This window comes from Hypanus sabinus, chromosome X2 (genome assembly GCF_030144855.1).
Source record: "Hypanus sabinus isolate sHypSab1 chromosome X2, sHypSab1.hap1, whole genome shotgun sequence".
In the NCBI taxonomy this organism is placed as follows: domain Eukaryota; kingdom Metazoa; phylum Chordata; class Chondrichthyes; order Myliobatiformes; family Dasyatidae; genus Hypanus; species Hypanus sabinus.
Window position 1 is genome coordinate 30,665,489 of NC_082739.1, and position 144,179 is coordinate 30,809,667.

Sequence of the window (144,179 nt, forward strand, 5' to 3'; positions counted from 1 at the left end):
TTTTGAACGTTTGATGCCCAGTAATAATGAATAAAGCTAGCAAGTCCTATTCCACCTACTTTGGAGAGTGTGCTTATTAACTCTTGGAACCTTATTTTCCCAAATAAAGAAGGTTATAGCTTGGTCGACTGATTTGAAGAATAACTTTGATAAGAAAATTGGCAAGCACTGGAACAAATAAAGAAATCTGGGAAGTATAGTCATTTTGACTGATTGAATTCTCCCAGCTATAGTAAGGGGTAAACTGTGCCATCTCTCAAAATCAGCCTTCATTTAGCTAACCTGAGGCCTGTAGTTAGCTTCAAACAGAGATGTAAAAGAGCGAGTAATGTGTATTCTTAGGTATACAAGACCATCTTGAGATAAAGGAAAAGGCAAAGATTCCTGTCGGATCTGTTAATGGGAAAGCATTTGCTTTTTTGAAGGTTCAGTTTATAGCCAGAGAAGGCTCCAAATTGACCTAGTAGTGACACAATAGCAGGACTGCTACCTACAGGGTCGCTAACATAAAGTAAGAGGTCGTCAGCATATAGGGATACATGGTGTTCCATGTCCTCCTCCTAACGCCTTGAAATAATGTAGTTGACTTAAGTGCGATAGGAAGAGGCTCAATTGCAATTGCAAAAAGAAGAGGGGACAATGGGCAGCCTTGGCGAGTGCCACGTGATAATGGGAAATAGTCAGATTGAAAGTAATTCGTCTGTATACACACTAAAGGCAAGTGATATAATAGCTTAACCCAGGCTACAAATATTCTGCCGAATCCTAATTTCTCCAAAACATTAAACAAGTATACCCACTCCACTCTATCAAACGCCTTCTCCACGTCCAAGGAGATGACAACCTCCAGACTCGGAGAATCACTGGGTGAATAAACCACATCAGCCAGTCGATGGATATTAAAAAAAGAGTGGCGATTTTTAATAAAACCTGTTTGATCACCTGAGATTATCTTGGGAAAGGGGCGTTCTAAACAGCATGCAAGCACTTCAGCCAAAATTTTTACATCTACATTCAAAAGTGGGATGGGGCGATATGATCCACATTGAGTCGGGACCTTGTCCTTTTTAAGAAGAAGTGAAATAGATGTCTGTGAAAGAGTATCTCCAAAGATTCTTGAAACACTTATAGAAGGACCAGTATGAGCTTATTCTTAAATTTCTTATAAAATTCTATCGGATAACCATCAGGACCTGGGGACTTACCACTCTGCATAGCCATAATGGCATTATTAATCTCTTCCTACCCAATAACCCGATCTAAATTCTCCACCTCCTCTGGTTCAAGAGTTGGTATTTCCAAATTATCTAAAAAATGTTCCATATTTGTTATATCTGAGGGAAACTCTGAGGTATACACAGAGGAATAAAAAGTTGCAAAGATGTTATTAATCTCTTTTGGATTGTTTGTCAAGTTTTGGTGTGTGTCTGTTATCTGGGGAATAAGTCGTGATGCAGCTTGACGCTTCAACTGATGAGCCATAAGCTGGCTCGCCTTGTCACCATATTCATAATAGAGGCCATGTGTCTTAAGAATTAATTGTTCTGATAGGTTTGTAGATAGAAGATTAAACTTTTCTTGCAAATCAGCCCGGCTTTTATATAATTCCGCAGTGGGTGCCTCAGAATATTGCCTATCCAGGTCCAAAATAGATTGTGATAATACTTGCATTTCCTTCCTACGCTCTTTATTGGCATGTGAAGTATAAGATATTATTTGACCCCTCAAGTAAGCTTTTAAAGTTTCCCAAAGTAAAGAGTATGATACTGACTCAGTTTTGTTAGTCTCGAAGAATGTGTCAATGCTAGCCGATATATAACTACAAAATTTCTCATTGGAAAGCAAAAAGGGATTAAGTTTCCACAGAGGCCATTCTCTATTGTTTAAAGGAAAACATAGGTCTAGTTTCATGGGTGAGTGATCAGATATAACTATAGCAGTGTACTCAATTTGTCTAATCATTGATATCAAGGAGTTATCTATAAAGAAATAGTCTAGCCTGAAATAGGAGTGGTGAACATGAGAAAAGAAAGAGAATTGCCTAACTGATGGATTCAAAAATCTCCAAGGATCCATATAACCATTTTGTTGCATAAACATCGAGAAGGCCTTTGCCATACCAGAAGATGTTCCCCTAGAGCTAGATCTATCAAGTAGTTGGTCAATAGCACAGTTCAGATCTCCTGAAAAGATTAGCTGGTGTGTATTCAGGTTTGGTATTAATGACAAAACCTTATTTGCAAAGTGGACGTTGTCCCAATTAGGGGCATAAATATTTACCAAAATGGCAGGTATCTGAAAGAGAGATCCTGAGACTATAATAAAGCGACCATTAGGGTCACTGATTACATCAGATGGTGTAAACTGCATTCTTTTGGTGATTAATATTGCCACCCCCCTGGACCTGCTATTAAACTTGGAATGAAAAACCTGACTAATCCATGCTTTACGGAGTCTATTATGGTCTTCCACTCTTAAATGTGCCTCCTGTAGAAATAGTATATCTGCCTTTAATTGTTTCAGATGAGAGAAAACTTGAGCTCTTTTAACAGGACCATTGAGCCTGTTTACATTCTAAGAAATAAACCTCACAGGGTGGCCTCCATCAGCAGCATTCATGCTAACCAGATCAAAAGACACACAGGGCCCACAATCCAAAACGGTGCGAGGGCACAAGCAGCACACAATAACGCACAATGAAAAGAAAGTCTGGCCAACCTGTAACACACAAAAAAATAAGCTGCCATGGGGATCTCCCAAAACATTCCCCCCACCCCTTTATACAAAAAACCCCAATTAACCCCCGAAACCTAGATCTAACTCCCCAACTGAGGATGATCACAGGCATTACCAAACAAAGAACTTCCAAAGTGTTCCCCATACAACCAAAACTTTCAATCTAATCTAGGGTGGCTTCCTTCATTAGAATTTATACCAACACTTATTCTACCTTTAACATATATAGGCTAAAGATAACACAGGTCAAGCGAAGCGTTAAAAACACAAAAAAACTAGGAAACTAAATGCCAGAGATACAAATCCCAAATATTTACATTTTGCTGGTTAAAAGTTTTTGTTAATCAGATTCTGCAGCATAGCAGTTCGTCCCGATCACGTTCCACAAATTAAACTGGAAAAAATGAACAAAGAAGTGAATTGCGAAAATGAACAGTTTGCCTGGGCAGGAGGCCCCTTCAATGCTGCATGAGTAACCTAAAAAAGTCTTTGCTCTTCTCCTTCTTCTTCTCCCCAGTGCAAATGGTAAAACTCTTTGGCCTCCTCTGGTGCATCGAAATTTACACTACATTTCACGGACATTTATACTACATGCTGCATCTGCAAAGGAAACAACATTATGAAGGACCCCAGGCACCCCTCATACAATCTTTTCTCCCTCCTGCCATCTGGGCAAAGGCTCTGAAACATTCGGGCTCTCACGACCAGACTATGTAACAGTTTCTTCTCCCAAGCTATCAGACTCCTCAATACCCAGAGCCTGGGCTGACACCTTACTGCCCTACTGTCCTGTTTATTATTTATTGTAATCCCTGCACTGTTTTTGTGCACTTTATGCAGTCCAGTGTAGGTCTGTAGTCTAGTGTAGCTCTCTCTGTGTTCTTTTTATTACATAGTTCAGTCTAGTTTTTTGTACAGTGTCATGTAACACCATGGTCCAGAAAAACATTGTCACATTTTTACTATGCACTATACCAGCAGTTATGGTCGAAATGACAATAAAAGTTGACTTGACTTGACTTGAAGTAATGCTTTTTACTTTCATGGATGACCTGGAGCCGGGCAGGATACAAGAGGCTGAACCTAACCCCTTTCCCGTAAAGCAGGGATTTCACCTCCTTGAAAGCTGCTCATTTTCGCTCCAGCTCTGCACTAAAATCTTTATGAAAAAACACGTGATGTCAGTAGAAATGCAGCTCCTGCTTCCGTCAATTGATGATGCGTTGCTTATCTTGAAAGAAGTGAAAGAGAACCAGGAACGTTCTTGTCTCGTTTGCTTGGCTTCAGAGACACCGGATAGTTTAGGCTCAACTTGCTGAGCGCGCGAAAGTACGAGAGGCCTTGCGAAGAAATTTGTCCCCAGCACTTCGTCAAAAAACTCGGTCATAAATTTAACAGGGTCCAAACCTTCCAAATTTTCAGGAATGCCAACTACTCTCAAATTGGATCTCCTCGATCGATTTTCGAGGTCATCTAGCTTCCCCTTCAGAAGTGCGTTGTCGCGCTGCAATGGCGGCTTCGGTGCTCGCCAGTTGGTCACTGTAATCATTCAGGCCATCTTCAACCTCATGAATGGGTTCATCATGTGACTCGTAATAAGACTTAATTTGTTCCATGGTAACATTCACTGGTGACAAGGCATCTTCAAGCTCTCTTTTTAGGGCAGAATGCACCGCTTGCGTCATGTCAGTAAGAAGTACTAAGCAAAGCCTCTCCAAGTCACTGGGTAGCGCAGGTCCAGCACCGTGCAACGGTGCCATTACTGTAACATCAGCTTTCTTGCTTGAGGCTTCGCTATCTTTTTCCCCAGTTTTACTTCGAAGGTGCATCTTATTTGCCATGTCAGTGCCCAGCAACGTCACGGGTTGTTCACAATGTTAAATATTCAGTTATCTCAAGCATACGGCAAAGATAAACAGGTAGATTTTCAATAAAAATCGGGAGCCACACTCACAGGCACCTGACTCACTCCATGCTCAACCCGGAAGTGAGATTCTCACTTCTGGCCTTTCCCATCAGGCAGAAGTCTGAAAGTGTGTACCACCAGGCTCAAGAATAAAATCTACCTGTTGAATAGACCTTATGTATGATCAAGATGGATCTTTGACCTCATAATTTATTCAGTTGTGGCCTTGCACCTTATGGTCTGCCTGCACTACACTTTCTCTGTAGCTGTTACACTGCACACTGTAATCTGTTATTGTTTTCCCTTGTACTACCTCAATGCACTGTTGGAATGAAATGAAAAGCAAGGTTTTTCACCTTGGCACATATGACATGAGTGGGCGGCGTGTGTCCTTCATATTGAAGTAAGTGTGCAAATTATTAGTTGAGGGAGTAAATTACATTGAAATCTGTGCATATATTTTTGATATCTAAATATACATATTTAGATTTCAATAAAGTATACACATTGCACTTCTAATTAAATAAATTGGTGGCAGCAGAGAGTATGAACCATTGGTCTGTCATTAAAATCCTTGAAACTCAGAGGATCGATCCTGGCCCAAAACATCGATGCAACCATGAAGAAGACATACCTGTGGTTCTACTTCATTAAGAGACCGAGGAGATTTGGCATGTCACCAAATTTCTATTGATGTTTGATGGAGAAAATTTTGACTGGTTGCATCACCATCTGGTATGGAGTCTCTGATATACAGGATCGCAAGAGGCTGCAAAGGGTTGTCAACTCAGCCAGCTGCACCACGAGCACAAACCTCCCACCATCGCCTTCAAGAGTTTGTGACTCATTAAGGACCCTCACCATCCTGGACAATCCCTCTTCTCATTGCTACCACAGGGGAGGAGATACAAGAGGCTGAAAATTTGTTCTCTATGATTTAAGAACAGTTGCTTCCCCTCCATCAAGAGATTTCTGAACTGTCCATGAATCCATGAGCACTACTTCATTATTCCTTTTTTGCACAATTTATTTATTTTGTAATTTATAGTTATTTTTATGTCTTTGCATTTTACTGGTGTTGCAAAAGAACACATTTCACAGCGTATACATGGGTGATAATAAACCTGATTCTGATTCTGGGAGGGTAATCTTTTTTCTTACCTCATCTGATCTTTACGTAACTGCAGACCCTTAGTCATGTGGGTGACTCTTAATCTATTTGACAAGGCTACTCTGAGGGCACTTCCCAAACCTGTGGCATCTACCATAGATACCGTGGCAACAAGAGCAGGTCAGAGGCTGAGTAACCTGTGGTGAAGGACTCTTTTCCTGACACCCAAGCTCTTTCCACCACAATCATGATGCAAGTCATGAGTGTAATGGAAAACTCTCCAGTTGTCTGGGTGGATGCAGCTCCAATAACATTTAAGAAGCTGTTCAACAGGTGGCTGATTAACTGATTAACTCCCCTCCCACCCCAACCACAATCCTAAGGGTTAATTCCCTTCCCAACTAGCACACAATGGCTGCAACATTTACCATCAACAAGATGACAGTTGCAGCTCACCCAGCCTATTTGTGGCATCTCCGATAGCTGTAAATGTACAGATCCTGAAAGATAAAAGCAGTCAGGACATGGCCACACCACAGCTTGTAAGTTCCTCCCATTGGACATCCATCCTGACCTGGAAATATATTGCTAGCCTTTCACTCTGGCTAGGCCAAAATCCTGAACACCCTCTTGTAATAGCGACTGGTTTTAAGGAGCCAGTAACCCGTCTTTTCCCTATTTCCTGTCAGTAGAAACGGTTCCATCGGGCTTAGTAGCTAAGCCACACATTAAGGTTGGGAGCTGGACTTGGTTGTCAAAGGATATTTGAGATGCACGCGATTGGGAGCATTTAATAGGTAGTGGGAGTTTGTCCCGATTACCACCCCCTGGCTATAACAACCTTAGGGAACCAGACGAAAGCTGACAAAACCCCACAGAGAGTAAAGATTTGATTCTGCCTTTGAAATTGAACTGTCTATCTTCAGTAGCTGGTGCAGTCCTGAAATGAGTCAGTGAATTGTTTAAATTGGCCAGTGTGTGCGCCAAGATGAGAGGAAGGAACTGAACAATTGTTTTCCTCACAGTTAAATAGTCTTATCGTATTTAGAGAGAATCATCATTAAGTACATCTGTCCCTGCCCATGAAGTAACTGTGCTCTGCAGGGAGCTGGAAGATTCAGGTATAAGATGGAAAGGAAGCCCACAGTGGTCACAGTGAGAGGGCCAGAGGGTGAGGAAGGTTTTGCAGAAAGCATGTGGTGGGAGTAGGGTATTGGCTTACAAGGCAATTCTAGAGAAGTGGGAGGAATGTAACTCCCTAACGCATACTCCTAGCTGGGCAAAGCCAGAGGCTAGAAATTATCTACCCTGTCTTGATGTAGCAGTCAATTTTGAATCAGAAACTGAAATTGGTTATTCCAAGATTTTAAAGCAGCTAATGCTTAAAAGCTGTTGTGTCATCTTTTAGAACAAAGGATCGGCTGAATGCACTTGCCAGTCAATGTTCTGGCTATTACTGTGAGCTGAGATGGATGGGGTTTAGTGTATAGAAATGGGAAGGGATTTGGATAGAGTTCAGAGAGTGTGTGTAATGGGGAATTAAGAGAGCTGTAGTGTCTGTGGAAGGTTCTGAAGCTGGTTCATGCCATGTTTGTGTCAAAAGGCTTGGATTTTACGATGGATAATGTCAACATGGGTGGGGAGTACATGTGAGAGAGAATGGGCAATTAAAGTAGATTGAGCAGAGTGTACGAGAAAGTTCCACAGTGAATGTCTGTTAGCAGGCAAGCTAATGGGGCTTTGGTACTGGTGGGCTTCTCCTGGGCCTCTTTCACCAGGTTTGGTTAGGCTTCAGCTGTGTTTGGGGCTGGGGGTTTAGGTCTGTGATGTATTGCCCTGGCCATTCACCTCTCGTGTTCAACCCGCTGTTAAAATTCGGCAACAATTATTCTTAGATGGACTTTGTGAAGAATATACCATTCTGAAATCCAGAAGTTGCTCCTGGCTGCGGCACTATTTCCCGGCAGTGATTCTAACCCTTTAACTGTGCGTGCTCCCCCTCCCCAGTGCACGCAAGCAGCACTGAGTTTAACAGGAACTTTGATGCATCACATTACCAGACCTCGTGTTTGAAAGTTGTTTAATATACTGGAATGTCCTTGGGCCAAGAAAAAGGACCAACTTATTGCAAATATATTCACATCCTTCAAAATGCAAATATCATCATTATGAGATTGATTTGGTTGTTTCCACCTCCCAGTTCCGCACGTTCTGGTTGCAAGTAGAGCAATTGAATTAAATTAAGTTCCATTAACCTTCACCCCTGAGGGGGCTAACAACCATTCCAAGCATGATTCAGGAACAAATGTGTTGAATAAACTTCATTTTCATAACAGGTACTGTTTATAATGTACTACAATGGCTTGATAAGGAGATACTTGCTAACTAAAATGATTAATAATATGCTAATGTACAAATTCTTGTTTTGCATTGAATAGCATTATTTTTCAATGCAAAGTTGAATTTGAAATTAGCCAGTCAGGGCAAACCCTAGTTATATATAAAGGTGAAGAATGAGATTAATTCTGGGTATTCCCAGCAGGTCAGCACTGAAGGTATTTGGCTGGCGAATTGGTACTGAAGGGGTGCGATTACATTACTTCCATTTTCAGGTAAGAAGATTTTACCAAGGAGGATGGATTTCTGTTAAGGATTTAACTAAACTCAAGTGTTGGATTGATTTTTTTAAAGAGAGGATCAAAGCTTATAAAATCAACATGGATAAGGACATTTGTTTGCAACTTATGCACATACTTACCACAAATGAGTAGGATTCAGCAAAGGAAAATGTTCCCTAGAAATCTGATGGCACAGTGGCACATTCTCCCTCCTACAATACTAATTCAATGAAAACTAACACTTTAGGAAAATTTAGGGATATTCTCTGAATTACACAAAGTCACATTTTTTGCCCTAGCTGCTACGCTTATGCGGGAGGATCTGGACAGGCAGAGTGTCAGCCAACTGTGCTTATGAGGCCTGGCATCCTTCCAGAATGGATCCCAGCCAGTGGACTCCGGTGCTGGGAGCCACATCAAATGAGTCCCCTCTCAGTGAAGCAATTTCCTTCCACCCCCAGGACAGTGAGCTCGCTATGCTTACCACCCCATTCTCTGTGTCGATCCTTCAACTTTTCTGTTGAGCTTGAGCTGAAAGGCCGTCCGCTCAGCTGCTAACCTGAAAACTGTGGGCAAGGAGTGTCCAGTCACATCCACCAGCCTGACCTGGCTGTGGGGATTTCTTGGGACAGGATTGGGGCATCTCTCACTGCCACTGAGTCATACAGCATCGAAGTAGGCCCATCAGCCCACTGTGCCCATACTACCTACACAAAGAGCATTTACCATTCTGAGTATTGACTGTGCACAGGCTGGAATGACTTTACCTCAGTCGCCGTCCGCACGACAGATCTTGTAGAGCACCAGATGTATGTGCTACTCACCCTAATTCCCGTTCTGCAGCACTTGGTGAAACTATGATCAAGCTTGGAAATTCATGAGAGGTGCTCTTCCAGAACAGGCTTAATCTGACATGTGATTGCCACTCAGGGAGCGAGACACATTTGGGCATTCTCCAGTCACAACCACGTACCCGACAGCTGACCTTTCAGAGATGACTCACCTGCTCGACATGTTGAGTCTATGTTTGAGCAGCCTGAGATCTTCTGACCATGGTCACAGGGCTGAACTGCAGTTCATCTTTGTATCAGGTGAACCTCCCTGCTGGGAAACACCTGAGGAAGTAACATTAGAATGCTGATAGGTAAAGCCTCCTGGTGTGTTTGGCGCTTACAAGGGGGCTGCATTGAACTCTTTGCCTCTTTGCATGGGGAATACAAATCAAATGTCGTAGCTGGGTCCCCTGCTTCCAGTTATTTTCCCTTGTTTATTGACAATGAGCTCTTTTGCATGGGTGTGGACAGCTCAGTCTCAGGGCTTGTTGCTGGAGAACAGACTCTAAGTGAGATGTCAGCACCACAGGAGTGGCACCCTGTATTGGCCAGTATACGTACCAACACCCAGCCTGGACAGTACCATTGTGTGTTAATGAGCAATGTAACTCAGCGGGGAGGACCTGACCCCATTTCTTGGGCTGGTGTTGACATGTGAATCACAAAAGAAAGAGCCTAGGTTTCCTTATTACCTTTCATGACATCAGCATTATTTCAAGTCACTGAAAGGAGGATACCGTTGTGTATTTAATACTTGAGTAATCTTATATATATTGTTTGAATAAGTGGTCTTGTTCATTACAGGTTATGAATTATAACCTGTAATTCATTACAGATTGTATATAAAAATATGTGAATTGCATACATTATTAATGTGAGTGTGTCAGGGAACAGAAGTGAGTGTAGTTGTTATTACTAAGGAGAAGGTACTTGGGAAATTGAAAGGTCTGAAGGAAGATAAATTGTCTGGACCAGGTGGGCTACACACCAGGGTTCTGAAAGAGGCGGCGGAAGAGATTGTGGAGGCATTGGTCATGATCTTAAAAGAATCACTAGCTTCTGGAATGGTTCTGGAGGACTGGAAATTGCAAATGTCACTCCACTCCTTAAGAAGGAAGGGAAGCAGAGAAAGGAAGTTAGTCTGACTTCAGTGGTTGGGAAGATGTTGGAGTTCATTATTAAAGGGCATGTGGAGGCACATGATAAAGTAGGCCAAAGTCAGCATGGTTTCTGTAATGGGAAATCTTGCCTGACAGATCTGTTGGAATTCTGTGAGGAAATAACAGGCAAGGTAGACAATGGAGAGTCAGTGGATGTTGTTGACTTGGATTTTCAGAAGGCCCTTGACAAGGCACTGCACATGAGGCTGCTTAGCAAGATTCTGCCGCAGTTAGTGTTGGGACTGATTTTTTTCATGTTATTTGTCAATGATTTAGATGATGGAATTGATAGCTTTGTGACCAAGTTTTGCAGATGATAAGTGGAGGGGCAAGTAGTGTTGAGGAAGTAGGGAGTTCTGCACCCCTTATCTATGAATGGATGTGCGGGCATTGGAGAGAGCCCAGAGGTGGTTCATGAGACTGATTCCATGAATGAAAGGGTTAATGTATGAGGTGTGTTTAAAGGCTCTGGGCCTGGAGTTGCTGGAGTTTAAAAGAATAAGGGGTCTCGGTGAAGCCCATCAAGTTGATAGGTTGAGTGGGCAAAGAGAGGATGTTTCCTGTGGTTTCCTAGGATTAGAGGCCTCAGCCTCAGAATAGAAAGATGTCCCTTTAGAACAGAGATGAGAAGAATTTTTTTTGAGCCAGAGGGTGGTGCACCTGTGGAATTCATTGTCACAGACGGCTGTGGAGGCCAAGTCATTTGATATATTCAAAGTGGGGTTTGATAGGTTCCTGATTAGTCAGGGTTTCAAAGATTGCGGGGAGAAGACAGAGGGATGGGGTTGAAAGGGATAATAAATCAGCCATGATTTAATTGCAGAGCAGATTTGTGGGCCACATGTACCTCTAAAAAGAAAGCATATCCTTGCCTGTAAAAACTTAGCAAAACATCACTTAAAAGATACCGTAAAGATGTGGAAGAAGGTCTTGTAGTCAGATGAGACTAAAATGGAACATTTTGGTCTCAACACTAAGCAGTCTGTGTGGTGTAAATCTGATACTGTACATCAGCCAGGTAACACCATCCCAACTGTAAAGGTAGCATCATGCTGTGGGGATACTTTTCAGCAGCAGAGACTGGAAATCTGGTCAGGATTGATAGGAAAATGAATACTGCTGAATACAGAGAGATCCTGGATAAAAATCTGCTAGCCTCTGCCAGAAAGCTTAAACTCGAGAGGAGATTTGCAAAGATTTGGAATGACACTGTAAAAACCTAGGCAAACTTCTTTAGATGTGTGGTAGAGAGTATATTGACTGGCTGCACCACAGCCTGGTATGGAAATACCAGTGCCCTTGAAGGGAAAATCCTACAAGAAGTAGTGGATATGGACCAGGCAATCACAGGTAAAGCTCTCCCCACCATTGAGCACATCTACACAAAGTGTTGTTGCAGGAAAGCAGCACCCATCATCAAGGACCGTCATCACCCAGAACATGCTCTCTTCTCACTGCTGCCATCAGGAAGAAGGTACAGGAGCCTTAGGACTCCCACCACCAGTTTCAGGAACAGTTGTTACCTTTCAACCATCAGGCTCTTGAACCAAAGGGGATAACTTCGCTCAGCTTCACTTGCTCCATCACTGAAATGTTCCCCCCACCTATGGTCTCACATTAAAGGACTTTTCATCTCATGTTCTCAATATTTATTGCTTATTTATGATTACTATTTCTTTATTTTAATTATTATTAATTATTGTTTATTTCTTTTTGTATTTCCACAGTCTGTTGTCTTTTGCACACTGGTTGAGCACTCATGTTGGTGCGGCCTTTCATTGATTCCATTATGGTTACTATTCTATTATGGATTTATTGAGTATGCCTGCAAGAAAATAAATGTCAGGGATGTATATGGTGACATATATGTACATTGATAATAAATTTACTTTGAACTTATTAATTATCAGTCCATGTTTGAACTGTCAAGGTCTTGTGGAATATAAAAGGATTGCTTTACTTTTTGAGGAGCTGTAGAAGGAATTGTTGCTGTGAGGCTCTCAGCGAAGAGCCTCACTTCTGGGGAAGCAGCTGAAGATGGTTGGGACTGGGACAGAACTGAGGGTTGCCTGCTGTGATGTCCTGTTGTTGGGATGATTCATCTCGAGAAACAGCAACTGTCTTACTTTTCAGGACTGAAAAGAAAGAGGGCTGACAGGGAATAAAAGAATAGACGAGAGGGAGCATTACAAACTGGTGGATGATAGGTGAATCCAGGTGAGGGGAGAGGGAAGGTAGGTGGGGGGGGGGGGATGGGAAAGACAGGAGAAGTCGCTAGGTGAAAGGTAAATAGGCAAAGATCTAAACATAATGGAATCTGACAGCAGACCATGGAATGAAGGGAAGGAAATGGGGAACAAGAGGGAGGAAAGTGTGGGTGATGGGCAGGTGTGAGGGCTGGGAGAGAAAAGCCAAAGGGAGAAGGAGTCAGAGAAATAAGGGAAAGCAAAAAGGGTGGGGTCGAGCAGTGTGGCTACCTGAAGCTAGAAAAAATAATGTTCGAGGGATATACGCGGGTAGATTGAATGATAGAAGATAAATCCAGCAATGGAGTTTAATATATCATACATTTAGGTAAGAAGAATCAAAAGATGGATTGTAAGCTAAATGGTCAGAGAATAGAAATGTTCAGAGAGATCTAACATCTTCCTTTTATGTGAGATGAAACTCCAGCCACCAAGGTGTTATTCCTTTAATTCTGATTGGCTTCAGTTTACCAGGATACCTTGAAGCCACACTGGGTCATATGTTGCCTTAATGACCAGAGTGGTTACTCTCAGCTCAGCTTGCCTCTGGAATTTGGTCCAAGTTGCAGCTTCTCAGGATCAACTTTCAATGAAATCTCTTTCTTTCTTTCTTTCTTTAATCTATTTCTTAAAGCCTAGCTCTTTTTCTGAGTGTTGGCCAGCACCCCTAATATCTCCATTTATGGATTAGTATCAATTTTTGTTACTGACAGTCTATCAAATCACCTTGAGATATTTAGCTGCATAAAGGTGCTAAGAAGACTGAAGTCAGCTTTTTCTGCATTGCCAATATAAGGGATATGGGCTTTCTATGTTCTACTCAATTCTGATAAGAAATTGAGCACCTTTCACCTTGGCTTCAAGGTTGTTTAAAACCCAGTGAAAGATTTTATGAATATAGCCTCATATAACTATTCAAATATTTCCATTTCTCCGCCTGCTTATATTGCGCACGTAGGCTGAGGGTATGGCAACTGCTTAGCCCAAGACCACCAGAAACTGCAGAGAGGTCTGTGCAGTTAATAAAGACACTTTAATGCGATTGAACAATCTATCACTGCTTAAAACCAGCAGAAATAATGCCTATTGTGACCGTATTTCTCCTCAGACTCCTCGAAGGAAACGTGATTGCTGGTTCAGGCTACAAGCGCATTCAAGTAAAAAAGAGGGGTTCGACTCTTAGTGCCGACTATATTGCTGGCAAACGTACGGTCTCTAGTAAATAAAATTGATGATCTCAGAGCGAGGGTGCTGTATCAGAGGGACGTTAGAACAGCGTGTGACCTCTGCTTCACAGAATCCTGGTTAACCCCTTCCATACCAGAAGCAGCAATTCAGATTGGTGGGTTCACTATACACTACCAGGACAGGACTGTCGAGCTTCTCAAAGCAGACGTGGAGGTATACATCTCATGATCCTCTTGGTGCACAAATGTGTAAGCGATGTCCCAATTCCGCTCACCAGACCTGGAACATCTCATAATGAAGTGTCGGCGATTTTACCTGCCGCAGGAGATCTCAGCGATTATTTTGGTAGTGGTGTACATTCCACCTCAGGCCAATGTCAAACAGGCTCTAGATAATCTGAGCAATGGGATCAACATGCACGAAACAGCACATCCTGACGCCTTCCCCATCATTTTGGGGAATTTTAACTAGGCCAGCCTGAAAAAGTCACTAAATAATTACCGTTAAGAAATCATTTGTAGTACCAGAGGAAACAACACACTGGACCACAGTTATACCAAGATCAAGAGTACTAACTGTGCTATTCCATGCCCACACTTTGGAAAATCAGATCACCCGGCTGTATTTCTACTCCCTGAGTACAGGCAGAGACTGAAGACTGCAGCCCCAGCAGTGAGGTCCAAGAAGATTTGGACAAGGGAAACACAGGAGCACTTACAGGACTGCTTTGAATCGGTGGACTGGACTGTATTCAGGGAGTCATCTTCGAATCTGGATGAGCATTCCACGGTTGGTACCAACTCATTAAAACCTGTGTGGGTGAGTGTGTGCCTATGAAAACTTACTGTACATTCCCAAACCAAAAGCTGTGGATGAACCAGGAGGTACATTGCCTGCTGAAAGCTAGGTCTGTGACATACAAGTCTGGTGACCCAGGTCTGTACAAGAAAATCAGTTATGACTTGCAGAAGATTATTTCAAGAGCTAAGGAACAATTTCAAGTGAGGTTGGAGGTGACATCTGACACATGTCAACTCTGGCAGCGTTTGCAGGACATTACTTCCTACAATGTGAAACCCAGTTGTATTAATGGCAGCGATGCTTCACTACCAGATGAAGACAATACCGTCTATGCCCACTTTGAAATGGAGAATATAGCTACAGCTGTGAAGATCACTGCTGTACCCAGTGAACCTGCAATCTCTCTCTTGGAGGCCAATATGAGGCAGTCTTTCAGCAGGGTGAACCCTCACAAGGTGGCAGGGCTGATGGAGTACCTGGTAAAACTCTGAAAACTTGTGCCAACCAACCAGCAGGAGTGTTCAAGGACATTTTGTAATGATGCAAATAAGTCGGAGCACAATTGCAGAAACAATGACTTCAGACTTTATTTCAACAGTCAGAAGTGCTCAGTACAACTGTCTTGCCACACTCACTTATTCAGATTCAAACTATAATACACAGGCAAAGAGTTCACAGAGAATATAACGAAAAGGCTTCAGATAAGCTGTCTCACAAAATCCAAGGCTTTAGGAGAAAATTGGAAAAGTCAATCTACAAAGCAAAAGGGGTCTTTCCAAAGGCAAGATCCCATGTAAGCTTTTTCTTAGTACCAACACAGAGAATGATAACTCTAGCTGTTGATTCTTACAAACAGGGTGAGTATCAATACTACGCAACTGGTAGATGCAGCCACCAGCCTTAAACACCTCTCAGTCAGTCTCAAGAGTTTCTCATAATCCAATTGAGATCCCTCCCAGTGATTAGGGGTGAGGATCTCCACCCAGACAGATGACATCATCACTCTTGGAGAAGTCAGCATTGCCTGCTGGGTGCTTCAGGTGTTACACATTTTCGACCTCTCACCGCTGTGGTCGGAAGTTCCCACCTGCCTCAAAAGGGCAACAATTATACCAGTGTCCAAGAACAGTAGTGTGAGCTGCCTTAACAACTATCATCCAGTAGCGCTCACACCTACAGTGATGAAATGCTTTGAGAGGTTGGTCATGGCGAGACTGAACTCCTGCCTCAGCAAGGATCTGGACCCACTGAAATCGCCACAATAGGTCTATGGCAGGCACAATCTCAATGGCTCTTCACACAGCCTTAGATCACCTGGACATACAAACACCTATGTCAGGATGCTGTTTGTTTGTTATAGCTCAGATTTAACAACATTATTCCTACATCCTGACCGATAAGTGACAGAACCTGGGCCTTTGTACCTCCCACTGCAAATGGAACCTCGGGTTCCTAACTGGAAGACCACAATCTGTACGAATTGGTAATAATTGATCGTGTGGACAGTCAGAAGCTTTTTCCCAGGGCTGAAATGGCTAACACGAGTGGGCACAGTTTTAAGGTGCTTGGAAGTAGGTACAGATGGCCATCTTTGACTCACATAAGCTGTTATTTGAGCCTCCTTACAGGTTTGTAGATGGTATTAATCTGATATTTCTTCAGGATCCTGGCAATCCTTCCAGAAACTGTGGAAATATAGGGAAGACAGGAGGTTGCAACAAGTTCTTCCTCGTTGTTAGGTTTCCTGGTTTTTCCATTGGCCCTTTTTAAGGGCCTGATTGATTTTCTTCACCTTGTACCAATTCTGTAGGAAAGCTGTGCGTAATCATTTTATCTCCTTGGGGAGACACTCCAGGTCTGAAATAGTTTTTGCATAGTCAATCAATGTAGAAAGAACCGCTCTACATTGGGAGGCATGATAGTGACTGTTATTGTTGAGGTACAAGTCCATATGAGTGGGTCCCCGATAGATGTCATGTCCAAGGCTACCATCATATTAGAATGTCCAGGAATGGGAGGCAACCATTTTTCTCCATCTTCACAGTAAATTGAATGTTTGGATGTATGTTGTTAGGATGTTCGTGGAACTGTTGGGAGTGCCTGGAGTCCATGAGGCCACGTTATGATGGTGCCATCGATGTATCTGAAGAAGCACTTGGGGCATAAGGGAGATGAGCTCAGTGCCCTCTTCTCAAAGTCCCCCATGTAGAAACTAGTATTAGCCGGCAACAAGGGTGATCCCATGGCCACCCAGCCCGTTTGTTCATAGTAGTTCCCATCCAAGAGGAAGTATGTTGATGTAAGTGTATGTTCAAAAAGGACAATGGAACCCTTATCAAACACTGACCACAGGAGGACCAAGCTGTCCTTAATGGGAACCCTCATGAACAGGGACACCATGTCGACAATTACCAGTTCTCAATCACTACACTGGCTTCCTGTCCATCAGAGTATTGACTTTAAAATAATACTACTGGATTATAAAGCACTGAATGGTCTCGGGGCAAGATACATCTCCGATCTCTTGCTGCATATGAACCTTCCTGAGCTCTCAGGTTGTCTGGGGCAGGTCTGCTTACTGTCCCCAGGGTCAAAGCTAAACATGGTGAAGCAGCTTTTAGTTCCTATGCTCCATATATCTGGAATAGCCTTCCAGAGGATCTGAAGTCTGCTCCAACTTTAAGCTCTTTTAAATCGAGGCTTAAAACTTTTCTTTTCGCTGTAGCTTTTAATTAGGATCTCCTACACTGTAACTTCTATTTCTTTATTTTTATGTGATTTTATTCTCTTTATATTGTCTGAAATTTGATGTATGATTTTTATATCTTGTTTTATATAGAGCATTTTGAACTTCCTTGTATTTGAAAAGTGCTATACAAATAAACTTGCCTTGCCTTGTTTCTGTGCTATAGTGTTCTTTGACTATAATTCTGAATGAAACATCCACTCTATCTGTGGTCCTAGACTCCCCCTCTACAGGAAACATCCTCTCCACATCCAATCTATCCTGTTTTATCCTGTTTCTTGGATGGAATTTAATGCAGTACTGTCATTAAACTAACTGGCTTGTAGTTACCTAGCTTATTACTGCTGCCCTCCAGTCTTCTGGCAATTCATCAATTGCCAGTGAAGATTTAAAAACCTCTGATAGAACCCTAGCTGTCTTCCCTTGCTTCTCATGTCAGCCTGAGATGCATTTCCACCCTGACAATTTATCAACTTTTATGTCTGTTTTCTCCATTTCAATAGCAATTTGTTGTAGAATTCAGCCATCACCCTTCATCTGTTCTTGTCCATAATGAATGCATGGACACCTACATCATCTGCCTTCATGCACATTTTGGTTCTTAATTGTCAAGGTCTAATTTCTTTCCTGAGTATTTTACTCCATTACTATACTTATAAAAGGCTTTAAAATATTTATTCTTCTTGTGTGTCAACGATATTTGTTTTTCCTCATGACCCTCTGAATTACCCACTGCACATTCCATTGTCCTGGAGGACCTATTGTACTTTCAGATCTGTATCAGCCATAAGCTAGTTTTACTTTCCTTTATCCAACTCTTAATAGTCTTTGAAAACCTTGGACTGATTCATCCTAAGAAGAATGCATTATCCTGGAGCCATCACTATCTCGCTTTTGAATGACTCTCACTGGTCACCTGTAAGGTGTTGCTGCCACAACACAGTTGCCAGCTCCTGTCTTATCATTTTGTAACAGATATGCACTATTTGGAACTTAATTTCTGGTTTGTATTTATCTTCTTCCCAATGTCCTTAAAACTTATCGTGTTATAATCATTTCTGCAATGCTCTCCCACTGAAATTCCTTCCACTCCTACGTTCCAAGAAATGATGTCCTGTATTCTCCCTCCATCAGGACTATCTGTGTAATGACGCAAAAAAACTTCCTTGGCATATTTTAAAATGTCCCTCTCTTCTAAGCCTTCCAAATTATCCCTGTTAATGTTGGGAAGTTTACATCCTCTTCCAATTAGTACTCCTTTATTCTTCCACCTCGCTTTAATTTACCTACATATCTGCTCCCCTATCTGTCACTGACTAGGTGTAGGCCCACAGCAAAGTGATTGCCGCTTGTCATTTCCAGTTTTCATCCTCATTCGAAGAACCTTCCAAGGTATCCTCCCTCATTACTGCAGTAAAGGACTCCTCATTATTTTTGCAATGCCCCCTTAATTTTTACAGACACCCCATCAACACTGAAGAGTTTTACTCTGGAATGATGAGTTGCTAGTCAACCACATCTCTATGATGGCAGCAGTATCATCTTCCCATGTCTTAACATCCTCCGTTCAACTGCCTTACTTGTCAGACTTCTTGCCAGCAAATAATGCAGTACATCGTTGTATTCCTCCCAAGTGCTTTATCCTGTCAATGCTCCTTCTACAGGTTTCCCGTCATCCTGACATTGAACACTGGAACAAAATGTTCACAAGGAAATCATAAATTAAGCATAAATTGTACTCAACTTTTACTAGAAAGAACACAATTAGGGAAGAAAAACAAATATGAAGCCCATTTTAGTGTAATGTGATCAAAGTGACCATAGTGTTCTATACTGAGGTAGTGATTAGGGTTGTGCTGGTTGGTTCAAGAATTAACTGGTTAAAGGGAAGCAGCTGTCCTTGAAGCTAGTGATGTGGGACTTCAAGCAGATGTACCTCCTGCTCAATGGTAGTTGTGAGAAGACATCATGGCCCAGATGGTGGAGACCTTTGATGATAGACGTTGCCTTCTTGAGGTAACATCTCATGAAGATACTGCAGATGGTGGGAGTGATGTGTCCATGATTTTTTGGGCAAAGTCGACTGTATTTCTGCAACCTCTTACATTCCTGTGTATTTTAATTTCCATACCAGACCATGATGCAACTGATCAGGATACTTTCAACAATACATCTGTAGAAGTTTGTTAGGGTGTTTGGTGTCATTCCAAATATCCTTAAGCTCTTAAGAAAGTATAGTACAGAGACTGGCATGCCTTCCTAGCGCTTGCATCTATGTGCTCGGCTCAGAACAGATCATCTGATGTTTTAACGCCCAGGATTGTAAAGCTGCTGTCTCTTTCCACCAATGATTTCCCCATGTAAACTTGCATGCATTTGCCCTCCTTCCCTTTTCTAAAGCCAACAATCAGTTCTTTGGTTTTATTGATCATTTTCTTATCTTGGGTGCAGCTTCTCCAGTAGCACACATTCAAAGATTCAAAATGCATTTATTATTGAAGTATGTATACAGTATACAACCCTGAGATTCGTCTTCCCACAGGCAGGCATGAAACAAAGAAACACCATGGAACCCACTCAAAGAAAACATCAAATATATAAAAAAAGAACATATTGGGCAAACAGCAAAAAATGAGCAAATAACACACAGAATGTTAAACATCAAACCGCAGAGTCCTTGAAGTAGTCTAGGAATGTTCAGTTTAGTTCAGTTCAATGTAGCCCCATCAGATTTGGAGTTATTGGAAGAACCTGGATGCTACATAACCCTTACTGCTCTCAGACAAGTTCAACAGAATCAGTAATCAGGTTTCAATAATTTCAGCAGATAAAAGTGATGCTTAGTTTTGAATATTTTATTTGTTTTTTATTGATTTGAATTTTTGGGTTGTACAGAATTGGGGCTGAGGTAGACAATTTATCAACGGTAATACAGTACTATAAACTTTTTATAATCCCCTGTCATAATGCAGAGTATTTGTACTGTACATAATCTCACCCGCAATAAATCATGGAGCTGAATTGGTCAGGATTCAGCTTTGTGTCTCCTACGCATCTTCACCCCGTACTTTCCTAGACTAGATACAGTGGGTGACCACATTGGCTCCCCACTCTTGCTATGTGTATGTGCAGCCATGACTCATTCTCAGGTGAGGAGCATTGAGCTACTTTGCCAGAACAATTGACAAACTTTGACAGAAGCATGGCTTAGTGCCCAGCCCATTAAAGTGTAAGAAGACTTGGAACAGCTTATTAACATTGCCTGATATTCAAGAGTTGCAAAAATGTTAAATTTGCTTTAAAAATTGAAATAAGTATTAAAGTAAATATCAATCCAGAGTGGATGAACTCACATTTCTTTACAGCGATCTCCCTCCCACAGTGTGTACTCAATGCATGGCCTATCAAAACAGTGAAACCAACATAGAAATTAAAGATTTAATTCAAAATATTAAAACGTCCAACCATCCTTCTCCATCCTGCTCTCCAGGTGGAGAACCTGCATTGAAGTGAAGGCGCTTGGATCATGTGCTGGCTGTGGATGAAGGACCTAGATTCCTAGCATGGCCTCTGTAGGCTTAGAGAGAGAGACCTGGGCTCCTAGTACAATGCAGACGATACCCAGAACACAGGGAGTTCACTGGGGGTCTCCATGGGAAATCCATTACAGCAGATCGATAGGCACACTGGCCTTAAGTGTGCCTGCAGAATCTTGGGTCTACCTTCTCTGAGAGAAGGTCTCCCTACAGAGTCCAGCAACCCAGCCGGCTGGCAGCCAAGTCACATTCATCAGAAAGAAATGCTGAATGATGCAAGTGTGATCTACTGGTCTCTCTGTTTAAAGGTTTGTCCAATGGGTGATGTGTTAATGAAGTCTCATTATTGACAATATATGTTCTCATCAGATTAAGAACATGATGGAGCAGTTGGTATACAAGTTGATACAGTGTGTAGTGGGTCTGTAGGGTGGACAGGGAGATGATGAGGTAAAAGTGAAGTCAGTGAGATAAGTTGAGTGTAACATTGAGGCAAAATTGAAAAAAGTGATGAACACAGGACTGAAGATCTTACATTTGAATGCACACAGTACATGGAATAAAATGGATGATCTTATACAGTAGTTGGAGATTGACTGGTATGACATGGAAATCAATGAGACATGGCTGAAAGAAGATCATAGTTGGAAGCTTTAGACCATAAGATAGAGGAACAGAATTAGGCCATTTGGCCCATAGAGTCTGCTCTCCCATTTCATCATGGCTAATCCAATTTTCCTCGCAGCCCCAATCTCCTGCCTTCTCCTGTATCCCTTTATGCCCTGACCAATCAAGAATCTATCAACCACTGCCTTAAATATACATATACAATATACATAAAGACTTGTCCTTAACAGCTTAACATCCAAGAATATACCTTGTATTGAAAGGAAAGGCAGATAGGCAGAGGGGGCAGAAGGTGCAGAGGGGATAGGATGGCTCTGTTGGGAAAAAAATGAAATCAAATTTTAAGAAAGAGTTGACATAGGATCAGAAGATGTAGAATCCCTATGGGTGGAGTTAAGAAACTCCAAGGGTAACAAGATCCTGTTGGGAGGTATACACAGGCCCCTGAACAGTAGCCAGGATGTGGAATATAAATTTAAAAAGGAAATAGAAAAGGGCAATATTACAATAGCCATGGAGAATTTCAATATGCAGGTAGATCAGGAAATTCAGCTTGGTGCTGCATCCCAAGAGAGGGAATTTGTAGAATGCCTACAAGATGGTTTTTTGAGACAGGTTGTAGTTGAGTCCACTAGGGGAAAGCAATTTTGGTTTGTGTGTTGTGTAATGAACCAGATTTGATAGGGAGCTTAAAATTAAAAACAAACCTTGCAAGTCAGCAATATGATAGAATTCACTCTGCAGTTTGAGAGGAAGAAGATAAAGACTTGTTGTGCCTATACAACTATATCAATGAAAATAAAAGCACACAAGCAGGAGATGATTTAACTGGTGAATTCACATTGCTGGGAGAGAGCACAGATCAATGCACATGTGTAGACAGCAGAACTATGCACATTGGTAAGTTATCAGTCCATACTTAGTTCTAAGGGGAGTCCTTGCTCTAAAAGAAATAGATCCATACATTACACTTCCTTCTTCTTTAGATTAATGTAACATAAAACTGTATATGTAACAAAACATTCAATTTCCCTTTAATAAACCATATTCAAGGAAACATGCTTTCACAATAACAGTCCATAACTAACTTCATTCTACTAAAGATCTAGTCTTTTGGGTGGCACTCTGTTTCTTTCAGGATAGCAGCTTTGGAGCTGTTGAGTGGCATCAGGTTTGGCAGATGTCAAAGAGCGTTCTCTGGTCCAGGGGTCACGTTGTTGATCATCACTGAGAGGTAGGTCCAGTGGCTGTACTATGTGTCCATCTCGTTGGATTCAGTCAATGCAGGTGCATTCTTCAGCTGAGCATCCAGTACTTGGCAACTGGTTGAACTGTTTATTCTGCACTTTCCGCCGTAGATCTGGTTTCAGGAGGTCTACGCGAGATCTCAGATTCCTGTTCGTGAACAACATTGCAGATGTTTGATTTGTCATCACATGAACAGAGTTCCGATACAGAAAAAGGGAATTGTCCTCCTTGTCCAATGCTTTAATGGACATCTTGAAGGTCTGGATAAACCTTTCAGCTAACCCATTCATTGCTGGATGGCGAGGAGCTGACTTGAAATGCCTGATGCCATTTTTTTCATGAACAGTTGGAATTCATCTGATGTGTACTGTGGTCCATTGTCACTCACAATTTGTTCTGGGAAGCCTTTTCTGGTGAAGATAGTCCTCAGAGTGGAGACAGTCTTTGCTGAGGTGGTTGACTTAATTGGTCTAACCTCCGGCCACTACGAATGAACATCCATTGTAAGGAGTCTATAAATGGCCCAGCAAAGTCAATATGTACTCTTTTCCATGGTGAGCAGTGGGTGTAACGGTGCCTGTGGGGATGCATTTTGAACTTTTCACATCCCAAACAGCTTTTGGCTAAATTTTCAACCATGTGTAGCTCCAGGTGAGATTCTTCATCTTGACTGTACCCAGGTGTCCTTCGTGCAGATTTTCTAACACTCTGGTGCACAGTTTAGAGGGAACCACAACACGAGATCCACATATCAGCGTTCTTTGACATGCTAACATTCGGTCTCATCTCGCTGAGAGCTCTGAAAACATGGGGTTACCATGAGCTGGGCATCCTTGCATGGTGATTTCACAGACGTTTGACAATGTTAGGTCATTCCTTGCTTCTCTTCATATTTCAGAATTTGTTTCTGGCAACTGGTCCACCAATGCTGAGTGAAACACTTCTGCTGAGTCATAGAATGAAGATGATTTTTCAGTTGCCAACAGTCGAAGATGTGTCAAGCCATCAGCATTGCTGTGTTGTTTAATACTCTTGAACTCTATGTCTTAAGAGTGGGCTCCTAGAAAAAGCGTCCAACGTTGGAACAAGATAGCAGTCATCTCTGGGATTTCCTTCCTGGGATTGAAAATAGACACAAGGGGCTGGTGATCTGTTGCTAGCATAAACTTTTATCCATAGAGGTAATGGTAGAACTTCTTTATTCCCCATACTGGATTAAGGGCCTCTTGGTTGATCTGTGTATAGTTGTGTTGTGCTCATCAGTGATCTTGAAGCAAACGCAAGCAGGCTTTCCGATCCATCTTTCATAACGTGCGGCAAAACAGCTCCAACGCCATAAGGAGACGCATTGCATGCAGTCTGATGGGCAGGGATGGCAGTTTATTAGATGTTATTAGTCTCTTTGTTTCTTTGAATGCTCTTTCACATCTTTCTCCTGTCTGCAACAAAGCATTCAAACTGCAGCAATGTTTGGGAGAAACCGGTGTAGTGATTTACAAGTCCCAAATATGACCCGAACTGTGACACCTTTTCCTGTTTGGGTCCCTGTAGCATTGCTTCAGTCTTCTCGTGTGATTTATGTGAGCCAAGTTTGTCAGTAACTTGTTCATAACATGAAATTTCATTCTTGAAAAACTCACATTTCTGACCTATTCACTCAGCCTAGTAAGCACTTTACCAAGTTTCGAAGATGCTTTTCATCACTTTTGCCAGTCATGATGATGTCATCAAGGTAACATTGTGTTTCTGGGATATCTTGGAGTGCTTGGTCCATTACTCTTTGTCAAATTGCTGGAGCTGATGCGATGCCAAAGATGAGATGATTACACTGGAACGGTCCCTTGTGAGTGTTGATTGTGATGAACTTCCTGCTTGACTCCTCAATCTCCATTTGCAGATAGGCTTCTGACAAGTCAATCTTTGAAAACCTCTCCCCGCCTGGAAAGATGCAGAAGTGTCTTCTATTCGTGGCAGGGCATACTGCACAGTACGCAGCACCAGGCTGATGCTCACCTTGAAACCCCCACCTATGCAAATAGCTCCAGTCTTCCCTTCTTGATCATTGGGACAGTAGGTGTGGCCCAGCCTTGCAGTGAATTCCAGACACCTCCAAGCTCTGAAGTCCAGCGTCCACTTAAGGACATAATGCGTAAGGTATTTGACGCGCTTTATGAAATCTTGGTGTTGCTGTTTCATCCAGTTCAATTCTGCCCGTCACACCTCTGAGCTTACCAATCCCCTTCTCAAACACCTCCTTATTAGTATTAAGCAGCTATGCCAGTCTCTGGTTACTGCTACCATTTGGGCTGCCATTGCCTGTTGATTTCACACTGTGAGCTTTGATTGTGTGCCAGTCTAGTTGGATTTTTCTCAACCATTCACATACGAAAAGTGTTTGGCCTCCAATTCTCTATACGTATCGTTCTAACTGCTGCACTTGGCCTCAATATAGCACATTCACTTTCAGTTTGCCTTTGGGAGAAACTTTCTCACCTGTGCTCATTACTGAGGTCTTTTCTAATAGTAGCTTAGAAAAATTCTGTTATAGTCAGCTTCTGAAATCATAGAGGAAGCTGACCCTGTATCCAGCTTCATTTTCAGTTTTACACCAGATACGTCTGTTGTGTTCCATATGATTTTGTGATCTGCTTCAGTAATGCTTCACAGTTCTAGGCATGACAGCGCACCTTTGTCAGACTCTGTGTTGTCTGATCCTGTTTCACATTCGGTAACTGTGGATTTTGTCTTTGATATTTCTCACTCTGTGTGGTTGTTCCTCTTTGGTTGTGCTTTTTGTCTGACTTGTGCACTCTCTGTGTGGCATTCTTTATGACACTTTGCAAACTTTTTCTTTGAACCAACAATCACTTACATCATCGGAGGATTTGCCACATTGATAACAGTTTTGACTTTTTGCACCATTCAGGGACATTTTGTATTCTAAACTCTTTTTCTGTAGTTCTGACGCATTATTGGCTACAGTCTTTAATGATAGAGACTGTTCAATGCCCGATTTAAGGCTTGGTCTCTTTTTGTCAGTAACCTCTTTTGAGTGTGTTGACTATGCATGCTACGTACAAGCCTGTCCCTTAATGCACTAGAAAGTCTATCTCTAAAGTCACGGCATTGGGAAAGTTTGCACAGTTCTGCAACATTTTCAGCAAAACTTTCATCCTTTGTTTGGTTCCTTTTGTTAAATCTAAAGCTCTCAGCTATTGCCAGCTGTTTAGGCCTCAAGTGATTTTGTAAAGTTGTAACAATTTCAATGAATGTCTTGCTTGCCGGCTTTTCAGGAGTTGCTAAATTGTGCAAAAGCCTGGATGTTTTAGCACCTATTAAGCTGAGAAATGTGGATAATTTCTTCTCCTCATCTACATCGTTCGCATTACAATACAGTTCAACCTTCTTGATATATGATTCCCAGTCCTCATTAGCACTATCAAATTTCCTGACTTAGGCCATCGTCACGTTATTTTCACTTTAACTTTGCTGGTTGCGCATCCTTCACTGTGTACTATGCAGTTACTCATGTGTCCTTTGAGAGTGGCTGTGACTACATTCTCCGTACTGATAACTCTTTCCTCTCGCTGTCTCCCCGTAACTGTTGGTGCAGCTGGTGATATTCGCCGACTTTCAGTTTTGTACTCGTCACCAATTTGTTGTGTCTGTACACCTGCATATCAATTAAAATAAAAGCACTGCACATGGGAGATGGCTTTAACTGGTGTATTCACATTGCAGGGAGAAAGGGAGCAATGCTCATGCATAGACAACAGATCAGTGCACATAGGTAAGTTATCAGCCCATATGTAGTCATTGCTCATAAAGAAATAGATCCATACATTGCAATACGAGTATTACTGTGGAATTACAGAGGCATGAGAGGTGCCAATTTGGTAGGCACAGGTATATCCTAAAGATAAAGTATTCTAAAGGGAGGATGAGGCAAACACGGGTGACAAGGGAATAAAAGTCAGCATAAAATCAAAAGAGAGAGGATATAATACAGCAATAATTGGTGGGAAGATAGAGAATTGGGAAGCTTTTAAAAACTAACAGAAGGTAACAAAAACCATTAGGAGTAAAAAGATGAAATATGAAAGGTAAGGTAGCCAAAAAAATATCAAAGAAGATACCAATTATTTTTCAGATATACAGTATAAAGAGGATTCTTTTACCTTAAGCTCCTTCATAAAATCTAGTTGTAAACAGCTCGTCCACCTTGCATTAATTAGTCCAAGCTCTGCCAAGAGTTCTGCTGTACTCTGATTAAGACATTCTTTTATGCTTTCATGAAACCAACTTCTCCTTCTGTTAGTTTTTGACAGCATCTCCCAATACACCCTCTAAATGATGCTTCTTTAGCTTAGTCAAGAGTGCAAGCCTCCTTTTTAACAGAGACACAGACAAACATGGTGCATGCAATAGTCCAGTTACATAGAAAGAAAACACAGAAACATAGAAAACCTACAGCACAATACAGGTCCTTCGGCCCACAATGCGGTGCCGAACATGTACCTACCTTAGAAATTACTTCAGGTTACCCATAGCCCTCTATTTTTCTCAGCTCCATGTACCTATCCAAGAGTCTCTTAAAAGACCCTATTGTATCTGCCTCCTCCACCGTTGCCGGCAGCCCATTCCATGCAATCGCCACTCTCTGCAGAAAACACTTACCCCAACATCTCCTCTGTACTTACTTCCAAAAGCTCCAGCACATCCTTTTTCTTAATGTCTACATGCTCAAGCCTTTCAGTCTGCTGTAAGTCATCCCTACAATTGCCAAGGTCTTTTCCATAGTGAACACTGAAGCAAAGTATTCATTAAGTACCTCTGCTACCTCCTCTGGTTCCATACACACTTTTCCCTGTGCAGAACGCCACACAAATATCCCCTGAACATTTGCCACATTTCTGCCGTACATTTCCCTGAAAACAATTTATGTATCTGTTCCCAATTTATGCTTCCATGTTCCTGCCTGATAGCTTCATATTTCTCCTTACTCCAATTAAACGCTTTCCTATCTTGTCTGTTCCTATCCCTCTCCAATGCTATGATAAAGGAGATAGAACTGTGATCACTGTCTCCAAAATGCTCTCCCACTGAGAAACCTGACACCTGACCAGGTTCATTTCCCAATACCAGATCAAGTACAGTCTCTCCTCTTGTAGGCTTATCTACATATTGTGTCAGGAAACCTTCCTGAACACACCTAACAATCTCCACCCCATCTTAACCCCTCATTCTAGGGAGATGCCAATCAATATTGGGGAAATTAAAATCCCCCATCACGACAACCCTGTTATTACTGCACCGTTCCAGAATCTGTTTCTCTATCTGCTCCTCGATCTCCCTATTACTATTGGGTGGGTGGTCTATGAAAAACACCGAATAGAGTCATTGACCTCTTCCTGTTTTTAACTTCTACCCACAGAGACTCAGTAGACAATCTCTCCATGACTTAATCCTTTTCTGCAGTCATGACACTATCTCTGATCAGCAGTGCCACACCCCCACCTCTTTTGCCTCCCTCCCTGTCCTTTCTGAAACATCTGAAGTAGCCATTCCTGTCCCTGAGCCATCCAAGTCTCTGTAAAGGCCACATCATCATAGCTCCATGTACTGATCCACACTCTAAGCTCATCCGTTTTGTTCATAATACTCCTTGCATTAAAATAGACACATCTCAAACCATCAGTCTGAGTGTGTCCCTTCCCTATCACCTGCCTATCCTCCCTCTCGCACTGCCTACAAGCTTTCTCTCTTCCTCCGTCTCTTCAGTTTGGTTCCCACCCTTCAGCAATTCTAGTTTAAGCTCTCCCCAGTAGCTTTTGCAAACCTCCCTATCAGGATATTGGTCCCCCTTAAGTGCAACCCATCCTTTTTGTACAGGTCATGCCTGCCCTAAGAGGTCCCAATGATCCAGAAATCTGAATCCCTGCCCCCTGCTCCAATCCCTCAGCCACACATTTATCCTCCAACTCACTCTATTCCTATACTCACTGTCACGTGGCACAGGCAGTAATCCCAACATTACTACTGGTCAGTATTACTGTTCCTTGCCCCTGTGAGTTGTTCTATCATGTTTTCTCATTGGTTCACCGGGCAACCAGAAGCAGGGGAGGGATAAGTTCTTATCATGGACTGAGAGGCAGGATGAGAATGTTAACTTAGGCTGGATATTGGAGACTAAAACAAGAACGAAGGATATAAGAGTCTGCAGGTGCTAGAGCCAAACAGAAAATTGTGGGAAAACTCAAAATGGGATGGCCAATATTTCAAGTTGTGATCCTGCATCAGGACTGGGAGTGTGGAGACAACATACAGTACTGTGCAAAAGTATTAGGCACATGTTAAAAAAATCTGTAAAGCAAAGATGCTTTCAAAAATAATGAAAAGTTACTAAATATCAAGAATTTTACTATATAGAACAGTGAACAGTAAAAAAAAAGTAAATCAAATCAATATTTGGTGTGATCACACCTTGCCTTTAAAATTGCATTAATTCTCTTAGACACATTGTCGTGCAGTCTTATAAGAAAATCAGCTGATAGGCTGTTCCAAGCATCTTAGCGAACTTGCCACAGTTCTCCTGCAGACTTTGACCATCTCTCCAGGTAACCTCAGACAGCATCGATGATGCTGAGATCAGGGCTCTGTGGAGGCCATATCATCTGTTGCAGAACTCCCTGTTCTTTTCACACCATTCTTTGACCTTGGCCATGTGTGTTGGGTTTATCGTTCCGTTGCAGAATGAAGTTGGGATTGATCAGACACATCCACCTTGGTATTGTGTGATGAATGAGAATCTGCTTTACTTCTCAACATTGAGGATTCCATTAATTTTGAACAGATCACCAACTCCATTTGTAGAAATGCAGCTTCAAACCTGTAGGGAACCTCTGCCGTGCTTCACTGTTGGCTGCAGACACTCACTCTTGTGGCACTCTCCAGCTCTTCTATAGCCAAACTGCCTCCTGCTTGAGACAAAAATTTTAAATTTTGACTCATCAGTCCAGAGCACTTGCACCCCAGTCGTGTTTTTGTGCGTAGGTGAGTCCCTTGGTTTTGTTTCAACTTCGAAGGAATGTTTTTTTGGCAGTAGCTCTTCCATGTATATCACTTCTAACAAGACTTCTCTGGACTGTAAAAGGGTGTACTTGGGTTCCAGTGGTTTCTGTGAGGTGAAGGTGATAGCAGTGCTAGACTTCTTCCAGTTTAGAAGGGACATCAGTGTGATGCATCTCTCATCTGATGTACTCCGTTTCTGTGGCCGACCATAGTGTTTCTGGTCCTCAGCCTTTCCCATTTCTTTGTGCTTCTTCAGTTCTTCAGAAGAGCTTGGACAGCACATCTTGAAACTCCTGTCTGTCATAAAAATTTCTGCTTGGGAAAGATTTTGCTAATGCAGAATAACCAACTTGTGTCTTGTTGCTTTGCTCACTTTTGCAATGGTGATGACTTAAAGTTAAACTATCACATCTGCCACGCCCTCACCTTTTAGTTTGATTGTCCTTTGCCTACTTTGATTCCTTCCACACTTGTTTCTGTTTCAGTTAATCGGTTTCATTCATCAGCTCATTATGTCATTTATCATTCATTGTTATCTTTGTTCAATTATGCACTGAGCTGTGGACCTCCAAGGTGATCAAGTTTATATTTGAAAAGTTGTTATTACTTAATATGTTACTTTCTTTAACAAAATATACATTTTTCTCTGTAATATTTAATTTTTTTTGGAAAATGAATCTTTGGAAATCTAGAATTTGTTATTTTCTACTGACACACTAATGCAGAATAAATATTTAAAACAAAAGTTATACTAAAAAAAATCTAGGGTGACTAAGACTTTTGCACAGTACTGTAGCTGGTAAAAAGAGGAGAGTATTCTCATTAACTGAGGAAAGCATCAATAAAGTGTCAATAAATACCTCAGAATTGGGGTGAGGCAGGGAGAAGGTTATAAGTACTTTCAGGAACAACAGAAGCCCAAAGTATTTCTGCACTCAGGTGTTGACTGCTAGCAGTGTGAAAAGACTTGAACAATCAGCTTTCACAACAGGTACAATGTGTCCCCGCAAAAGCTGGACGCTCTTTGCTCAGCACGTCCTGCCCTTCTTCCAGCCATTATACAGCTATGGTGTCTAGCTGCCCTCAGTTCAGCCTACACAGACTAGCCACCATTGAGGGAGCACAGCACTCTTGAAAATTTGGAACAAGAGGAGGTTGAACAGCTCTTTCAACAATGCCATTCATTTACTTTGCTAGCAACGCCACATTATTATAACTGGTCCCTAATCACCGCTGAAACTGAGGAAGAAGTTAAAGGTCCACCACATTGGTCTGCAGTCACGCAAAGGACAGATCAGGTAAAGACAGTAGATTTTCCCCCATTAAGGGCACTAGCAAATAGAAGAGTCTGTACAACAAAATGTAGGTAGGTTCATGATTACCAAAACTGAAATGAGCATATTTTTAGAATTTTCCATTACTATTTCTAATAGCTTTGTCCACCCATTTTAGGATTATTTGTAGTTTTGGATATACAATCCACTATTTCTTCATTTTTCTCCTTTATATGGAAAATGTGACTTAGCACAACCAAATTTGGAAAACCATAAGATATAGGAGCAGAATTAGGCCAATTGGCCTATTGAGTCTGCTCCACCGTTTCATCATGGCTGATTTATTATCCTTCTCAACCCCACTGTCCTGTATTCTCCCCTTAACCTTTCACATCCTGACTAAACAAAAACATATCAACCTCCGTTTTAAATATACCCAATGACTTGGCCTCCACAGCTGTCTCTGGCAATGTTTTCCACAGTTTCACTGCCATCTGATTGTAGAAATTCCTCCTCATCTTTGTTCTAAAGGGATGTCCCTCTATTCGGAGATTGTGCCCTCTGGTCCTAGACTCACTCACTATAGGAAACATCCTCTCCACATCCACTTTATCTTGGTCTTTCAATATTTGGTAGGTTTCAATGAGATCCACTTTCATACTTCTAAAACTTCAACAAGTACAAGCTCAAAGCCTTCCTCATACATAAATCCTTTCACTCCCAGAATCATTCTTGTGAACCTCCTCTGGACCCTCTCCAATGCCAGCACATCTTTTCTTAGATAAGGGGTGCAAAACTGCTCACAATACTTCAGGAGAGGTCTGATGAATGCCTTATAGACCCTCAGCATCACTTTTATATTCTAGCCCTCTCAATATGAATGCTGACATTGCATTTGCCTTCCTCACCACTGACTCAACCTGCAAATTAAACTAGGGAATCCAGCAAAAGACTCCCAAGTCCCTTTGCACCTTTGATTTATGAATTTGCTCCCTGATTAGAAAGTAGTCAATGCCTTTATCCCTTCTACCAAAGTGCATGACCATATAATTTCCTACATTATATTTCAGCTGCTCATTCTTCTAATCTGCCTAAGTCCTTCCTCAGACTCCCTGTTTCCTCAACATTACCTGCCCCTTCCCTCCATACGTCTTTGTATTGTCTGCAAACTTGGCAATAAAGCCATCAAGTCCATCATCCAAATCATTGACTTTTAACATAAAAAGAAGCAGTCCTAGCAACGACCTCTGCAGAACACCATTATTCACTGGCAGCCAACCAGAAAAGGTCCCTTTTATACCCACTCTGTGCCACCTGCCGGTCAGCCAATCTTCTGTCCAGGTTGATATCTTTCCTGTAATACCATGGGCTCTTATCCTGTTTGGCAGCTTCATGTGTGGCACCTAGTCATAGGCCTTTTGAAAATCCAAATAAACAACATCCACTGACTCTCCTTTGTCAATACCAGATTTGCCAGGCAAAATTCTTTCTTAAAGAAACCATGCTGATTTGGCCTATTTTATCATGTCCCTCTAAGTACTCCAAAACCTCAGCCTTAATAATGGGCTCTCGCATCTTCCCAACCACTGAGGTCAGACTAAATAGGCATCCGTTAGTCTCGAGAGACCATGGATTTGCGTCTTGTTTCCAGAGTACTGGCCTAGGTACTCTAGGTATGCTGCAAGTCTCCCTTTCCCCACGCCACCGATGTTGTCCAAGGGAAGGGCAAGGGCTGATACAGCTTGGCACCGGTGTCATCGCAGAGCAATGTGTGGTTAAGTACTTTGCTCAAGGACACAACACGCTGTCTTAGCTGAGGTTCAAACTGGTGACCTTCAGATCACTAGACCAATGCATTAACCACTTGGCCACACACCAACACTAACTGGTTTATAATTTCCTTTCTTCTGCTTCACTCCCTTTTTATTGAGTGGAGTGATATTTGGAATTTTCCAGAGCTCCAGAATCATTCCAGCATCTAGTGATTCTTAGAAGATCATTACTAAAGCTTCCACAATCTCTTCAGCCACCTCTTTCAGAACCCCGGGGGTATAGTCCATCTGGTCCATGTGACTTATCAACCTCCAGACATTCTTTTCTCCATGCTGTCTTCCAGATCAAACCCATGGCACATGATTTTTTATTCAATCCAGTCATTGTGATTATTGTTTGTAAACACTTGAGAACCTTCATCAAATTCATATATCCCTGGAAGTCTTTTTAAAGATCATTCATGGAATCCTTGTGTTACCATTTTCAACACTTACTCAAAATTATCAATGAGATTAGTCAGGCTTGGCCTGCCCTTCATAAATCCACACTGCCTCTCCCTCATCAGAGAATACCTTGTCCATTTCTTCAGCAACTCTGGCACAGATGACGGATCTGTCTAATTTCTGTCAGTTTCGTCTGCCTTGCTCATCTGAAGAATGGACTGACATTGTCCATTAATAATGGAAAACTGCAATGAGCTGCAATCTACTCTTTCAAAGGAAACTTGAGAGCTTTGGAAAGTTACAATAAATATACCAACAATTCTCCACTGCAATTTCCTTTAATGGTTCCTTTATTCTGTATGTTACTGTTTTTTTCTCTTTCAATATTTTTATTAATGTATACAAGAATATATAACAAATACAGAGTGTATATATATAAAAAAATTACTAACAGAATACAGACAATAGAAAAATTGAACTGTATAGGACTGTGTAACATATGTGTATATAGTACTCCGGTAATGATTACTAATACTGCAAATTTATAAAGACTATACATTAGGAATTTTATATATATATATATATATATATTAAAAAAAATCTAGCCCCTACCAAGAAAGCCAATGGGTAAGAACAAGGAAAAAAATATTTTTTTAAAAAGTGTCGCTAAATTGTTAACAAAGAATAACATAATTAATAACACCTACATAGAAAATAAACCTTTCACTAGTTAGAGTAGTAGTTCATAAAAGGACCCCATGTCGTATAAAAGTACTGTACTGAATTAGAAATAGAACACCAAATCTTCTCCAAACTAAGATGAGTCGTAATGTCTTTGAACCACTGCATATGAGTAGGGGAGGCTGCTTCTTTCCATTTAAGCAAAATCCATCTTCTCGCCATAAGTGAGATAAAAGCTAGAACATACAAGTCTGAGGGAGTTAAAGTTATATCTTGAGTTCCAAGAATACCAAAGAGAGCAATAAGAGGATTAGGTTCAAAGTTAGTGTTAAAAACTTGAGAAAAAGTAGAAAATACATCTTTCCAAAATTTTTCTAAGCTGGGACATAACCAAAACATATGAATTAATGAAGCATTGGCTGAATTACATTTGTCACAAGTTGGAGAAATATCAGAATAAAAACGGGATAATTTCTCTTTAGACAAATAGGCTCTATGTACCACTTTAAATTGTACCAAAGAATGACGAGCGCAAAAAGATGACTTATTCACTAATTTCAAAATGGCATTCCAATCTTCATCAGAGATTTGCATATTCAGATCATACTCCCAAGCTTGTCTAATATTATGTAAAGAAAGCTGCTTAAACATTAGCAGTTTATTATATATATAAGAAATTGATCCATTAAAAAAAAGGTTTCAAATTTAAAATATCATCTAAGAGACTCTTATCTGAACTTGAAGGAAAGGTAGCCAATTGAGAACGCAGAAAATCTTTAATTTGAAGGTAACCATAAAAATGAGTTTGGGGTAAACCAAATTTGATGAACAACTGCTCAAATGACGTTAAGTTCCCATCAACAAATAAATCCAAAAATTGTCGAATACCCAATCTATTCCATTCTATAAAAACTTTATCAGTAGTAGAGGGTAGAAAAAAGTAATTACAAAGAATGGGACTAGAAAGGGAAAAAATGAGACAAACCAAAAAACTTCCTAAATTGCGACCAGATTCTCAAAGTATGTTCAAGAACTGGGTTATCAGTAATTTTACTGAAGGGTAAAGGAAGAGAAGATCCAAGAAGAGAAACAATTGAGGCATTTTTAACCGATTGAGCTTCTAGTAAAGTCCATGGTAGACAGTCGTCCCTCTTGATATAATATGACCAGAATGTGATATTCCTTATATTAGTTACTCAGTGATAGAATCTGAAATTAGGTAAAGCTAGACTACCATCTTTATTTTTCCTTTGAAGAAAGACTTTGTTCAGCTGGGGTTGTTTATTATTCCACATGTAAGAAGAGAGAATTGAGTCCAAAGAGTCAAAAAAAAATCTTCAGAATAAAAATAGGCAATGCTTGGAAAAGATATAAGAATTTAGGTAACACATTTATTTTAATAGAATTAATACGGCCTAACAAGGATAAAGAAAGAGGAGACCATTTATTAAATAGCCTTTTAAGGTAACTCAGTAGTGGAATAAAATTAGCTTTATACAAATGTTTAAAATTTTTAGTAATAGTTATTCCAAGATAAGTAAACTGATTAGTCATAATTTTAAATGGAAGATTGGTGTTTATTGGTATCAGGTTGTTTAAAGAAAATAATTCGCTTTTATATAAATTCACCTTATAACCTGAGAATCGACTAAGTTGAGAGAATAAAGAAAGAGTGGAAGCTAAGGAGTCATTCACATTGGAAATAAAAAGTGAAATATCGTCTGCGTATAAAGAAATTTTATGAATAGTTTTACTTCGGGTGATACCTGTAATATCCTTGGAATTACGGAGTGCTATGGCCAGAGGTTCTATAGCCAAAGCAAACAACAGAGGACTAAGGGGACAGCCTTGTCTAGTACCTCGATATAGGTTAAATGGTTTAGAGAGTTGAGAATTAGTAAGAACCTGAGCTGTAGGTGAGAGTTTAACCCAACAAATAAAATTCTGAAAATCTTGAAATTCTTAGTTTTAATGTAAAAGCCCTCAATAATCATTTGAAATGTAATAAGATCTTTGCCTATATAAAAAAAACTTCAAGCTCGAATTTTCTTCCTCCAAGAGACTCATCTTCAACATGAAGACACTTTATGTTTCTTTACGAAATGGAAGGAAATGCAATTTCATTCCTCATTTCAAGTCAAATCAAGAGGGGTCTCTATTTTTATAGATGATAAGATCCCTTTTGCTGTACATGACATAATTTCTGATAAAAATGGTCGCTTTGTTATACTCTCAGGAAGTCTAGAGAATAAACCAATTGTATTTGCCAATTTATATGCCCCTAATACAGACAATCCTATTTTTTTCAACATTTTATCTCCCTTCTTCCTGATTTAAATCGTTATTCCTTAATTATGGGGGGAGATTTTAACTTTTGTTTAGATTCATTATTAGACTGTTCTCACCATAAAAACTCTGCTCTTAATAAATCAGTTTCACTTTTTAATTCTTTTTTGAAAGAGTGTAATATTGTGGATGTTTGGCGTTTTCTTTACCCACAGAGAAAGGAATACTTGTTCTTCTCACATGTCCATCATACTTACTCTGGAATTGATTACTTTTTTATTGATAGACGCATGATGTCTTCAGTTAAATCCTGTGAATATAAAGTGATCGCATTGTCTGATCATGCTCCTGTTCTTCTTGTGTTAGCTTTACCTGTTAGATCTACAATAAATAGAACCTGGTGCTTTAACCCAACCTTATTATCAGATACAGATTTTTTAGACTTTTTGGAGAAGCAAATTAATTATTTTTATTTCAGGAGAATATCCAGGAAGAGGCTTCTATCTTGATTGTTTGGGAGACCTTCAAAGCCTATGTTCGAGGACAAATTATCTCTTATTCCTCTAGTGTTAAGAAAAAAAGCCAATGGAGAAAGAGATGCATTAGCACAGAAATTGAAAGCTTTGGATTTAAAGTATGCTACCTCTCATGACTCACATATATATAAAGAATGTGTTGAAACTAAGGCTAAATATGACTGTCTTTTGACATATCCAGTTGAAAATATTCTGCTAAGTAATAAAAGTCAATTTTATATAAATGGAGACAGATCAAGTAAATTATTAGCCAATCAATTAAAGTCTTCAATAGTTATCAGGCAAATTACAGAGATTGTTAAGATTGACGGCTTCAAGACTTTGGATCTCTCTGAAATTAATGATACTTTTAGAGAATTTTATTCAAGGCTTTATAGTTCTGATACCTTTCTGGATGACACAGAAATGCACAGTTTCTTTAGTAAAATTGATATTCCAGTTCTTTCGAATCCTACCTTGTCCCAACTTGATCAACCCATTTCATATGCCGAAATTGCCGAAGCTATTGCGGCTCTTCACTCTGGTAAAACTCCAGGACCAGATGGTTTTCCTTGTGAATTTTATAAAACCTTTTCTAAACTACTTATACCTCAATTATCCGCTGTTTTTTCTGAATCTTTTAAATTAGGTAAACTTCCGCAATCCTTTTATCAAGCAACTATTTCGCTTATTTTGAAGAAAGATAAAAATCCTGCTGAATGTTCCTCCTATTGACCAATCTCCTTACTTAATGTAGATACTAAAATTCTGTCTAAAATTTTAGCCCACAGGCTTGAAAATATTTTACTGTACATTATACGAGAGGATCAGACTGGATTTATTAAAAACTGCTATTCATATTTGAACACTCAACATTTATTAAATGTGATGTATTTCCCCTCTAACAAGCTTTCAGAATGTATATTATCTTTAGACACAGAGAAAGCCTTTGATAGAGTGGAATGGAATTATCTATTCAAGACTTCAGAAAAATTTAAATTTGTTACTTTTTTTCATTATGATAAATTAAATTTGTTCCCTTTTTTTGATTTATATTTTGGTTCTCTTTCGGAGGTAATGTTAAGGGGAGGTGAAGAGTTAGAAATAGAGAAAAGGCAGACAGAAAGTCTGGATTGATTTCTTTTGTTGAGGTGAAGCTTCCTGATAAAGTTAGTTATAATGTATGAGCTTATATTTCACTCTTTGTGAGGGATCCAGACTTGGGGACAGGGGTAACGTTTGAGAGCGACCACTGTTCTGGTTTGTCGCCTTTCAAAGTGCTATATTACACATGTCCAGCAAGATGTTGTCCAGGTCACAGTTCTTCAGGACATCTGGTGGTATCCCATCTGGTCCAGCGATCCTGCCCTGTTTGAGTGCATATTTGGCTGCCTTCAGTTTCTCAATGGTAAATGGGCCGTCATCGATGCCTACTTGCGTTAGTATCGTGGGTATGTCCTCTTCTTCCTCCGTGATTGTTGGAGGGCTTCCCAGCAGGTTCTTGAAGTGGGTAAACCATGTCTGGACATGGTCCTCTGGACATTATCCTTATCCCCAAGTCTGGATCCCTCATGAAGACAGATAACTTCCACGGTATCAGCTTGACCTGCATCTTAGAAAATGGGATGATCTTGAACAGGATTCGTACTGCCATTGACCCTAAACTAAGATTCAATCAGAATGGTTTTCAGCAGAAGTGCACAACAGTAATGCAAATACTTGCTCTCTGTACAATCATCAAGGAAATCAAGAAGAATAACCTTCCAGCCGTGCTTACTTTCATTGATTTTTGCAAAGATTTTGACTCCATTCACCGAGGTAAAATGTTGAAGATCCTGAAAGCTTAAGGTGTTCCAGACCATCTACTCAGAGCAATAGAGTCCAGCTATACCAAGACCATGGCGAAAGTTGTATCACCAGACAGAGAAACAGCAGTGTTCCAGTTCCCAGCTGGTGTGCTGCAAGGAGACACCCTGGCACCCTACACCTTTATAATCGTCCTTGATTACGCTCTACGTCAAGCTACAAAATATCATGACAAGCTTGGTTTTACCATAAAACCAGGACAAACCAAAAGGGTCAGACCAGTTATGCTCACAGATCTCGATTTTGCAGATGACATGGTCCTGCTCTCTGACCAGATGGAGGAAGCACAGCAGCTACTGACAAAAGTGGAAATTGAGTGCAATAAAGTTGGACTTCACTTAAATGCTAAAAAGACAGAGTACATGGCATTCAACTACGATGAAGGTACGCTCAAGACTGTAAAGAATGATACCATTAAGAAAGTCTTAGACTTCAAGTACCTCGGGTCAAGAATGATGAGTTTGGAGAAGGACATAAAGATATGGAAGGCGCTGGCGTGGAGGGCTATGAACGACATGAAGGAAATCTGGAGGTTGAACCTGACCAGAGAGCTCAAAGGAGGATCTTCATACAGTCACAGAGTCCACTCTCACGTACGGATGAGAGACGTGGACACTCACCAGGACCATGAGGAAGTCACTAGATGGTTGCTATACATGAATGCTCCGGATGGCTCTTGACGTGAGTTGGCAACAGGACATGACGAATGTCGAGCTCTATGACAACCTACCAATGTTCACTACTAAAATCGAGGCGAGAAGACTGCAACTAGCGGGGCACTGTCTACGCCACCCTGAGCTACCTGCCAGCCTAGTCATCACATGGGTGCTCAAGCATGGGAGGGTGAACCCTGGGCACCCTCCCAAGACTATGGTCAACACGCTCCTAGAAGATAGCGGCGCGGCTAATGTAGATGAACTGAACACACTGATGAGGGAGAGGGAGGAGTGGAGAGTCCGTCATCATGCCCGATGCCAGCCCCCTAGGCCTGAGTCGACGTAGTAGTAGTAGTTATATTTCACCTCTGCTTAGATGTTACGAATATCAGAAATTTGGGCATGTTGTGTCAGTATGTCGGGGGGAACTAAGGTGTAATAGGTGTGGTAGGGAGCATAAATATGAAGATTGTGAAGGTGTAAAGTTAAATTGTTGCAATTGTCGAAGAGAACATAGTGCAGCTTATAGAGGATGCGAAGTGCTTAAGAAAGCAGCTGCAATTCAACAGATTAAAGTACAGTTGGGTGTATCTTATGCAGAGGCTGTGCAAAAAGTTAAACAGAATGTTGATAAAGTATTACCAATCAGCGAACAAACTGTGAAATCAGTGGATATATGTCAGCATCACTGTTCGCTTAGTAAAGATACTTGTGGATAAAATGAAGTTTGTGATGTTTATAAAAGATGTGGTGAATTGTACTGCTCAGACATCTAGTTGTACTGAGAAAATTAAAGTTATTGTGAAAGCTGCAGAGAAGTATCTTGGTATAACTGGTGTTATGTGGTAAGCTGTAAATGAAGCTTTGATGGATGGGGTATCTGTATCCCAGTCTACTTGTGAAAGTACATAATGGATACCGTATAAGAATATTGCTGTGGAATGTGAGAAGCTTTATTTCTAATGGTCAAGATTTTAAGAAGTTTATTTCTGATTTATCAAATCATCCCAATGTTATATGTATTCAGGAAACCCAGTTGTTATCACATTTAATTTTTTTTTGCATGATTATGTTGTTATTAGGCGTGATAGGTTATTTGGTAAAGGGGGTGGTGTTACCAGTTTTATAAGGAAAGGGGTAGGTTATAGAGCTGTGAATGTGAATGAAACATTTGAGGCACTTGTGAGAGTGTTTGATTCAACAGGTAGGGGTATTAAAGTGGTTAATTTTTACAGTCCTTGTGGAAAACTTTCTATTGATTTTTTTTAGATAGCTCATGTAGCTTTAGCTCACTAAGAGTTTTAAGGTGCGGGGGTTTTAATGCACGTAGTTCTCTGCGGGGTCGTTCGCGGACTGATGGTAATGGTTTGATTGTGGAAGAATTTTTTAATATTTCTCTTCATGTGTGACTTAATGATGAGAGGGGTACGAGATTTAATGTTCATAATAGTTCTGAAATGGCTAAGATTTAACTTTAGTTTCGAACATATTGGCTGGAGTGGGTATGTGGAGTGTTATGAGCGATGAAACATTGGGGAGTGATTATTTCCCTCTATTTATAAGCTTTGTTTACATTTATATAGGGAACAGGAGGCTACTTCTAAAAGGTGGAAGTTTGGTAAAGCAAATTGGGAGAAGTTTAAGGTTTTATGTGATGAATGTCTGTCTGGGCTGAATGTAGAGGATTTCTGCAATGAAAGGTTATGTCACATTATTCATTAAACTGTATTGGAAGTGATTCTTATTAAAGGGGACATTAATAGGAGAAAAGCTGTACTATGGTGGACCGAGGAGTGTGCAGAGGCAATTGGGGAGAGAAATGAGGCATTTAGGAAAGTTAAGAAGTATCACAGTCCAAGTGAACTTATTAAGTATAAAAGGGCATAGGCCATGGTCAGAAAATGCTGAAGATTGTGACAAAGCTGTACTGGAGGTCATAGTGTCATAATATTGGAAAGGATATTAAACTCACAGATGTTTGAGAAGATGGGGTGGGGAATTCATAGGGATAATAATACTGTATGTAGGACACAATTAGCAATAAATGTTGAACAAAAGGCAAATAGATGAGGATTTAAGCTTTCAGTAGCTAAAATACAAGTTATGTGATTTACAAACAGGATTAATAAACCTGCAGTTGATTTGAAATTCTATGGACAAACTCTTGAAGTGTTGGTAAGATTTCTAGGCATGTGGATGGATAATAAGTTGTGATGGAAGTACCATATCAGTAAAATAATTGATAAATATAATGGAGCATTAAATATTCTCAATTATTTTACTTTTGTGGGCATTATCGGGGTACTGCACGAAAATCTCTCTTGACCATTTATATTTGTTTAATTAGATCTGTTCTTGATTATGGCTGTGTGGTTTATGGATCAGCTTCATCTTCAACTTTAAAGTGTTTGGATGTGATACAAGCTCAGGCTCTGAGATTGTGTTGTGGTGCTTTAAGGTTGGCTTTACTGGTTGAAATGGGAAATCACCTTTACAGTTGTGGAGGTTGAAGTTGATATTAACATACTGGAATAATTTGTGTGGGCAAAGAAATTATCATCCTGTTTAAGTGTGTTGGAACACCGTTGGGAACATGACAAAAAGAAGTCTAAAGCTTTGGGTAGCTGGGTTCTTATCATGCTGGGAATATGGGTTTGTTGGATCATGCAGTAAGTCCCACTGTAGGTTTTTCAGTAACCCCACCTAGTTTTTTCCAATGACTCCAGTTGATTTTAGGTTACATGATTTAATAAAGTCTAAGGATTCTGTTAAGCCCAAGAGTCTGTTGGTTCATCAATATATGTAGTAATGAAAATTATTATGGTATGTTAACCAGTTTTACAAATCAGAAGATAATTTAACTGGGAATGTTGGTGTGGCTGTTTTGTGCCTGAATTACAGGTAACAATAAAGGAACTACCATTTAACAGTATATGCAGCAGAATTGGTTGCCGTGATTTTTAGGCTGAGAGTGGATGGAGGAAATTTGTCCATGTAAAGTTGTAATTTGTTCAGATTCCTTTTGAGTTTAAAATAGGTCATTCTAGCAGTAGGTAGATTTACTGTTGGAAGCTTATTAAACATTATTTCGTATACAAAGTATCGGTTTACATGTTTTCTTCTTATGGGTCCCTGCATAAGAGGTGTTGAGGCGCTGAGAAAGCTGTTAAAAGTTCAACAGTGGATATAGACCTTCCACTTAACAAATCAGAAGCTAAGTTCTTTAGTATGGTTAAGAATGAGGGGCTTATGGAAAGACCTGTGGGATAATGGGGATCAGGGAAGACACCTTTACAGAATACATAAAACTGTTGGATTGATGGGAGAAGAGGATAAAACAAGAAGGGAAGGAATTATATTGACACGACTTAGAGTTGGGCATACTATGCTTAATTATTCCTTTTACGGCATCTTGTTGGAAAACATCATTCACGGATGTGTAGGTGTTGTCATCATTATGAAACACTTGAACACATTCTTTTACAATGTGAAGCAGGTAAGGTTGGAAGAAAGCAAATGCAGGCTGCACTACTATCTTTGGGGGTTGACAGTTTTCAATTAAAAACTTTACGAAGTTATGGAAGTGAGTTTAATTTAATTCACAATATTGTTTTTCATTATTTAAAATCTATAGGGCTTTTTGGGGTAATTTAGTTGATAAAGAACTAGTTGGGGATTTATTTCCCAACTCTCTACACCACACTGCAGTCCAGTTGGTGGTGGTAATGTACCTTTAAGTTGGACCTTTTAATGTACTATTAAAAGTTAGAGGAACAAGAGGTTCAGTTGTGACAGAAGTGGCAGTTTGGGATAATCTGACTGGGTTGAGATGGCAGGTAGTCGTGGTGGAATGGATGTAAAGGACTATGAGGAGTGGAATAAAGTACAGACAGGGAAAATAAAATGAGAAATAAATAAATGAGAAATAAATGAGAAAATTATAAATGTAGAGAACAACCTTCAACTTGAAGGTGATAAGAGAAGAGTTTTTTCGTAATGTTTAAGTTTAAACAAAGGTGTGACTTAAATGTATTGAGTCCAGTAGTACTGACTAGCAATCTAAACAACATCATTGGATTTAAAATGGCCTGATGATACCCAGTGACTACTTCTCGGCAGCAAAATATAAAACAAATAACTATTAAACACCTTATTAATAACACTTCATTATTAATAATAATCGCTAACAATAAAGAGGCATGCAGAAGTGAGGCTAGGTGAGCTGAGGTAGGAGGAGGAGATGAGACATGGCAAAGGCTTAGCGGAGGCAAGCGAAGTTGAGGCATGGCAGAGGCAAGTGGAGATGGGAGTGAGGAAAGTCCCAATAATTGACTGATTTTAAGTGCCAGGCCAAATTGGGAAGGTTGGGTACAGGGCGAATTGTGGCAGTGGGATCCAGGCCCCAGAGCGGTTTGAGATCAAGGAACGACCCAATGTTGGGACGATTTAAGTGCTGGGCCAGATTGAAAAGATTAGGGTGTTGGGACCGGAGGTGTAACAAGGGCTGATCCAGCCTGGTTCTGCTTGCTGTTCTGAAACTTCTACTCAGGTCTGTGCTGAACTGAGGCTGTGGCCTGCTCCAGCTGTAGTGATGTCTGGCTTTGTGTCTTTCGTAAGACTTCAATTCTGAATGTTATTTGCTTACTTTTATTGTTTGCACATTTTTCCTCTCTGTGCACACTGTGTTTGACTGTTTTTTAATGGTTTCATTTGGTGTTTCTTTGTTTTGTGACTGCCTGTAAAGAGGCAAATCTCAAGGTTGTATGATGTATACATACTTTGATAATAAACGTACTTTGAACTTTTAACTTTGAGAAACAAGTATGGCAAAGACTGTGCGTGATGGATCACTGTTGGTTGTTTGTAAAAATTTGGAACAAATTTTTGGACAAAGCAATGAAGGTACTAATTGGCAAAAAAGGGTGATAGAAAAGAGAATGTCAGGGGAAAAATAGTGTTAAAAGGGTGATAATGGGAAGACCAATTGGAGAAAACTTAGGCTATGTCGACAGTACACCAGATAAATCCATAACCAAAGCTTTTTCTCTTCGCATTTACCCTCCATGCACACTAAAATGGCGCTTTCGTCCCCTGAAACCAGAGCTTTTCAGAAACACTCTCCAGGGTGTGTAATTTTGAAAACGCCGCTTGGCCAGATCACTGTGGACGGGGTAACTGGAGAAATCTGAAAACGCTGTCAGACGGCAGCACGCTATTTCATTGTTTTCTTGAATGCAACCTAACAATTTCAGAACAGACAGCAACGAGACTGAAGTCAGAAGAGTTAGAAATGTACTCACCAAATACTTTGACCCATAACTTACTGAATAAATAAGTATACTGTACTCACTTTGCCCTGTTTTCTGTCCTTGCTCGTATGAAGGTGGTTTACCTATTTATGCAAGTACTTCTCTGACAATAGATGTGTAACAGCCAACTGTAACATTGTATGGAAATACAAGATAACACTGATGCAGACATGTTTTATACATTTGACAAGGGGCTTTATTAATGCAACAGAGTTCGTCAGTTTTTCAATGTTTGTCGTCAGCTGGGTCATACTGTCCGTGAACTCCCTGTCGGTTTTCTCCATACACTCCAGTATTTGTTTTTTTTTACTTTTAAATCCTCCTGTATGAGAGCCAACAGCTGCCCGTCGTTTAAATTTTTCTAGTCTGTAACTGAACAAACACACACCGTCTTTCACAGCGAGGTTCGACACCAAACATGTTGCTTGTTTTTGGTAGTGTCCTGCGCGTGCGCAGTAGGAGGAGTTTCACCAAAATATTCGTTTCAATGTGGACAGAGATACTTTTTAAACCGCCTAGTGTGGATGACTATCATTTTTACACAAAACCAGCGTTTTCAAAATTATCTGGTCTAGTGTGGATGTAGCCTTAGAGGAGCTAAAGAAAAATATTTAAGGAGGATTGGTGACCGAAATAAAATGATTGAAAGCAGTGAGGAATAGAGAAGTTTGACAGCACATTTATTATGTTAATATTTCAGGGTTCAATCTTACCAGAAAAAATAGCAATTGGATTCATTAGCCTTAGTGTCAGAGCCTATGTTCCACCACCACTTAGGTGTTATAAATGTCAGAAATGCGGGCTCGTAGCGGAGGTGTGTAAAGGAAGGCAGAAGTACGGTGGATGTGGAGGAGAACATCTGTATGAGCAGCGTAGGTATGATGAACCAGTAAAATGTTGGGGCCCAGACAATAGCGTAAGGGGGATGTGAAATTTTTTTTAAAAGCAATGGAAATCCAACAAATGAGGGAACAGCATAATGTGACATATATGGAGGTGGTTAGGATAGTAAACAATGAAAGAAGAGTTAAGGAAGGAAATGATTCACGTGCAAATGCAAGACAAGGTCAGTCAGAAAATTCAACATCATTGATGAGTACAGATAAATTAGTTTTATTCATGGCAAATGTTATTAATTGTTCCAGGCAGGCAAAAACTGAAATGGAAAAGATAAAAGTGATAGTGAAGGCAGCAGTGAGGTTTTAGAATATGAGAGAGCTATCATGTGAGAAAGTGCAGGAAAAATGAATTGGAATGATCCAAGTCTTGAGGTTTATTTACAAGGTTACATACTAATCCTATTAATTCTTCAGTAGAATGCCAGAAGTTTAATAGCTAATAGACAGGAATTTATGAGTTATGTGAGGGATTTTGCTGAGAAATCAGATGTGACATGTGTACAAGAAACATGGCTTAATCCAACACTAGATTTTGTAAAGCATTACTGGGAAGGGTAGCACCTCTGGTGGTGGGCTTGTTGTGCTCTGCCCAGGGCGGCTCATCCACCTTTGGTTGCTACTTACCACCTGGGTCTCACTTGTGGCTCCAAGTAACTGATTGCATGCAACAGTGGCCACACCCAGGTACACTGCTTTGACAGGTGGGCTAAACCAGGTGAGAGTAGCCAGGACCCTCTAGCCCTAGTGAGACAAGGATATACCTACTCCAGCATATGAAGCCAGTTCTAGTGGACTGGGCATATGAGATCAACCACAAGATCTAACGGCCAAGAAGGCAGTGCTGCAACGCTTCATGGAGATCGAAGGGCCTGACAAGGCACAGAAGGCATCATGGCTATCCACTGCAGCCAAGGGAGCATCCAATCAGGATGATTTTACATACCATCGGCTCAAGATTTTTGAGGCTGAGAGAGTGAAAGTGCCCCAGTGAAGTGGCTTTTTCACTATAAAACTCCTTCCGCACAGGTTATGCCATCGTCGAAAATGATGGACAACCAACACTAGATTTTGTAATTAATGGTTATGATAGTGCACAAAATAGGAGAGGGGGTGGGTGTGCAACTTTTGTTAAAAGGGGTTTACAATATAGAGAACAAAAGAAAGAAGAACTGGAGCACATAGTAACCTAAGAATGGACAAAGGAAGGTACAGTTAAAATCATTAATATCTCTAATCCTTGTTTAAAAATAGGAATAGGTTTACTGGAGCAAATTGGTACCCAGGGAAATGCAGTTTGGTGTGGGGGTTTTAATGCACACAGCACATTGTGGAGGGGCATGATGACATTAATGAAGCAGTGATAGAGGAACTCGTGGAAAAGGAAAATCTGGTGTGTACAGTACAAATGTTGGAAGTGAGACAAGATTAAATATTAACGCTTGTTTTGAATCAGCTATTGATTTAACATTAGTTATGGACCTTTAGCAGGAAAGTGCTGATGGGAGGTTTTGAAGGAAACTGCAATAGGTAGTGATCATTATGTAGAAGAGGAACAGAAATAGTGATAGATCAGTAAGTATACTGGAACACCAGCTATGTGAAAAGGAGGAAAGTTTAAAGAAATAAGTGATTAGCAATGACAGAATATTGAAGTCAATCAGGATGTGGATCTTTTATGTGACAAGATTGTAGAATGGATAATGACAATGGCAACAATAAGTATACCAAGGAAATGGAATAGGGCCTAAAAGAAAATGGTACCATTGTGGGGAAGCAATAAGACATCGTAATAGAGCATTTAGAAAGTTAAAGGGGACGCACAAAGACCTGGGTTACAAGGAACCATTATGAGAGAACTTGGAAGCTTTAGAAACAGATGGAAATTTTGAGGGTGCATTAAATGTGATGTTCACCATGACAGTTCTTGGAAAAGTAAAAAAAAACATCCCCTGAGAAGGATCAGGTAAGTTTTGATATCTAATTTGAGTGAGGAAGTCATTTTAACGTTATTTAACAACTTCTGGGGAAAAGGAAAAGTACGTAAAGCATGGAAAGAAGCAATCACAGTTCTGATATGCAAACCAGGCAAAAATCCTAATAATCCAGCAAATTATAGACCTTACATTTATGTAAAACCACTAAAAATTGATTAATAAGAGATTGACATTTTACATTGAAACAAAATGGGGTATTTTGAAATATCAGAGTGGGTTAGAAGAGGAAGGGGACAATTTTATGTCCAGAACATGAGGTGAGGAGGGCTCAATTGGACAGAGAAAGCAGTCTTTTCTAATGTAGAGAAAGCATATGATATGATGTGGAAAGAATGTTTGGTCATCAAATTGTATAAATTGGGAATTAGAGGTTGAATGTTAAACTGGATCAAAGATGTTTTAATTGGTAGATCTATCATGGTGCAAGTAAGGAAATCTATGTCAAACAGATTGTGGAAAATGGAACCCTGCAGGGAAGTGTTGTTAGTCCATTATTATTTGCTATAATGATAAATGATATATTTTCTAAATATAATGAAAAGTAAGAAAGTGATTCAAACTTGAGAAAATCTGCAGATGTTGGAAATCCAAAGCAACACATGCAAAATGCTGGAGGAACTCAGCAGGCCCATCAGCATCTATGGAAAAGGGTAAAAAGTTGAAATTTTGGGCCGAGACCCTTCAGCAGGACTGGAAAGAAAGAAGTCAGAGTAATGAGGTGGGGGCGGAGGGGAGGACAAAGTTATAGGTGAAACTAGGAGGGGTGAGGTAAAGAGCTGGGGAGTTGATCGGTGAAAGAAATAAAGATAAAGGGGGAAACTTGACAGGAGTGGGGAGAAGACCATTCCCATTTCGACATGTCAGTCCATGGCTTCCTCCACTGCTATGATGAGGCCACACTCAGGGTGAAGGAGCAACATCTTGTATACCGTCTGGGTAACCTCCAACCTGATGGCATGAACATCGATTTCTCAAACTTCCAGTAATGCCTCCATTTCCTTCACCATTTCCACTCCCATTTCCCTCTCTTATCTTATCTCTTTACTTGCCCATCATCTCCCTCTGGTGCTCCTCCCCCTTCCCTTTCTTCCATGGTCTTCTGTCCTCTCCTATCAGATTCCCCCTTCTCCAGACCTTTATCTCTTTCACCAATCAACTTACCAGCTCTCTACTTCACCCCTCCCCCCCTCTCCCTGTTTCACCTATCACCTACCACCTTGTACTTCTTTCTCCCCTCCCCTCACCTTCTTACTATGACATAATCTTTTTTTTCCAGTCCTAATGAAGGGTCTCGGCATGAAGCATTGACTGTTTACTCTTTTCCATAGATGCTGTCTGGCCTGCTGAGTTCTTCCAGCATTTTTGTACCTGTTGCCAAGGAAGTGCTAAGTGTTCTGAAGTGTTTAACAGGAAAGGAATTGAGAGTTGATCAGAAATCCTTACAGCAATATATAAGATTAATAAGATCAATACTTGACTATGGAAGTATGCTAGATGAATCAGTATCACACAGTATGCTCAAGAAACTGGATACAATTCGAAGTCAAGCACTAAGGTTAATCAGTGGGACAGTAAAGGTAATACCAGTTGTGGCAATGCAGGTGGAGTTGGGAGAGACACCTCTGGAACTGAGAAGGACACAGCTTGTGTTAACATACTGGGTAAACCTCCAAGAGCATGGAGAAGATCATCCAATGAAACAGCTTTTAGATCCATGCTGGGAAAAGGAAAGAAAGAAAATCAGAAGTTTTCATGGACTATGGAAGGAAAAGTGGAAATGACAGGAATTAGTGAGTGCTACAGTGCCTTTTCCTGGGCCGCCTCCATGACTGTGTGATGCACCAGAGATGGATCTTCAATTATTCAAAAGGAGGCAGAAAAATAGAGAAATGATTTTAAATCAAGATATAGTTGAATCTTGGGTAAATAATAATAATTATGGATATTTACAAATATACACAGATGGTTCAAAAATGGTAGTAGGAGATGAGGGGTAGGATTGGTAGCGCCTGGTTTTAACATGAAAAAGCAGGTGAGGATAAATGATGATTTCTCAGTGTATACAAGGGAAATCTCAGCAGTGGGTGGAGAAAGTGAGACCGATGCGAGTTGTAATATTGTCTGATTCAGGCACAACAATCAGGAATCTAAAAGATTTGCATTCAGAGGCAAGACCAGACATTATGTGTGAGATAAGACAAACCATATTTAGACTTAAAATGATGTGACTCTGGATGCATTTTCTGTGGATTTCAGCACATGTTGGTATTTGTGGGAATGAGCAAGTTAGCAAAGGCGGCAACTAGACGAGTAGAAGTGGGCATTCAAATAAATTACAGTAAAGGAGAAATGAAAAAATTATTAACATGAAATCAAAAAGCATGTGGAGAGTACAGTGGGGTGAAGGGAGAACAGGAAGACATCTTTGATATTTAGAAGTGGGATGGTCGAGGAATGCAGGAGGGAGGAGGTGATAATATTTGAGATTGAGGTTTGGACATACGGGGTTAAATAGTACATTGTTTTTAATGAAGAAATGCAATAATGGGAGGTGTGAGTGTTGTAATCAACAAGAAACAGTCGAGTGTATACTAGTGAGGAGTCCAAAGATATAATCAAGAGAGGGGATGGTTGATTTTAAAGTTATCGCGGAATAAAATGCAATTTAACATTAACAATATTTTGCAGAAAGGATCACAGGATTATTACTTTAAATGAATAGTGCAGTTCCTTAAGAATACAGGTCTTTTTCATACAAATATAAATATATAGGATTTAGATATCGTGACCCACGCTCCAGTTCAGAAGGTGGCGGTAGTGTGCCTTAAAGCTGTTTTGCCAACCACCATAAAACCTCAGAAGAAGAGGTTCAGTTCCTGTTCAGACCAAACATCAGAATGGGGGACGAATGTGATCTAAGTGACTTTGACAGTGGAATGATTGTTGGTGCCAGACAGGGTGGTTTGAGTATCTCAGAAACTGCTGATCTCCTCGGATTTTCATGCACAATATTCTCTCGAGTTTACAGAGAATGGCACGAAGAACAAAAAAATACATCCAGTGAGAGGCTGTTATGTGAGTGAGAATGCCATGTCAATGAGAGAGATCAGAGGAGAATGGCCAGACTTGTTCAAGCTGGCAATAAATCAAATGACTACACATTACAACAGTGGTGTGCAGAAGAACATCTCTGAATACACAACATGTTGAACCCTGAAGCAGATGGGTTACAGCAGCAGAAGACCATGAACATATGTTCAGTGGCACTTTTTAGGTACCGCCTGTACCTAATAAAGTGGCCACCAAGTGTACGTAGATTTATATCTACCTCTTTATGCAATCTTAGCAATCCATTGCAAGTTTTATTTCACTTTTATGCTCCTTTATTCACCTTTAATTACTTTTCCACATCCCTTTATTGATTATTGTAGCTGATCAGTTCACTGGATTTCACTTCTTTGTTTTTGGCTTGAAATCCACCTCGTAATTTGTGATGCCTTTGCCTTTGGGTTTATGAAGCAACAGGGCAACACTTCAACCAATCACCAGTACAGGAGTCTCCATAAGTTATCAAGTCATGAACAGTCTTTCATTATTTACTTTTTGAAAACTGACCATAAATTCAAAAATCTACATTTTTTTCTGCTTTTGGAATAAATCCTGTTCCACCCCTCTAATTTATGTATCCTTCTATTGATAACCTCATTGCACAGGCCCAGGTCATAACCAAAAATGTCCTTGAAATGAAGAGGTTGTCAGAAATGCCAGTGATCTTTAAACTGGGTCTAACGAACACTTGATAGAACATAGCGCAGCAAAGGAGCTGTCAGAATTTTGTAATTTGAACAATTCACCTCCATCTGCAGTTTCCCCATCACTTTCACAACCACATTAAAACATTCAGAGACATTACTTGAATGCTGATTCTAAATTTAATAGAATAATAACAAGCATAGAATCGGACCTGAGGTTTACCATTCTACCACGTGCAATGAAAAGTACTCTGGAGTTTGTGCCAGATCTGTAGTCAAAGTCAAAGTGGTGTTTAATGTCACAGGCACAAGTACACGCAATGAAAACTTACTTTTGCAGCAGCATCACAGGCACATAATAGCAGATAAACAGCATTCTGAAGAAAAACATAAATTAAACACAATTACTTTTACAAAAAGAACATTATTAAAACTAAAAATAAACAGCCTATTTTAATGCAAAGTGATCAAAATGCTCAGTGTTGTTAAAACTTTAGTAATTAGGGCTGTGTCTAATTCAGCCTAAAACCAATTGTTTATTTTCAATTGAACAGGCAAAAGGGACACTGTCCTTAAATGTAAAGCCGTGGGAGCTGGTGGTTAGAAGCACTGTGGATGTAGGGGCAGCAGAACTGGAGCACGGTATATGAGGCGATGATCACTCCAGGTCAGACCAGTAGGCTTTGGGGTGGTTTCAGATGGGTCATTGCTCCCAGTGTCTTTTCATTACTTAAATCTGTTTTTAGTCACACATTGCAGGGCCTGATTTAATCTTAGCCCCCGGGGCATTAAACAATGATGGTTGCTCTGGAAATCCATGCAATATGTTGGAGCTGACACTTCCTCCCTTATAACAGGGCTCTCTGTATTCTGTGCTTCTTAAACCGTGGCATGTGCCCAGGATTAGAAACAACGTAACAGATTAAACACAGCTTCCATCCAGCAAAGCACCTTGTACACTGGCAATGCCCAGGGACAGGGTCAGCCCCACAGACGGGACTAACTACAATAGGTAGGAATGAACTCTTTCACTTTCTCTGTGTTCCTTTCTGTAGTTTCCTCTCGGTGTTGCTTACCTATCCTGAATAAGAAATCTTGGAGACAGGAGTGGGGGTGCGGGGGCAGGGAGGAAAAGAGAGAGACACACACATGCCACCAGTTGGTTCTGCAAATCAAATAGTGATAGCTCGGAGTCAGTGTGTAATTGCTCACCTGTGAAGGGCTTGTCACTTTTATGGTAGAATTTGTTAGTCAGTGTGGTTCTCTTACTCGTGTGTGCTCAGGTTCAAAAGTGTCAGAGCCTCACCATTTTCAGAGCAGATTCCCTTCGTGTTATACTTTAGGGGTGTAGTGGCCTGGGGGCACCTGGCATTTCAAGTGAGGCAGCGAGGTTCCTCCTAATGTATCCACCTAACACCATATAACAATCACAGCACGGAAACAGGCCATCTCGGCCCTTCTAATCCATGCTGAACGCTTACTCTCACCTAGTCCCACCTACCTGCTCTCAGCCCATAACCCTCCACTTCTTTCCTGTCCATATACCTATCCAATTTTTTTAAATGACAAAATCAAACCTGCCTCTAACACTTCTACTGGAAGCTCATTCCACACAGCTACCACTCTCTGAGTAAAGAAGTTCCCCCTCGTGTTACCCCTAAACTTTTGCCCCTTAACTATCAACTCATGTCCTCTTGTTTGAATCTCCCCTGCTCTCAATGGAAAAAGCCTATCCACATCAACTCTATCTATCCCCCTCATAATTTTAAATATCTCTATCAAGTCTCCCTTCAACCTTCTATGCTCCAATGAATAGAGACCTAACTTGTTCAGCCTTTCTCTGTAACTTAGGTGCTGAAACCCAGGTAACATTCTAGTAAATCTTCTCTGCAATCTCTCTATTTTGTTGATACCTTTCCTATAATTCGGTGACCAGAACTGTACACAATACTCCAAATTCGGCCTTACCAATGCCTTGTACAATTTTAACATTACATCCCAACTCCTATGCTCTGATTTACAAAGGCCAGCAAACCAAAAGCTTTCTTCACCATCCGGAGCAACAAATCCTCTAAATGCTAGTCACAGCAATCTCGAGTGGTCAAACAGCGCCATGCTGGATGCAGAGAACGGTTCATTTCCTTCCATAGCAGAAGGACAAAGGTGCAGGCAGGGCCATTTCGCCCATCAAGCCTGCTCCACCATTCATTGTGATCATGGCTGATCTTGGACCTCAGCACCATTTTCCTGCACTATCCCATATCACATAATTTTATGAATATCAAGAAAGTGATCGACCTCAGGTTCGAATGAACATAGTGACTGAGCTTCCACTGTCCCTGGGATCAAGGATTCCAAAGACTCAGCACCTCCCTGTGAAAACAGTTCTCCTCATTTCAGTCCTAAAAGGCTGGCCCCTTACTCTGGTCCTGGACTTCTCATCTGAGAAACATCTTTACTGAATCCAGCCTGTTGAACACTGTCAGCTTCAGTGCAATCTCCTCTTGTTGTTTCCAAACTACAGTAAATACCAATGTAATCTACTCAACCTCTCCTCAGATGCCAGCAACCAGTCTTATGATTCTTTGCTGCACTCCCCCTGTGGCATTTTCGTCTTTTCTTGTGGAAGGAGGAGAAAGTGTGCACAATACCCCTAGGTATTCTTTGTTTTCTGTCCAGTGAACACCACCCATCTGACTAGAATCTTCCTGTAGTATTTGTGAAGAGCAGCCAATAGGCCTGGGCCTGAGCTACTTGTATCTGTGGCAGAAAAGGCCCCAGCCGGGGAGTGCGCGTGTGCTAGAGCAATACACCCAACCACCTCAACCCAGAAACCCATGAGGATTGAGCTCCTGCACGGAGGTGGGGGTGTTGGTAAATGCTAGCTACATCAGGACAATGTAAATGGAAGATGTGTGAGACTGGTTTAAGATGGCGCTGGTGGACCTCTGCGACTCCAGGCTGGTGCCTAACGAAACAAGGATAGCAACTAAATACTTTGTTGACCACACTTGCTCTGGCAAACGATCATCGTAAGCAATAGTCTGTAACTTCCCTTTGGACTTGGAGGCAATTCGATGTGGCAGAACTGAGGCAAGGTGAGGCGGCGGGCCCATCGCCGATTGTGTGGAAGAGAATGAAAGATCGGGCACAGGGTCCAGGCGTCAGGCATCAGAGCATATCGACGGAACTTAACACTATGTTCGGACGGAGATTCACAGGCCAAATCGAGGCGGCGAAGTCCAGTGTATCTAAGTAGCAGAACCCGTTGTTCAGACGGAGATTTTAGCGCCGGGCTAGATTGAAGAGGTCAAGGTGGTGAGGAGCGATCCACTTCAGATCGCTGCATGAAGTGGCAGAACCTGATGTTCAGGTGGAGAGTTAAGATTGAAACGGTCATGGTGTTGGGTACGATTAAGATCGGTGCTCCACGACGTTTACTCGGCTTTGGCTGAACTATGGGCCTCGGTCTTGGACGCTCTTGCAGACTTCGGTTCAGAAACACTATTTGCTTGTGGTTACTGTTTGCATGGTGCTTTTTCTCCATTGCACATTGGGTTTTCGAAAGCCTTTCTATGGGGTATTTTATTCTATAGTGGGCATGATGTGGTTTTTATTCTCTGCACATCGGGAGTCAGACAGTCGTTTTTATATATATGGGGTTTTATTTTTGGGTTTCTTTGTTTCGTCGCTGCCTGCTAGGAGACTAATCTTAAGGTTATATAATTTATACATACTTTGATAATAAATATACTAATCTGCTGAACATGTGGGGGAAGGTTTTCCTTTGGCAGAAGACTGCTGCCCTCGGCTTCACTGTGTGTTCCAGCGTGTCCTTATGGAAGGCCCATTCTCACACTTCAGCACGGTATCGGGACTGTACAAGCACAAAACTGTGCAGGGGCAATGCCAGCACACTACAGGAGTGCCCCAGTAGAGTATAGGGACTCTCAGCACAGGCAGGTAACTACACTCACATGATGGCTTTGGCAGTCAGTGAGGATCGGCCTCCATCTGTTCTCTATCATCAGTATGGTTACAACCACTTAGGTATCTTTGGCAAGCATTCAGGGCAATTGATAATTTAAACAGATAAAAACATATATCAGTTTTCTTTATATTTAATAAAGCCTTACAACACAACCATGCACTAACTGCCAATTTGTGGGTTGTAGTCGGAGGCGGTGTCTTTGCACCTGTAACCCAATCTAGTCTCTGTGCTGGACTGGGTCCTCCTTGCTGTCCTGATCTAGTCAACCAATCTTCAGATTTACTGGACATTGTGTAGTTTGTTAGCATTTTGACACATTCTCTGCTTTGCCATTTAGTAGAGCTTAATAGCCACAGAACTGAAGTTCTCCTCCAACATTGTCCAAAACTGTCCCACGTTAATAATGTTCAAGTCTAGATCCTGGAAATGGTGAGCAAACTCGCTTCACATGAGTCTATCTCAGTGAAAGCAGGCATCAGTGATCAGAATCAGAATCAGAGTCAGGTTTATTATCAGCAGCATGTGTTGTGAAATTTGTTAACTTAGCAGCAGCAGTTCAATGCAATACATAATATAGCAGAGAGAGAAAAAAGTAATAAATAAAATAAAACATAATAATAAATAAACAAGTAAATGAATTTTGAATATTGAATAGATTATTAAGAAATGTACAAAACAGAAATACTGTATATTAAAAAAGTGAGGTAGTGTCCAAAGCTTCAATGTTCATTTAGGAATTGGATGGCAGAGGGGAAGAAGCTGTTCCTGAATCGCTGAGTGTGTGCCTTTAGGCTTCTGTACCTCCTCCCTGATGGTAACAGTGAGAAAAGGGCATGCCCTGGGTGCTGGACGTCCTTAATAATGGACGCTGCCTTCCTGAGACAACGTTCCTTAAAGATGTCCTGGGTACTTTGTAGGCTAGTACCCAAGATGGAGCTGACTAAATTTACAACCTTCTGCATCTTCGTTTGGTCCTGTGCAGTAGCCCCTCCATACCAGACAGTGATGCAGCCTGTCAGAATGCTCTCCATGGTACAACTATAGAAGTTTTTGAGTGTATTTGCTGACATGCCAAATCGCTTCAAACTCCTAATAGTGTATAGCCACTGTCTTGCCTTCTTTATGACTACATCAATAGGTTGACACTAGGTTAGATCCTCAGATCTTGACACCCAGGAACTTGAAGCTGCTCACTCTCTCCACTTCTGATCCTGTTATAGTCCAGTCTGTAGCCGGCATTCTGGGTCTTGATCCGGTCCGCGGACTCTGGGTCTTGTAGCCGTCCCTCCTTTCACCCTTAAGCCCAAATAGGGTCATCTTGGCTTAAGGAGGCGCACCTGAGACCTATCGGCTGCCAGGTATATATAAGGGGCTCTGGGACTGATTGGGGTTGGGGTGTGGGTGCTGTTTGCCTGGCTAGGAGTACCCACTGTTAATCATCTAGTTCTGGAAGTCTGTTCTTGTAGTCACCCTGGACTGAGCTCCCTTCTGATCCCTTGCCGCTGTTGGGTAAGCAGACTGGACTGTTGTTGCCTGGTGGGGGGGGGGGGGGACTCTGACCCTTTCCTACCCCTCTCTTCTGATGGGTTGTGCCCTGTGACCTGCCCAGGCCCCTGTGTTCCTGCCTGGGAGGCTGGGCCCTGCCCAGGAGTAATGTGGCCTGCCCAGGGGGCTATCCTCCCAGCATTCCTTGTCCCATAGACCCATCCTTTAGCCTAGCCAGGGTCCGGCCTTTGCCATGAACTCTCTGAACCCCTGGATCACCATTGCATGCCACGGTCTCCCCATCTTGTTCTATCCTTTAGTTGTTCCTGTCCTGCCCCTGGTACTTCAGTGCCTGTGTCCTGCATTTGGGTCCAGTCTCCATGTCCCCTTGTGACAGTTCCCTCTGAGGTTTGTTATGTGTTCCTTTGTCTTACTCTTTCTGAAGTCCACAATCAGCTCTTTTGTCTTACTGATGTTGAGTGCCAGGTTGTTGCTGCGGCACCATTCCACTAGCTGGTACATCTCACTCCTGTACACCCCCTCATCACCACCTGAGATTCTACTAACAATGGTTGTATTGTCAGCAAATTTATAGATGGTATTTGAGCTCTGCCTAGCCACACAGTCATGGGTATAGAGAGAGTAGAGCAGTGGGCTAAGCACACACCCCTGAGGTGCACCAGTGTTGATCATCAGTGAAGAGGTTATATTATCACCAATCTGCACAGTAATGAAGTTCACCATCCCCTTAAAAGCAACAGCTCAGATTTTGTTTTGCTGTGGAATAGGGTGCTTGAAGATCAAGGCCTCAAACCTGTACAAACCTTATAGTTTGGCAAAGGGAGGTAGCCTCTATCCTTCTACCTGTGCCTGACACCTTGATGACCTAAAGCAGTTATCCTGAAGCATTGGAATAATAACACCAATGCTGTTGCTGTAAATTCCTGGAAATATGTTAAATCTGACATGGGATGACGTGAACGTAGGAATAGAGGAATCCCAAGCCAACATGAAAAGATGAAACATCCATACTGACTCCTTGGAATTTCTGGTCCATGAGCCCTCAATGAGGAGAGGGGCTTTAGGAATCTTGTTGATAACCTTAAATCCTTGCATTGGGAGCACACAGAACCCAGGTGTAAATGCCAGAAAAAGAGTGTGAGCTCATAAACTATCCACCTACCCATCTGTGGGGCAGGAGATGCCTGATGGTCTACGCTTCCTGCTTTGGCCTCGGCAGTCATCTCGACACCCATAGAACAGGAGTGGAAGCAAAGTATCCTTGATCCTGTGGGACTGCCGAAGATAAGGGTAATAATACCAACTGTCAGAAAATGTCCGTCTTGGCAAATGCTGCATTGTGATGTAGATTTTGGTGCGAATGTAGTTTTTGTAGGTAGTAGGTTTGCCGATGACACCAAAATTGGTGATACGGTGGACAATGAAAAAAATTGTATAAGGTTACAACAGGATGTAGATCAACCAAGAAAGAGGGCCAAAGAAAGATCGATGGAATTTAATTCGTTGCATTTTGGTAAGTTAAGTAAATTTGGTAAGCAGGACTTGCAGATTAAGTGGTAGGGGATGTCATATTATAAGTGTACAAGTTATTGATGAAACCACATTTAGAATATCGTGTGCAGTTCTGGTTGCCCTGCTATAGGAAAGATATGATTAAGCTAGCAAATGGGTGCAGAAAAAATTCTCAAAGATGTTAACAAGGCTGGAGGGCTTGAGCTATAAGAAGATGCTGACATTGTTTTCCTTGAAGTGAAGGAGGCTGAGTGGCGACCTTATAGAGGCTTATAAACTCATGAGAGGCATAGATAAAGTAATTGGTCGGTCTATGTACATCAGTTGGCAGGGGTATTTGCAAACACTTAAGAGATCCCTATTTCAGGCTTTGGTTCTCTCCTGCTTTAAGAAGATCCAAGCATCTCATCACAGTACCCAAGTAAAACAGGATAACATGCCTTAATGACTGCCTCCCAGTGGCTTTAACATATACCATCATGAAGTGCTTTGAGAAGCTGGCCATGGCACACCAACTCCAGCTTTCCAGACAACTGTCTGTGGCTGGCACCATCCCCCTGGCTCTACACTCGTCACTGGAGCTTCTGGTCAGTGAAGAACCCATGTTAGACAATTGTCTATGGACTACAGTTCTGCCTTCAATATTGTTATTCCAAGCAAGCTCATTACCAAACTCCAGAAACTGGGAGCTAATGCTTCTTTCTGCAGCTAGATTCTTGACTTCCTGACCAATGGACCACAATCAATAAGGATAGGCAGCAGCACCTCTGCCACAATTATTCTAAGCACTGGTACTCCACAAGGTTGCATTCTACTCCCTGGATGTCCAGATTCTGCTTGAACTCTGCCTACAAGTTTTCAGATGATACCATTGTAGTGAACCACAGCACAAAGAACAAGTCAGAGTACAGGAAGGAGACGGGGAGCTTAGTAACATGGTGTCGTCATGACAACAACCTTTCTCTCACGTCAACAAAAGATTTGGTCATTGACTTAAGCAAAGAGGTCGGTGCACATGCTCCTGTCTACATCAATGCCACTGAGATTGAGGTGTTGAGAGCTTCAAGTTCCTAATCGGTGCTGGTCCAATCATGTTCATATCATGGCCAAGAAAGCTCACCAATACCTCTACTTCCTCAGAAGGTTGAAGAAATTCAGCATGTCCCCATAGACTCTTACCAATTTTTATTGATGCACCACAGAAAGCAACTATCCAGGTACATATTGGCTTGTTATGGAAACTGCAGAGTTGTTCAGTATCCTGTGTTGTTCAGTGCATCACAGGAACGAGCCTCCCCTCTATGGACTCTGTCTATATTCTGTGTTGCCTCTGTAGGTCTATGCAAATATAAACAGCAGAGGCATTTTATGTTTAAGAAAAACCATAGCAACTCATGTATTGTACTTCAAACACTGAACACAAAGCACGGTTTAAAAAAAATTTTACATAATTATGTTGTCACATCAGACCAAGTGAACTCAAACAATGTTGGTGGTTGTGAATTATGTATATTTCCACCAATTGTATTACCCTACACAGGACCTTGCAACCCCCCCCCCCCCACCCCCAAGAATTCACTAAAACCAATATTATGAGCTTGTCTGGAGCTTGAATGAGCTGCCCGGCTCGGGTCCTGTGTTCTATGGCTGGAGGAACAGCAGGTGCCTCTGGCTTGTCCAGAGGTGTGTTGACACACTCATCTTGTGACGTCAGGGGCATGGTAGCGGAATCCTAATCTTGGTGGGCTAGCTTAAAGTGATCTGCCAAAATACATTCAGGTTTATCCTCTCATCTATGATAAAAGTCTTTTCTCTCTGTTCCAAAATGCAGAACAGGCCATCATAAAGGGGTCTAAGGTGTGCATCATGGCAGACAAAAGCAAAGGTTGAATTTAGACAACAAGAACCCAAGAGTGCTGTATACCATGATGGGAGGTAGTAATTGGTGAAAGGAATTGAATTTGCTGAGAGGGTGGAATGCTGTTGAGAGGCCAACCTGGTGGGTTGTAGTGTCAGGAATAAAATCACCTGGCATTTGTAATGGCTGCCTGTATTCCAACTCAGCCATGGACAACTGCAGGTCCTCTTGGAGCTGCTCTGAGCTCCAGCAGGACCCACAGGAGAGGATCATGCCAACACTCATCCATCAGGGAAGTCCTCAGAGCAGCCTTTAAGGAGCAGTGAAACCGCTTGCATAGGCCACTGGACTGTGGTGTGATGTAGCCTTACGCTGAGGTTCTGGGCCATCGCAGTAGGCCATTGGACTGTGGGTGATTCGCTGTGGTGTGATGTAGCCTAACGCTGAGGTTCTGGGCCATCGCAGTAGGCCATTGGACTGTGGGTGATTCGCTGAGGTGTGATGTAGCCTAACGCTGAGGTTCTGGGCCATCGCAGTAGGCCAATGGGACTGTGGGTAATTTGCTGTGGTGTGATGTAGCCTAACGCTGAGGTTCTGGGCCATCGCAGTAGGCCATTGGACTGTGGGAGATTTGCTGTGGTGTGATGTAGCCTAACGCTGAGGTTCTGGGCCATCGCAGTAGGCCATTGGACTGTGGGTGATTCGCTGTGGTGTGATGTAGCCTAACACTGAGGTTCTGGGCCAACGCAGCCCAGAGGTCTGATGTGAATATGGTCAGTAGAAACATCAGATGGGGTGCCAACCCAAGCAACCCAGGTACTGATGAACACCCGAGCCACGTCTGCGGCCATCATAGACACTAGAGGGACGACTCTGGCCTCCTGGTAGCACAGTCCACCATGGTAAGGAGATGCGAGAAACTGTGGGAGAGGGGAAGAGACTCCCTCTTCCACAAGGTCCACATTGACATGGTCAAACTGTTGCTCAGGGACCTCAAAAGGTACCAGTGGCACTTGAGCATGACGCTTAATTTTTACCTACTGGAACTCCACACAGACTGCTGTCCAATCACACACGCCCTCTCTCAGGCTGTGCCACACAAACCTTAGTGCAACCAGTTTCTGTGAGGCCTTCTGACCCGGATGAGAGAGGCCATGAATGCAGTCAAGAACAGTCCACCTCCAGTGTGTGGGCACTCTGGAGAGAGAGCGACCTGTTGGGATACTGCATAGGAGAGAAACCCCAGCTTCCCTGAAATTAATATCAGCCAAACACGGGCCCATAAACTGCTGTTCGGTAAGCCTGGTCCTCTGGGTCAGTAACTTGGTTGGCTGTCATGATGGCATCGTCACCTCCAACCCCTATGTGTACAGCCTCAACGGCTGGCCTTCAGAGGCGATCAGCCATGTCATTATTTTTCCCCTTGATATGTTGTATATCAGTTATGAACTGGGATATGTAGGCTAGTTGACATTGTCGCCATGCAGACCAAAGGTCTGATATTTTGCCCATTGCGTGCATGAGGTCAACAAATGCTGTGAAATGGCAACCATCGAGAAAAAAACAAAAATGGCGGATAACATGGTACTTGTAATGGCTGCCCATATACCAACTCAGCCGTGAATGACTACAGGTCCTCTTTTGGAGCTGCTCTGAGCCCCAGCAGGACCCATGGGAGATGATCATGCCAACACTCATCCATCAGGGAAGTCCTCAGAGCAGCCTTTAAGGAGCAGTGAAACCACTTGCATAGGCCATTGAACTGCGGGTGATACGCCGTGGGGTGATGTAGCCTGACGCTGAGGTTTTGGGCCATCGCAGACACCAAGAAGCTCACGATCAAAAATGCAGTACTTCCTTTCGGGGAGTGGGGGAGGGCGGAGCTGCCAGCCAAACTAGGTTCATGCACAGCACCCACAGTGTAGTCTGAAGTGTCAATAGTAATGGCTATATGTGCATTGGATGCACCAGTAGGGTCGCATTGGAAAAACCTTGTTTGCATCATCAAGTTCCCTGGTCATGTCCACTTCTCATCTAGCACATAATTCCCTGAAACTTCCGTTGTCTCCAACAGGAAACCACCATCAAGCACATCTTCCCTACACCACCCCCCCCCCCCAATCTTCTGTTTCCTGCAGGGATCGCTCCATACACGACTGACTCTCTGGTCCATTTGTCCCTCACCACCGATCTCCCACTTGGTACTTATCCTTGCAAATGGAACAAGTGCTACACCTGCCCCTACACCTCCTCCCTCACTACCATTCAGGGCCTCAAACAGTCCTTCCAGGTGAGGTGATACTTCACCTGTGAGTCTGTTGGGGTCATCTGCTATGTCTGGTGCTCCCAAAGTGGCCTCCTGTCTCCCAGTGAGACCCGATGTAGATTGGGAGACCACTTTGCCAAGCATTTATGCTCCATCTAACTGGAAAAAGTGGGATCACCCAGTGGCCACCTATTCTAATTCTACTTCCCATTCCCATCTGACATGTCAGTCCATGGCCTCCTCTACTGCTGTGATGAAGGCCACACTCAGGTTGGAGGAGCAACACCTTATATTTCATCTGGGTAGCCTCCAAACTGATGGTATGAACATTGATTTCTCTAACTTCCAGTAATGCTCCCCCTTCACCATTTCCCATCTCCATTTCCCCCTCTCACCTTGTCTCCTTACCTGCCCATCACCTCACTCTGGTGCTCCTCCCCCTTCCTTTTCTTCCAAGGCCTTCTGTCCTCTCCTATCAGATTCCCCCTTCTCCTTTATCTCTTTCACCAATCAACTTCCCAGCTTTTAACTTCAACCCTCCCCCCTTCTATTTTCGCTTAACCTATCACCTGCTACCTTGTATTTCTTCCTCGCCCCCCTCCTTTTTACCCTGACTTCTCATCTTTTCTCTCCAGCCCTGATGAAGGGTCTCAGCCTGAAATGTCGATTGTTTACTCTGGCCTGCTGAGTTCCTCCTGCATTTTACGTATGTTGCTCTGTGGTTGCCAGCTTTTCTGGGTCCAGTCTATGCATACAAGCATGGACTGGTGTGCCAGTTGTAGAAATGTGGTGCTTGACCCCATGTTTTGTGACTGTCGTGCAGAATGTGGGCTTGGTGAGGTTTGGGAATCCACCCAGCAGTCGAGTAAAATCACACGCGGTGGTGCACGTGCTGGACAGAGTCGATGTGGGGAACTTACTGGGGGGGGGGGGTGCGGGTAGGGTAATGACCCAAAATCCTCGACATCCACAAGCCAGTAGTTCTTAAAATCGACTAATAGCCGTTGAACACGCAGGAAATCTGCATTGAGCAGAGGTCTAGCCACTTTAACCAGGTAGAAGCCCCCCCTCCCCCCACCCCCAGGTAACGTCGTCCAACAACAAAGCAGAGCATCACCCATTGTGTCCTATAAGTCAGAATCATGCTTCCTTTGCTGGCCTCCTGCGAGGTTTCATTGTGCTTTGCCTTCTCATCAATGGGTGATGCTGGCAGCACACTCACCTGAGCACCCTTGTTACACAGGGAGTGTCACCCTGAAAGGATGTTTCAGAACAGTGGACAACCCTGGAAGCTGGAACCCATGGTGTTCACAGACTTCTGATGTCCTGATACGCTGGCACTGTCGAAGCTGCAATGGAGGTGTAATTTGTTAGCGTTCATACCAAAGCGAGCATGGTAAAAACATAGACCCAGCGCCATCTGTTTCGCAGATGCAGGCATACCTCCTCTTTTCCCTACCTCAATAAGCCCAGTCGGTGGCTGTGACTTACGTATATTTCCACCTATTATATTACCCTATGCTTCAATAAAGCTGCCAGCATAATCCACCCAACAAAGATACAAACGCCTGAATTCACGTACTACCAGGCTTAAGGATAGCTTCCATCCTGCTGTTATCAGACTCTTGAATGGACCTCTTATAAGATAAGATGGACTCTTGACCTCACAATCTACCTCATTATGATCTTTCACTTTATCAATTACCTGTACTCCCCTTTTTTGGTAGCTTTTATACTTTTTTCTGTATTATTATTGTTTTACCTTATTCTAGTTCAATCCACTATGTAATAATTTGATCTGTATGAACAATATGCAAGGCAAGTTTTTCACTGCATCTTGGTACAATAATAATGGTAATAATAATACCAATATTTCAATACCAATAACCATACCAAAGTAGGGAGGATCAAAGACTGAAGGGTATCAGTTAAGGAAAGAATTACAAGGGTCCTGAGGGGCAGGTTTTTCCACACAGAAAGTGGTGGGCAAGTGGAATGAGGTTCTAGAGGAAGTGCTAGGAACAGGTACTATTACAATGTTTAAAAGTTATTTAGACAGCTACATGGACAGGAAGGATTGAGAGGGATGGGCCAAATGAAGGGAAATGTGACTACTTCAGATTGGCAACTTAACTGGCATTGATGAGTTGGGCTGACAGGCCTGTTTCTGTGCTGTATAATGCCATTGACTTTTACAATGATATAAAAGAAGATGATAAAGCTGTAGCACAAAGACTTGGCTATTTATGGAAAGGTATCTTTATCACTGAAGGTTGTTTGGAGAAGGTTGACAAAAATGATCTTGGATAGAGAGCAATTGTTTTATGATAAAAGGTAGAAGCAGTTGATTCTGTACTATTGAAGAATGATTGAGGATGTTTCCAATAGTGGGAGAGTCTAGGACCAGAAGGCACAGCATCAGAATAGAAGGACGTTCCTTTAGGACAGAGATGAGGAGTGATTTCTTTAACCAGACAATGGTGAATCTGCAGAATTCATTGCCACGGATGGCCATGAAGGCCAAGTCATTGAGTTTATTTAAAGCAGAGGTTGATGGGTTCTTGATTAGTAAGGACATCTAAGGTTACGTGAAGAAGGCAGGAGAATGATGTTGAGAGGGAAATAAATCAGCCATGATCAAATGGGAGAGCAGACTAGTTGAGCCCAATTTCCTAATTCTGCTCTTATGTCTTATGGTCTTTATCAAGACTGAGGTTAGTTAGTGAATGAAGAAAAATTCAAGGAAGAAAGTTGGGTCAGATATGAAATATGAACAAGCTTGAAGGGCTGAATTGCCTACTCCTCCTCCTTTCTCATATGGTCTCATGAAACAATAGAAGCATGGAGGCCAGTGACCAGTAGTTTGCCTCAGGGGTCTGTTCTGGGACCCCTCCTCTTTGTGATTTTTATAAATGACCTGGATGAGGAAGTGGAGTGATGGGTTAGTAAATTTGCTGATGACACAAAGGTTAGAGGTGTTGTGGATGGTGTGGAGGGCTGTCAGAGGTTACAGCGGGACATTGATAGGATGCAAAACTGGGCTGAGAAGTGGCTGATGGAGTTCAACCCAGATAAGTGTGAAGTGGTTCATTTTGGTAGGTCAAATATGATGGCAGAATATAGTACTAATGGTAAGATTCTTGGCAGTGTGGAGGATCAGAGGGATCTTGGGGTCCGAGTCCATAGGACGCTCAAAGCAGCTACGCAGGTTGACTCTGTGGTTAAGAAGGCGTATGTTGCATTGGCCTTCATCAATTGTGGAATTGAATTTAGGAGCCGAGAGGTAATGTTGCAGCTATATAGGACCCTGGTCAGACCCCACTTGGAGTACTGTGCTCAGTTCTGGTCGTCTCACTACAGGAAAGATGTGAAAGTCATAGAAAGGGTGCAGAGGAGATTTACAAGGATGTTGCCTGGATTGGGGAACTCAGCCTTTTCTCCTTGCAGCAAAGGAGGATGAGAGGTGACCTGATAGAGGTGTATAAGATGATGAGAGGCATTGATCATGTGGATAGTCAGAGTTTTTTTCCCAGGGCTGAAATGGTTGCCACAAGAGGACACAGGTTTAAGGTGCTGAGGAGTAGGTACAGAGGAGGTGTCAGGGGTAAGTTTTTCACTCAGAGTGGTGAGTGCGTGGAATGGGCTGCCAGCAACGGTGGTGGAGGCAGATACGATAGGGGCTTTTAAGAGGCTTTTAGATAGTTAAAGGAGTTTAGTGAAATAGAGGGCTATGGGTAAGCCTAGTAATTTCTAAGGTAGGGATGTGTTTGGCACAACTTTGTGGGCTGAAGGGCCAGTATTGTGCTGTAGGTTTTCTATGTTTCTAAATGTCTTTTCAGATATATAAAGTGTAAAAGAGAGATGAGAGTGGATATCGGATCACTGGAAAATAACGCTGGAGAGGTAGTGGCGGAGGAAATAAAAAAGTATTTTGTGTCAATCTTTACTGTGGAAAACACCAGCAGAATGCTAAAAATGTGAATGTGTCAGGGGCAGAAGTGAGTGAAGTTACCATTACTAGGGAGAAGGTTCTTGGGAAACTGAAAGGACTGAAGATAGATAAGTCACCTGGACCCAGTATTGACTGCAGTTTTGGGCCCCTTATCTAAGAAAAGATGTGCAGGCATTGGAGAGGGTCCAGAGGAGGTTCATGAGAATGATCCCAGGGTTAACGTATAGGAGTGTTTGATGGCTCTCAGGCTGTATTCGCTGGAGTTTAGAAGAATGGGGGAGAATCTTATTGAAATCGATTGAATATTGAAAGGTCTTGATAAAGTAAATGTGGGGAGTCGGGGAGTCTAGGAGCAAAGGGTACAGCTGCAGAATTAAGAGATGTCCATTTATCTCTTGAGAGATGAGGAAACATTTCTTTGGCCAGAGGGTGGTGAAATAGTGGAATTCATTGCCACAGACATCTGAGAAGGCCAAGTCATTGGGTATATTTAAGGTGGAGTTTGATTGGTTCTTGATTAGTCAGGGCATCAAAGGTTGTGGAGAGAAGGCAGAAGAATGAAGTTGAGAGGGATGATAGATCAGCTATGGTGGAGTGGTGGAGCAGACTCGATGGGCCAAATGGCCTAATTCTGCTCCTATGTTTTATAGTCTTATGGTTCACCTATCTCCTCCCCCACCTGAAGCTCTTGGCTTCTTGAAGCACATAATGATGCTGGAACTAACAGGGAGATGCTACAGAAATTCATCAGAAGTCCTGGTTAAACTGAAGCCAATGGGCATCAAGGGGAAACATCATCCTAGTCATACTGTACCTCCTTCTGTGGAAGATAATCACATTATTTGGTGAATAGTTATTTAAGACCCTAGAGGTTGCTACACCGCATTGTTAGTATGCTGGTGTCACACTGACCAGACTCTCCACTGCACCAGCCAGATTAACACTACAGCTATACAAACAGATCCGAGACGGGGTACTCTGTGCTGAATGACTCACCTCCTGCCATCTTCACAGCCCTCCCATCAAAGGTACAATCAGTAGTGTGACAGAATATTTTCCATTTATTTTGGATGAGTGCAGCTCTTATAATATTCAGGAAGCTTGATACCTAGGACAGGGCAGTACTGTTAACAGGCTGCTCTGAACTTTAATCTCACCACCAGCGTGAGAACTACACTGAGAAGTGGCAGATGGAGTTTAACCCAGATAAGTATGAGGTGGTTCATTTTGGTATGTCAAATATGATGACAGAATATAGTTTTAATGGTAAGATTCTTGGCAGTGTGGAGGATCAGAGGGATCTTGGGGTCTGAGTCCATAGGATGGTCAAAGCAGCTGCGCAGGTTGACTCTGTAGTTAAGAAAGCAAATGGTGCATTGGTCTTCATCAATTGTGGGATTGAGTTTAGGAGCCGAGAGGTAATGTTGCAGCTATATAGGACCCTGGTCAGACCCCACTTGGAGTACTGTGCTCAATTCTGATCACCTCACTACAGGAAGGATGTGGAAACCATAGAAAGGGTGCAGAGGAGATTTACAAGGATGTTGCCTGGATTGGGGAGCATGCCTTATGAGAATAGGTTGAGTGAACTCGGCCTTTTTTCCTTGGAGTGACGGAGGATGAGAGGTGACCTGATAGAAGTGTACAGGATGATGAGAGTCATTGATCATGTGGATAGTCAGAGGCTTTTTCCCAGGGCTGAAATGGTTGCCACAAGAGGGCACAGTTTTAAGGTGCTTGGAAGTAGGTACAGAGGAGATGTCAGGGGTAAGTTTTTTACGCAGAGAGAGGTGAATGCATGGAATGGGCTGGCGGTGATGGTGGTGGAGGTGGATACGATAGGGTCTTTTAAGAGACTCCTGGACAAGTACATGGAGCTCAGAAAAATAGAGGGCTATGGGTAAGCCTAGATAATTTCTAAGGTAAGGACATGTTTGGCACAGCTTTGTGGGCTGAAGGGCCTGTATTGTGCTGTAGGTTTTCTATGTCTATGTTCTAATAACTGATGTTACCTGCTCACAATACAGGTTTGACTGCTTGACTCTGTATTAAAATACTCTTTTTTCTTATATTGTTACTTCATCTTGACAGTTAAGGGGAGGATGGAGTCATCAACTGCCTCAGACCTAACTGTAGACTGTCGTCATTGAATGAAGTTCACAATTCCTTCTGAACTGGATCATTCACAGCTGTGTGATTAACCTGCATCCAACTTCCTATGTTTCACAGACACAGACTCATACTGCTTGGAGACAGACCCTCCACACTAAATGAATAGAATTGGAATTGAATTAAATTAAATTGGTTTATTATTGTTATGTACATGCACCTGGGTACGATGAAAAGTTGTTTTGCATACTGGTTATGCAGGTTAAGTCATTGCATAGTGCATATAAGGTAACACAATACCAGAATGAAACTTGCACAGAAAATACTAATCTCCGAAATGTCTCCCTGCACAAACTATCTGACAATACTATCTTTTTATATTTTTTGCACACAACATTCAGTGTGTGTGTTGAAAACGCAATAACTTTCTGTGACGCCTTTTGGGAATATTATTCACTGGTTTGAAAGCAATTGTTTGCAATGGTCAGTAATATGTTTCAGTTTTCTTCATAAATGGTCCATGAATATATGGCAGTGGAATATAAGCCAATCATTTTTACCCTAACTTTTTACTTTTTACCCCAAAGTACTGTCATACTTGCCAGCGCCCCTCTTAGGCACAATATACTTTCCAACACCCCCAAGTGTAAAAACATGTCTTATCTTTGCTACCATGAGAAAAATGATTCTGCTTTAAATTTTCTATTTGTCTTTAAACCTAGCTTACACGGTACCTGGACACTGCACAGCAGCTTCAATATCAATGTGATCCTTGAGCTTGATGGCTTTTAGCAAGAGTTCAAATATCTGGTTCAAGTTGTGATAGCAAAAGTCTTAAGTGCCAATGTCCAAATAGTTTCTGAGTTTTTTTTCGTGTGTGTGTATGTGGTTCACTGCACTGGAGCCTCTTTCAACAGGGTAGGAGGATGGAAATGCAATGAAGAGCAGTTTGGCTCTTCTCCAAAGACCAAGAAACTCCATATGACAGTGTAGTCACGTACCACAAAAACCAACATTTTTGAAAAGCATTTTTGCTGCTTCATCATTCTTCAGAATTTCAGTAATTTTGTCCTGCAAGCTCTCTTCTTGTTCTTCCACCTTGCAAAGAAATGGATTAATTACCCATTCTGGAATTTCCAGACAGTTCAAATCCTTGAATTGATTCTGAAAATCCTTCTTCAGTGACTGCAGGTGTAAGCAGTACTCTTGCCAATCACCCACTGTGAAAGAGAGTGCCACACTTTCCATGCAAGGTAACTGAGAACATACATCTCCCAATGTTTTACTTACATATTTCCAATTTTCCAAGAAAAGTGGACACTACACCTCTTGCCTGGATTAAATTGAAATTCTCATCCTGTAGTTTCATAGTTAGAAAGTTCATTTTGTCATACAGATTGGCTAGGTATACCACATCTCCATGTAAAAGTTCAATTTTGTTTCCCAATCTCTTGTTGACTTTGAGCAAAAATTCAACCACAGTGGCAAAAAGGTCAAAGAAATGTTTTAAGCAGCAGCCTTTTGACAGCCAATGCACTTCAGTGTGAAGAAGCAAGCATTCAAACTCTTCATCGGTATCTTGGCATAACTGGTGAAATATTCTGCTATTTAATGGATGAGTTTTAATTTTGCTGGTCGAAGATAATACAAGAGTCTTGCTTGAGAAAAGTCATTGGCTGAATTTTTTTGGCTGCGAGATGTTAACGATGAATTACACAATGAATTGCAAACAGATTTGGAATTTCTTTTTTCATAAATACCACTAAATCTGTCATATATGGTGGTCCATCTGTTGTACAAGAAATCATGTTCATAATCAAAATATTTTTATCCTCAATATACATTTTGAGCTCATTCTAGATTGATTCTTTGTTGATATTTGTTTTCAACTTTTTTATAAATGAAAATCTCTTCATACACTTTTCAATTTTTGATAAAATGCCATTAGCAATGCTTTGTTGCCTCACATAGTTAACTCATCCAGTTTTATCCCAAATTCTGTTATTTGTAGCTGTGTATAGTTGCTATTCAATGTCTTCACTCATTTTGTCAATATGTCGAGCTACAGAGTTATTACTCAGAGGAACTGATTTTTAAATACTGGTATCCATTTTGAGAACAGTGGTGAGCACTTCAGATACAGCAGGCATCATTAATCTTTATCCAATTGTATGAGATTTTTCACACTTTGCTGTCATTTTGGAAAAGTTGTAAGCAATAATGAGACCACTATCAAGGTCATTTTTAGCTTCCTTGGCAAATGACTCGAGAGTGCAATGGTTTTCAAATGCTTCTTTTATCTTCTGGAACTGTAATACCATAAGTAGCCTTTTCAGGGAGTCTTTTATAGAAGTGCTCCTGCAACTCTTGATGGTTTCATGGCTTCATTAGACAGTACAGTATTACAAATGAGATACATGTGGTGTTGCTGATCTGATGAGAATGGAATAAAATCATACTCCAGGCACATAACATGGCATTGATACACTTTCTGTAGTTTCTGTTTCTTAGCAGGATTAGAGTTCAAGGCTTCATCGCCTTCAGTCTCATAGATATCATACTGCATGTATTTATCTATCCATCATTAACAGGGCTAAATTGAAATTTAAAATTAACACAAACTGGGAATGCCTATCGGATGTTGACAATGGTAGTGAGTTGCCAGGGATGGAATGATGGTAGTGGCACGCAAAGGAACAGCGAGGTGAAGATGAAGATGATCACAACAGCTAAAATTACGTTGACAAGGATTCAGATTGGAATCTGAATGTTAGTGGAGATAGAGCTGGATTTTGGCAATCTGCCTTTATGCTATTCCAGTTAGCACAACTGACCAATCATCTAAGGTCTCATACTCCCCATAGATGGTTCTTGATCCCACATATACAGCTGAGGCCGCTTTGAACATCTAAAGAAGAATCCTCGGGGTCGGCTATTGGCTCCAGCCAGCGCTGTGTGACCTGCTTTTCGTAGATCTGTAGAGAAAGTTGAGAGGGTGTTCTTCACTTATCAGCTGTTAAATTGCTTGAACTCGTTCCGTGCCGTGAGTCAAGGGGAACTGTTGGGAACCCTGGTTGGTAATTTATGCATCTCCAATAAAGTCAGTTTGTTGTTGTAAGGTCGGATGAGATTGCCGAGTTTCCGACACGTGACGACGTATACTCGCTGCCTCCAGAGCGCTGGTTCTTCCTGTGCTCCAGTGCCCCATCCTTTTTTCTTGGAAGTGCCTGCTCTACTAATGGTCAGTCAGGTCTCGTGCCTCAAGTTAGGGTGCTGCCTATCGTCCCCCCAACGAATCTTGAACACCCCCCGGTGACTTCCATTTCCCCAATGCCCTCTTAGGACATGTAACTGCCCCCATAGGGGTGGGGGATGGTACCAACCCTTTGGGAATCACTGACATGTGGTCGTTGACAGGCAACATTTGTGCATCTGCTCTTCGGTTGGTGCATGCATGTAATATCTACAAACTCATAACCAATCCTCAAAGGAGTTTCCAGTTTTTCTTTGTTAGACCCACATCTGCCCATCCACTGTTAAACCTCTGAGCCCCTTCACCAGGATTGAGAGAAAAATTTACTGAGGTATTTATCATGCATGTATATCATATCTCTAGTTCAATGATCAAATCTGTGTTCAAACATGTCATACTGTTCAATAGTGGTTGCATACTCATGACAGTCAAAACCTCATAGTCCTCTTGTGCCACAATGAGGCCACCCTCAAGAGTGGAGGAGCAATACCTTATCTTCTGTCCAGGTAGCCTCCAACCTGATGGCATGAATATGGGTTTCTCCTTCCAGTAAAAAAAAGTCACTCCTGTCCCCTCTTCTTCCATTCCCCAGTCTGCCTCTGACCTCTTCTCACCTGCTTATCACTTCCCTGGGTCCCCTCCTCCTTCCCTTTCTCCTATGCTCCACTCTCCTCTCCTGTCTGATTCCTTCCTCTCCTGCCCTTTACCTTTCCTACCCACCTGGCTTCACCTATCACCTTCCAGCTCTCCTCCCTTCCCTCCCCCCACCATTTCATTCTAGCATCTTTCCTTTCCTCTTCAGTCCCGAAATGCCAGCTGTTTATTTATTTCCATGGATGCTGCCTGACCTGCTGAGTTCTTCTTGCCTTTTGTACGTGTTGCTTTGGATTTCCAGCATCTGCAGATTTTCTCATGTTTATGTCCAGCATATGTTTATTGTTTCCAAACAGAGCCAGCTTCCTTCCTGGTCTTCACTACGAGGGACTTCCAGTTACAATTAGAAGCTCCACCTTTGCAATAATTGTGCTTTCCCTTTCCATGAGGATAAAACAGAATCACAAGCTTCAACTTGAGTTCTCATGCTTATTTGAGATCTCAAGTTCCTGCCTACTGTTAAATGTAACACACTCATCATTCACAAATCGGTGTACTAACCTTATTCGCAACAAAAATAACAACATTCCTGGGTCCTCATTAACCTTTCAGGTGTTTTCATTCCATAGGGTCCCCTCTTTTACCCAAAGCAGGACATAAATTATAGGCCAGTTAGCCTGACTTCAGTGGTTGGAAAAATATTGGAGTCCAGTATTAAAGATGAGGTTTCAGGGTACTTGGAGGCTTATCATAGAACAGGCCAAAGTCAACATGTCCTCAGGGGAAAATCTCGCCTAACAAATCAGTTGGAATTCTTTGGCGAAATAACAAGCAGGATAGATAAAAAGAGTTTGTGGATGTTGTTAACTTGGATTTTCAGCAGGCCTTTGACAAGGTGCCACACATGAGGCTGCTTAGCAAGATAAGAGCACTTCATATTTCCGGAAAGTTATTAACATGGGTAAAAGTTTAGTTGAATGGCAAAAGGCAAAGAGTAGGAATAAAGGGAGCCTTTTCTAGTTGGCTGCTGAGGACTAGTAGTGTTCCACAGGGATTGTGTTGGGACTGCTTCTTTTCACATTATATGTCAATGATATGGATAACAAAATTGATGGCTTTGTCGCCATGCTTGTGGATGATACAAGGAGGCAGCTGGACAGGTAGTGTTGAGGAAGCAGGGAATCTGCAGATGGACTTAGACGGTTTAGGAGAATGGGGAAGGAAGAGGCAGTTGGAACATAATGTAGGGAAGTGTATGGTCATGCATTTTTGTAGAAGTAATAAAGGCATAGACTATTTTCTAAATGTGGAGAAAATTCAGAAATCAGAGGTGCAAAGGGACTTGGGTGCCTTTGTACAAGATTCCCTAACAATAACTTGTAGGTTGAGTCAGTGGTGAGGAAGGCAAATGCAATATTAGCATTCATTTTTAGAGGACTAGAATATTAAAGCAAGGATATATTTTTTGTGTGACTGTACCTTACTCATATCTTTTAAGTGCCCTATGCTGTGTGTGACTGTTGGTACTGTGATTACACCTTGGCCCTGGAAGATCACTGTTTCTTTTGGCTGTATTCGTGTATGGTTGAATGACAATTAAATCCTCTCATGCTGAGGCTTTATAAGGCATTCATCAGACCACACTTAGAGTATTGTAAACAGTTTTCAGCCCCTCATCTAAGAAAGGTTGTGCTGGCATTGGAGAGGATCCAGAGGAGGTTCACGAGAATGATCCCAGGAATGGGGGTTTAATGACTGAGTAATGTTTGATGGCTCTAGGCCTGTACTTGCTGGACTTTAGGAGAATGAGGGATATCTCATTAAGACCTATCGAATATTGAAAGGCCTAGATAGCTTGGGCTTGAGAGGATGTTTCCTACAGTGGGGGAGTCCAGAGGACACAGCCTCAAAATACATGGACGTCCTTTTAGAACAGAGGTGAGGAGGAATTTCTTTAGCCACAGGTTGATGAATCTGTGGAATTTATTGTGAAAGATTTCTGTAGAAGTGAAGTCATTGAGTATATTTAAAGAGGGGGGTTGATAGGTTCTTGATTGGTAAAGGCATCAAAGTCTACAGGGAGATGACAGGAGAATGAAGTTGAGAGAGATAATAAATCAGCCATGATGGAATGGCTTGATAGACCGAATGGCCTAATTCTGCTCTAATGTCTTGTGGACCTCCTGTGGAACTTGCCTCTTCTCATATATCTATCACTCTCATGTCCTTGCAATTTGCTTTCCCTTTACGTACAGCTGGTTTTCCTTGTCCTTATGAATTGCATACTCATTTTGTGCTTCTAGCTCACAAATGACTTCATATTCATGACACATGTCAAATCTCATTTGCTTTTTCACAGGCTGTGTTGGTCTCTTGACTCTCAAATGCTCAATTCTGGAATGCCACCAAGATGTTGTCTGTATTGGAGTACATTAGTTATAATGGGAGGTGGGACAACTTGAATTGTTTTCTCCTCAGTGTCAGAGGCTGAGGGGCAACCTGATATGTTGCTGGAAACTACGAACACACACAAAATGTTGGAAGAACTCAGCAGGCAGTATCAATGGAAGGAAATAGACAGTCAGCCAGAAAAGTCAACTGTTCATTTGTCCTCCATAGATGCTGCCTGACTGGCTGAGCTCATCCAGCATTTTGTGTGTGTTGCTCTTCAATTGCTAGTGTGATTGCAATTTGTTACAAAGGAAACTTGAATTTCATCTGAGGTAAATTAATGTAATCACATTTTATAGAGGTTTTGCTTGCTACTTTGTTACAGAGACACACCCAAGAGCTAATATATGTAAAGAAAGGCACTTTGATCATTGATATCAGGTACCAAGTGGAAGATGCCAACACTGAATTAGACCAGAGCCTTCACTGGACATTGGAACTTTGGGTGAGGAGGTAAGTCATGGCATCAGGGTGGTAGATCTGCCGTAATGCAGTCTTCATTAGCGGAAAGTGTTGTCATGATTTCTAATTTTGTACCTTGATCAAATCTTCCCTTATGCAGCATTAAAAGAGAGACTGTTGATTTCTTTCTATCTCAATCTTAGGACCACACTTTGTAGAGTCTTATGTTTCTGATTAATGAAGCAGTCACTTATTCCACTAACTTAGCCATTGGGAAAATAGAGGACGAAATAATGTTAAGCTTTTAACTTTCTTGCATCTACATTGTAACTGCGTAGACTATTACTGTAGTTCCAATCATTATTAATGCAGGACAATGTTATTGTCATTTTTTTATTTTACTGTACCATTTAAATAGGAATGACAGCTCTCTGGTTCTGTAATATCAAGACACACCTTACGTGAAGTAATTTATGAGTCTATCTGGCTTTTCTCTGAGAAAACAGAAGGATATTTGCTTTATCTGTTGGTTGATTGAATATTTTCCTAATAAACTACTGATAAAGTCCCAATGAAGGGTCTCAGCCCAAAACATTGACTGTTTACTCCTCTCCATAGATGCTGCCTGTACCCTACTGAATTCCTTCAGCATTTTGAGCATGTTTTCCAGCATCTGTGAAATCTCTGGTGTCTCCGATTTATAATTAGTTTCTTTTAGAAATGGAAAATGATTGGGATGAGAAGATTGTGAGCTAGGAATTGAAAGCCTAGTTGTTGCTTTCCTTTACTTAGTCTCTGCAAATATCAAACATAGAACAGTACAGTTGCCTGTGTTGAGCATCATGCCATTCTAACTAATCCCATCTCCCTGCATATAGTCCCTGCCTATTCTGGTGTCTGCCAAAATGACTCTTAAAAATTGCTATTGTATCTAATGAGTAGCTATTGTAACTTTGACTCTCTCCACTGCAATTAATGCAGATTTAAATCCCACTAAATGTCCCCAGAGGTAAATCTGTTGGCTGAGAGCCAGTGTGAGCTAGAGATCCCCTCATGCTTCGGTAGTACGGTAATGCTGAAGTCTTTGTGAAGTAGATCTAGCCAGCTGCTGAGAAGGTCTGAAAGTGTGAGCATTCACCCACGTGCTGAAGAGCTGGTTGTTCAGAAAGCTGGCGGCTCAGTGCTGCTGTATCCACTCTCGGACCTGCAGCACTGGCACACCTATGCCTCCCCGTCAGTGACTGGCTCATTGTCTACATCGGTCAAGTGGTTTCCACCACATGGGAGGCCTCTTTGTTCCCTCTATTTCTCCTCTAACTCCAAAACTTCTTGTTGATACATCAGCTGGTAGAATCTTACCCTCCTAAGAGTATTGACAGAAAAGAGCAGAAAGATTGGAAGTCTTGCATTTAGAATATAGAATAGTACAGCCCACAATGTTGTGCCAAACTATATAAACCCGCTCCATGATTAATCTATCCCTTCCATCCTACATAGTCCATAATACTCCACTTTTCTTAAATCCACGTGCCCATCTAAAAGTCTCTTAAATGTCCCTATTGTACCAGACTCTACACGAACATCGGCAGTGCATTCCTGGTATCCGTCACTCTCAGTGTGAAAAAAATAATTCCTCTGACGTCTCCCCTAAACCTTCCTCCACTCAACTTAAATAGCTGTCCTCTGGTTTTGGCTATTGGAGTCCTGGGAAAAAGGTGCTGGATATCCACACTATCTATGCCTCTCAGAATTTTACACACCTCTGTCAAGTTGCCTCTCATTCTCTGTCTCAACAAAGAGAAAAGCCCTAGTTCACTCTACTTTTCCTCATAAGATATGCCCTCCAATCCAGGCAGCATCCAAGTAAATCACCTCTGCATCCTCTCTAAAACTTCCATGACGTTCCTATAATGAGATGACCAGAACTGAACACAATACTCCAAGTGTGGACTAATCAGAGTTTTATAGAGCTGCGATATTATCTTGTGCGTCTTGAACTCAGTCCCTCAACTAAGGAAGGCCAACACACCATACACCACCTTAGCCAGCCTATCAGCCCATATGGTAACTTTGAGGGATCTATGATCATGGATCCTTAGATCCCTCGATTCTTCCACACTGCCAAAAATCCTGCCATTAACTCTGTACTCAGCCTTCATATTTGATCTTCAAAGTGTATCACTTCACATTTATCTGGACTAAACTACATCGCCATCCACCCAGCTCTGCATCCAGTCTGTATCATGTTGTAACCTACAATATGACAACTTTTTAAACAATCTGCAACACCCACAACCTTCATGTCATCTGAAAACTTACTAACTCACCATTACACCTGTCATCCAAATCATTTATAAAAACACAAAGAGAATGGGTCCCAGAACGGTTCTGGAAGACCACGGATCAACAACGACCAGGCAGAATATGTTGCACTACCACCATTCTCTGTATTCTGTGGGCAATCTGAATCTACACAACCAAGTTTCCACGGATCCTGTGCTTCATGACTTTCTGCAAGATCCTACCACTGGGAACTGTGTCAAATGCCAACTGCTTCCAGAGATTGTAAAATTTGTTTTAGATGGTTTGGAAGTACTTTTCTTAAAGGGAAATTTCTAGCTTTGGATTGCAGAGATCATAGTTCAGAAGAAATTGAATTGTGGTAGTTTAGTGAGCTTTCCGCAAAATGTTGCTGTATATCACCAGCACCATCATGGTCACAATACTTATAACCTTTAAGAAATCCTGCCAGAGGACTCTTAAGTTTCTTTGCATCTCTGATTTCTGAATTTGCTCCTTACTTCGAAAATAGTCTATGCTTTTATTCCTTTTACCAAAGTGCATGACCATACACCTCCCTATGACATATTCCATCTGCCACTTTTTCGCCCATTCTCCTAATTTGTCTATCTGCAGACTTCCTACTTCCACAACACTACCTGCCCCTCTACCTATCTTTGTATCATCTGCAAGCATGCCCACAAACCATTAATTTCATCATCAAATCATTGATATATAACATGGAAAGAAGCAGTCCTAACACAGAGCCCTGCAGCACACCACTAGTCACCAGCATCCAAGCAAAAAAGACCCCTGTCATCCCCACTCTTTGCCTCCTGTCAATCAGCTAATCTTCTATCGATGCTAGTATCTTTCCTGTAATAACCTAGCATCTGATCTTGTCAAGCAGCCTCATGTGCAACACTTTGCCAAAGGTCTTCTGAAAATCCAAGAAAACAATATTCACAGATTCTCCTTTGCCTAACTTACTTTCATATTTCATCTTTTTCCTTATTGATTTTTTAGTTGCCTTCTGTTGGTTTCTAACAGCTTCCTAATCCCCTGGTTTCCTAATAATTTTACTATATTTTATGCCTCTCTTTTCCTTTTATGCTGTCTTTGACTTACCTTGTCATCCATGGATGTCTCATCCTCCTTTTATAATACTACTTCTTTAGTATGAATCTACCCTGTACTTCCTGAACTTCTTTCAGAAACTAGTGTCCCTTTCCAATCAACTTTGGCGAGCACCTCTCTCATGCCACTGCATTTCTTTTTACTCTTCTGCAATACTGATGCATCTGATTTTTGCTTCTCACTCTCAAACTGCAGGATGAATTCCATCATAATTTGATCACTGCCTCCTAAGGGTTTATTCACCCTAAACTCCCTAATTAAATCTGGTTCATTACACAACACCAAATCCAAAATTCTCTTTTCCTTAGTGAGCTCAACTATGAACTGCTCTAAAAAGCCATCTCATAGGCATTCTGCAAATTCTTTCTCTTGGGATCCAACACCAACCTGATTTTCCCAATCTACCTGCATATTGAAGTCCCCCATGACTATTGTAACATTGTCATTTTTACATGCCTTTTCTAGCTCCTGTTTTAATTTGTACCATACATCTTGGCTACAGTTTGGAGGCCTGTATATAACTCCAATCAGTGTTTTTTTAACTCTTCCTGTTCCTTAACTCTACTCACAGGTATCCTACATATTCTGATCCTATGTCACATCTTTGAGGATTTGATTTAATTTTTTTTTTAACCAAAAGAGCCACCCACCGCCCCCCCATTTACCTGTCTGCCCTTTCAATACAATACGTATCCTTGGACGTTAAGTTCCCAACTTTATTCTTCTTTCAACCACGATTCAGTGATGCCCATGATAGTCATAACTATCAATCTCTAACTATGCTGCAAGGTCACCTACCTTATTCCATATACATCCTTCAGTCTTGTATTCATCACCCTTTTCAATTTGGCCCCCACTCCAAGACAGCTGTTATGTTTTGTACCTTCAAAACATAAAGTTAATTGAAAGGGCAACATGGGAGCCCAGAATAATGTGCATACTCTTCGTTGTACTTTTAGTGAGATGTGCACAATATACACCATTCACACACTTCGTACATACAGTATAACCCGTAATGAGTTACAGTATTTAAACAGCAAAGGATGCTTAATCAAACAATATGTTTACTATATTACTCAAATATTACTGGAATATTAAATAAACAACACTCCTCCCTGCTCAGTTGTAAACTCCAACTCAATATAGAATGCATCTCAACTCAAATATATAATGTATTGCTTTCTAAACAGGCCTAAAGATTTAATCACTGCGGAGGATTTCTTACTCTCGTGGAATAACAGCTTTCCTGACAAGGGGGGTCACTCTGCTCAGCAGGTGAGACTTGTGGCTGTGAAACAATTTCAGGTTCTGGTCTCCGTGGTAATTGTAGACATTGCCTCTGGGACTGCAGGAAAAGGTTCTGATAGCTGTGAACATCTTTCTTCTCTAACAATTGACTTTGCTTTCCTTAACTGATTGATGTGTCATCTCCAGATAACATTAGGCACAATCTCCACTATGCAGAAGAATGGTCCAGTTCGGTCCTTAATCTTCCCAAGTGCCCACTTTTAATCACCTCTGTCATACCTCACCAGGACTGCTTGTCCATGAGTGAAACATCGAACCTCCTTGTTTGAGGAGCCCTCAATTTGACTCAGCTGTTTGTCCTGCATACTCCTTCTAAGACTGGGTTTGAAAAGATCTGAGCAAAGCACGACCCAGGAACAGCATAGCTTGTGAGTTGTTGGCTGTGAAGTGTGCTGCATTACAATGTGCAAGGCAGAAATTGGTCAGATTCTGATTTAGTGTCAGTGTAGTGTGTTCTGCTGACGTTGCTCACAGTGTGTTCTTTCAACTCTGGACAAACCTTCCCACCAAGCCATTTGTAGCTGGGTGGTACGGTGCAGATCTAATATGTCTTATTCCATTCATTTTCAGGAATGACTGAAACTGTTCCTCAACAAACTCTGGTCTGTTGTCACCGACTAAATGTTCAGGAACACCACTCCTTGTGAAGAGGCTTCCCAATACATCAACAATGCGTGAGGCTGTAGTGGAGGCTATTGGGAACTGTTCTGGCCACTTTGTAGCTGCATCCACCACTACCAAGAAATTTGTGCCCATGAACGGTCCGGCAAAACCCACAGGAATCCTCTGCCAGGGCAATGCAGGCCATTCCCCGGAAGGGGAGGCACTACTCTTGGATTCTTCTGAACCTGTTGGCATCTCTAACAGTGCATGGCAAGCTGCTCGATCTGCTGATCTATCCCAGGCCACCAGCCAAAGCTTCAAACCAACACTTTCATTTTGACCATGCCTAGATGACCAGCATATATGTAGCCCCTCCAACACTTTAGCTCTTAGCTTGGATGGTACAACAACTCTCAAATCCGACATAAGCAACCTCTGTCAAGGGCTACTTCATTGTGGCACTAATAAAAATGGGGGAATCTAGAATTTCTGCAGCACATTCCAGCACATTCCAGCCATTTTGGGTAGTCATGTATATCTGAGACACTTTGGGGTCTTTTCTGGTTTTCCTTTGGATTATGCCTGTTATAATAGTTAGACTTTCAATTTTCATTAGGGAGAAAACTGTGACACATTCTAATACAGCCTGAATTTTCTCAGCGTACTTGCGTAATACTTGTGCGTCAATGGTGCAACCAGAGTAAATGATGCCTGGTTTAAAGAATTCACCCTTGTTGCATTGTGCTCTAGGCCAATAATCTTCTAATCTTTTTAACACTCATCTTGAGAATTTAGAGATGTTCCTTGTCATCCTTACCAGTAACAAAGATGCCGTCCAGGTAACACTGTGCCTGGACAACCTTGGAGCACCTGGTTTATAGCTTTCAACCAGAATGCAGGTACAGATGCTACTCTAAAACTAAACTTATTCTACTGACAAACACTTTGGACTCTTCCTCCATCCTCATATGTAGGTAGGCCTCAGCTAAGGCTACTTCACTGAAATGTTTCTTTCCAGATAAATTTACAAAGATATCCTCTATCCTGGGCAGAAGGTATTGATCTACTTTCAGAACTGGGTTGATGGTGACCTTAAAGTCACCACAAATTCTGACAGACCATTCTTCTTGGCTGCTGGGACCACTGGTGTTGCTTATGGGCTCCACTCAACCTTGAATGGAGGTTCACTTCTCTTCAGCCTTCATGTGATGTGGCATGCAAATGGTGGATGGATCTTCAATCAAGTTGTAGTCTCAGCCAATCACGGCCACACAATGCTGACCCTCTTATTATTACCATATACAAGCCCAATGTGGCTTGTTGATTATTGTACTTTACTATGACAAATGTCATTCCCACCAGTTATCTTTTCTCCAGTGTAAGTTCTTAGTTCGATATCTGCAAGCTTCATTTAAGTATCTTTGAAATGCCATTCAAACTCATTTTGTGGAGTGACTGAAACAGCTGAGCCAGTGACCAATTCCATTTTAATTAATTTCCTGTTCGCTTCTGGTATAAGCCATATTGCTGGTCTGTTGTTACCTTTCACATTGTAAATCTCAAGGCTATTCAGTCCTGTATCACTCTCATCATTTTCAGATTTTTCATCAACAGCGAGCAGATTAGTGCTGTTTTTGAGACTGCAACTTGATTTTTAATCTTTATCTCTTCTCTGAGCAGTCTATTATTTTTGTCTGTCCAAAGTGTTCTTTATATGTTTCATTCTTTGTGGCATTTTCAGCAATGTTTTACCTTTAAATCTGGATTGGTCTGCTGTATGTGAGACCCTGCCACAGCAGTGATGCAATTTGTTTGGACAGGCAGGTTTCTGTTTAGACTTTGCGTTGTTGTTCACACCCACTTTCATTCCTGGCTGCAACTTGGTTGTGTTTCTGTCTGCTGTTTTCATTGATAGAGCAATTTCAACGGATCTTTTAAATGTGAGTTGTGCTTCAGTTCAAAAGCTGGTTTTGAATGCTTTCTTGAAAGATTTCACAAACTAGATGACCTCTCAGTGGATCATGAAGCCCATCACTGAACTGACAATGCTCAGACAAGCTCTTCAATTCAGCCATATAAACTGAAATAAACCCCTTTTTGATTCTGATTATGAAACCTAAAGCATTCTTCAATCAAAAGTGGTTTCAGTTTAAATATATCTGCATTACTTTCACAATATCAGCAAATATCATTTTGGCTCGTCTGGATGGAGCAGTCAAAATTCTAAGCGAACTATGCTTTCTACCTATTGCACTCAGCAAAACTAGCACTCACTATGCATTGGCTATTTTATTTGCTTTAAAATACTGCTCAATTCATTCAGTGTACAATATCCAGTTATCTGTTATGCTATCAAACACGTCTATCTTTCTGATGTAGCCAGGCATTTCTGTTTTTTAAATTTATAATAATTATCACCCAGTACTTAATGGTTATGAACCTGTGAATTTCGTCCATTTTCTACCTTTTTTAAAACTCGAACATCTCACTGCGCTTCCGAAGAGAAAAAAACATGCTGTGCTTTGTTTTTACCTAGAATGTCACTCTCTCCCTCTTGTGAAGAAAAAATGTACTGCACTTCAATAGGTAGGTAATCGTCTTGGGTTTGTTTTAAAACTACCTTGTTGCCACTTATGTTTTGTAACTCCAAAACATAAAACTAATCGAAAGAAAATCACGTAAGATTTGAATAACGTGTGTACTCACAGTTTTACTTTTAATGAGGTGTGCACTTGTGATGTAGTGGCGTAATGATGTATACCATTCACGCACTTGTATATAGCCCATAATTAATTATGTTAAGAGTCAAAGAATGCTAATCAAGCAATATATTTACAATATTACTCAAATATTACTGAAATATTAAATACACTATAACTGTCTCTTTTGTAATCTCAACATGCTCCAGCATATTACCCTGTACTACACTGACCTCACATTTATCAAGGTCGCTTTCAATGGTGAATACTGAAGCAAATTATTCATTAAGGACCTCTCCTATCTCCTCCAATCCGAGGCACATGTTTCCTCTTTTATCCCTGAGCAATCCTGCCCTTACTCCAGTCATGTTCAAGTTCAAGTTTAATTGTTATTCAACCATACATGAATACCCATGAATACAGCCAAACAAAAAAGTGTTACTCCAGGGCAAGGAGCAAAACTGAGCAGCAGCAGTCACACACAATAGAAGCCACATGTACTATAGTACATGTATAAGTACTATATCAGTAAAATACAGTTACACAAAAAAAATGTATTCCGAGACCCTGAGACCATGAATGTTGCTGAAATCTGCAGTCTACTGCAATACAGCTTGTCTTCTGCCGAGATAACCGTGGGGGGAGTACTGCCTCCAGCTTGGATGCTGTGCCACTGTGTCTCTTGTGGAGCATACCGACTCCAACACCTTTCTCCTGGGTGGCTGTATTCAACCTTCTGTTCTTCACATATGAGTAAAGTGCCTTGGGGTTTTCCTTAAACCTACTTGCTAAGTACTTCTCATTTCCTTTTCTAGCTCTCCTAAGTTCCTTCTTAAGCTCCATCCGGGCTATCTTATAGTTCTCAAGAAGCCTGTCTGATTTTTGCTTCTGAAACCTTCAGTATACTTCCTTCTCCCCCGATTAAATGTTTCCTCTCTTGACAGCCTTGTTCCTTCTCTGTACCATCTTTTCCCTGTCTCAGTGGGAGAAACCTATCCAGATCCCTAAACAACCACCACATTTCTACTGTAAATCTGTTCCCTAATGCCATCATAATTAACCCTCTTCCAATTAAATACTTTGCTGTTTCTTCTGATCCTATCATCGTCTATGGCTATACTAAAGATCAGGCAGTTGGGTTACTACCCTTGTGATGCTCTCCCACTGTCACCTGATTAGGTTCATTACCTGGTACTGGATCCAGTAAGATTCCTATCTACATATTATGCCAGGAATCCTTCCTGGATATAACTAACAAGTTCCACCCATTTTAAACCTTTTGCACGACAGAGGTGCCCTGGCTTTGTAGGCAATCCCTCGAGAATGTACTTCCTTTCTGAGGCTGTGATGCTATTCCTAATTAACAAAACCATTCCCCCACATTTCTTACCCCTCTGTCTCTTTTGAAACATCTGAACCTGGAACATAAAGGAGCCAACCCTGCTCTTGTGACAGCTAAATCTCTAACGGTCACCACATAGTAATTCCACGTACTGATTCGTGATTTGAAAAGCAGCCATTATTTTGTAACTTCAAAATGTTAAACTAATTTGAAGGAAGACACAGAGTCTGTGAACGCAGGTCTAACTTTGTTCTTTACTTTAAACAAGGTGCGCTCATATCACTTGGTAGTGTGATGACGTATGCAATTCATGTACTTATACATATAACTCATAATACATTATTTAATGAACAGGAATGCTTAACCAATTAATATATCTGTACAACATCACTCAAATCTTACTGAAATATTAAATACACAACACAATACATCACTGGGATGAATTACTGCTAAGAGCAAAAGCAGAATGTTGGAAAGAGTGATTGGGTCAATGAGCAACTGACAGTCTGCTCAGTTTTATCTATGCATCAGTCTCCATGTGGTTCTAGCCATCACCAATCAGCCTCTCTCCCACTCCTTCTGTTCTGCCATACACAGGTAACCTTTTCTGTTCCTGCTCGGAGATGATGCAGGGGTTCCATCTGAAATGGGAGATCTTTGCCTCCACGGATGCTGCTTGATTGGCTGGGTTCTTCCAGTGTTCCAGTTTGTTTCTGGATTCCAGCATCGGCAGCTTCTTTGTCTTCCACGTTAGAGTTTTTGAAGTGTTTAGCTGTTCCTGTTGCATGGGTTAATGCAACGGTTAACTTGCATACAGCAGCTTCACACAGGCAAGAATGAAATAACGACTAGCTAATTTGTCTTTGGTGGTATTGAAAAATGTTGGTAAAAGCACTGAGAGGATTCGTTGATGGGAACTTTAAAGCCCAAAGTGGGTCACAAAAGAGGACCCAAATGACCTACCCAAATGGGTAGGTCATGGCAGCTGAGATTGGCCCCGTGGTTTGTTCATCCTGCAGCATGTGGGAAATCAGGGATACTTCCAGTGTCCCTGGTAACTATGTGTGCAGGAAGTGTGTCCAACTGCAGCTTCTGGCAGACCGCATTGAGTATCTGGAGCTGCGATTGGATTCATACTGGAGCATCCGTGATGCTGAGAAAGTCGTAAATAGCACGTTCAATGAGTTGGCCACACCGCAGGTAAAGGCTACACAGGCAGAAAGGGAAGGGGTGGCCACTAGACAGTGTAGCAGTAGGCAGGTGGTGCAGGAGTCCCCCGGGGTCATCTCCCTCCTAAACAGATACACTGTTTTGGATACTGTTGGGGGAGATGTCTCATCAGGGGAAGGCAGCAGCAGCCGAGTTCATTGCACCATGGGTGGCTCTGCGGCACAGGAGGGAAGGAAAAGGAGTGGGAGAGCTATAGTGATAGGGGATTCGATTGTAAGGGGAATAGATAGGCGTTTCTGCAGCCATAAACGAGACTCCAGGATGGTATGTTGCCTCCCTGGTGCAAGGGTCAAGGATGTCTCTGAGCGGCTGCAGGACATTCTGGAATGGGAGGGTGAACAGCCAGTGGTTGCGGTGCACATAGGTACCAATGATATAGGTAAAAAACAGGATGAGGTCCTACAAGGTGAATTTAGGGAGTTAGGAGATAAACTAAAAAGTAGGACCACAAAGGTAATAATCTCTGGATTACTACCAGTGCCACGTGCTAGTCCGAGTAGAACTAGGAGGATATTTCAGATGAATACGTGGCTTGAAAAATGGTGCAAGGGGGAGGGATTCAAATTTCTGGGGCATTGGAACCAGTTCTGGGGGAGGTGGGACCGGTATAAACAGGATGGTCTGCACCTGGGCTGGACTGGAACCAATGTCCTAGGGGGAGCATTTGCTACTGCTGTTCAGGAGGCTTTAAACTAATGGGGCAGGGGGATGGGAACAAGTGCAGAGAGACAGAGGGGTGTAAAATGAGGGTAGAAGCAAAAAGTAGGAAGGTGAAAAGTAAAAGTGGCAGGCAGGCAAATCCAGGGCAAAAAGCAAAAAGAGCCACTTTTCAACATAATTGTATAAGGGCTAAGAGTGCTGTAAAAACAAGCCTGAATGCTTTGTGTGTCAATGCGAGGAGCATTCGTAACAAGGTGGATGAATTGAATGTGCAGATAGTTATTAACGAATATGATATAGTTGAGATCACAGAGACATGGCTCCATGGTGACCAAGGATGGGAGCTCAACATCCAGGGATATTCAATATTCAGGAGGGATAGACAGGAAAGAAAAGGAGGTGGGGTAGCATTGCTGGTTAGAGAGGAGATTAACACAATAGAAAGGAAGGACATTAGCCTGGAGGATGTGGAATCAATATGGGTAGAGCTGCATAACACTAAGGGGTAGAAAATGCTGGTGGGAGTTGTGTACAGGCCACCTAACAGTAGTAGTGAGGTTGGGGATGGCATTAAACAGGAAATTAGGAATGCGTGCAATAAAGGAACAGTAGTTATAATGGGTGACTTCAATCTACATATAGATTGGGTGAACCAAATTGGTAAGGGTGATGAGGAAGAGGATTTCTTGGAATGTATGCGGGATAGTTTTCTGAACCAACATTTCGAGGAACCAACTAGAGAGCAGGCCATTCTAGATTGGGTATTGAGCAATGAGGAAGGGTTAGTTAGCAATCTTGTTGTGCGAGGCCCTTTGGGTAAGAGTGACCATAATATGGTGGAATTCTTCATTAAGATGGAGAGTGACATAGTTAATTCAGAGACAAAGGTTCTGAACTTAAAGAAGGGTAACTTTGAAGGTATGAGATGTGAATTAGCTAAGATAGACTGGCAAATGATACTTAAAGGGTTGACGGTGGATATGCAATGGCAAGCATTTAAAAATCGCATGGATGAACTACAACAATTGTTCATCCCAGTTTGGCAAAAGAATAAACCAGGGAAGTTAGTGCACCTGTGGCTGACAAGGGAAATTAGGGATAGTATCAAGTTCAAAGAAGAAACATATAAATTAGTAAAAAAAAGTGGCACACCTGAGGACTGGGAGAAATTCAGAGATCAACAGAGGAGGACAAAGGGCTTAATTAGGAAAGGGAAAAAAGATTATGAGAGAAAGCTGGCAGGGAACATAAAAACTGACTGTAAAAGCTTTTATAGATACGTGAAAACAAAAAGATTGGTCAAAACAAATGTAGGTCCTTTACAGTCAGAAGCAGGTGAATTGATCATGGGAAACAAAGACATGGCAGACCGATTGAATAACTACTTTGGTTCTGTCTTCACTAAGGAGGACATAAATAATCTTCCAGAAATAGTAAAGGACCGAGGGTCTAGTGAGATGGAGGAACTGAGGGAAATACATGTTAATAGGGAAGTGGTGTTAGGTAAGTTGAAGGGATTAAAGGCAGATAAATCCCCAAGGCCAGATGGTTTGCATCCCAGAGTGCTTAAGGAAGTAGCCCAAGAAATAGTGGATGCATTAGTGATAATTTTTCAAAACTCCTTAGATTCTGGATTAGTTTCTGAGGATTGGAGGGTGGCTAATGTAACCCCACTTTTTAAAAAAGGAGGGAGAGAGAAACCGGGGAATTATAGACCGGTTAGTCTGACATTGGAGGTGGGGAAAATGCTAGAGTCGGTTATCAAAGATGTGATAACAGCACATTTGGAAATCATTGGACAAAGTCAGCATGGATTTGTGAAAGGAAAATCATGTCTGACGAATCTTATAGAATTTTTTGAAGATGTAACTAGTAGAGTGGATAGGGGAGAGCCAGTGGATGTGGTATATTTAGATTTTCCAAAGGCTTTTGACAAGGTCCCATACAGGAGATTAGTGTGCAAACTTAAAGCACATGGTATTGGGGGTATGGTATTAATGTGGATAGAGAATTGGTTGGCAGATAGGAAGCAAAGAGTGGGAGAAAACGGAACCTTTTCAGAATGGCAGGCAGTGACTAGTGGGGTACCACAAAGCTCAGTGCTGGGATCCCAGTTGTTTGCAATATATATTAATGATTTAGACGAGGGAATTAAATGCAGCGTTTCCAGGTTTGCAGGTGACACGAAGCTGGCCAGTGGTGTTAGCTGTGAGGAGGATGCCAAGAGGATGCAGGGTGACTTGGATAGGTTAGGTGAGTGGGCAAATTCATGGCAGATGCAATTTAATGTAGATAAATGTGAGGTTATCCACTTTGGTTGCAAGAACAGAAAAACAGATTATTATCTGTCATTGTGCACCAGTCATTGAAGGTGGGCATGCAGGTACAGCAGGTGGTGAAAAAGGCAAATGGTATGTTGGCATTCATAGCAAAAGGATTTGAGTACAGGAGCAGGGAGCTTCTACTGCAGTTGTACAAGGCCTTGGTGAGACCGCACCTAGAATATTGCGTGCAGTTTTGGTCCCCTAATCTGAGGAAAGACATTCTTGCCATAGAAGGAGTACAGAGAAGGTTCACCAGATTGATTCCTGGAATGGCAGGACTTTCATATGAAGAAAGACTGGATTGACTATGCTTATACTCACTGGAATTTAGAAGATTGAGGGGGGATCTAATTGAAATGTATAAAATTCTAAAGGGATTGGACAGGCTAGATGTAGGAAGATTGTTTCCAATGTTGGGGAAGTCCAGAACGAGGGGTCACAGTTTAAGGACAAAGGAGAAGCCTTTTAGGACCGAGATGAGGGAAAACTTCTTCACACAGAGAGTGGTGAATCTGTGGAATTCTCTGCCACAGGAAACAGTTGAGGCCGGTTCATTGACTATATTTAAGAGGGAGTTAGATATGGCCCTTGTGGCTAAAGGGATCGGGGGTATGGAGAGAAAGCAGGTACAGGGTTCTGAGTTGGATGATCAGCCATGATCATATTGAATGGTGGTGCAGGCTCGAAGGGCCAAATGGCCTACTCCTGCACCTATTTTCTATGTTTCTATGCCATCACAACACCAAAAGGTGATGTACCATGCTTAATTGCATATAAACAAATTCATTGATCTCAGGACCTCGAACTAGAGGAGAAGATGTTGCCAATTTGCCAAGTTGACATCCATAAGTGGTATATGGATGAATTATGATTAAGTTTACAATATCCCAGGGTTTGGATTAGTTCCAGTACAGTGAATAATAAGTGAAAACAAATGCTCAAGGGAAGATGGCTTATTTCTGAGGCCAATGACACCAGTCTGTCCTACCCAATCTCAACACTAAATTGAGTCAGAAATTTTACAGCTCATCATAACCAAAAAATCAGCAGGTGCATGGTGTCTAATTTCAACACTGTACCCTGCCTCACTCCTTAGACTGAAATTGTATAAATTTTTCACCCTAACTCTGTTGCCAAGACGGTTCCAACATCTGCGATATGATTGTCTTCCATCTTCTGCTGCCTTTAGTATCAGGATTAGGTTAATATCATTGGCATAAGTCATTTTGCGGCAGCAGTACTTTGCAATACACATATCGAAGAAGAGAGCAAAACAAAAAGAAAATATAGGTAGTGAGGTAGTGTACATAGGTTCATTGTCCATTCAGAAGTCTGATAGCAGAGGGGAAGAAGCTGTTCCTGACATGTTGAGTGTGTGTCTTCAGGTACCTGTACCACCTCCTTCATGGTAGCAATGAGAAGAAGATAGGTGATGGGGCACCTTAAAGGCAGATGCCACTTTTTGAAGATGTCTTTAATGTTGAGGAGGCGAGTGCCCATGATGGAAGTGGCTGAGTTGGCAACTTTCTGCAGCTTTTGCCGATTCTGTGCAGTGGCCCCTGCATACCAGACATTGGTGCAACCAGTCAGAATGCTTAAATATATTTAAGACACAGTTGGATATAGCAGGGGAATTAAGGGTTCTGGGTGAAAGGCAGGCAGGAGGAGCTGAGACCACGGCTTGAGCAACCATGATCTTATTGAATGGCAGAGCAGACTTGATGGGCCAGGTGGCCTACTTCTGCTCCTATTTCTTATGTTAATTGTCATCTCAAGGCTTATTTCCAGAGCAGAGTCACGAGCCTCCTCTTTACTTTTTCTTCTTGGTGTCAGTCTTGTTCTTTTTAGAAGGACCATCAAAGTAGTGTTCTGAGCGGGGGCTGCTGTATAACGGGGAGCTAAGGCTGTAATAACTAGAATCACTGCTGTTCCCATAATTTTTCCTTATCTCCAACCTGAGTCTTTCTCTGATGCAATCAGTGACTGAGTACCAGAAATATCTTGCGTCAACATTAACACCAGCTCCTACTGTTCAAAGCCATAACACATCATTAGATATTATTCTCTTTAAAAAATCTATTCATTACCTCTACTTAGCTATTGTTCAAATTCAGCATTAACTGAAGGCTGTATACATCTGGTGGATGTATAAGATCCATTGTAAAGAAGAAGTTTAGTTATCTTCAGTGTCTTAAACAATGTTATCTATCCCTGAACATCACACAGAAACCAGCCAATATGCTGATTATCAGACTGTGGTTAACTATGTATACCTGTCTGGACACGCCCCTCTGCTGATTGCTCCTGTGTCTCCTCCCACAGACCCCTGTATAAAGGCACTGCTCCTCCCTCAGTCTCCGAGATGTTGTGCTCCCTTTTTGCTGCTAATAAAAGCCTATCGTTCACTTCCAGTCTCTGAGAGCTATTGATGGTGCATCACAGACAAATGCCTATAATATTTGCAAATTGGCTGCCATGTTTCTTGCATAGCTGAAATATTTTTTTTGTTAAAATTTGATGCTACCATAGCTCAAAATAAATGCAAGTCCTTCTCTCTTTCTGTCCTTGTTGAGATAAAAAAAATACAGAACATTACTCAGCGGTACATGAAGAGTGTAGATCCAATTGGAAGGTCATTATTTGGTGGTGTAAACGTCCTCCCCTGGATCTGTAACCTTCACGCTTAGCTTGAAGGATGAAAAATGTCCAGGGGAAATTTTCCTTCTTTATCTTCCTCATTTTTCAGGTTGGTGTTAATTTTTAGTTGAACATTAGCTGGAATTTGTCTGATTTGTCCCAATACATAACTAGTTATTGTTTAAAACAGAAACAGGCTCTTTGTGCTGACCTCATAACTAGCCATATTTCTAGATGTCAGGCACTTAATAAAAGTACTGCTATCGTCGTAATTTCAGGAGACGTGATAAAATCTTGTTTCCTTTTCAGTTTTATGATCCTAGTGTGTTTGGAGTGTACTCTGAGATCACTGGAGTGTAAATAATGGGATTAATGTTTTTTGGTATTGTCTTCACAGATTTACAGATACTTTTCTACATAATGTTCAAATCCCTCCGCCAGCGATTAACCAGAAACCGAGCAGGACCCAATCGCCGGAGAGCTCGCCTGGTGTCCAAAGATGGGAGGTGTAACATAGAATTTGGAAATGTTAGAGAACATTCAAAGATTGGCTTCCTTGTGGATATTTGGACAACTGTCCTTGACCTCAAGTGGAGGTACCAGATGGCTATCTTTATCTCAGCGTTTCTGGGAAGCTGGTTTCTCTTTGGTTTGCTGTGGTACGCTGTTGCTTACATGCATAGGGATCTTCCTGAATTTTCACCTTCCCACAGCCACATACCTTGTGTGCAGAACCTCAATGGATTGACTAGTGCCTTTCTGTTCTCGCTTGAGACTCAGGTTACCATTGGTTATGGCTTCAGATGTGTGACAGAACAATGCGGTGAAGCTATCTTCCTCTTGGTGACTCAATCCATCCTTGGTGTTATCATTAACTCCTTCATGTGTGGAGCCATTCTGGCCAAGATCTCCAGGCCAAAGAAACGAGCCAAAACCATTACCTTCAGCAAGACTGCTGTGATCAGCAAACGTGGGGGCAAACTCTGCCTCCTGATCCGAGTTGCCAACCTCAGGAAAAGCCTTCTCATTGGCAGCCATATTTATGGCAAACTTTTGAAAACCACTGTGACACTAGAGGGGGAAACCATCATAATGGACCAGGTCAACATCGACTTTGTTGTTGATGCAGGGAATGAGAATCTATTTTTCATATCACCTTTGACAATCTACCACATCATTGACAAAACCAGCCCCTTTTATGAGATGTCAGCTGAGACCATCAAGCAACAAGACTTTGAGCTGGTGGTCTTCCTGGATGGCACTATAGAAGCCACCAGTGCCACCTGCCAGGTACGAACCTCATATATACCAGAAGAAGTGTTCTGGGGCTATCGGTTCGCACCCATTGTCTCCAAATCGAAGGAAGGGAAATATAGAGTAGATTTCTCTAACTTTGGAAAAACAGTGCAGGTGGACACCCCACATTGTGCACATTGCCATCAGATTGAGAAGGAGGCCAAGATCAATGACAATGACAACGTGATAACCCAGGTCAATGAAGTAAATGAGACCAAAATGTGAAGGCATTTTTCAAACTTTGTTCAATATTCCTTTGGTACTTCTTGTCTTACTCTACTGTAAAGGCCTTGTCTACTTCATGTGTGATGATCATACCCTATATATTAAGGGTAAGCCTTAGGGTAGCTGTGATACAGAGCAGGGTTGTTTTAGCCAGATGTGGTACAGTGAGGGAAGAACGTCTCAGGCCAGATGTGATGCAGGATACATCTGTCAAAGGCCAAGTGTGATAAATGGAAGGGACGGATGTAGGCTAGTTGTGATGTGTCATGGGGGTGGAGTCTCTCATGACAGATGTGACAATAAGAGGGCAGTTTCCTACTGTCACAAAGATGAGAAAATCTGCAGAAGTTGGAAATCCAAACCAACACACACAAAATGCTGAAGGAACTTAGGTAGCATCTATGGAAATAAATAAATAGTCAATTTCCTACTGTAATGCTTTGGCACTCAGATCAGGTGGGATATGGGGGGGGGGGGGCGGAGGATGTAAGCACAGAGCCAGTTGCAGGCCAGGCCTAGCACAAGCGGGAGACTTTGCCCAGGTGTGATATTGAACAGTCTCACACGAGGAACTGTTTGCAGAGGGGAAACCTGAAGCTGGCTTTGGGAGTGAAAGGGCAGTCCATAGCATTTTAGTGCCAAATGTGAAACACTAAAATCCATTTCTCTGCTTTGTCGTGCTTCTAGTGATTTGGAAAATAAGGTGATTACACAATGAACTGCTCTCCCACCTCCCCTCAGCTGAAGGTGTCACAATCTGTTCACTTTATTGCAATGCTTCTCCCGCTCTGGAACTGATCAACACTCTATTAGTTGATGCTTGCCTGAGCCTCTTGTACCTCCTCCCATTCATCCTCACTGTGACGATCTCCCTGTTTCCCACTCCGTCCCTGTCTCTGCTCTGGCCCAGGGGGAGAGCTGCCATACTGTTCCACATCCTGCTGAAACTGTCCCCATGTTGAGTTCTCTGCCTGTTGGGTTTAGTGTGGCTTCTCCTAGTGGGACCAGCTTACTATGTCATCTACATTCAGAATGGTTGATGGAAATGACTGGTAGATTTCAGAGGTTCTTTTAAAATGCAGTAAAAATCAGAATATTTTTAAAATCAAATGTTATTTTTAAAAAATCTTAGCAATTTGAATTAAAAATGGAGATATCAGATTATTTTTGAGAATTGTAATCTATAATAAATGAAGTTTAAATTCTGAAGTAAAATTCCAGGGTCTGTTTTTTTTTTGAAGGAATCTAACCATTACGAGTTAAATTCAGTGAAAAGGTGAATCCAGTGGAAGCCTGTTTCTGACAACACTGGACCGTACATCACTGTATTCCCTTCCCTACAGCCATCCAGACTGTGTTCACACTAATATGAAAATCTTGCTAGTTATTAATAAACTCTTGTTCTTGCATTGTCACTGAGATTAAGGGATTATATGAAGGAGGAGGTAAGTGTGAACTATTTATGTCCCAGGTAGGGAAAGCATTACCAAATTAACAGAGGTCAGAAACAGACTGAGGGGAAAATCATGAAAATTTCCCTTTTCACATAGTGGAAAGATTGTCACAGAATTTAGAATAAGCTGCTTATCCTGCTGGTTGGTTTGCGAAAAGCTTGAGATAATTCAGGTGAAAGTGATAGTGGATCTGGAACCAATCCTAAACCTGTAAATTGTGCATTGAACCCCAGCAAGTATGGCTGCATGTGGGAAAGTCATTAGGAGGACATCATTGCTGACCAAAAACAGTGAGTGCACAGATTTGGGATTGAATTCAGTACCATCAGGTCTCCTCACCTCCTGCGACTTGCCAGTGAAATGACTATGACGGCATGTGGCTTCGGACTGAGGACACGTTTTATTTATTCATTTTTGGGTGCCAGGCCAGCAGTTATTGTCCCTCTCCAATTGCCCCTGAGAAGGTGCTGGTGAACTCCCTTGCAGTGCTGTGGAACTGGTGAAGAATCTTCTACAGTGGTGCTGGGGAAAGAGTTCCAGGATTTAGACTGTGTCAAGGAATGAACAGACTATAGGTTTTTAAGTTACACTGGGTGTGATTTTGATGGGAACCTGTAGATGGTTGTGTCCTCCTTGTATATGGTGTCCCTCTGTACCACCTGCCCTTGTATGTGGTTTTCCCCTGTATCTCCTGCCCTTGTATATCATGTGCCCCTGTACCTCCTGACCTTGTGTGTGGTGTCGCTCTGTACCTCCTGCCCCTGTACGTGGTGGGTTTAGGAGTGCTGTTGGAGTAGCCTCGGCAAAGTAAATGCAGTGTATTTTGTAGCTGGTACACACAGCACCTTTTTGAAGGAATTGCAGTGGATATCATGAACTAGAGAATTGTTATGCCACAGAAAAGATACTAGCAGTCATGGTGTATGTCCAAGCTCCATTAGAGCAATCCAATCTATCACATCTCCCACAACTTCTCCATGTCCCAGGAAGTTCTTTTCTCTATGGTACTGCCTAATTCTTTTGTGAGTGTGCTGGCTGAATCTGCGTAAAGAAGACCTCCTTGTCTTCAGCCAATAATTACATCCTGCACCCTCTCAGTGCAAGCAGGTTGCTTTTTGGTGGACTTCTGTTGACAGAAGAGATTGTGAAGTTGATGAAGTTGAACGATGTTCTGGGATAATTTACAGTAACCTTGCAGGCCAGTCAGCTCTATGGCTGTGGTGAACTACATATTCCTGTCTGGACACGCCCCCCCCCACTGACTGCTCCTGTGGCTCCTCCCACAGACCCCGATATAAAGGCGATGGAGGCCTGAGCCCGGCCCTCATTCTCCAGGATGTAGCATGGTGGTCAATTGCTGCTTGTTCTTTCTTCCAGTCAATAAAAGCCGATATCTCGCCTCACGTCTCAGAGAGCTATTGATGGTGCATCACTCAATGACCCTGCGCTTTATTAGGCCTCTCTCGCCAGCTTCCAATGGGACCTTCCTGTGTTGTAATCCTGTGAGGCCCACGGGAACTGTTGGTGAACAACAGCAGCAGGTAGTCCTTTACATGTCCACAGTGGTACAGAGAGAGCACCTAAGGGTCACCTCATCTAACAGACAGTAACAGTTGTCTGCATCCTGTCCTCACCAGCACAACCTGACTGAAAACATTCAATACAAAATCATCAATGAAAGCACAGGGGCTGGACATCTGAAATAAAAACAGCAAATTCTGGAGACACTGGTCAGGCAGCATTTGTGGAGAGGGAATCTGTTAACATTTCAAGTTGAAGATAATTGATGGGTCTTGATGAAGGGTCTTTGGCTTTATCCCCAACAAAGAGCCTCCGTCTCCCTTCTAAGCACTGCCTTTGTATCCATCAAATGCCCCCTTCCACTCCTCCCAATTGAAAAGCCTTTTCCGCACCAAGAAAATTCCTCCTCTCCAGCGAAGGATCTTCCCATTCCCAGGAAATATCCTTACTGTCTCCACTGACAGACCTGCAGTCTTCACTTCTGGGACAAACCGAACTCTCGGAGAGCCTTTTCAGAATCTCCTGAAATTCCTAGTCAATGAAATCACTCTGCAATGCAGTCAGTCCTAGAAATGATGGAGCTGAAGGGAGTTGGGAGTTTGGGACTCGGGTTGGTGTTAAGATCAGGATCAAGATGCATATTGGGATTGGGTGTGGAATCAGGATCAGCATTGGGATTGTAAAACCCCACACCACCAACATATTTTGCTTGCATAGCACCTTCACTTCCTCTGAATACCGATGAGTGTATGGAACTGCCTTTACTCCTCTGTCTGGGACCAATTATTCTCTGCAGCCACATGGGGCCAGTTCAAAATCCCAGTTTGTAGCAGCACATACAGAAGATTAACCTGTAACTGGTTAAATACACGAGGCAGAGGTTGATATTGTATTCATCAAGATGCAAGCTTGAAGTAGGGCCATGTCAGAGCCCATGTCAGTGAGTATTGATCTGCTGTTATTTCCTCATAGATTGCTCAAAGTAGTCTTAGCATCAGGATGACTTTAATTTTTGTCCATCACCGGGTACAATAATGGGTACAAACATGCCTGCAATAGCAACCTCATTGTCATTGGCACTAGCTGAGCATTTGTAATCTGGGCAGCTTAGACCCTGTTCATGGGTCCTTTATAACAGCAACATCAAAATCCAATCCCAGCTTAAATTGATTGGCCTGCGAAGGGGAAGTGGGCACCGGAAGAGACATGAGGGTCAAGGAAAGGGATGAAAAATCCTCCAGGAGCCACATTTTGAACTGGTCTGTTCTTTTTAAGGAACAGGAGATCCAAGGTGTGTTGGTAAACTGGGTCCAAACCTGGTTTGGCAGTAGGACGCAAAGAGATGGATGGGAGCTTTTCTGACTAGAGATCTGTAAGAAGTGATACGCAAGGGTGCTAGGACCTTTAGATATACACCCAAAGAAATGATCTGTCAAGTGTGGATTAAGATAGGTTGTTCTCTGGCAAAGGTGTGCCTGGTAAATGGGAGGCCTTCAAAAGTGAAATTTTGATAGTATAGGGTTTGTATGTTCCTGTCAGAGTAAAAGGCAAAGCTGAAAGGGATAGGCTTTGTGCATGGTTGGTCGTGTCTAAACAGTCTTATGGAGTTTTCAAAGTGGTTACCAGGAAAGTTGATGAAGGAAAAATGGTGGATGTTGTCTACAAGGACTTTAGCAAAGCTTGTTTGAAAAAGAAAGACTTGTTGGGAGTGAGTCAAAATTTGAAGGGCTGAGTGAAAAAGAGACATTCTTTTGCAAGGCAGAAGCCATTTGAAAAGAAGAAGTCTCATCAGAAGTGAGTTTTATTTGAACCAATAAAAAAAGGGAGGCATAAGCCAAGTGGCTATTGCTGGAGTGGACCAGTGCTTGGAGTAGAGAGGTCTGGCTCAACAAGCTTGGGTGAGAGCAGGCTTGGGCAAGCAAAGGCAGAAATTCTAAGTTTCTAGTAAGTTTTCTCCCCTCCTTTTTTTTGTCTATTACCTCATAGCTAGTGCACTAAGAATAGGCCCAGAGTTAGTGGTATTTTCTTTGTGTGAGATATGGCAACTCTGAGAGACCTCCAGTCTCCCTGATAGCCACATCTGCACCAAGTGCATTGAGCTGCAGCTCCTTAGAGACCGTATTAAGGAAATGGAGCTGCAGCTCGATGACCTTCGGCTCATACAGGAGAATGAGGAGGTGATAGACAGGAGCTACAGGGAGGTAGTCACTCCTAAGTTGCAGGAGGCAAGTACCTGGGTAACAGTTAGGAGAGGGAAAGGGAATAGGCAGCCAGTGCAGAGTATCCCAGATCCCATTCCCCTCAATAATAGCTATACCATTTTGCTTTGCAGGCAGGTTTGCTAGAGCTGTTGGGGAGGGTTAAAATAAATTTGGCAGGAGGATGGGAGCTGAAGTTGTACGGCTGATGATGGGGCAGTTGGTATAAATGTAGATAGACTGTGAAGAAGTGCAGCGAGATAATGTGCAAAATTGCTGTCAGTGGGATGAGGTGAAGTGTAACATGGGGGCAAAGTTGAACATGTTATAATTGAAGGCAGGTAGTATATGGAACAAGGTAGATGATCTTGTAGCACAGTTAGAAATTGGCGGGTATGAAGTTGTGGGCATCACTGAGTCGTGGCTGAAAGAAGATCATAGTTAGGAACTTAACATCTCAGGATATCGAAAGGACAGGCAGGCAGACAGAGGGATGGGGTGGCTCTGTTGGTAAAAAATGAAAGCAAATCCTTAGAAAAAGGTGACATGGGAGCAGAAGATGGAGTATCTTCTGAGTAGAGTTAAGAACTGCAAGGGTAAAAAGACTCCGATGGGAGTTATATACAGGGTTTTGTACAGTAGCCAGGACATGGGATAGAAATTACAATGTGAGGTAGAAAAGGCATGTAAAAAGGGCATTGATATAATAGTCATGGGGATTTCAATATGCAGGTACATTGGGAAAATCAGACTGGTGATGGATCCTAAGAGAGGGAATTTGTGGATTGCCTACGAGGTGACTTTTTAGAGCAGCTCGTGGTTGAACCTACTCAGGGGAAGGCAATTCTGGATTAGGCATTGTGTAATGAACCAAATTTGATTAGGGAGCTAAAGGTAAAGGTAAAGGAACCCTTAGGTGACAGTGTTCATAATATGATAGAATTTATCCTGCATTTTGAGAGGAATAAGATAAAGTCAAATGTATCTGTATTATAGTGGAATAAATAAAATTAGAGATATGAGAGAGAAGCTGGCCGAAGTTGATTGGAAGGGGACACTACCAGGGATGACAGCAGAACTGCAATGGCTGGAGTTTCTGAGGGCAACTCAGAAGGTGCAAGATAGATGCACCCCAAGGATAATGGTGTATTCCAAGGACGATGGTGTATTCTAAATGGAGGATGAAGCAACCGTGGCTGACAAAGGAAGTCAAAGACAGCATAAAAGCAAAAGTAAGGGCATATAATATAGCAAAAAAGAAAGTTAGAGGTTTGTAAACCAACCAAAGGCAACTAAAAAAGCCACAAGGAGATAAGAGATGAAAGATGAACATAAACTGGCCAACAATTCCAAAAAGGATACCAGAAGTTTTTGACAGATAAATAAATGTAAAGAGAGGTGAAAGTGGATATTGGACCACTGGAAAATTATACTGGAGAGTTAATAATGGGACAAAGGAATAGCAGATGCAATTAATATGTATTTTGCTTCAGTCTTCACTGTGGAAGACACTAGAAACTCAAGAGTGTCAAGGGTCAGAGGTGAGTGTAGTTGCTATTAGTAAAGAGAAGGTACTTGGGAAGCTGAAAAGTCTGAAGGTAGATAGGGCATGTGGATCATACGGACTATACCCCAGGGTTCTGGAAGAGGTATCTGAAGAGATTGTGGAGGCATTAGTAAAGATCTTTCAAGAATCAATGGACTCTGGCATGGTTCTGGAGGACTGGAAAATTCAAACTGTCACCCCACTCTTCAAGAAGGAGGGAGGCAGAAGAAAGGTCAATACTTAGTCAATTAACCTGACCTCAGTGGTTAGGAAGATGTTGGAGTCCATTATTAAGGGTGATTTTCAGAATACTTGTTGGTACATCATAAGATAGGCCAAAGTCAACATGGTTTCCTTATGGGAAATCTTACTTAACAAATCTATTGGAATTCTTTGAGGAAATAACAGGCAGGATAGACAAAAAAGAGTCAGTGGATATTGTTTACTTGGATTTTCCGAAGGCTTTTGACAAGGTGCCGCACATGAGGCTGCTTAACAGGATAAGAACACATGGTATTACAGGAAAGATACAAAGATCGATAGAAGATTGGCTGATTGGCAGGAGGCAAACAGTAGGAATAAAGGGAGCCTATTCTGGTTGGCTGCCTGTGTCCAGCGGTGTTCCACAGGGATCGGAGTTGGGAATGATTTGGACAATGGAATTTATGGCTTTTTGGCCAAGTTTGCAGATGATACAAAGATGGATAGAAGGGTGGGTAGTTTTGAGGAAACAGGGAGTCTGCAGAAGAACTAGGACAGATTGGGACAACGGTCAAAGAAGTGGCAAATGGAATATAGTGTATCGTCATGCAATCTGGCAGAAGGAATACAGGTGTGGACTATTTTCTAAATGGGGAGAAAATTTAAAAATCGCAGGTGCAGAGATTTTGGTGTTCATGTGCAGGACTCCCTAAAGGCTAACTTGCAGGTTGAGTCAGTGGTAATTTTAGCAAATGCAATTTTAGCAATCATTTTGAGAAGGACTAGAATACAAAAACAAGGATGTTATGCTGAAGCTTTATAAGGCAATGGCCTGACCACAATTGGAGTATTGTGAGAAGTTTTGGGCCCCTTATCTAACAAAAGATGTGCTGGCATTGGAGGGGGTCCAGAGGAGGTTCATGAGAATGATTCTGGAAATGAAAGGGTTAACATACAAAGAATATTTGATGGCTCTGGGCCTGTTCTCACTGGAGTTTAGAAGGCTGAGGGGGGATCTCCTTGAAATCTATTGAGTATTGAAAGGTTGAGAAAAAGTGGATGTGGAGAAGACGTTTCCAATGGTGGGTGAGTCTAGAACCAGAGAGTATAGCCTCAGAATTGAGGGATGTCCATTTAGAACAGAAACGTGGAAGAACTTCTTTAGACAGCAGGTAATGAAACTGTGGAATTCATTGCTGTCGACATTTGTGGAGGCCAAGTCTTTGAGTGTATTTAAAGTGGTGGTTGATATATTCCTGACTAGTCAGTTTATCAAAGGTTATGAGGAGAAGGCAGGTGAATGGGGTTGAGACAGATAATAAGTTGCCCGATGGAATGGTGGAGAAGGCACGATGAGCCAAATTGTCCTATGTCATATGAATTTATGGTTTTAAGTCCTCATTTGGAGCATTGTGTGTAGTTTTGGTCACCTACCTACAGTAAAGTTATCAATAAGATTGAAAGAGTACAGAGAAAATTTACAAGGAAGTTGCTGGGACTGGACGACCTGGGTTGTAGGGAAAGATTTATTAGGTTAGGAATTTATTCCCTGGAGCATGGGAGAATGAGGGGACATTTGATTGAGATATATAAAATTATGAGGGGTATAGATAGGGTAAGTGCAAGCAGGCTTTTTCCATTGAGGTTGAATGAGACTAGAACTAGAGGTCATAGGTTAAGGGTAAAAGGTGAAGTGCTAAAGGGGGAACTTCTTCAGCCAGAGCGTGGTGAGAACAGAAGCTGCCAACAGAAGTGACAGATGGGAGTTCAATTTGAACATTTAAGAGAAATTTGGATATGTACATGGATGAGAGAGCTACATGGATGGTCCAGGTGTGGGTCAATAAGATTAGGCAGAATCATAGTCTGGCATGGATTATTTGGACTGATGGGTTTGTTTCTATGCTTTAGTGCTCTATGACTCTATTATTTATATCTGAAATGATTTGAATGGGAATGTAGATGGTTTGATTAAGTTTGCAGACTATGAAACTTGGTGGAGTTGTAGGGATCTTGATCAGCTGAAAAATGGGGGAGAGCAGTGACAGATGGAATTTAACCCAGGGAAGTGTGAGAAAATGTATTTTGGGAAGTCAAATTCTGGTGAAGAATAAATGGCAGGGACCTTAAGGGGAATGATACACAGAGAGACTTTGGTTCCTTGAAAATGGAGATCAGGTGGATGCGGTGGTGAAGAAGCCATGAAGCATGGTTGACTGCAAGGATTGGGATGGCATCTTGCTGCTGCATAAAACATTGATTAGATTGCATTTGGCATATTGTGTACAATTCTGGTGCTACGCTACAGGAAGGATGAGGTAATGGTATAGAGAATGAAGAAGTGATTCACCAGCATGCTGCCTGTAATGGAGGGCTGCAGTTATAAGGAGAGATGAGATAGGCTGGCTTTGTTCTCACTCAAATGTAGGAGACTGAGGGATGATGTTGTGGAAGTTTATAAAATGATGAGGGAGACAGATAAGAGAGATAGAGTCTTTTACTGAGGACAGGGGAGTTTAGAACTAGAGAGCACTAGTTTGAGTTGAGAGGGCAGAAACTTAAGAAAGATCTGAGGGGTAGTTTTTCACACAGAGGATGGTGGTTATTATGAGGGAGCTTCCAGAAGAAGTGGTAGAAGGAGATACAACCGCTACATTTAAAAGGCATTTGCACAGGTAGTTACATATGAAAGCAGAGAGTGGTAGATGGGATTGGTGTGGAAAGGTATCATGATCAGTGTGGACAACCTGGACCCACTGTACGCTTCTTGTTCCATGATTCTAACACCTTTGTGCCAATGTCTGAAGCTTCTCAGCCAGGGGCCCTCCATTTTAGGCTGATACCCATATCCATTCAATCCATGCCTCTGTATCTGTGAATTAGTTTGAGCCACATAATATCCCGTCATTCCCCAGTTTCAACAAGTAACAGGTTACCCCACTTGACTTAAGGACAACCAGGGAGATGATTTGATCTCTATTTTCTTGGGTGGGTTTCTCCCTCACTCCAAACCTCCTGCTGAAAAATGCCTCAAAGTTAAATCAGGCCAGGGAGTTGCAGTGCCAGAGTCTGGGTGATGAACCCCAGACTGCTGCTTCACATCTAACCATTCCTGATGGAAGCAAATCTGCAAATGAGAATGGAACAGGAATGGGAATGCAGAAGGCACAGAAAGCACGTGCCAGCAAACCACGATTAAAGCATTAAATGAAAAATAATCATTGTTACATCCCCAAGCCCTGGGCCAAGGGGTCTGTGAGTCCACTAAGAACGTAGGAAGTCCACCGTCTGTGCTGTGAGCCTGCAAACCCACTAGAGGCAGAAAGCCCGGAGGTGGCCTGTCCTGGGGTCAGAGAAATCTAGGTTAACAGCCAGCACAACCTGAGAGGTGCATTTTTTGTATGTTCAAGTCAAGTCACTTTTATTGTCATTTCGACCATAACTGCTATGTACAGTACATAGTAAAAATGAGACAATTTTTTTCAGGACCATGGTCTTACATGACACAGTACAAAAGCTAGACTGAACTACGTAATAAAAAACGAGAGAGAAAAAAAAAACCACACTAGACTACAGACCGACCCAGGACTGCATAAAGTGCACAAAACAGTGCAGGCATTACAATAAATAACAAGCAGGACAATAGGGCAGTAAGGCGTCAGTCCTTAAGGATAAGGTTATGATGTACATGCGATAAATAAATTAATCTGAATTGAAATGTCAGAAATCTGGTGCAATGGCAACATAACGGTTAGCACGACACTATTACAGCTCGGAGGGGGGTGGGGACAGGGTTTGAAGTTCAGTTCCAGCATCCTCTGTAAAGAGTTTGTACGTTCTTCCCGTGTGCGTGTGGGTTTCCTCCGGGTGCTCTGGTTTCTTCCTGCATTCCAAAGACATACCAGTTGGTAGGTTAATTGGTCATTGTAACTTGTCCCATGATTAGGCTAGGGTTAAATCAGTGTTCACTGGTCACTGTGGCACGAGGGGCTGGTCAGGCCTACTCCGTGCTGTATCTCAATATAAAATTTTTTTTTAAAGTTTTTATTGGACCAATATTTATAATGACTATTTCAAAACTAACTATAGCCCCTAAAGTATGGTAAAATATTTGTAAGATAGGTCTAGCACTTCAAGTTGACAGCAGGTTTCTAGAATCCCATTTTGCCATGAAGAATGATAAAAGAGCTGTTGTAACCCACTTGGTGGGGACCTGCGATGTCATTCTGCAGGTGCCCAGCAGATGGGGATATTGAGCTGCTGATGTCCCCTTGTGAGTGATTCAGCAGCAGAGTGGTCACTGCTGCCTGAGGTTTTCTCCAGCCGCTGGACCCTCAACCACTGTTGGTGGGTTGCAGGCTTTCTCTTAATCGTTCATACTTCAGTGTGTGACCATCAGTAGTAAGGCCCACATTTAATCACCACATTCCAGACCATCAGAGCTGCCAGACCAGAAATAAAGTCAATTCAATTCAATTCATCATTTCCTTCCCTTCCTCCACACCATCAGTGCATTTGGTATGGGTCCCCAAATCCTAAGCACTTTCTACAGGGGCACAACTGAGAGCATCCTGACTGGCTGCATCACTGGAACTGTACTTCCCTCAATCGCAGGACTCTGCGGAGAGTGGTGTGGACAGCCCAGCGCATCTGTAGTTGTGAACTTCAGATGACTCAGGACACTTACAAGGACAGCTGTCTAAATAAGATCATTGGGGACCTGAGTCACCCCATCCACAATCTATTCCAGCTGCTACCATCCAGGAAATGATACCACAGCATTAAAGCCAGGACCGACAGTAACATTGACTGTTCTATTTATTATAAGTTATTATAAATTACTGTGATTGCACATTTAGACGGAGACATAGCGTAAAGATTTTTACTCCTCATGTATGTGAAGGATGTAAGAAATAAAGGCAATTCAATCAGAGGTCCACAGTATCACCATGAGCCTGATGGACAACAGGGAGCTTGGTAGGTTTTCACCAGGAGTGAGGATGCAGCTTCAAATCAGAGGGCAGCACCGAGAGCTCACTATTGCACTGGGGTGTGCTGTTTGGACGCTGGTTTTGCCACGGTTCCAGTGGCCAATCTCAGTTGTTTCACATGAAGAAGTATTGTGTGTTTCTGAAGAAGGAAAAGGCAGTGGTAGTCTGCCAAACAAGCAACCAGCGGTGAGTCAGCCAAGTACAAGTAGGATAGATAAAGGGGATGTAGTGGATGTTGTGTATTTGGACTTTCAGAAGGCCTTTGACAAGGTGCCACACATGAGGCTGGCCCATGGCATTACAGGAAAGTTACGAGCATGGTCAGAGCATTGGTTGATTGGTAGGAGGCAGCAAGTGGGAATAAAAGGATCCCTTTTTTGGTTGGCTGCCAGTGACCAGCGGTGTTCTGCAGGTGTCGGGGTTGGGATGCTTCAATGATTCAGATGATGGAATAGATGGCTTTGTTTCCAAATCTGCAGAGGATAGGAAGATTGGTGGAGGGGCAGGTAGTGTTGAGGAAACGGGTAGGCTGCAGAAAGATTTAGATTAGGAGAATGGGCAAGAAAGTGGCAAATGAAATACAATGTTGGAAAATGCATCGTCATGCACTTTGGTAGTAGAAATAAATGTATGGATTATTTTCTAAATGGGGAGAAAATCCAAAAATCTGAGATTCAAAAGAACATGGGAGTCCTTGTGCAGAACAGTCTAAAGGTTACCTTGCAAGTAGAGTCGGTGGTGGGGAAGGCAAAGACAATGTTAGCATTCATTTCAAGAAGTCTAGAATACAAGAGCAAAGATGTGATGCTGAGGCTTTATAAGGCATCGGTAAAGTCTCACCTTGAGTGTTGTGAACAGTTTTGGGCCCCTCATCTAAGAAAAGATGTGCTGACATTGGAGAGGATCCAGAGGAGGTTCACAAGGATGATTCCAGGAATGAAAGAGTTATCATACAAGGAACATTTGTTAGCTCTGGGTCTGTACTCGCTGGAATTTAGAATCCTTTTGAATGTTGAATAGTCAAGACAGGGTAGATATGGAAAGGATGTTTCCCATGGTGGGGGAGTCTAGGACAAGAGGGAACAGCCTCAGGATAGAGGGGTGTCTGTTTAAAACAGATGCAGAGAAATTTCTTTAGCCAGAGGGTGGTAAATTTGTGGAATTTGTTACCACAGGCAGCTGTGGAGTCCAGGATGTTGGGTGTATTTAAGGCAGAGATTGACAGGTGAGTGGATATGGCATCAAAGGTTGCGGGGAGAAGGCTGGGGAGTGGGTCTGAGGAAGGGAAAATAATGGATCAGGCATGATTGAATGGTGGAGCAGACTCAATGGGCCAAATGGCCTAATTCTGCTCCTATGTGTTTTGATCTTATGTATTCTAGCACAGAGAAGGAAATGATTTGAGAGGTTGTTCGTGGCTAGAGTCAGCTCCTGTCTTATTAAGGACCTGGGCCCTCTGCAAGTTGCCTATCGCCACAATAGGTATATAGTAGACGCAATCTCAATGGCTCTCCATGGAGTCGTGGATCACCTGGGCAATGCAAACACCTATTTCAGGATGCTGTTTATTGACTACAGCTCCGTGTTTAATGCCATCATTCCTACAGTCCTGATCAAAAAGCTACAGACCCTGGGCGTCTGTACCTCCCTCTGCAATTGGATCCTTGACTTCCTAACCGGAAGACGACAGTCTGTGCGGATTGGTGATAACATCTCCTCTTCACTGACAATCAACACTGGCAAAGCTCAGGGATATGTGCTTAGCCCACTGCTCTACTCTCTCTACACCCATGACCGTGTGGTTAGGCATAGCGTAAGTACCATCTCTAAATTTGCTGATGATATAATCCTTGTTGGCAGAGTCTCAAATGGAGATGTGAGGGTGTACAGGAGCGAGATATACCAGCTAGTTGAGTGGTGTCACATTAACAACCTTGCACTCGATGTTAGAGCTGATTGTGGACCAGGAAGGGTAAGGAAAGGGAACACAAACCAGTCCTCGTTGAGAGTTCAGAAGTGGAGAGGGTGAGCAATTTCAAGTTCCTGGATGTCAATATGTCTGAGGACCAAAGCTGGTCTCAACATATCAATACAGCTATAAAGAAGGCAAGACAGCATCTATATTTCATCAGGAGTTTGAGGAGATTTAATTTGTCTCCTAAAACACTCAAACTTCTACAAATGTACCGTGGAGAGCACTCTGACTGGCTGCATCACCATTTGGTATATAGGCAGAGCGGGGGTGCTACCGCACAGGATTGAAGTAAGCTGCAGAAAAGTTGTAAAATTAGTCAGCTCCATCATGAGTACTAGTCTCAGTAGTATCCAAGACATCTTCAAGGAGTGGTGCCTCAGGGTGTCCATTACTAAGGACCTCCGCCACCCAGGACATGCGGTCTTCACACTGTTACCATCGGGAAGGAGGTACAGAAGTCTGAAGACACACTCTCAGCAATTCAGAAATAGTTTCTTCTCCTCTGCCATTTGATTGCTAAATTGACATTGAACTCATGTACACTACCTCACTACCATTTTTATTTCTGTTTTTGTGCTACTTATTTTAGCTTAACTATTTAATATACATACAGTATATATACTTACTGTGATTCAGGTTTTTTCCTCTATATTTATCTTGCATTACATTGTACTGCTGCCACAAAGTTAACAAACTTCATAACATATTAAACCCGATTCTGACTTCACAAGCCTGCATGACCCCGGGGCCGATTTGCATTCTGCAGAACTTAGCTTGTCCAATGTTTCCTCTACAAATACAACCTGTGAAAAGCGGCAAGGTTTACAGATAATCAACTCGCAGGGATCAACATGAACAGCAGCAGCGTGGCTAATCGGAGGTGGAGGCAACTCCTGCAGGAAATTCCACCATCCATTCTTGACAATCGCAACAGCCAGTCCTGTTGTAAGTTGATTCACAATGAAGATCCTGGGTCTTCATCCCAGTCCATTCTGTGTTAGAGCGAACAATGAATACAATTGCCCACCGTGAAAGCTAATGAAGCAATGGGTCAAAAAAATTAATTTCTGGAGGAACTCAACAGATCAGACAGCATCATTGAAGGTAAAGGGATGAGTTGAGACCACTCACATGAATTGAGAGTGTGGAGGGGAGAAAGCTGGTAAAAAGAGGGAAGGGAAGTGATAGGTAGGGGTTGGCAGGTGATAGGAGGAGCCAGATGAGGAATGGCATGATAGGCAGATGGAGCCAGGTATGACAAAGGGTGGATGGAGCAAAGACAGAGGTTACTGAGGATGGGAGGTGTTAAGTGGAGGGACAAGAGGCTGCAGGCAAGGCACAGAAGGAAACAGTTCTAATATGGTCAAATAGGATTAGTGTAGCATGGGAATAGTGGGCCGAAGGGCCTTTTTCTGTGATGTATCACTCTATGACTCCTTAACACTAACTACACCATGACAACCGGAAGGTGACAGAAAAGTTGAAGGGCTTGGTGAGCTGCAGATCAGTGAGTGGTCCTGTTCTGGAAGTATTAATGGTAAGTTGAACCAGACATTTGAAAGGAAGCTCTTGCAGGTCTTTGAGAATGAGGTGGGGTGCAGTACATTGGAAAGACAGCACAGCACAAGGGGCTGAATGGTCTCCATCAGCAAGCTGTTTTTCAGTAATCCAGTAATAATTCAGTTTTCTTCAGTCCTGAGCTTCAGTGGTTACAGAAATGCAACATAAAGCTGTGGAACTTGAGGTATCACAGATCCACGGGTCTTTCACAGGGGTCTAGTGCCAATCACCACACTGTGAATGACCTGACTGGACGAATGATTGTTATAACCACCTCTAAACTAAAGCTAAAAGTTCACAAATCCTCTAACTGATGGAAGCTCTTTGACCAGAAATGTTAATGCTGTTTCTCTCTCCACAGAAGCTGCCTGACCTGTTGAGTGTTTCCAGTATTCTCTAGTCTTATTCCTGGTGTGCACCTGTTCTTCTTCAGCCCTTTACCTCTTCTATTTGTTACCTCCTGACTTCTCCACCCACCTACTTTCCCTTCACCTGAACTCACCTATTTCCTGCTTGCTCCTGCTCCTGATCTTTTCCCCACCTTCTTATTCTGGCTTCCGCCCCCTTCCTTTCCAGTCTTGATGAAGACCCTCATCCCAAAACATTGATTGTTCATTTCCCTCCAGTAATGCTACCTGACCTGCTGAGTTCCTCCAGAATTTTGTGTGTTGTTGTGTGTTGTCCGGATTTCCATTAACTGCAGAATTTCTTGTATCTTTGTTACACCTGGTCCCAAATGGATTGTGGAAGGAAATCATTTGTGGATCATTAAATTAAGGGGCTACAACCGTGGTTACCACAGAGGTCACTCAAAGTGGAGTTACAGGTCATTAATTACTACCTCACTCTATCCATTAGATCATTGAACAGCATCTGAAATCAGCTCAGCGCCAATCAGACCGTGCGTCCAGCGCCAATTGGAGAAATTGTTACAGAACTTGGCTGGACAGACAGTTATTGCAGCATCAAAACTGTAGTGTTGAGTCACATCGAGGTGAGTTCTCAAACTCAGTCAGTCCAGCTGCAGGTCCCATTACTCTATACAGCGTTGAGAAGCTCAATTTTCTCATGTATTTCTTCATTGAACGAGGCTATTCAACATATCGTCTGACTCCCATTCTCACCCCCCCATTCTGTTTCATGCACTCATCAATTCCTGCTACCGAGCTGTCTTTCCACGTGGAGTAGTGGGTTCTCAACGTGACCTGATTTTAAGGAAGAAGACTCAATGCTTCCAAGCTGTGATCATTAAAACCCATCCCGGCACTGAAAAGCTACCTTGCCAGTGAAAGGATCCACTGACCAGATGTGAGCAGGAAGATATGGGACCATGTAGAGCAACGTGAGGCCTGGAGGTATCTGGAAGGGGAGCAAAGGAAATGCCTCACACTCAGCAGTGGTGGGTTAGGAGCAGGAGTGGCCACCTGGCCCATTGTGCATGCTCTGCCATTCAATAAGATCATGACTGATTTGGTGGTGGACTCAATTCCATCTACCTGACTTTTCCCCATAACCCTTAATTCCCCTGTTATGCAAAACAAAATCTAGGTGTGCCTTAAGTACACTTAGTGGCCACTTTATTAGGTACACGTGTACACCAGTTTGTTAATGCAAATATCTACTCAGCCAATCATGTGGCAGCAACTCAATGCACAAAAGCATGCAGACATGGTCAAGAGGTTCAGCTGTTATTCAGACCAAACATCAGAATGGGGAAGAAATGTGTTAATTAAGTGACTTTGACTGTGGAATGATTGTTGGTGCCAGATGGGGTGGTTTGAGTATCTCAGAAACTGCTCATCTGGGATTTTTGTGCACAACAATCTCTAGAATTTACAGATAATGGTGTGAAACAAAAATTATCTGATGAGCAGCAGTTCTGTGGGTGAAAATGCCTTGTTAATGAGAGAGGACAGAGGAGAATGGTCAGACTGGTTCAAGATGACAGGAAGGTGACAGTAACTCAGATAATCACATGTTACAACAGTGGTGCACAGAAGAGCATCTCCAAACGCACAACATGTTGAATCTAGATGTGAATGGCCTACAGCAGCAGAAGACCACAAACATACACTCAGTGGCCTCTTTACTCGGCATAAAAGGCACCTCATAAAGTAGCCATTGAGTGTATATTTGTTTATTTATTGAGATACAGTGCGAAAGAGGCCCTTCTGGCCCTTTGAACTGCACCACCCAGGAACCCTAGCCTAATCACGGGACAATTTACAATAGCCAATTCACGTACCAACCAGTATGTCTTTGGACTGTGGGAGAAACCCATGCAATCGCGGGGAGAATATACAAATTCCTTAAAGACAGTGATACTATAAAACCTTGTGTTGACCACTGTGCTACTGTGCTGCTATTTAATGATGGAGCCTTTACTGATTCCCTGGACAAAGAATTTGGCCGATACACTACTCGCTGCGAAAACCATTTTCTTTGCATCTCCATCCTAAATCTACTCCCATTGCTTTTGAAGCTATATCCCCTCGTTCTAGCTCACTTGCCAATGGAAACAACTTTTCTGCCTCCATCTTAACTATCCTTTTCATTATTTTATACACTTCTATATGATTCCCACTGATTCTTCTGAAATCCAGTGAATTTAGTTCCAGGCAACTTAATTCTTCCTCATAGGCTAACGCCTCATCTCTGAATCAATCTGGTGAACCTCTTCTGCACCACCTCCAAGCCAGTACACAGTATCTTTCCTGAAATAAAGAGACCCAGACTGCATGCAGAACTCCAGGTGTGGCTTTGCCAGTACCTATAGAGTTGCAGCATAATCTCCCTGATCTTAAATTCATCCACTCTAGCAATGAAAGGCTTCATCCACTCAGGAGAGTACTGAGATGCGGTCTCAGAAGAGGCACAGAGATGGAGGTGAATGAAGAAGAGCTCGGTGTCATGTGAGGCGTGGATGGATGGGTCAATGGTGAGGCCCTTACTGAGGATAGAACGTTCCACCTCAGAGACAGGAAGGTTGGAGGGAATGGTAAAGGATTTGAACTGGGATCTGGAGTGGGGGGTGCACAGGATGAGAGTTGGTGGTGCCAGAGGAGAGGGGAGGGTTGGGCTGTTCAAAGGAGGAGGGGTGAGAAGAAGATAGAGGCTCCAAGGACTCAAAATGTGATGGTGGAGCCTGAGAGACCCAGGGTTGAAGAGACTTGGTGGTAGAAGGAGAGCCCGGGAGCCCATGGGCTCAGCAACGGGTGAAGAAAGTGAAGGATAGATGCATGTTTCTTTGGTTGGCAGTCAGTAGTGAACAGAGTGTCACATTGGTCTTTGCTGGCCTGTAGCTCTTCATTAATGTAACTAACCCAGGACAACTCCACGTCCTCTGATATCAAGCCTCAGACCCCAGTTGTCTTTTACGTTTGCAGGAGTTGTTTGGGGGAATTAGGGGCCACATTAGGGTTAAGGGACAGGGATATGGAGGAGTTGGAGGTTTGGCTCCACTCCATATTGGGATTAGAAGTCCAATGGCATGAATGAGTGATGAGGACTTCTAGAGACAAGCCTCTGGTCTGGACTCGAAGGCCAGTGATATGGACAGTGGACTCTAACTCTTCCATATCCTTGTCCCTAAACCTGAATATGGCCCTTAACTCTTTAAAACCATCACTGAAAGCTTAAAAGACAACAGCGGATGTGGAGTTGTCCTGGGTTAGTGGGTCCCAGGATTAGATGTCTGTGTGAGCAGAAGGCACGAGGGCCGGTGAGTCACCACACTCGGATTTCGAGCCTGGAAATTAGGGTTCCATTATCAGCTAGTCCAGGGGTCGATAATAAAGATCAGAGATCAAAGGTCAATTGGAAGACCGGAAGTTGAAGCCTAGAGACTGGAGGCCTGGAGGTTTGCACTAGAATTGGAGTCCTGTCTGTGTGTGTGGATGGGAGGGAGGAAAAGAGCTTGTTTTGTTCCTTGCTGTGTTCTGAGTTTTGCTGCTGAGAATTGTGGCCATGCCCGATTGGTGCCAGAATATGTGATGATGACAATTACGAGCTTCCCCCAGCACATCCTTAAGTGCGTTGGTTATGAATTTCACTGTACGTTTTGATGTACATGTGATAAATAAATCTGAATCAACATTCCATTTCCCTTCTTGATAGCCTGGTGCACCTACAAACCAATCTTTTGTGATTCATGCATAAGCACTCCAAAGTCCCTCTGCGCAAAAGCATATGCTGAAATCTTTCACTTTTAAATAATAATTTTATCTTAAAATTTTCCATCTAAAATAGATGACCTCACATTTACCAATGAAGTACTCCATCTGCCCACTCACTTAACCTATCTATATCTCTCTGCAGATTCTCCGCATCCTCTGCACAATTTGCTTTTCCATTCAATTTAGTGTCATCAGCAAACTTAGACACACTAACTTGGTCCCCTCCACCAAATTATTAATGTACATTGAGAAGAGTTGCAGGCCAGCAAAGACCAATGTTCACCACTGACTGCCAACCAAAGAAACACATATTTATCCTTCACTTTCCTTGCCATTGCTGGGCCCCTGGGTTCTCCTCTCCCCACCAACACTCTCCAACCCCGCATTTCTCAGGCTCTGCCATCACATCCTGAGCCTTTCCTCCCACCCCACCTTTCCTGAACACCCCAACCCTTCCTTCTCCCGTGGTGCCACCAACTCTCATCCCCCCCTCTGGTCCCAGCTCAAACCTTTGTGGTGTCTTTACTATTCCCTCTGACATTCCCCTCTCTGAGGTGGAATGCTCTGTCCTCAGCAGGGTCTTACCATTGCTCCCCTCTGCCCATGCCTCCATGACACTGAGCTCTTCTGTCACCTGTGTCTCTGAACTCACTTCTTTGGCGAGAATTCCACATGACACAATGATGTCCCCTCCTTCTCTTCTTAGACTCTGCCTGCTCTGGATCTTATCATCTTGAATTGCTGATGAGACATCAAATGTCTCAACTTCAGCACTCCTCTCTTCTCCTTGAACATTACTCCCTCTAATCACACTGCCCTCCACTCTCTCTGCACCAATCCCAACATTACCATCAAACCCGCAGACAAAAGGGTTGCAGTTGTAGTGTGGCCCACTGACCTCTACCTTGCTGAGGCCAGGCAGCAACTCTCAAATACCTCCTCATAGCGACACCGCAAGGAGGACCCCACTCCACACCATTAGAAAACTGTCTCTGATATTGTCACTGACCACATCAACTCTGGGGAATTCCCATCTACCGCCACTAAACTCATAGTTCCCTCACTTCACACTGCTCGCTCCCACCTCCTTCCCAAGATCCACAACCTGACTGTTGGGTAGCCCCATTCTCTGTTTCTGCTCCTGTTCCACTGAAATCATGTCCTCATAACTCGGTTCCATTCTATCCCCTTTGATTCAGTCCCTTCCCACCTACATCCATGATGCTCCCGATCTCCTCAATAACTTTCAATTCCGTGGCCCTGACCGCTTCATTTTCACTATGGATGTCCAGTCTCTATGCACTTTTTTCCCCATCAAGAAGGTCTTTAAAGCTCTCTGGTTCCTTATCAATAAATGATCCAACTTGTTCCCTTCCATTGCCACCCTTCTCTGTTTGCCAGAACTAGTCTTCACCCTCAACAATTTCTCCTTTAGCTCTTCCCACTTTCTCTAGACTTGAGAGGTAGCCATGGGCACTCACATGGGCCTGAGCTATGCCTGGCTTTTTGTTAGCTATGTAGAGCAGTCCATGTTCCAAGCCTTCCCCAGTTATACTCCCCAACTCTTCCTCCGCTGCATTGATGACTGCATTGGTGCTGCATCATGCACCCATGCTGAGTTCATTATTTTCATCAACTTTGCCTTGAACTTCCACCCTGCTCTTAAATTCACTTGGTCCATTTCTGACACCTCTCTCCCCTTTCTCAATCACTCTGTCCCCATCTCTGGAGACAAACTATTGACCGTCATCTTTTATAAACCTACTGATGTCCATGGTTATCTTGACTATACCTCTCCCCATCCTGTCTTCTGTAAAATTGTTGTTCCTTTTTCTCAGTTCCTTCATATCCACCACATCTGTTCCCAGGATAAGGCCTTCCTTTTCAAGACATCAGAGATGTCCTCCTTTTCCAAAGAATGGGGTTGCCGCACTCACTTGCATCTCCTCCATTTCCCAAACATTTGCGCTCACCCCATCCTCCTGTTGCCTTAACGGTGATAGAGTTCTTCTTGTCCTTATCTACCACCTCATCAGCCTCCTCATCCAACACATCATTCTCCATAACTTCCAAAGGGATCCTACCACTAAACATATCTTTACCTTCCCCCTTCTGCAGGGATCTCTCCCTCCATGGTTCCCTTGTTCATTCTTTTCTCTTCACTAATCTTCCTCCTGGCACTTATCCCTACAAGTGGCCTAAGTACTACACCTGCCCATTCACCTCTTCCCTCATCTCCAATTTGGGCCCCAAACAGTCCTTGCAGATGAGGCAGCACTCCACCTGCAAATCTGCTGGGGTCGTCTATTGTGTCAAATGCACCCGATGCGGCCTCCTCTACATTGCTGAGACCCGTTGAGCATCTCCGCTCCATCCACCAAAAGCAGAACTTCCTGGTGGCCAAACATTTTAATTCCGATTTTCATTCCCATTCCGACATGTCGATCTGTGGCCTCACCTTATGCTACGATGAGGCCTCCTTCAGGGCGGAGGAGCAACACCTTATATTTCGTCTGGGTAGCCTCCAACCTGATGGGATGAATATCAATTTCTCCTTCTGGTGAAAAAAATTCCCTACCCCTCCCCTCTTCTATTCCCCACTTTGGCTCCTTACCTCTTACCTCCCACTGGCTCGTCTCCTCCTTCACTTTCTACTATTGTCCACTCTCCTCTCCTATTCCTTCTTCTCCAGCTCTTTACTTTTCCTACCCACCTGGCTTCATCTATCACCTGCTAGCTATCCTCCTTCCCCTCTCCTTCCCTCCATCTTTTTATTCTTATCCTGAAGAAGTATCTTGGCCTGAATCATTTCCACAGATGCTGCCTGACCTGCTGAGTTCCTCCAGCATTTGTGTTGCTCTGGATTTCCAGCATCTGCAGAATTTCTCCATGTTTATTCTTCACTGCCTTCTATTGGTTAATCAATCCTCTGACCATACTTATACATTACCCCGAACTCCATGCATCCCTATTTTATTGATACGTTTATTATGTGGCATCTTATCAACTGCCTTCCAGAAATCCAAGTATACATCATCCACTTCTTCCCCTCTATCCACTTAGCTTATTATATCCTCAAATGAATCCAGTAAGTCTTTAACTCCAGATGTTCACCAGTTGTTGGTTAGAAGTGTTCACCAGAATCAGAATCAGAATCCAGTTTATTATCACCGGCCTGTGTTGTGAAATTTGTTAACTTAGCAGCAGCAGGTCAATGCAATACACTATATTGAAGAAAAATCAATCAATCAATCAATTACAGCATACATATATTGAATAGATTAAAATCGTGCAAAAACAGAAATAATATATATTTTAGAAAATGAGGTAGTGTTCAAGGGTTTAATGCCTATTTAGGAATCGGATGGTAGAGGTGAAGAAGCTGTTCCTGAATCGCTGAGTGTGTGTCCTCAGGCTCCTGTACCTCCTCCCTGATGGCAGAGGGGAAGAAGCTGTTCCTGAATCGCTGAGTGTGTGCCTTCAGGCTCCTGTACCTCCTCCCTGATGGCGGATGGGAAGGAGCTGTTCCTGAATCACAGAGTGTGTGCCTTCAGGCTCCTGTACCTCCTCCCTGATGGCGGAGGGGAAGGAGCTGTTCCTGAATCACTGAGTGTGTGCCTTCAGGCTCCTGTACCTCCTCCCTGATGGTAACAGTGAGAAAAGGGCATGCCCTTGGTGCTGGAGGTCCTTAATAATGGATGCTGCCTTTCTGAGACACCGCTCCCTGAAGGTATCCTGGGTACTTTGTAGGTTAGTACCCAAGATGGAGCTGCCTAAATTTACAACCTTCTGGAGCTTCTCCTGGTCCTGTGCAGTAGCCCCCCTCCCCATACCAGACAGTGATGCAGCCTGTCAGAATACTCTCCATGGTACATCTACAGAAATCTTTGAGTGTATTTGTTGACATGCCACATCTCTTCAAACTCATAATGAAATATAATCGCTGTCTTGCCTTCTTTATAACTACATCAATATGTTAGGACCAGGTTAGGTCCTCAGAGATCTTGACACCCAGGAACTTGAAACTCCTCACTCTCTCCACTTCTGATCCCTCTGTGAGGATTGGTATGTGTTCCTTCATCTTACCCTTCCTGAAGTCTACAATCAGCTCTTTCGTCTTACTGACGTTGAGTGCCAGGTTGTTGCTGCGACACCATTCCAGTAGTTGGCATATCTCACTCCTGTACGTCCTCTCGTCACCATCTGAGATTCTACCAACAATGGTTGTATCATCAACAAATTTATAGATGGTATTTGAGCTATGCCTAGCCGTACAGTCATGGGTGTGTGGTTGTAAGAGATGTTTGGAAATTCTGTTTCTACCCTGGTCACAGTCACAGACATTGGACAGAAAATGTGAGTTGTTAATTGGAAATGCCCTGAGTATCTTCTCTTTGGCAGATGACATTGATCCTCACTTTTTTAAAAACTCTTTTGCCAGCAAAATAACGAGCAATTCCATTCACACAAGGAGTTGTTCCCAACAAAACACCAGATGGGCTGTGTATTACAGATGCATCAAGTGACTGTGGGAATGAGCCATCTCTCACTCAGTGGAACACAGAGTATGTTAATGTTAAAATATTAGATTAGAGTATGAAAGTGCTGTGAATTCAGCTACATACAAAATAGATTGTTAATCTCTGCTTTACCTTGTTTACTAATTAAAGCCAAGTCCTTACAGTTGGTTACAGTGTAACACTCCCCATGTTCAGCAAACAGTTACTCTGTGACAGTATCACAGTGAGAGACCCATACCTTAAATAAACCCACTCATTATCTGCCCTGTAAATTGCATTTTATACGGTATATGTGAGGCTGTGAGTAATTAGGAAGAAAAACTAAGGTATAACGGATGAGTATTTAAAGGGAACTCTTGTGCTCTTTTAGTCTGTTACAGATCCTGACTCAGCTTGAAAACAGTGTACTTTCCATTCATATCTGAACAAATGGGCTGGGGACAGAGTGTATATCTCCTGCCAGGTGCATGAACACAGGGTTGTGAGCAGTGGTACTGGGCTGAAGTGCTTCTCCTCAAAGAGGACATTTCCCTTGTTAAGCAGCAGTGTCCAGCAGGGGGAACCAAGACGCCACTAGTGATAGAGAACGCTTTGTTTATACGCTCACACTGCCGGTTATATCCCATATCTCAGAAGCCACCTCTCAGTTAATGCAGAACTCCATTATTAAATTTATCTGCCTTTAAGTGCCTACAGTTTCCTGGGAACCTGACAGAGAGGGGACATTCAGGGTTGTATGAAAGCCTTGAGTCTGTGAGTCAGAAGCACTTTGTAAGTGGTGGCTTGCATACACCACCTCATAAAGCATCATCTATCCACTGAGCTAGCCATCTCCTGTCTGTGGTTCCCATCCTGGCCTCACCGGTCACCGCAGAACCCACAAAGCTGGAGTGGAAGCAAGTCATCTGTGATCAGCAAATACTCAGGAGAAGAGGCAAAGGAGACACATACGCACACGCACGCACGCACACACACACACACACCTACCTGCCTTATTCTGGTCTCTGCCCCCTTGCTTTCCAGTTCTGATGAGGAGTCCCAGCCCAAACCGTTGACCATTTATTTCAATACATGGAGCTGCCAGACTTGCTGAGTTCCTCCAGCATGTTGTGGGTGTTGCTCAAGATTTACAGCATCTGCAGAATGAATATAAAGGTTGGGAAGCTAGGTTGCAACTTTACAAACACTGGTTAGACTGTACTTAGAGCACTGTGTAAAGTTCTGGTCACTATGCTGTAGGAAGGATGTGATTGTACTGGAGAGGGTGCAGAAGACGCTCATCAGGATTGGAAGGTTATGGGGAGAGATTGGCTTGTTTCCCAGTTGTGAAGGAGACTGAAGAGTGGCCTGAAAGAGGTATATAAACTTATGGGAGCATAGATAAGGTAGATCATTTTTCCCATGGTAAGCATAGCAAAACAAAGGGGATATAGATTTTGAATGAGAGGAAGGATATTTAATGGGATCTGAGGGATAAGGCTTTTTTTAAACAGAGAATGTCTGATATCTGGTAGGTGCTGTCAGAAGTGATAGTATAATCAGATATAATCGCTATATTTAGAAGAGATTTAGACAATGGGCAAGGCTTAGAAAGATACAGGAGAATGGGATTATTGTAGAGGGGCAAAAAGGTCATCATGGGCATAATGGGTTGAGGGGTCTGTTTTTGTGCTGTAGGGCTCTCTGGCTGTCCCATGACTGACTTCCGAAAGGCAATGCGTGAACGTTAAAACCACTTTACTGAATTGAGACCTGCTCCGTGTCAAAGTGCATAGTATACATGTGAGCACGCGCACACACACACACGCACACACTCAGATTACAGAGACACTCATAAACACTTCTCTATGTGTATGTATACTTCAGTATACATATACACATAGACACAACACACACATTAGGTGTGCACAAATCCTCACACAAAGAAAGTACGCACATACGTTGTACATACACATATTCACACAAAGATGAAGTATACATACAAAATGTATGCATAAGAGAATACACTCCTCAGACAAGTGCACCAGAGTATACACGTAAATGAGGTGCATATATGTATACAAACACACACACATGCGCACACGTGTAAATGCACACAGACACAGACACACTCACACTAAATACAAAGAGCTCCCCAACACAGATTTGGCATAGCTATGTTGTATTTACTGTTAAAAACCATTCTTAAAAATGCCAGAAGCATCTCAGAGTACAGGTATTAAGTTTAAGTATTTCCTCAAGAGACCTTTGGCAAAATTCCCATTAAATACAGGAATGTGCAGTTTACCTTGTGCTCCAACCTACTTGGAAAAAGGGTTATATTTTGCTTCTGCTTTCTTGCAGAAACTTCCTACCAAGACCATGATTAGTCCTGAGCACTGTGAGGGAGTTATAGAGTCCCTGCTGCAAAGGATCCTTCTCTTTGAATAAATGATATAAATGTGGCAGTGTCATTAAACATATTATTATGGTCTAGCAGACAGGATATGGAGAGGGTGCGAAGTGTCAGCAATGTCAAGTTTCACTTCCTTCTCTCTAATAAGTTCAGCATGGGTTTGGAGTCAGAACGAGCAGCTGCCAACAACCAGGGAGTGACCTCTCCAGGCCTCATATTTAAATCACCCAGGGAAACTGGAATAATATTGGGCAATATTCCACCGCCCCAGTCTTCTGGCTCCCTCAGCCATAAATATGAAGGAAATTTGTCACGACTTCTGTGGTGACTGGGGAATTGACTGGATGATTTCATAGTCTGGGTATTAGCAGGCAAAATGTAGAACAGACCTATAGAACGGAGTGGAGGCAGGCGAGTATCTGAGGGTCACAGAGAAGCAGACGCAAAAAGTTAAGAAGAAGCAAAATTAGCCTCGGGGCATGTGGTCTGTTCCCACTTAAAGGGGCAGAACCTCAACAAGCTTCGTCTAAAATAGAACTCAACTTGACAAACGCACAAACACACACAACATTCCGGATACAAATTAGATCATGTGACGCTACGCTTTCCAGCTTTACTAGACTGTAAAAAGTGAACAATCATTGTGCACCATGTAACCAGATCCCTGCTGGAGCGATGTGCATTTGTGTAGCTCCTGACACACGGCCCATACTTCAGAGCTCCGGGGTTATTTGGTCTTCTTTTCCCAAACTCACTCTATCTTTAGCACTCACTAAATAACCCAGCTTTGCAGGCTGGATTTAAAGGGACATGCAAGCTCTCACTTGCAATGTCTGCCCTTGGCTCCACCACACCTCGATACTGCCTGCTCGTTATAAGCTTACTGGCACACACGCCGGGCTCCCAGTGGGACCCGTCTCTGGTTCACATCTCAGACGCTACATGCAACATGTGCTCCTGTGCCTCAGCTGCAGGTTTTGCAATGGAGCATGTGCATTGGAGCAACTACAGGTACGGATGGGGTCTTGTGGGGAGGGAGAACTGCTACACTCTTTACCATAGAGTTGATCGTCACGGGGCTGCAGCTGCCCACACTGGGGCCTCTCTGAGAAGCAAACCTTTGGAGGCTGAGCTTTCTAAGACAGTCCTTGTCAGGCTGGCCAGGCTTGCAAGCCCTTGGGCCTTCTTTGACAACACCCTCACCTCAGGATCACTGCTGGCACCCGTGGCTGATCTATGCCACACCTCCCAGTCTGCTGCTCACTGCTTTATTATTGAAGTCATTGATGCTCTGGACACTTGAAGAAATTGGTAATTGGTTTATTATTGGCTGTCGTACTGAGATTTGGGGAAAAATGGCACTGCATATTATCCATGCAGATCACCTCACAAATTAAGTACATCAGAGCTGGTACAAAGGGAAAACAACCATTTCCCATGAGCAATGGTCACCTTCCCTTGAGGTGTACAGATTGTCTGCCTCTGTGGCCTTCAGGATGCTCCTCACAACATGGAGCTTTCTGTGAACTAGCTGGAGTTCACACACTCAACCTTCAGCTTGAGGGTGACAATCAGAGGGATATTCTCAACATCAGTACTGGGTAATCTGGGAGCACATGACTGGCTACCATCACTGAGGCTCACCCTACCATGATGAATGGATATCGAGTGCTAAAGGACACCCCCATCCTGTATATTCTCCTCACATGTTCCCTCCAGGTCACACACTATTCTGATCAGGAAATATATCAATACCGTCACTGGGACCAAGTCCCGCCACAACTGTGGTGAGCCAACTTCACCAAAGGACTTCAGTGATTCACCACCACCTGTCCATGGTCTATAATGAATGGTTAATAAATGCTGGTCAAGTCACCAATGCCCAGACCCTAAAATTCAAATCAAAGAAACAAAATGGCTCTGATCATGGAAGAACTGCACCCAGCCTCAGTCACTCCTCATCCCACCTTTCAGCACTGTGTCCCAACCCTACAGCTCATTGTGTTCACAATCACACTGTTACGTGTGCGTAGCGCAACAGCAGCAATAGAGTAGCATGATTAAACATTCTTATTGAGTCGCGTCAATAACGGCACGCAGTGGGCAACTTACAGTGTGGGAGCAACAAATTGGGCCTGCCAAGACAGAAACATGCACTCTCAAAAGCCCACATAGATTAGAGAGTGCTTCCCACTCACAGGAGACCCAATTGATTTGCAGCACTGTTGATTGGCTGAATGCACACTTGCCAATTCTTGCCATTGATAAAATACAGTATGGTTCACCTCCACCTCTCTTTCAAGCAGTGAAGTTCCAGTTCCCTACAGCTCTCTGGGTGGTAAATATTTCCCCATTTCCCCTCTGAGTGCTAAATCAATTATGTTAAATCAATGCTCTTCAGCTTTGACGCCTACTAAGGGAAGTAAGTTCTTTTTATTTTATCTCAGCCCCTCCGAAATTTTCTCATCAGTGGATTCTCCTTTAGCCTCTTCTTTTCCAAAACATAAAAGCTCATCTTATTCACTCATTCCTCATAGCTACAACCAACATTCTCATAAATCTGCAATTTCCACAGTGCAATCATATCTCTTCTGTATAGTGGCGGTATGCCGCAAGACTAAAGTGGAATCTTGATTACCTGGGCCAGAGGGCTGAGGAATGGCAGATAAATGCAAGGTCTAGTGTTTTAGTAAGGCAAACTGTAGCAGGGCTTACACAGTAAACAATAGGTCCCTGGAGAATGTTTTAGAACAGAAAGAGACCTAGGGGTGCTGTAACATAGTTATTTAAAAGTGACAGGCAGACAGAAATGGTGAAGAAGCTCTTTGATATGTTTGCCTTCATTGAACAGAATACTGAGAACAGCAGTTCAACTTCATGCTACCAGACGTTGATGAGGTCACATTTGGAGTACTAGTCATTCTGCTATGGGAAAGATGTCATTAAAGGGTTTCAGAGGATGTAACTGAAATTTGGGAGCTTGGATTATAAGGAGAGGCTTGATATGCTCAGATTTTTTCCTTGGAGATAGAATGCTGAGGGGTGACCTTATAGACATTTATAAAATTATAAAGAGCATATATACTGCAGCATGAAGAGCCGATCTTTTCCCAGATAGAAGAATCCAAAACTAGACGGCATAGATTTAAAGTGAGAGGGGAAATATTTAAAATGGAACTAAGCAGCAAATACTTCACACAAAGGATGGTGAACATAAGACCATAAGGCATATGAGCAGGATTAGGCCATTTGGACCATTGAGTCTGCGCCACCATTCAATCAAGGCTGATTTATCATCCCTCTCAACCCCATTCTCTTGCCTCCTCCTCAAAACCTTTGATGCCCTTGCTAAAAGACAACCCATAAACCTCTGCTTTAAATATACCCAATGACTTGGTCTCCACAGCCATCTGTGGCAATGAATTCAATACCCTCTGGCTAAAAAAAATCCCTCCTCATTGATGCACCATCAATAACTCTTGGAGACGTGAGGCAAGAGATCAGCTTTTATTAGCTGGAAGAGAGCACTGTCAGCAGCAAGAGATCACCATACTACATCCTGGAGACTGAGAGGCCGGGCTCAGGCCTCAATCGCCTTTATACAGGGGTCTGTGGGAGGAGCCACAGGAGCAGTCAGCAGGGGGCGTGTCCAGACAGGTATATGTAGTTCACCACACTCATCTCTGTTCAAAAAGGGACATTTTTCTATTCTGAGGTTATGTCCTCTGGTCCTTGAGTCTCCTACGATAGGAAATTCTCCACGGAATGTGAACCAAGCGCCAGAGGAAGTGGTACAACATTTAAAAGGCATTTATACTTACTGTAGATAAGAGAGGTTTCAAGGGGTATAGGCCAAATGTAGACAAAATCTCCCTAATCATCATGTCTTGGAATCAGGTACCAGATTCAACTACAGGAAGAGCGAGGCTATGCTCTCCGACAACTGGCCTGACAGATCCACCATCCCCTTCACCGTCAGGTCTGACTACCTGAAAGTGCTGGAGGTCTGGGTCAGCAGGGCCGAGGTGTGTAACAAGAATTGGCTGGGGCGGATAGGGAAGGTGAAACAAGCACCATGGGAACTTGGTCATCAGTTGCAGGGTGCTTTCGGCACCTGCAGTGCTTGCTCTTCTCGCTTGGAAATCACTCGGGCAAGAACCAGCTGGAGTGCCCTGAGATAAAAGCAGTTAGGGTGACACTATTAGAGCTTGGGGTGTCTGAGTTTGGAGTGCTATTCTGGCATCCACTGTAAAAAGTTTGTACCTCCTTCCTGTGAGTGTGTGGGTTTCCTCCAGGTGCTCTGGTTTTCTCCCACAGTCCAAAAATGTACTGGTTAGTAGGTTAATTAGTCATTGTAAATTGTGATTAGGCTAGTGATAAATAAATGGGTTGCTGGGTGGTGTGGTTCGTTAGGCCAGAAGTGCCTGTTCTAAATGAATGAGTTGGTTTCTAAACCAACAAACCATAGTATAGGGTCCTTCCATAGTTGGACATTGAGGGGCTATGTTGGGTGAGAATTATATCTTCCTGACATTCAAAACCTTTCTCCTCACTGTAACTATGTGGCCAATCCTTGTATAATTTGATTTTTTTAAATGATCAGAGCCCTAAAATTATCAGAGACTCCTTTTCAGGTCTTGGCCAGAAACGTCAACTGTTTATTTCCCTCCATAATTGCTGCTGGACTTGCTGAGTTGCCTCAACATTTTGTATGTGTTGCTCAAGATTTCCAGAACATGCAGATTATCTTGGGTTTATAATTAGGGAGACTGATGGAATGTTGGTTTTCATTGCAGTGAGTGTGGGGAATAAAGTTTTCATCAGCTTTGCAGGTCCAGGTCTGGTGCAGTTCTGTTCTCAGTATTAAAAAAATGTGAGAAGTTTGAACCTGTCTGTACTCATTGGAGTTTAGAAGAAGGAGGGGCGATCTTATCGAAACATGTGATTAATAGAGTAGATGGTGAGACGGTTTTCCTATGGGGATATGTAGAACAAGGGGGCATGGTTTTGGTATAAGGAGTTGCCCATGTCACGTAGAGATGAGGAAGAATTTCCCATCTCAGAGGATTGAGAATCTTGGGGGACCACCACCAGAGAGAGCTACGGAGGTGGAGTTATTGAATTTATTCGTGATGGAGATGTAACATAGATAGAGTTGAGGGACATGGAAAGATCATGAAAGTAGTGTTGAGGCAAGTTTGGGCCGTGATCCATTGGAATGGTAAAGCAAGCCAACTCCTGCTCCTGGTTCTTATGTTCTTAAGCACACCAAGTATACCATGTTTTGTGGAACCCTACAAGTAACAGCCTTCCAGTCACAAATAAAAACACTAATCTCCCTCTTCCTGCCACTGAACCAGTTTTGCAGCCAATTTGTTGAGCTTCAATGGATTGCCTGGACATTTATTATTTTTACCAGCCTAACCATGAGGCTTGATACAATTAGAGAACATTGAAAATAGGGAACAATTGAGAATCACTGTCTATTACAGCTCTGGGCGGTGGAGTTTGGAACTCAATTCCAGCATCCTCTATAAGAAAGTTTCACGTTCCTTCCTGGGTGTGCATGGGTTTCCTCTGAGTGCTTCAGTTTCCTCCCACAGTTCAAAGAAGTAATGGTAAGTAAATTGACCAGTGATTAGGCTAGGGTTAAATTGTTGGGTTGTTGGGTGGCATGGCTCGAAGTGCCAGAAGGACCGGTTCTGCACTGTACTTCTAAATAAAATGAATAAAATACAAAATAAATTTGTCTCCATACCCTCTAGTGGATTATACTGGTCTATGGTTCTAAGATTTAAAATTATTTTTACCTTGTCCAGGAGAGTTAAGCATAGGCATATGGCCAGCGTTCGATGGGTTAATTCAGAGACAGAGGCCCAGAAAATCTAGGTTGTGGGACAGCTACACTTTCTGCTCCAACACCTATTTGAAGGTCATCAAGTGACAAAATCCTCAGTGGAAGTAGCTCTGGCCACAGTGGAAGTGACATCACAGGCTAGCATCAGAATGAGCCCCATCCATGAAAATATTGGAAAACATTGACAGCCGGCTAAGCTTCAACTCCTAGGCTCCTGAATAAATCCATTAACTTGTCTATATATGTAATTATCTCTGAATTTGCAAACATTTTACATCAGTTTTTAAAAAAATCATAGTATTTTTAGATAGTTTAAGAATGAAAATAGTTAAAACAAGAACAAAAAAAATGAAATTAAATACATTTAGATGAGATCAACCAATTGAAAATGATGTAAACCATTTAGAACTCACCATTCCTCATTTTTAATTCATCTCTTGAGATGTTGTTGTCACTGGCAAGGCCAGTGTTTATTGCTCACTGCTAAATGACCCAGACAAGGAGATGATGACCTCCTCCCTCACCACCAGTCAGGGCCCCAAACTGTCCTTCCAGGTGAGGTTTCACTTCACCTTTGAGACTGATGGCATCATCTATTGTAGCTGGATCTCCCAGAGTGCCCCCCCCCCACACATTGGTGAGACTTGACCCAGATCGGGGGACCACTTTGTCAAGCCCCACTCCATCCACACAAATGGTGGAAATCAGCAATGAAATGGTGAGTGGCAGTAAACAGGAGATGAGTTGTTGGCAGGTCCCCACTCACCTGTGGTAATGCAGGTGACAGTATATATCAGAGACTTAGAAGCATGCAATTGGGTAATATAATAATCTTGGGGGACTTCAGCCTGTAATTAGACAGGACAAATCAAATTAGCAGTAGTTGTGGAAAATGACCCAGAGAGTTCGAGAGATTGTTTCCTTTCTCAATACATTGGAGAATAACTGAGGAATGACTGTGTTATGTGGAAAGGGGTCATTAGCAATTTAATGGCAAAGTGGCCTTTAAGCAAGCATACGCACAATATTCTTGTATTAAGATGGCAAGTTATTTAGTTCAGTCCAAAACCTGGTTTTAAATCTAACCATACAAACTGCAAAGCAATGACGTATGAGTTGGACTAAGTAGATTAGGAATCAACCAGTCTGATTATAATTAAACAGTTGCAAACAGTTAAAGAGAATAGCTTACAACAAAATAGTTCAACAGATTGACTCCCGGGATGACAGGTTTGCCCTGAGAGGAGAGATGAAGAAGACTGGACTGTACTCTTTAGAGTTGAGAAGAACAAGAAAAGGTATTATTGAAACACACAAGATTCACTCAGGACTAGCTGGAAGGATAATTCTTCCTTTGGCTGTATTCACTAGAATTAGAGTTCATTGTTTTAAAATAATGGGTCAGGAGCAGGGTGAGAAGCAATTTCTTCTCTCCGAGGGTGGTGAATCTTTCAAATTCTCTGCCGAAGAAGGACTCTGGAGCCTCAGTTGTTGAGTATATTCAGGGGAGAGGTCAGTGAAAGAAGGTGGCATTGATTAAAGAATAATCATGATCTTTTTGCATGCTGCATGTGGGCAATGGCCAGCTCCTAAATTCTGTTTGGTCTGTGTTGCATATGGTGAATTTTGTGACAAGTAAACACATTATAACAGAGAGAACGAATGTCCATGGAGTGCTGATCAGGGGGAGACAGTGCCATTCTGGAAAGCCAGCTCCAGTGGCAAATGAGGTGATCAAGGGTTCATTGATAGCAGTGAGACCTTGTAGTCAGCGACTGGCAGCCCTGGTGCCAGGGCACTGAGGCTATTTTATCTAAACATTCTTCTGAAACGTGATGCCATAATTATATACTCATAGGGGCAGACTGGGTTTCACAAAACAGATTTCAACAGTTTGCAAACTGCTGACCTCTGAACTTTGCTATGGCCAATCCCCCTGGGTCTCCCTCGCTCTGTGTATCTCAGAAGCCCTGTGGTATTTGGCTGAAGATTTATGTTACAGAAAATAGCTGGTTAAATGTTTTTGCTTGTGTTCACCCCTTTCCTGGGTCTCCCTCAGCCCCGGACTTTGAGCTTAACGAACCAAAACAAGCTGATTCTCTGTGGAAGAATTTGAGCTGTGTTATTACTGATCTGCGCCTGAAGGAACTGTTTATTGATGGAGGTCACCCAGATCACAGCTCGGTTATATTTTTAGAGCTGAACTTACAATCAACTGATTGGTAAAAAGCCACTTTGCAGACACATTCACTTCACACCGATCCAATAAAAAAGTGGAGCAGATCAGCTGGAGATTCAGCATCTGTCACCCTGCATTGCCCTATGCATTATAAGTACTGCCTACACTCTTAACTCCTCCTGCCTGATAGGAACTAAAAGGGGAGTGTTCAGTTAATGGCAATATCTTAACCCCTTCTTTTCCTGTTGCCTTTCCACAGCATCCTGATACCCAGCGACTCCGGGGAGCAGTGGCCCAGGACAATCAGAGACTGGGTCCGCTGATGCACTTGGCTGTGCCCAAGCTCGGCAATGGGAGGGGCTCATAGATCAGGCAACACTGTCCGTATCAAAACACCTCTGGGCGGATGTCTTAGTCACATGTTGTGTGTCCGCCCCCCCCCCCCCCCACCCCCCGTGTGTCTGGAAGCACTAACATCCAGGGAAGGTGCCACTTCCCACCTCCTCAAGGTCGGAGCCACAGCCTGACCCTGATCTAGTACCTCCGAGGGGCTTTCCAGCTAGCACAAGCATTAGACCCAATGGTTTGAGGTGGAAGGCAGAGAAACCATTCTGAAGCTTTTAGTTTAATTATTAGATGGACAAACTCGGCCTGAGCAGTGATCTCCAATTCTATTGATTTATTTGTTACCATGTAATTGCCATAACAGCATGGCCCAGTAGTGAACCACTGATACAGAGGTATGAATTTGAAAGTTATTACTGCATTTGAATGAAGTGATAGCTCACGGCTCCAGCCACCCAGGTTCAATACTGACTCTGGTCTCCACGTGACCACAAAGATGTCTTCGGATATGCTCTGATTTCCTTGCACATCCTAAAGATGTGGTGGTAAGTTCATTTCTGCTGTAAATTACCCCTGGCGTAGGCAAGTGGCAAAATATCGAAGGGGAATTTGTGAGCATGTGAGAGAGTAAGTTGCAGGGTTGTGGGGGGACTCCAAGGTGAGGGGAATGGGAATGATGGGATTGCTGTGCTGGGAGCGAACACAGATCTTGTGGGATAAACAATCTGCTCCTGGGTTGTAAAACGTACATCAACAAATGAAACCAGTCTCACTCATGGTCAGACCGTCATATGAACCCTTTGGTTTACTAATGTCATTCAGGGGAGAAGATCTGCTGCCCCTCCAGACTACAGACCCACCATGTGGTCAACTCCCCAATCCAGGGCAATGAGGGATGGGCAATAAATTACACAATGACAATGAGGTCCATGTGCTGTGACTAAAAATTATTTCTTATTTCAACCAAATGGATTGTGAGGGCTAAGTCTTCTTGTATACTGTATTAGCCGACTAACAAAACTAACATCCCCTAACAAAACTCAGTGAGATAACTGTATCTCAGTTAGCCAGCCTGTGATTCAGTTATCTAGCTGTAGTTTAGTGAGCCAGCTGTGATTCAGTGTGCCAGTTGTGATTCAGTGTGCCAGTTGTGATTCAGTGTGCCAGTTGTGATTCAGTGTGCCAGTTGTGGTTCAGTGAGCCAGCTGTAACTCAGTCAGACGGCTGTCATTTACAACCAGCTGGTTCACAACCAGCTTTCATTAGTTATCCAGCTGTGGTTCCGTGACTCCACTATGGTTCAGTGAGCCAGCTGTGGTTCAGGGAGACAGCTGTGGCTCATTTATCCTGCTGTGGTTCAGTGAGCCATCAACTGTTATTCAGCAAACCAGCTGTGGTGCAATTATATAGCTGTAAGTCAAAAAGATCACAAGACCATAAGATGTAGGTGCAGAACTGGGCCATTCAGCTGCTGCCCCCACAGTTCCAGGAGCCAGGTTCAACTCTGACCATGGGTGATGTCTGTGAAGAATTTTCACATTCTACTTGTGACCCGGTGCTCTGCTTTACTTCCATATACCAAGTATGTGCAGAGTGATATAGGTATGGGACAACAACACACACAAAATGCTGGTGGAACACAGCAGGCCAGGCAGCATCTATAGGGAGAAGCGCTGTCGACGTTTTGGGACGAGACCCTTCGTCAGGTATGGAACACCCTTTTTACTGGGCGTCTCTGGATGTGCAGCTCGTTAGCCCCTTGCTAACAGTCACTGGATTCCACGGCGAGAAACCCACCTTTCTCAGGCCCCATGCACCTGGGGTGTTTATGACTTTGGTCCTGCCAAACCCGTGAGGTTGGGATGTCTCGCCACCCAAACCCCGGTTATGTGATTTACTCCCCCCGCAATCGCTCGTCAGCAAGAAACAACAGATCGTGCACTGCATACAATTAAGAGGAAGAATATACTTATATTCTTATCCTTATACTTGTATCTTAAGAATATACACCCAGCCGAGGCAGTGTGTTTGTGTCCTTGAGCAAGGCACTTAACCATACATTGCTCCAGTCCACCCAGCTGAAAATGGGTATTGGCAAAATGCTGGGGTTAACCTCATGATAGACTGGCATCCTATCCCTATCCAGGGGAGGGGGGAGTCTCGTACTCTCAGTCGCTTCATGCCACAGAAACCGCCATAAGCACTGGCCTGATGAGCCTCAAGGCTCGGGACAGACTTTAACTTTTAACTTTAATATTTAAGAATGGTAACTTAAGGAAAGAGTTATTAAAAGAACAAAAAACAAAAAGGGCCCATTGTACTTAAACAGTCCATGTACACGGTGGAGTTCAAATCTTGGAACTTGTCTGTAATTCACACACCACCTTCCAAATGTCACACAACATCCATCTTGAACAAACAGGTCTCTCCCATGGGAGTACTGGTCCTTCCTCCTGGAAGGCATTCATCTGCAGAAAGCACCTTGTGCAACGTGAACAACATCCTCCGTCATCTTCCCTCCTGTCTCCTCCCAACTTCTGCCAAACAAATCCCCTGACAAATTCTAAGAATGGATTCTTAGAACAGCTTGTACTGGAGCCTACCAGGGAGAAGGCAATTCTAGATTTAGTGTTGTGCAATGAACCGGATTTGATCAGGAACCTTGAGGTAAAGGAACCATTAGGAGGTAGTGACCATAATATGATAAGTTTTAACCTACAATTTGAGAAGGAGAAGGGAAAATTGGATGTGTCGGTATTACAGTTGAACAAAGGGAACTATGGAGCTATGAGGGAGGAGCTGGCCAAAGTTCAATGGAACAATACCCTATCAGGGAAGACAGTGGAACAAAAATGGCAGGTATTTCTGGGAATAATGCAGAAGGTGCAGGATCGGTTCATTCCAAAGAGGAAGAAAGATCCTAAGGGGAGTAAGGGTCGGCCCTGGCTGACGAGGGAAGTAAAGGGCAGTATAAAAATAAAGGAGAAGAAGTATAACATAGCAAAGATGAACGGGAAACCGGAGGACTGGGAAGCTTTTAAAGAGCAACAGAAGATAACAAAAAAGGCAATACACCAAGAAAAAATGAGGTACGAAGGTAAACTAGCCAAGAATATAAAGGAGGATAGTAAAAGCTTCTTTAGGTATGTGAATAGCAAAAAAATAGTTAAGACCAAAATTGGGTGATTGAAGACAGAAATGGGTGAATCTATTATGGGGAACAAGGAAATGGCAGATGAGTTGAACAGGTACTTTGGATCTGTCTTCACTAGGGAAAACACAAACAATCTCCCAGATGTAATAGTGGCCAAAGGAACTAGGGTAAAGGATGAACTGAAGGAAATTTATATTAGGCAAGAAATGGTGTTGGATAGACTGTTGAGTCTGAAGGCTGATAAGTCCCTGGGACCTGATGGTCTGCATCCCAGGGTACTTAAAGAGGTGGCTCTAGAAATCGTGGACGCATTGGTAATCATTTTCCAATGTTCTATAGATTCAGGAACAGTTCCTGCTGATTGGAGGGTGGCTAATGTTGTCCCACTTTTCAAGAAAGAAGGGAGAGAGAAAACAGGGAATTATAGACCGGTTAGCCTGACGTCAATGGTGGGAAAGATGCTGGAGTCAATTATAAAAGAGGAAATTACGACACATTTGGATAGCAGTAGAAGGATCAGCCTGAGTCAACATGGATTTATGAAGGGAAAATCATGCTTGACTAATCTTCTGGAGTTTTTTTGAGGATGTAACTATGAAAATGGACAAGGGAGAGCCAGTAGATGTAGTGTACCTGGACTTCCAGAAAACTTTTGATAAAGTCCCACATAGGAGATTAGTAGGCAAAATTAGGGCACATGGTATTGGGGGCAGAGTACTGATATGGATTGAAAATTGGCTGGCTGACAGGAAACAAAGAGTAGTGATTACCGGGTCCCTTTTGGAATGGCAGGCTGTGACCAGTGGGGTACCGCAAGGTTCGGTGCTGGGACCGCAGCTGTTTACAATATACATTAATGATTTAGATGAAGGGATTAAAAGTAACATTAGCAAATTTGCTGATGACACAAAGCTGGGTGGCAATGTGAATGAGAATGCAGGGTGAATTGGACAGGTTGGGTGAATGGGCAAATGTATGGCAGATGCAGTTTAATGTGGATAACTGTGAGGTTATCCACTTTGGTGGCAAGAACAGGAAGGCAGATTACTATCTAAATGGAGTCAAGTTAGGAAAAGGGGAAGTACAATGAGATCTAGGTGTTCTTGTACATCAGTCAATGAAAGGAAGCATGCAGGCACAGCAGGCAGTGAAGAAAGCTAATAGCATGCTGGCTTTTATAACAAGAGGAATTGAGTATAGGAGTAAAGAGGTCCTTCTGCAGCTGTGCAGGGCCCTGGTGAGACCCCACCTGGAGTATTGCGTGCAGTTTTGGTCTCCAAATTTGAAGAAGGACATTCTTGCTATTGAGGGAGTGCAGCGTAGGTTTACAAGGTTAATTCCCGGAATGGCAGGACTGTCATGTGTTGAAAGATTGGAACAACTGGTCTTGTATACACTGGAATTTAGAAGGATGAGAGGGGATCTGATTGAAACATGTAAGATTATTAAGGGGTTGGGCACGCTGGAGGCAGGAAGCATGTTCCCACTGATGGGTGAGTCCAGAACTAGAGGCCACAGTTTAAGAATAAGGGGTAGGCCATTTAGAACAGAGATGCAGAAAAACTTTTTCACCCAGAGAGTGGTGGATATGTGGAATGCTCTGCCCCAGAAGGCAGTGGAGGCCAAGTCTCTGGATGCATTCAAAAGAGAGTTAGATAGAGCTCTTACAGATAGCGGGGTCAAGGGATATGGGGAGAGGGCAGGAACGGGGTACTGATTGTGTATGATCAGCCATGATCACAGTGAATGGCGGTGCTGGCTAGAAGGGCTGAATGGCCTTCTCCTGCACCTACTATCTATTGTCTATTGTCTAAAACCTTCTCCCAATTCTGCCATCCTGATTGGCTGACAACATATTCCTAAGGTGAACAACAAAGCCCCTTACAGTATCTCAGTCAAACCCAAACAAGCTGAAAGCAGAACTGACTGTTCTTACAGAACTGCTAAAAGGAAATACTTACAGCACAGCAGTAAAAACCTAATCAGCGTGTTACAGGCGCATTGTCTCAAGATTAGGCGAATACTTGGAGAATCGGGAATTATAGGTTGTAGGGAAATAAATAGCGGATCAGTTCTGATGGAAGTGGTCTGATTGCCATCGTAGGTTCAATGGCCAAATAGCCCCCTTCTATGTTGCATCAAGATCGATGACAAGATACTGGGCAAGGTGAATCACTTTCCATATCATTGGAAATACATGCCATGCCAGCAATGGCAAAACTGTCTACTGAGCGTCAGCACGGCCCTCAGCCAGCTGAGGAGAAGAGCTGTGCCAGCGCTAGCAGACGCCACTCATTCCTAGTGACGTATACAGATCTCACATCACCACAGGAGTACTCTTACATTGCGGTGCTGTAAATGATTTCTGTAACACGATACATGGAAGTGCATTCAAAAATTCATCGTCAGTTGTAACTGTCATGATCTGGTCTGAAGTCCGGACTCCGAGTCCTCCGACTGTCCCTTGTTTCGTTGGACTCAAGCATTTGCACCTGATGTTAATCTCGTTGGCTGGGAATATAAGTGGCTCGGGGATTGAGTGTGGTTGGGGGGGGGGGGGTCATCTCGTCAAGATTCTCGTCAGTCCCCACTTGGAGAAACCTACCGGTGGAAGGCTAGTTCATTCAGTGAGTTATGATTTGGCTGTACAGTAGCCCGCCGTGGTTACCGGCCTCCTTGAGTCTCGGAGCCACCCCAGACCGAGCTCCCTTCCTGTCCCTCACCTCTGTCAGGTAAGCCAGGCCGGTTTGCCATTACCCTGCGGTTGGTTCTGTCCCTTCCTGTCCCTTGCCTCTGTTGGGTTGAGTCCCGCGTCCTGCCCAGGATCCTAGCTCCCAAGCACTCCGAGGTCTCCAAGTCTCCAACTCCTAGAACCAGGCCTTGTCACATCTTTGACTGAGCCCGAGTCAAGGCCCAGGCTCTGGGTCCGTGTCCAGCCTCGAGCTCGGAGTCCACCCCAGGCTCCTTGTTCCCAGTCCCTCGTCCCGGTCCTGCTTCCCCAGCCCTGTCTGCGACCAGTCCCATCTTTTAGTTTTGTCCTGTCCAGTTACTAGTACTTCAGTGTCTGCATCCTGCATTTGGGTCCAGTCTCAATGCCCCTGTATGACAGTAACATGAAGGCAAAGACTCAGCAGATGAAAATTTAAAAGAAATGTCGATACTGAAAATCTGAAATTTAAAAAAAAACAGAAAATGCTGGAAACTCTCAGCAGGTCAGGCAGCATTTGTGGAGAGAGAAGCAGAGTTAGTGTTTCATGTTCAAGACCCATGGCTGGAACTGGGGGAAAGAATAAAACAAATTAATTGCACGGATGTGTGTGTGGGGGGGGGGGGGGGGTAAGGTTAGAACAAAGAGAATATCTCTGCTAGAGTGAGACCAGATGGGTGGCTATGGCAGTGAGAATCAGACTTTTGTCTGTGTTGTGCAACATGCCCTACAGCACAGGCTGTACTTATGGAGAAAGAGGACTGAGTCAAATCTCAAATGGGCAGTTCAGACAGAGATGGACATAAAGAAAGAGCTGGTTAGTTGAATTTGTAGAATTCAGATTGAGTCTGTAAGGTTGAAATGTGCCTAGATGAAAGTATTCATTGGTCCTTATTAAAATAGTACAAGAGACCACAGACAGGTCGGTGTGGGAGTAGGATGGAGTATTAAAGTGCCAGGAAACAGGAACAACCGTGGTCCCAGTGGAATTGGCATTATTGGATGCAGCAGGTGAAAAAGAAAAGGTTCCAAAGGCAGACTGCCTGGCCTTGCAAGAATAATGCTTTTAATTTTGATGCAACAATGCTTAGGATCAGATGTCATTCTGCAGAGAGATATTCAGGCACATTTTTACAGGTACCGTAAGCTTTGGCACAAATGCACTTTTTGTATTTTCAGTTCTCAGTAAGCAGGGACGGACATTTGGGCAGGAGAGCTGACAGGCTCACTGAGAGAGAAAAGGGCCTTAATGAATTATGTTCACACACAAACTCCATCCACAAGTAGCAATGTAGATCAGGACCATGAGCAAACTACATTGGGATGCAGGGAGTCCACAGTGATCCAGGTTGAGGCCACGTAAATGGCACAGTGAAAACTAGAGGCAGTGAGAGTGGCTGAGTGGACACACCAAGCCACAAGCAATGAAGGTGCCAGGGATACCAAGGGCTGTGGCTGCTCCAACAGCAGATGTTAGATGGGTACATCAAGATCCACGATTGTTTAATGTCATTTCCTGTACACAAGTGTAAAGGAGAATGAAATAATTGTTACTCTGGGTCCGACGTAGCACAGAAAAACCCACTATAAGATAAAGAACACAATAATAAAAAAAACACAATTAAAAATTATGTAAGATAGTTTATATGCATGGATTGATTGTATGTCCATAAAGTGATGCCGGGCACAGGAGTCTCTTTAGATAAGGTGGTGACTGACACGAATTGATGAAGTAGTGGTTTCTGGGGTATGGAGGGGTGAGTAAGTGGATCAGTCTTACTGCTTGGGAAAACTAACTGTTCTTGAGTCTGGTGGTCCTTGTGTGGATGCTATGTAAGTCTCCTCGCTGATGGGAATGAGACAAACTGTTCATGAGCAGGGTGGCTGGGATTCTTCATGATGTTACTGGTCCTTTCCTGGCACCTTTCTGTATATATGCTGACTCCTCAGCAAAAGTGTTCATGACACAGGGATGAGTATTAGTGAACACATGTGAGAGGATGTGACAGGGACAGAATTGATGAAAATGATCTGTGAGCTAGCATCAATTACCCTTCTGCTTTTTTGTAAGGAATTATGAGAAACCAATTGTCGTCATTGCTTGGTCAGAATGGAGAGACCAGTGTAGGACAGACAGAGATTTTAGATTAGCACCGATGGGGATACAAGTGTTTAGAGTCAGGTAGGATGAATATTGTTGTAATATTGATGCAATCATTAAGAAGGCACATCAGTAGTTCTTCTTTAAGAGTCAAAAGAAATTTGATCTGTTAGCAAAGACTCCGGGGAATTTCTACAGGTGTATGCGGGAGAATGTTCTGACTTGTTGCATCAGTGCCGGGTCTGGAGGCTCTGTTAGGGAGTATTCTGGATTTATGGGAATATAGCAGATATTCATTCAAATAAGAAACAGTCTTTAGTTCTTATTGTAAGTTGTAAACAGTAAATTGAAGTTTAAAGCACACCTTTGCAAATAAGCAGGCTGCTCCACAGATTGCATATGCAACAGCCAAACGTTAAGACAATGGGCTTGTGTTAATTGGCCTACACCAGGGGTTGGCAACGTTTACCACTGAAAGAGCCAATATGGACCCATTTCCCACAGAAAAGAAAACACTGGGAGCCACAAAATGAAATAACACTGCGTACAACGGGTTTTTTTTTGCCTTTATGCTATGTATAAACAAACTATAATGTGTTGCATTTATGAAATTGATGAACTCCTGCAGAGAAAACAAAATTACATTTCTGCAAGCAACAAAAACATTTTGAACTCCGAAAAAAAGACGTTGGGTTGAAGGTTACTCCATAGTTAGCCTACCTTGGATCGAAGAATTAAAAGAAAGCGCGCACTGGCGGGTGTCAGGCATTGGCAGTGGTGATGTATATTAATAGCGATAAAAAAACACGTTGTAGCGGTGTGCTACACGCAGCGCTAAAATAAAGACTGTAGTCAAAGGTAACTTTATTCGAACTAAACAGCCTTGCTTTAAAGCCTCCCTCAACACGTCCCCGTGGGCGCGGATGCTCCAAAAGACACGTACTCACAAACCCCCGTAGGCTATCTCCCTTAGCCGGAACGGTGGCTAATTGTGAGCCGGTTCGGATGTGCCAGGAAATGGTGTCTCCACAAAGTTTTCAGATTGTACAAGATCACCATAATCTTCAAATTTCGAATTACATTTCAAAAGCTAACAAACCACGGGGAGCTGCATCACAGAGATGAAAGAGCCGCTTGTGGCTCCAGAGCCGCAGGTTGCCGACCTCTGGCCTACACCAAACCAGGCAACTTGGGCTAAATTATTTGAACCATTGTGACTGAGTGCATGCTGGCAGACCAGCCAATGTTGCCATTTAGCATGTCAAACTTGATCACGGGTATAGGCAGTCAATAGTTTTTGTGTACTTGCCATATTTATGTACTCAGAAACAGCCTTGACAACATCAATTTTGAGTGTCTGGCTCTCTGTTTTCAGAAGCACTTAGACTATTTGTGTGAATTACTTTGTGACAGAGGTGTTTCCTACTGTAGATATGAAATTCAAAGGAAACATTGTCAACCCAAAATATGGAAGTGAGCAATGGTATTCAACTATTGAAATTGTTTTGGAGTGCCTGGTGTTTCCTTTAACTTAAGAGTATAAAGAAAGATACAATGTACTTTTGGGTTTGTGAATGTAATGTACACCAATTCCCTCCTCTTAGCACTACGTATTGCACAGCTGTTGTCTACACATGCGTATTGCTCTCTCTCTCTCTCACAGTAATGTGAATACACCGGTTAAAGCCATCTCCCGTGCCTGTGCTTTTACTTAATCGATATGTAGTTGTGCACAGACACAACAAATTGGCGATGAGTACAAACCTGAGAGTCAGGAAATATCACAAACTGCACCTACAGTTACGGGACGAAACAGTGGGAGTTAAACAGCACGAGAAAACCAAAGGAACTGTGAGTAACAGTGAAAGGTGCACTGAATTTAAAGTGAAAATAACATGCCGATGGCTTCAGTCAGGATAGTTGATGAATTTGATAGCGCTAATGAAGACTGGGAGTCGTACATCGAGGGGGTTGAACTGTATTGTAACACGAACAATGTGGAGAAGCAAATGAAAACCCATACACTTCTTAGCTTAATGGGTGCAAGGACATACAGTCCCTTATGCTACCCAGTAACCCCCGAAAGCCAGCAAGCAAGATGTATGATGAAATGGTTACAATTTTACAAATTCACTTGAGCCCTAAAATGTTGGCAATGACTGAGAGATTTAGATTTCACAAAAGGAACCAGTGAAAAGATGAAAGCATTTCTGAATACATTGCAGAACAGTGCAAACTTTCCCAGTACTGTGACTTTAGAGATGGACTTTCTGATGCTCATATGTGACACACATAGTCAGTGTACTCAAACAAGGCTACTATCCGAAAGAGAACTAACTTTAGAATGGGCATTGACGATTTCAGTATCATTAAAGGCTGCAGCAAAGGATACAGGAGTACTACAGAAAAGGAGACGAGGATATGAAATGCACAAAGTGTCCCTGAATGGTACAAAAAGCCAAAACTATTATCGATGTGGCAAATCCTCCCTTGATGCAAATGACTGTTGGTTCAAAGAAAGTCTGCAGAAAGTGTCACAGACAAGGACACATAGAGAGAGTGTGCAAGGCAGACAGAAAGCACAACTGAGTGAGAAGTCTCAAACACAAACCTAAGCAAATGCATAAAGTTACCGAATGTAAAACAGAATCAGACAACATAGAGTCTGACAAAGGTGAACTGTCATGCCTAGAACCGCATAGTATTACTGAAACAGATCACAATATAACATGGATCAGAATAGACGTGTCTGGTGTAAAACTGAAAATGGAGCTGGATACAGGGTTAGCTTTGTCCATAATTCCAGAGGCTGACTACAACAGACCGTTTTCTAAGATACCATTAGAGAAGACCTCAGTGATGCTAAAGACTTACACAGGTGAAAACGTGCCTCCCAAAGGCAAACTGAAAGTGAGTGTGCTGTATGGAGGCCAAGCTCAGCAGTTAGAGCTTTATGTATTGAAAAGTGGAGGGCCAGCACTTTTCAGACATGAATGGTTGAGTAAAATCACACTAGACTGGCACTCAATCAAAGTTCTAAGTGTGACATCAATAGGCAATAGCAGCCCAAATGGTAATACTAACCAAAGACTGTCACAACTGCTTAATGCTAATGAGAAGGTGTTTGAGAAGGGATTGGTAAACTCAAAGGCATGAAGGCCCAAATTGAACTGGATGAAGCATCAACACCAAGATTCCATAAAACGTGTCCAGTGCCTTACGCACTATGTCCTAAAGTGGATGCTGAATTGCAGAGCTTGGAGGTGTCTGGAATTCTCTCCAATATTCAGTGGAGCAATTGGGCCACACCTGTTGTCCTGGTGATCAAGAAATGGAAGGCTGGAATCATTCACATATGTGGGGATTTCAAGGGGAGCAACAACCTGGTGCTGTGTACTGTGTAGTATCCCCTGCTACAAACAGAAGACATTTTTGCATCTTGGCAGGCAGGGAGAAGTTTTTAAAAATTGACCTGTAACAAGCCTATCTGCAAATGGAGATTGAGGAGTCAAGCAGGAAGTTCTTCACAATCAACACTCACAAGGGACTGTCACAGTATAATCATCTCATCTTTGGCATCGCATCAGCTCCAGCAATTTGGCAGAGTAATGGACCAAGTGCTCCAGGATATCCCAGGAACTCAGTTCCCCACCATTCACTGTGTAAAACCTACCCTGATTGGTCCTACCTAAGTGCACTTGCGCTTGTCAACATTAAATTCCATCTGCCATTTTTTAGCCCATTTTTGAAGCTGGTTCAGATCCCACTGCAAGCTCTGATAGTCTTCCTTGCTGTCTGCTACACCCCCCAGTCCTGATATGATCTGCAAATTTGCTGATCTGGTTAACCACATTATCATTCAGGTCGTTGATATAGATGACAATCAACAATGGACCCAGCACCGATCCCTGCAGCACTCCACTAGTCACAGGCCTCCAGTCTGAGAGGCAACCATTGCCTAACACTCTCTGGCTTCTCCCACAAAGCCACTGTCAAATACAATTTATGACCTCATCTTGAATGTCGAGCGACTGAACCAATCTTCTTCAGCAACCTCCATGCATGAACTTGTCAAATGCCTTGCTGAAGTCCATGTAGACAACATCCACTGCCTTGTTTTCATCAACTTTCCTGGTAATTTCCTCAAAAAATTCTATAAGATTGGTTAGACATGACCTACCCTGCACAAAGCCATGCTGACTATCCTTCCTGTCCATCCAAATACTTATATATCCAGTCCCTCAGAGTACCTTCCAACAACTTTCCCACTACTGATGTCAGGCTCACCACACTATAATTCCTGGTTTATTTTTAGAGCCTTTCTTAAACAGCGGAACAACATTGGCTCTGGTACCTTACCTGCAATTAAGGAATATCTCTGCTAGGGGCCCCTGAGGTTTCTGCACTTGCTTCCCGTTAGGCCCTGGGGATTTATTTGCCCTAATTTGCCTCAAGACAGCAAACACTTCCACCTCTGTAACCTGTATAGAGTTCATGAAATTGATGCCACTTTATTTAGCTTCTATAGACTCTGTGTCCATCTTCTCAGTCAGTACAGATGCAAAAAATCTATTTAAGGACTCCCCCATCTCTTTTGGCACCATGCATAGATTACCACTCGGATCTTCCAGAGGACCAATTTTGTCCCTTGCAATCCTTTTGTTCTTAACATATCTGTAGAATCCCTGAGGATTCTCCCTCAGCTTGTCTGCTAGGGCAACTTCATGTCTTCTTTTAGACCTCCTGATTTCTTTCTTAAGTGTTCTCTTGCATCTCTTATCATCCCAAAGCACCTCATTTGTTCCTACCTGTCTGTACCTGCTATGCACCTCCTTTTTTTCCTTAACCTGGGCCTCAGTATCTCTTGAAAGCCAAGGTTTCCTGAACCTGTCATCTTTACCTTTTGTTTTAACAGGCACATACAGTCACAGTTTCGTACTCTCAAAATTTCACTTCTGAAGGTCTCCCACTCACCAAGCGCAGCTTTGCCAGAAAACAGCTCGTCCCAATCCACACTTGACAGATCTTTTCTGATACCATTAAAACTAGCCTATCTCCTATTTAGAATCTCAACCCATGGACTCTTCCTATATTTACTCTGAAGCTAATGGAATTAGGATCACTAGATGCAAAGTGTCCTCCTGCACAAACTCCTCATCTGCCATGTCTCATCCCAAATAAGAGATCAAGTATCACACAATCTCTTGCTAGGGCTTCTACATCTGATTAAGGAAACCTTCCTGAACACATTTGACAAACTCTAACCCATATAGTCCTTTTACGGGGTCTCAGTCAATATGTAGAATGTTAAGATCACCTTATGTTTCTTGCAATAGTCAGCAATCTCTCTACAAATTTGTTCTTCTCAATTCTGTGGTCTGTAATACAGTCCTATTAACATAGTCTTTACTTTCTCATTTCTCAGTTCCACCCATAATCCATCATTAGACAAGTTCTCCAGTCTGTCCTGACATTTTCCCTGACTAGTAATGCCATCCCTCACACTTTAATCCCTCCTGCTCTGTCGTGTCTAAAACAATGGAACCCTGAAATATTGAGCTGCCAGTCCTGCCTCTTCTACAACCAAGTTTCACTAATGGCTACAATATCATAATTCCAGGTGTTTATCCATGCCCTGAGCTCATCTGCCTTTCCTACAATACTTCAGCATTGAATTACATGCAGCTCAGGACATCAGTCGTGCTATGCTCAACCTTTTTCCCTGACTTTGTCTGAGGTTTCAACAGCATCTGTCTTCACAACCTCTCCATTACCTGTCCTGGCAGTCTGGTTCCCATCCCTTTGCAATTCCATATTTAACCTCCCTCCCCCTACCCCACCCTGGACCCCAGTGCGGCACTAGCATACTTTCCTGCTCAGATATTAGTCCCCCTCCAGATCAGGTACGAACCGTCTCTTCTGTACAGATGCCACCTTTCCTGGAAGAGAGCCCAGTAATCCATAATCTGATGTCTGCACTCCTTAGCTACATATTAAACTGTATAATCTTCCCATTTTTGGCATCACTAGCACGATACATGGATACAAGGTGGTGATTGTGGGAGATTTTAATTTTCCACACGTAGACTGCGAAGCTCATTCTGTAAAAGGGCTGGATGGTTTAGAGTTTGTGAAATGTGTGCAGGATAGTTTTTTGCAACAATACATAGAAGTACCGACTAGAGATGGGGCAGTGTTGGATCTCCTGTTAGGGAATGCGATAGGTCAGCTGACAGATGTATGTGTTGGGGAGCACTTCAGGTCCAGTGATCACAATAGCATTAGCTTCAATATAATTATGGAGAAGGACAGGACAGGACCTAGAGTTGAGATTTTTGACTGGAGAAAGGCTAACTTTGAGGAGATGCGAAGGGATTTAGAGAGAGTGGATTGGGTCAAGTTGTTTTATGGGAAGGATGTAATAGAGAAATGGAGGTCATTTAAGGGTGAAATTATGAGGGTACAGAATCTTTATGTTCCTGTTAGGTTGAAAGGAAAGGTTAAAAGTTTGAAAGCACCGTGGTTTTCAAGGGATATTAGAAATTTGGTTTGGAAAAAGAGGGATGTCTACAATAGATATAGGCAGCATGGAGTAAAGGAATTGCTCGAGGAATATAAAGAATGTAAAAGGAATCTTAAGAAAGAGATTAGACAAGCTAAAAGAAGATACGAGGTTGGTTTGGCAAATAAGGTGAAAGTAAATCCGAAAGGTTTCTACAGTTATATTAAAAGCAAGAGGATAGTGAGGGATAAAATTGGCCCCTTAGAGAATCAGAGTGGTCAGCTATGTGTGGAGCCGAGGGAGATGGGAGAGATTTTGAACGATTTCTTCTCTTCGGTATTCACTAAGGAGAAGGATATTGCATTGTGTAAGGTGTGGGAAACGAGTAAGGAAGTTATGGAACCTATGACAATTAAAGAGGTGGAAGTACTGGCACTTTTAAGAAATTTAAAAGTGGATAAATCCTGACAGGATATTCCCCAGGACCTTGAGGGAAGTTTGTGTAGAAATAGCAGGAGCTCTGACGGAGATCTTTAAGATGTCATTAGAAACGGGGATTGTGCCGGAGGATTGGCGTATTGCTCATGTGGTTCCATTGTTTAAAAAGGGTTCTAGAAGTAAGCCTAGCAATTATAGACCTGTCAGTTTGACATCAGTGGTGGGTAAATTAATGGAAAGTATTCTTAGAGATAGTATTAATAATTATCTGGATAGACAGGATCTGATTAGGAGTAGCCAGCATGGATTTGTGTGTGGAAGGTCATGTTTGATAAACCTTATTGAATTTTTTGAAGAAGTTACGAGGAATGTTGACGAGGGTAAGGCAGTGGATGTAGTCTATATGGACTTCAGCAAAGCCTTTGACAAAGTTCCACATGGAAGGTTAGTTAAGAAGGTTCAGTCGTTAGGTATTAATGCTAGAGTAATAAAATGGATTCAACAGTGGCTAGATGGGAGATGCCAGAGAGTAGTAGTGGATAATTGTTTATCGGGATGGAGGCCGGTGACTAGCGGGGTGCCTCAGGGATCTGTTTTGGGCCCAATGTTGTTTGTAATATACATAAATGACCTGGATGATGGGGTGGTAAATTGGATTAGTAAGTATGCCGATGATACTAAGGTAGGAGGTGTTGTGGATAATGAGGTGGGTTTTCAAAGCTTGCAGGGAGATTTATGCCGGTTAGAAGAATGGGCTGAACGTTGGCAGATGGAGTTTAATGCTGAGAAGTGTGAGGTTCTACATTTTGGCAGGAATAATCCAAATAGAACATACAGGGTAAATGGTAGGGCATTGAGGAATGCAGAGGAACAGAGAGATCTAGGAATAACAGTGCATAGTTCCCTGAAGGTGGAGTCTCATGTAGATAGGGTGGTGAAGAAGGCTTTTGGAATGCTGGCCTTTATAAATCAAAGCATTGAGTACAGAAGTTGGGATGTAATGTTAAAATTGTACAAGGCATTGGTAAGGCCAAATTTGGAGTATTGTGTACAGTTCTGGTCACCGAATTATAGGAAAGATATCAATAAATTAGAGAGAGTGCAGAGACGATTTACTAGGATGTTACCTGGGTTTCAGCACTTAAGTTACAGAGAAAGGTTGAACAAGTTAGGTCTCTATTCATTGGAGCGTAGAAGGTTGAGGGTGGATTTGATCGAGGTATTTAAAATTTTGAGAGGGATAGATAGAGTTGACGTGAATAGGCTGTTTCCATTGAGAGTAGGGGAGATTCAAACGAGAGGACATGATTTGAGAGTTAGGGGGCAGAAGTTTAAGGGAAACACGAGGGGGTATTTCTTTACTCAGAGAGTGATAGCTGTGTGGAATGAGCTTCCTGTAGAAGTAGTAGAGGCCAGTTCAGTTGTGTCATTTAAGGTGAAATTGGATAGG

At 42.5% G+C, this 144,179-nt stretch overlaps 1 protein-coding gene across 7 annotated transcripts; it reads left to right on the forward strand.

Moving 5' to 3' along the window:
• The first annotated feature begins 8,260 nt into the window (after nucleotides 1-8,260).
• On the forward strand, nucleotides 8,261-94,019 carry LOC132385223 (ATP-sensitive inward rectifier potassium channel 1-like). 7 transcript variants are annotated; one of them, XM_059957175.1, is made up of 5 exons: nucleotides 8,261-8,365; nucleotides 75,093-75,220; nucleotides 79,777-79,861; nucleotides 83,034-83,083; nucleotides 91,787-94,019. In XM_059957175.1, the coding sequence occupies exons 4-5, from the start codon at nucleotides 83,035-83,037 to the stop codon at nucleotides 92,908-92,910; spliced, it is 1,173 nt and encodes a 390-aa protein (XP_059813158.1). In that variant the 5' UTR covers nucleotides 8,261-8,365; nucleotides 75,093-75,220; nucleotides 79,777-79,861; nucleotide 83,034; the 3' UTR covers nucleotides 92,911-94,019. The 7 variants fall into 7 exon arrangements, with proteins under 7 accessions (XP_059813158.1, XP_059813164.1, XP_059813161.1 ...); XM_059957178.1 differs by lacking the exon at nucleotides 8,261-8,365 and adding an exon at nucleotides 31,105-31,125; XM_059957177.1 differs by lacking the exon at nucleotides 8,261-8,365 and adding an exon at nucleotides 51,852-51,942.
• Nucleotides 94,020-144,179: the final 50,160 nt, after the last annotated feature.

What these genes read in the sequence shown, in the direction of transcription:
- LOC132385223 (XM_059957175.1), top strand. Translation starts at nt 83,035, where the DNA reads ATGTCACTCTCTCCCTCTTGTGAAGAAAAAATGTACTGCACTTCAATA. An exon ending in AATGTACTGCACTTCAATAG is followed by an intron (nt 83,084 to 91,786) that starts GTAGGTAATCGT and finishes TTGTCTTCACAG; the next exon opens with ATTTACAGATACTTTTCTAC.